General features: G+C 44.4%; 1 protein-coding gene across 2 annotated transcripts; it reads left to right on the top strand.

The window, feature by feature from the left end:
* The first annotated feature begins 40,790 nt into the window (after nucleotides 1–40,790).
* On the top strand, nucleotides 40,791–108,213 carry XPNPEP1 (X-prolyl aminopeptidase 1). Of its 2 annotated transcripts, none has more exons than XM_040435551.1 (20): nucleotides 40,791–40,891; nucleotides 62,621–62,746; nucleotides 63,878–63,941; nucleotides 65,004–65,108; nucleotides 65,289–65,381; nucleotides 78,323–78,466; nucleotides 78,775–78,870; nucleotides 79,369–79,450; nucleotides 80,221–80,431; nucleotides 81,517–81,606; nucleotides 82,725–82,775; nucleotides 83,106–83,164; nucleotides 84,342–84,419; nucleotides 84,514–84,585; nucleotides 85,298–85,358; nucleotides 85,528–85,597; nucleotides 87,165–87,338; nucleotides 93,938–94,014; nucleotides 107,476–107,574; nucleotides 107,877–108,213. In XM_040435551.1, the coding sequence occupies exons 2-20, from the start codon at nucleotides 62,630–62,632 to the stop codon at nucleotides 108,003–108,005; spliced, it is 1,872 nt and encodes a 623-aa protein (XP_040291485.1). In that variant the 5' UTR covers nucleotides 40,791–40,891; nucleotides 62,621–62,629; the 3' UTR covers nucleotides 108,006–108,213. The 2 variants fall into 2 exon arrangements, with proteins under 2 accessions (XP_040291485.1, XP_040291484.1); XM_040435550.1 differs by lacking the exon at nucleotides 40,791–40,891 and adding an exon at nucleotides 61,519–61,604.
* The last annotated feature ends 35,966 nt before the right edge of the window (nucleotides 108,214–144,179 follow it).

Genomic DNA, 144,179 nt, shown 5'->3' on the forward strand with positions numbered 1-144,179 from the left:
GATAATAAACACAGTGATGTCACAGTACAGGGATAATAAGCACAGTGATGTCACAGTACAGAGATAATAAACACAGTGATGTCACAGTACAGAGATAATAAACACAGTGATGTCACAGTACAAAGATAATAAACACAGTGATGTCACAGTACAGAGATAATAAACACAGTGATGTCACAGTACAGGGATAATAAACACAGTGATGTCACAGTACATGGATAATAAACACAGTGATGTCACAGTACAGAGCTAATAAACACAGTGATGTCACAGTACAGAGATAATAAACACAGTGATGTCACAGTACAGAGATAATAAACACAGTGATGTCACAGTACAAAGATAATAAACACAGTGATGTCACAGTACAGGGATAATAAACACAGTGATGTCACAGTACAGAGATAATACACACAGTGATGTCACAGTACAGAGATAATACACACAGTGATGTCACAGTACAGAGATAATAAACACAGTGATGTCACAGTACACAGATAATAAACACAGTGATGTCACAGTACAAAGATAATAAACACAGTGATGTCACAGTACAGAGATAATAAACACAGTGATGTCACAGCACAGGGATAATAAACACAGTGATATCACAGTACAGGGATAATAAACACAGTGATGTCACAGTACATGGATAATAAACACAGTGATGTCACAGTACAGAGCTAATAAACACAATGATGTCACAGTACAGAGATAATAAACACAGTGATGTCACAGTACAGAGATAATAAACACAGTGATGTCACAGTACAGGGATAATACACACAGTGATGTCACAGTACAGGGATAATAAACACAGTGATCTCACAGTATAGAGCTAAAAAACACAGTGATGTCACAGTACAGAGATAATAAACACAGTGATGTCACAGTACAGAGATAATAAACACAGTGATGTCACAGTACAGAGATAATAAACAGAGTGATGTCACAGTACAGAGATAATAAACACAGTGATGTCACAGTACAGGGATAATAAACACAGTGATGTCACAGTACAGAGATAATAAACACAGTGATGTCACAGTACAGAGATAATACACACAGTGATGTCACAGTACAGGGATAATAAACACAGTGATGTCACAGTACAGGGATAATAAACACAGTGATGTCACAGTACAGGATAGTAAACACAGTGATGTCACAGTACAGGGATAGTAAACACAGTGATGTCACAGTACACAGATAATAAACATAGTGATGTCACAGTACAGGGATAATAAACACAGTGATGTCACAGTACAGGGATAATAAACACAGTGATGTCACAGTACTGGGATAATAAACACAGTAATGTCACAGTACAGAGATAATAAACACAGTGATGTCACAGTACAGAGATAATACACACAGTGATGTCACAGTGCAGAGATAATAAACACAGTGATGTCACAGTACAGGGATAATAAACACAGTGATGTCACAGTACAGGGATAATAAACACAGTGATGTCACAGTACAGGGATAATAAACACAGTGATGTCACAGTACAGAAATAATAAACACAGTGATGTCACAGTACAGGGATAATACACACAGTGATGTCACAGTACAGGGATAATACACACAGTGATGTCACAGTACAGAGATAATACACACAGTGATGTCACAGTACAGAGATAATACACAGTGATGTCACAGTACAGGGATAATAAACACAGTGATGTCACAGTACAAAGATAATACACACAGTGATGTCACAGTACAGGGATAATAACCACAGTGATGTCACAGTACAGAGATAATAAACACAGTGATGTCACAGTACAGAGATAATAAACACAGTGATGTCACAGTACAGGGATAATACACACAGTGATGTCACAGTACAGGGATAATAAACACAGTGATGTCACAGTACAGGGATAATAAACACAGTGATGTCACAGTACAGGGATAATAAACACAGTGATGTCACAGTACAGAGATAATAAACACAGTGATGTCACAGTACACGGATAATAAACACAGTGATGTCACAGTACAGAGATAATAAACACAGTGATCTCACAGTATAGAGCTAAAAAACACAGTGATGTCACAGTACAGAGATAATAAACACAGTGATGTCACAGTACAGAGATAATAAACACAGTGATGTCACAGTACAGAGATAATAAACACAGTGATGTCACAGTACAGAGATAATAAACACAGTGATGTCACAGTACAGGGATAATAAACACAGTGATGTCACAGTACAGAGATAATAAACACAGTGATGTCACAGTACAGAGATAATAAACACAGTGATGTCACAGTACACGGATAATACACACAGTGATGTCACAGTACAGGGATAATAAACACAGTGATGTCACAGTACAGGGATAATAAACACAGTGATGTCACAGTACAGAGATAATAAACACAGTGATGTCACAGTACACGGATAATACACACAGTGATGTCACAGTACAGAGATAATAAACACAGTGATGTCACAGTACAGAGATAATAAACACAGTGATGTCACAGTACACGGATAATACACACAGTGATGTCACAGTACAGGGATAATAAACACAGTGATGTCACAGTACAGGGATAATAAACACAGTGATGTCACAGTACAGAGATAATAAACACAGTGATGTCACAGTACAGAGATAATAAACACAGTGATGTCACAGTACACGGATAATACACACAGTGATGTCACAGTACAGAGCTAATAAACACAGTGATGTCACAGTACAGGGATAATAAACACAGTGATGTCACAGTACAGGGATAATAAACACAGTGATGTCACAGTAGGGGCACTGGGTGGGATTAGAGGCGTGGCTTAGTGTAAAGAATATTTCCTACACACGCTGCTATGGTCCCTCCTTGGGCTTTCCATCAGTTGGGAGGTGTGTGTAATATATAGCTGTGTCCTATGTGTCTGACACTGAGGATTTCGCGCAGCACCAGCCATGTTCTGTGCATTTCTTTATGGTAGAATTGTCAAGGTCGACTTATAAAATAGGATTGAACCAAACAGGAGCCAATAAAGGTGCCACGAGAGGTGGCAGAACCGGGCAGTTCAGCTCATAAAACACGAAAAATGCGGATTTACTACATAACACAAAGTGACATGTGCTAAAGTCAATGACTGGAGGCGATCAGCTGATGAAGACCTCACAGGAGGTATGTCAGCAGCTCCACCTAGTGGTCACTGGGGGCAGTGCAGCAGGAGTTGAGTGGCGCTCAGCTATTGGTGACCTTGTGAGTAAAGTACAAGGCCTGGGGGATGCTGTCTTTATAAGCCCAGGCAGTAGGGGGCACTGCCTCTTCCTGATACTTGTGGCCTCTGACCTGCGGAGCGTGCACATTACAGTGGAAGGTCTCTGCAAATAGCACCTCTAAAAATGGACGGCAATTCTACATATGCATTACCACTTTTGCACCCTGCTACTGTCTTTATTGGTTAACCTCATGTCATCTTGTGCATTTATTCCAAGTCCTTTACAATGTGCATTCCTATTTCTATGCAACTGTTGTGTTCAAATGTAATATGCCGGGTTCACCAGCAGATGGCAGCAAACATGGCAGAGCTACAGTTAGGTAGAATGGAGCTTTCCCTTCCATTCTAACCCTACTCTGTGGAGGAGTGGGCGAGTCCCACTTCCTGCAGGAAGGGTGGGGACCAGTTTCTAGAGCAGTCTAGCTTACCCCCTGCTAAGGGAAGGAACCAAGTGCTGGCACGTCTCTGCTGGACATGCCCAGGCCAAGCCAGGCCAAGCCAGCCAGAGCACCTTCAGCTCTGCTGGATGTGGAGGCAACAGCTTAGAGCCTCAGGAGCCAGGAGGAGAGTTTCCTGGCATAATTAAGAGACAGACTACAAAGAGAGAAGTTGCAGCACAAAGAAGAAGCTGGGTTATACAGCTACCCTGTCAGTACAGCAGTGCCAGAGAGCAACAGATGTAGCAGAGACGAGTTTGCCTGCCAAGTTTTAATGCTAAAGTCTGCTGGGACCAAGACAAAGTTTGAAGATTGTTTCTGATGAACGTTTACCAAAGTAAAGCTGCCATTGAACTTCATACAAGGCCTGGACTCGATTTATTCTTGATCCCCCAATTCAACTACCCCCTATTTGCTGCTTCAGAGCCAAGGCCTGGGGTCCAGTCATATCCAGGTAGGAGCACCGTGACACAAAACATTAAGGGACATTTTGGGCCAACCCATACCATTCGGCCATTCCTACACCTGGGTACCACCATTAACACCATTTCTTAACCACCTCCGGACCGCCTAACGCAGGATCGCGTTCCGGAGGTGGCAGCCCTGCGCACAGTCACGCATATACGCGTCATCTCGCGAGACGCGCAACTTCCTGTGAACGCGCGCACACAGGCGCGCGCGCTCACAGGATCGGAAGGTAAGAGAGTTGATCTCCAGCCTGCCAGTGGCGATCGTTCGCTGGCAGGCTGGAGATGTGTTTTTTTTTAACCCCTAACAGGTATATTAGACGCTGTTTTGATAACAGCGTCTAATATACCTGCTACCTGGTCCTCTGGTGGTCCCCTTTGTTTGGATCGACCACCAGAGGACACAGGTAGCTCAGTAAAGTCCCACCAAGCACCACTACACTACACTACACCCCCCCCCGTCACTTATTAACCCCTTATTAGCCCCTGATCACCCCTAATCACCCCTGATCACCCCATATAGACTCCCTGATCACCCCCCTGTCATTGATTACCCCCCTCTCATTGATCAACCCCCTGTAAAGCTCCATTCAGACGTCCGCATGATTTTTACGGATCCACTGATAGATGGATCGGATCCGCAAAACGCATCCGGACGTCTGAATGAAGCCTTACAGGGGCATGATCAATGACTGTGGTGATCACCCCATATAGACTCCCTGATCACCCCCCTGTCATTGATTACCCCCCTGTCATTGATTACCCCCCTGTAAAGCTCCATTCAGACGTCCGCATGATTTTTACGGATCCACTGATAGATGGATCGGATCCGCAAAACGCATCCGGACGTCTGAATGAAGCCTTACAGGGGCATGATCAATGACTGTGGTGATCACCCCATATAGACTCCCTGATCACCCCCCTGTCATTGATTACCCCCCTGTCATTGATTACCCCCCTGTAAAGCTCCATTCAGACGTCCGCATGATTTTTACGGATGCACTGATAGATGGATCGGATCCGCAAAACGCATCCGGACGTCTGAATGAAGCCTTACACGGGCGTGATCAATGACTGTGGTTATCACCCCATATAGACTCCCTGATCACCCCCCTGTCATTGATCACCCCCCTGTCATTGATCAACCCCCCTGTCATTGATCAACCCCCCTGTCATTGATCACCCCCCTGTCATTGATCACCCCCCTGTCATTGATCACCCCTCTGTAAGGCTCCATTCAGATATTTTTTTGGCCCAAGTTAGCGGAATTTATTTATTTTTTCTTACAAAGTCTCATATTCCACTAACTTGTGTCAAAAAATAAAATCTCACATGAACTCACCCTACCCCTCACGGAATCCAAATGCGTAAAATTTTTTAGACATTTATATTCCAGACTTCTTCTCACGCTTTAGGGCCCCTAGAATGCCAGGGCAGTATAAATACCCCACATGTGACCCCATTTCGGAAAGAAGACACCCCCAGGTATTCCGTGAGGGGCATATTGAGTCCATGAAAGATTGAAATTTTTGTCCCAAGTTAGCGGAACGGGAGACTTTGTGAGAAAAAAATTAAAAATATCAATTTCCGCTAACTTGTGCCAAAAAAAAAAAATTTCTATGAACTCGCCATGCCCCTCATTGAATACCTTGGGGTGTCTTCTTTCCAAAATGGGGTCACATGTGGGGTATTTATACTGCCCTGGCATTCTAGGGGCCCCAAAGCGTGAGAAGAAGTCTGGTATCCAAATGTCTAAAAATGCCCTCCTAAAAGGAATTTGGGCACCTTTGCGCATCTAGGCTGCAAAAAAGTGTCACACATCTGGTATCGCCGTACTCAGGAGAAGTTGGGGAATGTGTTTTGGGGTGTCATTTTACATATACCCATGCTGGGTGAGAGAAATATCTTGGTCAAATGCCAACTTTGTATAAAAAAATGGGAAAAGTTGTCTTTTGCCAAGATATTTCTCTCACCCAGCATGGGTATATGTAAAATGACACCCCAAAACACATTCCCCAACTTCTCCTGAATACGGCGATACCACATGTGTGACACTTTTTTGCAGCCTAGGTGGGCAAAGGGGCCCATATTCCAAAGAGCACCTTTAGGATTTCACAGGTCATTTACCTACTTACCACACATTAGGGCCCCTGGAAAATGCCAGGGCAGTATAACTACCCCACAAGTGACCCCATTTTGGAAAGAAGACACCCCAAGGTATTCCGTGAGGGGCATGGCGAGTTCCTAGAATTTTTTATTTTTTGTCACAAGTTAGTGGAAAATGCTTATTTTTTTTTTTATTTTTTTTTTCATACAAAGTCTCATATTCCACTAACTTGTGACAAAACATAAAAAGTTCCATGAACTCACTATGCCCATCAGCGAATACCTTGGGGTCTCTTCTTTCCAAAATGGGGTCACTTGTGGGGTAGTTATACTGCCCTGGCATTCTAGGGGCCCAAATGTGTGGTAAGGAGTTTGAAATCAAATTCTGTAAAAAATGACCTGTGAAATCCGAAAGGTGCTCTTTTGAATATGGGCCCCTTTGCCCACCTAGGCTGCAAAAAAGTGTCACACATCTGGTATCTCCGTAATCGGGAGAAGTTCGGGAATGTGTTTTGGGGTGTCATTTTACATATACCCATGCTGGGTGAGAGAAATATCTTGGCAAAAGACAACTTTTCCCATTTTTTTTATACAAAGTTGACATTTGACCAAGATATTTATCTCACCCAGCATGGGTATATGTAAAAAGACACCCCAAAACACATTCCCCAACTTCTACTGAGTACGGGGATACCAGATGTGTGACACTTTTTTGCAGCCTAGGTGGGCAAAGGGGCCCACATTCCAAAGAGCACCTTTCGGATTTCACAGGTCATTTACCTACTTACCACACATTTGGGCCCCTAGAATGCCAGGGCAGTATAACTACCCCACAAGTGACCCCATTTTGGAAAGAAGAGACCCCAAGGTATTCGCTGATGGGCATAGTGAGTTCATGGAAGTTTTTATTTTTTTGTCACAAGTTTGTGGAATATGAGACTTTGTATGAAAAAAAAAAAAAAAACAAAATCATCATTTTCCACTAACTTGTGACAAAAAATAAAAAATTCTAGGAACTCGCCATGCCCCTCACGGAATACCTTGGGGTGTCTTCTTTCCAAAATGGGGTCACTTGTGGGGTAGTTATACTGCCCTGGCATTCTAGGGGCCCAAATGTGTGGTAAGGAGTTTGAAATCAAATTCAGGAAAAAATGACCTGTGAAATCCGAAAGGTGCTCTTTGGAATATGGGCCCCTTTGCCCACCTAGGCTGCAAAAAAGTGTCACACATCTGGTATCCCCGTACTCAGGAGAAGTTGAGGAATGTGTTTTGGGGTGTCTTTTTACATATACCCTTGCTGGGTGAGATAAATATCTTGGTCAAATGACAACTTTGTATAAAAAAATGGGAAAAGTTGTCTTTTGCCAAGATATTTCTCTCACCCAGCATGGGTATATATAAAATGACACCCCAAAACACATTGCCCACCTTTTCCTGAGTACGGAGATACCAGATGTGTGACACTTTTTTGCAGCCTAGGTGGGCAAAGGGGCCCATATTCCAAAGAGCACCTTTCGGATTTCACAGGTCATTTTTTACAGAATTTGATTTCAAACTCCTTACCACACATTTGGGCCCCTAGAATGCCAGGGCAGTATAACTACCCCACAAGTGACCCCATTTTGGAAAGAAGAGACCCCAAGGTATTCGCTGATGGGCATAGTGAGTTCATAGAACTTTTTATTTTTTGTCACAAGTTAGTGGAATATGAGACTTTGTAAGAAAAAAAAAAAAAAAAAAAAAAATCATCATTTTCCGCTAACTTGTGACAAAAAATAAAAAGTTCTATGAACTCACTATGCCCATCAGCGAATACCTTAGGGTGTGTACTTTCAGAAATGGGGTCATTTGTGGGGTGTTTGTACTGTCTGGGCATTGTAGAACCTCAGGAAACATGACAGGTGCTCAGAAAGTCAGAGCTGCTTCAAAAAGCGGAAATTCACATTTTTGTACCATAGTTTGTAAACGCTATAACTTTTACCCAAACTATTTTTTTTTTTTACCCAAACATTTTTTTTTTATCAAAGACATGTAGAACTATAAATTTAGAGCAAAATTTCTATATGGATGTCGTTTTTTTTGCAAAATTTTACAACTGAAAGTGAAAAATGTCATTTTTTTGCAAAAAAATCGTTAAATTTCGATTAATAACAAAAAAAGTAAAAATGTCAGCAGCAATGAAATACCACCAAATGAAAGCTCTATTAGTGAGAAGAAAAGGAGGTAAAATTCATTTGGGTGGTAAGTTGCATGACCGAGCAATAAACGGTGAAAGTAGTGTAGGTCAGAAGTGTAAAAAGTGGCCTGGTCTTTCAGGGTGTTTAAGCACTGGGGGCTGAGGTGGTTAAAGGGACCCTTTGGCAAAGTTTTGGTCACCTCTGAAGTTGCACTCTGAACTCTGAAGTTGCAGATGAAATGATCTCCAAAAGACATAACATTACAGATGACACATTCCCTTCGTATTTTAAGTAAAAACTATTTTTTATTTTTATCGTTTACATTTTCAAAATAACAAAAAAGAAAAGGGTCCAAAGCAAAAGTTTGTAACCCCTTGTTAAACCCTGTAATCCCCCCCCCCACAGCAAGTATCACAGCTTGTAAACGCTTTTTGTAGCAGCCAAGAGTCTTTCTGTTCTTGTTTGAGGGATTTTCACCCATTCTTCTGTCACAGCGCAGTTCACTGTGTCACTTTCCGTGTAGGCGGGCTGCATGCACCCTTGCGTACTGGCTGCAGGCTGAATTCCTGTGCAGGCTGGTTGCTTGAGGCTGTGTGCTGATGTCAGGGAACTCGTTTGTGGATGTTGCTATCCCCGTGTCAGTCTGTCTGCGGTTTCACAGGATGGTTGTGGTCCTGCGTACTGGCTATGGGTGTCTCCGTGTATGTCGGTTGCCAGGGGCAACGCCCTGTACTGCTGTCTGTTCTGGACTCTGGTACTGTTGGGGTTAACTCCCCTGTTCTGTGGCTGGGTGGGGCTTCTCAGGTGCCTCGTTACGCAGCCTTAAGTTCCTGTGAGCTGTGGGGCTTTTGGTCAGTTTGTCCTGTTCCGTTCTAGGTGTAGCTCCTTGCTGCTGACCCAAGGGGTCTTACCATCTGCCCGTTTGTATGGTTCCACCTAGGTTTAAATTGTTGTAGTCTGTATCTTGTTTATCTTAGCCTGATCTGTATTTGCCCTGTATGATGCTTCGTTCCTGCTCTGTAGCCTGTCCATGATCTATGTCTTGTCCATGTTCGCCTAGCAGTGCGTAGCTGCGTCTGAGAGCCTGGCAGTGCTTAACTGCTTCCGATGTATCCTGTCCCATGTCTGTCCTGTTGTGCCTTTGGCTTCTGTCCCTGTTCGGTTCATGTCTGTCCTATGTCCTCCTTCAGAAGAGGGTTCCTGTGTTCCTCGGAGGGGGAATGCCCATATGCCTGAATGCCCTTTCATCATCCGAGTGCAGCTCTGCCTGGGGCCGCTTAGCTTCTATCGCTTGCGGCATAGGTAACTGCTTCTGCCTTTGCTATGTTTTGCCTGTCTGTGGTATCTGGATCTGGATCAGTTTCGCTGTCTGACTCTGCTAGTACCATTGTTGGTATCTTCTGGTCTGCTGGACCAGCTGCCACTGACTCGGTTTACGCTCTGGAGTTGCCCCTGGCAACTACCATGGCTCAAGTCTATCCTCACCATCAGAGGCGCTAGTGAAGACCTGGTGTTGCTTAGTTACGCCTTAGAGTATTGCCAGTCAGTAGCACAGTGGGTACACACCCGCTGGTTCATCAGATCTTCCTTGCAGACATCTTCCAGTTCTGTAAAATGCTTGGACGTCTTGCACGCTCTGCTCTTTTGAGGTCTATCCACAGATTTTTAATGATGTTCAGATCAGGGGACTGTGAGGGCCATGGTAAAACCTTTAGCAGATCAGGGGACTGTGAGGGCCATGGTAAAACATTTAGCCTGCTCCTTTTGAGGTAGTTTCAGGTTGCCATTTCCTCAGTTTGAAATGTAATTAAGAAAAGGCAATTAACAAGAACAGTGGAGATCAAGAGAAAGTCTGGAAGGCTAAGAAAGATTTCAGAGAGCTGCTAATAAGATTGCTAGAGAGGCAAATCAGAAGCTTGACTGCAAAAGACCTTCAGGAAGATTTAGCAGATTCTAGAGTTGTGGGACATTGTTCTACTGGTCAGCGACACCTGCAAAAATATGGCCTTCGTGGAAGAGTCATCATAAGAAAACCTTTCCTGTGTCCTCACCACAAAATTCAGCGTCAGAAGTTTGTACAAGAACATCTAAACAAACCTGATGCATTTTGGAAACAAGTCCTGTGGATCGATGAGGTTACAATAGAACTGTTTAGCCTCAATGAGCAAAGGTATGTTTGGAGAAAAAAGGCACAGAAATTCATGAAAAGAACCCCTCTCCAACCATTAAGCACAGGAAGGGGGGGGGGGGATCAATTATACTTATGTTGCAGCCAATGGTACGGGGAACATTTCACAGATAGAGGGAAGAATGGATTCAATAAAAAAAATAAGTAAATTCTGGAAGCAAACATAACACCAATTGTAAAAAAGGTGAAGCTGAAAAGAGGATGGCTTCTAGAAATGGAGAATGATCCTAAGCACACTTCAAAATCCACAATAGACTACCTCAAAAGGTGCAAGCTGAAGGTTTTACCATGGCCCTCACAGCACTCTGATCTGCTGAAGGTTTTACCATGGCCCTCACAGTCCCCTGATCTGCTGAAGGTTTTACCATGGCCCTCACAGTCCCCTGATCTGCTGAAGGTTTTACCATGGTCCTCATAGTCCCCTGATCTGCTGAAGGTTTTACCATGGTCCTCATAGTCCCCTGATCTGCTGAAGGTTTTACCATGGCCCTCACAGTCCCCTGATCTGCTGAAGGTTTTACCATGGTCCTCATAGTCCCCTGATCTGCTGAAGGTTTTACCATGGCCCTCACAGTCCCCTGATCTGCTGAAGGTTTTACCATGGTCCTTACAGTCCCCTGATCTGCTGAAGGTTTTACCATGGCCCTCACAGTCCCCTGATCTGCTGAAAGTTTTACCATGGCCCTCACAGTCCCCTGATCTGCTGAAGGTTTTACCATGGCCCTCACAGTCCCCTGATCTGATGAAGGTTTACCATGGCCCTCACAGTCCCCTGATCTGATGAAGGTTTACCATGGCCCTCACAGTCCCCTGATCTGATGAAGGTTTACCATGGCCCTCACAGTCCCCTGATCTGCTGAAGGTTTTACCATGGTCCTCATAGTCCCCTGATCTGCTGAAGGTTTTACCATGGCCCTCACAGTCCCCTGATCTGCTGAAGGTTTTACCATGGTCCTCATAGTCCCCTGATCTGCTGAAGGTTTTACCATGGCCCTCACAGTCCCCTGATCTGCTGAAGGTTTTACCATGGTCCTCATAGTCCCCTGATCTGCTGAAGGTTTTACCATGGTCCTTACAGTCCCCTGATCTGCTGAAGGTTTTACCATGGCCCTCACAGTCCCCTGATCTGCTGAAGGTTTTACCATGGCCCTCACAGTCCCCTGATCTGCTGAAGGTTTTACCATGGCCCTCACAGTCCCCTGATCTGTGGATAGATCTCAAAAGAGCAGGGCGTGCAAGACGTCCAGGAATCTCACAGAACTGGACGACGTCTGCAAGAAGAAATGGAGGAAAATCCCTCAAACAAGAACTGAAAGACTCTTGGCTGCTGCAAAAAGTGTTTAGAAGCTGTGATACTTGCCAGAGAGGGTGCTACTAAGTACTAGACATGCAGGGGGCCCAAACGTTTGCTTCTGGCCCTTTTCCTTTTTTGTTATTTTGAAAATGTAAAAGATTAAAATAATTTTTGTTTTTTACCTAAAGTGGTATTCCCATCACAATGATCACTTTTAATCTGTTAATGATTTGACAGTGATCATTTTTGTAAATACATTTTATTACCAAATTCCCACCCTTTTTGAGAAAATAAGTCCCCTCTTACCTGATTGTTGTCTTTCGTCTCCCCTGGTTACGGCCACCTCTCGCTTGTCAATCTCCAGGATTGAAACCAAATTGTGGTCACCACAGAGTCACGAACGCGCACGCTGGCTCTGTACTATACAGGCCAGGAATAAGTCAGCAGACAGTATCACACATTATAGGCTTAGATACACGGATCAGCAGACAGTATCACACATTATAGGCTTAGATACAGCAGCTCAGCAGACAGTATCACACATTATAGGCTTAGATACAGCAGCTCAGCAGACAGTATCACACATTATAGGCTTAGATACACGGATCAGCAGACAGTATCACACATTATAGGCTTAGATACACGGATCAGCAGACAGTATCACACATGATAGGCTTAGATACAGCAGCTCAGCAGACAGTATCACACATTATAGGATTAGATACAGCAGCTCAGCAGACAGTATCACACAGGATAGGATTAGATACAGCAGCTCAGCAGACAGTATCACACATTATAGGCTTAGATACAGCAGCTCAGCAGACAGTATCACACATTATAGGCTTAGATACAGCAGCTCAGCAGACAGTATCACACAGGATAGGATTAGATACACAGCTCAGCAGACAGTATCACACATGATAGGATTAGATACAGCAGCTCAGCAGACAGTATCACACATTATAGGCTTAGATACACGGATCAGCAGACAGTATCACACATTATAGGCTTAGATACACGGATCAGCAGACAGTATCACACATGATAAGCTTAGATACATAGCTCAGCAGACAGTATCACACATTATAGGCTTAGATACAGCAGTTCAGCAGACAGTATCACACATTATAGGCTTAGATACAGCAGCTCAGCAGACAGTATCACACATTATAGGCTTAGATACAGCAGCTCAGCAGACAGTATCACACATGATAGGATTAGATACAGCAGCTCAGCAGACAGTATCACACATTATAGGCTTAGATACATGGATCAGCAGACAGTATCACACATGATAGGATTAGATACAGCAGCTCAGCAGACAGTATCACACAGGATAGGATTAGATACAGCAGCTCAGCAGACAGTATCACACATTATAGGCTTAGATACACGGATCAGCAGACAGTATCACACATGATAGGATTAGATACAGCAGCTCAGCAGACAGTATCAGACATTATAGGCTTAGATACACGGATCAGCAGACAGTATCACACATTATAGGCTTAGATACACGGATCAGCAGACAGTATCACACATGATAGGCTTAGATACATAGCTCAGCAGACAGTATCACACATTATAGGCTTAGATACAGCAGTTCAGCAGACAGTATCACACATTATAGGCTTAGATACAGCAGCTCAGCAGACAGTATCACACATTATAGGCTTAGATACAGCAGCTCAGCAGACAGTATCACACATGATAGGATTAGATACAGCAGCTCAGCAGACAGTATCACACATTATAGGCTTAGATACATGGATCAGCAGACAGTATCACACATTATAGGCTTAGATACACGGATCAGCAGACAGTATCACACATTATAGGCTTAGATACATAGCTCAGCAGACAGTATCACACATTATAGGCTTAGATACAGCAGTTCAGCAGACAGTATCACACATTATAGGCTTAGATACAGCAGCTCAGCAGACAGTATCACACATTATAGGCTTAGATACACCGATCAGCAGACAGTATCACACATTATAGGCTTAGATACATAGCTCAGCAGACAGTATCACACATTATAGGCTTAGATACAGCAGTTCAGCAGACAGTGTCACACATTATAGGCTTAGATACAGCAGTTCAGCAGACAGTATCACACATTATAGGCTTAGATACAGCAGCTCAGCAGACAGTATCACACATTATAGGCTTAGATACAGCAGCTCAGCAGACAGTGTCACACATTATAGGCTTAGATACAGCAGTTCAGCAGACAGTATCACACATTATAGGCTTAGATACAGCAGCTCAGCAGACAGTATCACACATTATAGGCTTAGATACACGCTGGAAAGAATAACTGAAGCTCGCTCTGATTTGCAGTCACAGTCAGTGGGTATAGAGTAAACGCTCAGGCGTGGTCCAGCTCGCTGCAGATGGTTGCGTCCCCTTGAAGTGTGATAACTGGGGGTCTTACGTGTAATTTGTTTTAATTTGGCGCTGGTTGCTGACGGTCGGGTATTTTTCTTGGCTCCTTCCTTCAGCTCTACAGCTGCAAATCATTCTCACCATGGAAACAGCAACGAGATTCACAAACCTCATATAAATACATCTTCCTGCTTCTATACATAGGACATGCAGATGTGTCTATATGTGTCCATATGTATCTATCTATGTGTGTCCATATGTATCTATCTATATGTGTCCATATGTATCTATATGTATCTATATGTGTCCATATGTATCTATATGTGTCCATATGTATCTATCTATATGTGTCCATATGTATCTATGTACATGTGTCCATATGTATCTATATGTATCTATATGTGTCCATATCTATCTATATGTGTCCATGTGTATCTATCTATATGTGTCCATGTGTATCTATATGTGTCCATATGTATCTATGTATATGTGTCCATATGTATCTATCTATATGTGTCCATATGTATCTATCTATATGTGTCCATATGTATCTATCTATGTGTGTCCATATGTATCTATCTATATGTGTCCATATGTATCTATCTATGTGTGTCCATATGTATCTATCTATATGTGTCCATATGTATCTATATGTATCTATATGTGTCTATATGTATCTATATGTGTCCATATGTATCTATCTATATGTGTCCATATGTATCTATATGTGTCCATATGTATCTATCTATATGTGTCCATGTGTATCTATCTATATGTGTCCATATGTATCTATGTATATGTGTCCATATGTATCTATCTATATGTGTCCATGTGTATCTATGTATATGTGTCCATATGTATCTATCTATATGTGTCCATATGTATCTATCTATATGTGTCCATGTGTATCTATATGTATCCATATGTATCTGTGTATCTATCTATATGTGTCCATATGTATCTATCTATATGTGTCCATATGTATGAGCGACGGCCTCAGAGATCACTGCTCCCTATACTGTGGAGGAGATCGCTGATGAGCAGGCAAATGCTTCCTTCATGACATTCCTCTGCTCAGTTGAGGAGCGTAAAGAGGCCTTAAAGGGGTTCTCCACTTTTTTATTATTGATGAACTATCCTCAGTAATTACAGAAGCTGGTAAACAGAGAAGGCAGAACTCGTAAGAGCGATGATGCGTTCTCTTCAAACAGCTGATCGGCGGGGGTGCCGAGAGTTGACCCCCGCTGATCTGATATTGATGACCTATCCTGAGGATAGGTCATCAATATAAAAAAGTGGACAACCCCTTTAAGTTCCTGAGATTTGCTCCAATGTTCAGTCAAAGGGCCTTGAATGTACATGAGTGTTTATGTATTTGTGAGCATATGTGTATGTACATTGTGTGTGTGGATATGTATACATACTGTATATACTGTACATTTGGAGGTGTATGTATATTTGTATGTATAGCGTCTGCATCTGTATGTGTATGTATGTATGTACTTGTGTAAGTGTGTGTGACTCCGCAAAACATGGATACCGGCCGTGTGCATTCCGTATTTTGCAGATTGGAGCAGCCGGCCCCTAATAGAACAGTCCTATCCTAGACCGTAATGTGGACAATAATAGAACATGTTCTATTTTTTTGCAAAAAGACATACGGACACGGAATGCACACAGAGTCATTTCCGTTTTTTTGTGGCCCCATTGAAGTGAATGGTTCTGCATAGGGGCTGCAAAAAAAAACAACGGACCTGACACGGACAAAAAATACGTTCATGTGCATGAGCCCTAAACCAGTATAGCTGACAGCAGGCTATCACCTCCAGCTCCACCTGGAAGACCTGAGGAATATCTGCCTTGTGTATGAGCAGACGGAAGCCGCCTGCGCGGTATCATCAGGTGCCGGATTATCAAACGTTCTGGATTAGGAGGCGGCACATGTCAGAGCGCTGACCCCACACACTATCCGGACGCCCATTAGCCTCCAGATGTTTGTGCCGTTCCTGTGTACTTTGGCAGCGGAGCTCAGGATTCGGGAGGATGGAATAGTTTTATTAAATATGGCCGTGTTCTCCGCACATCATCTGGGGCCGGGGAGACGTGACGGCGGCGGCTCCGTGCCAGGACTGGGGATGACTGATGTGTCGAGCGAAACAAAGAAAAAGGGGGGACAGGGCTCGAAGAAATTTATATTCCAAGGGTCCACGAATGACATCTTGTCTTCCATCATCCAGTAACACTCAGAGCTGCATTCAAAATTCTGCTTCCAGCATTTATCTTGTTTTATGCTCCAGTCACACCCAAACATGCACATAAAATTCTTCTAGGTCAGTCACAGGATGTGTTTTACTGTAGTCACATTCAGAGCTGCATTTAAAATTCTGCTAAGTTATTATTACCGTAATATAGTTTTATTGTTATAGCGTCAATGTGTTCTGCACATCTGTACAATCCAGGGGATTATCTCACACTAATCTACAATTATAGCCCAAGCAATTACAGAAAATGTCGTTTCTCATACTCCAATCACATCCAAAGCTGCATTCAAAATTCGGCTAAGTTACATCATGTCTTATACTCTAATCACACCTAGAGCTGCCTTTCCATATCTGCTGGCTAGGCTACTACAACCCAAAGCTGCATTCAAAATTCTGCTGAATAAATGACATAATTTCTTATTCTCCAATCACACCCAAAGCTGCCTTCTGAGTTCAGCTGGCTGGACACAGGTTTATCTATTCCACTCATATATTTAGCAGTCATCTATTCTCCCACAATGCACTGCTTCCTTGTAGCACAAAACCAGCAGAACTGTGAATGCAGCTCTGGATGTAACTAGAGACTAAGGCAAACAGTAGGGAGAACAAAACAGGAAATCAGTTACTGGAAGACGTCTCAAGGATTTAATGAGGCTTCTCGGACAGAAGACAAGAAGAACTGGACAGAAATTAAAAGATGATTATCCAAAAAATGTGCCAGGAATCTAGGACATATCAGAGTCCATTGTGGTGGGGGGAGGGGGGCTCATGGCACGGCGATATGTGGGCGTCTGACTTTTTCCCAGGCCTCATCTGGATTGCCCATCACCATAGCAACCGATCAGAAGTCAGGACCATCCGTGGAATTGGAAAAACACTTCCGCTGTCCGGGGTCCCCTCACTGCTGCTGCGCGTCACGGGGGCCGCCATCTGCTGATGATGTTAGGACCCTAAAAAAGTATTAACACACGTTTATTAGAATTTACCCCAAACCTGAAGCCAAATCCAATTCTAATACCTATCTATTATCTGGGACACATACCGCTGGGGTGCATACTGCTGGGACACATAACGCTGGGGTGCATACTGCTGGGGCACATACCGCTGGGGTGCATACTACTGGGACACATACCGCTGGGGTGCATACTGCTGGGGCACATAGCGCTGGGGTGCATACTACTGGGGCACATAGCGCTGGGGTACATACTGCTGGGCCGCATACCACTGGGGCGCATACTGCTGGGGCACATACTTCTGGGGTGCATACTACTGGGGCACATAGCGCTGGGGTGCATACTGCTGGGCCACATAATGCTGGGGTGCATACTGCTGGGCCACATACCGCTGGGGCGCATACTGCTGGGGCACATACTGCTGGGGTGCATACTGCTGGGGCACATATTGCTGGGGTGCATACTGCTGGGGCACATATTGCTGGGGTGCATACTGCTGGGGCACATACCGCTGGGGTGCATACTACTGGGGCACATACCGCTGGGGTACATACTGCTGGGGCACATATTGCTGAAGTGCATACTGCTGGGGCACATACCGCTGGGTTGCATACTGCTGGGGCACATATTGCTGGGGTGCATACTGCTGGGGCACATATTGCTGGGGTGCATACTGCTGGGGCACATATTGCTGGGGTGCATACTGCTGGGGCACATATTGCTGAAGTGCATACTGCTGGGGCACATACCGCTGGGTTGCATACTGCTGGGGCACATATTGCTGGGGTGCATACTGCTGGGGCACATATTGCTGGGGTGCATACTGCTGGGGCACATACCGCTGGGGTGCATACTGCTGGGGCACATACCGCTGGGGCACATACCGCTGGGGTGCATACTGATGGGGCACATATTGCTGGGGTGCATACTGCTGGGGTGAATACTGATGGGGCACATATTGCTGGGGTGCATACTGATGGGGCACATATTGCTGGGGTGCATACTGCTGGGGTGCCTATTCCCAGACCTCCCAAGTGTCCCTCTTTTTGATCTGAGGTACAGTTTTGCTTTATTACATTTACAATATTGATCCAGGTTTCCCCGGTTCCCATCTATAGATCAGAGCCCACTTTGTATAGTATTTCATTATATTATTTGATGCAATTTGGATTTTAGAAATTTTTATATTCAGATGTTTGCGCTATTGTGTAAATTAAAAAAAAGCTATTGGAAGTGTATAAATATGCAGGAAAAGTGGACCTTTCACACAGGAAACCATAAGTGTCCCTCTATGACGTCTACAAAGTTGGGAGGTACAGTATGTATTCCTGGGGCATATACTGCTGGGGCACATACCACTGGGGCATATACTGCTGGGACACATACCACTGGGGCATATACTGCTGGGACACATACCACTGGGACATATACTGCTGGGGGACAGACCACTGGGGCATATACTGCTGGGACACATACCACTGGGGCATATACTGCTGGGACACATACCACTGGGACATATACTGCTGGGGGACAGACCACTGGGGCATATACTGCTGGGGGACCGACCACTGGGGCATATGCTGCTGGGGCACATACCACTGGGGCATATACTGCTGGGACACATACCACTGGGGCATATACTGCTGGGACACATACCACTGGGGTATATACTGCTGGGGGACAGACCACTGGGGCATATACTGCTGGGGGACAGACCACTGGGGCATATACTGCTGGGGCACATACCACTGGGGTATATACTGCTGGGGGACAGACCACTGGGGCACATACTGCTGGGACACATACCACTGGGGTGTATACTGCTGGGACACATACCACTGGGGTGCATACTGATGGGGCACATACCACTGGGACATATACTGCTGGGGGACAGACCACTGGGGCATATACTGCTGGGGGACAGACCACTGGGGTGCATACTGCTGGGGCACATACCACTGGGACATATAATGTGGCCACATACCATTGGGGTATATACGGCTGGGGTACATACTGCTGGGCACATACCTCTGGGCACTTCTTCATCCTGGTCCAGGAGTAGATCTCTTCTCCACATCCACCATTATAATTTAGTGAGCAGCAGGGCACTGGGCACCGCAGCAGACACCGGAGACCTGTGAGGGGAGCTGGGCACTGCCAGTGTTCCTCAGTGTAGAGATGCTGACAATCCAGTGGTCGTGGATGCTGCACCAATGGCTGTCAACAGGGCACAGAACCCCGTGTAACTGAGTGTAAGTGGCAGCTGTGCCACCCCCGACCAGAGGCTAAGACAGTGCTTAGTGCCAAGCTGTGTGCCCATCTAATACTATGGCTGCCAAGCTGTGCCCAATACTATAACCACCAAGCTGTCTGCCCATCTAATATTATAACCACCAAGCTATGTGCGCATCTAATACTATACCCGCCAAGCTGTATGCTAATCTAGAAACTATAATCCTCAATACTATAACCACCAAGCTGTGTGCCCATCTAATACTATAACCACCAAGCTGTGTGCTTATCTAATACTATAACCAACAAGCTGTATGCCTATCTATTAATCTAACCACCAAGCTATGTGCCCATATTATACTATAACTGCGAAGCTGTGTGCCCATCTAAAAATATAACTGCCAAGCTGTGTGCTCATCTAATACTATAACCAACAAGCTGTATGCCTATCTATTACTATAACCACCAAGCTATGTGCCCATCTTATACTACGGTATAACTGCCATTGCCAAGCTGTGTGCCCATCTAATACTATAACCACCAAGCTATGTGCCCATATTATACTATAACTGCGAAGCTGTGTGCCCATCTAAAAATATAACTGCCAAGCTGTGTGCTCATCTAATACTATAACCAACAAGCTGTATGCCTATCTATTACTATAACCACCAAGCTATGTGCCCATCTTATACTACGGTATAACTGCCATTGCCAAGCTGTGTGCCCATCTAATACTATAACCGCCAAGCTGTGTGCCCATCTAAAAATATAACTGCCAAGCTGTGTGCTTATCTAATACTATAACCAACAAGCTGTATGCCTATCTATTAATCTATCCACCAAGCTATGTGCCCATATTATACTATAACTGCGAAGCTGTGTGCCCATCTAAAAATATAACTGCTAAGCTGTGTGCTCATCTAATACTATAACCAACAAGCTGTATGCCTATCTATTACTATAACCACCAAGCTATGTGCCCATCTTATACTATAACTGCCATTGCCAAGCTGTGTGCCCATCTAATACTATAACCGCCAAGCTGTGTGCTTATCTAATACTATAACCAACAAGCTGTATGCCTATCTATTAATCTAACCACCAAGCTATGTGCCCATATTATACTATAACTGCTAAGCTGTGTGCCAATCTAAAAATATAACTGCCAAGCTGTGTGCTCATCTAATACTATAACCAACAAGCTGTATGCCTATCTATTACTATAACCACCAAGCTATGTGCCCATCTAATACTATAACCGCCAAGCTGTGTGCTTATCTAATACTATAACCAACAAGCTGTATGCCTATCTATTAATCTAACCACCAAGCTATGTGCCCATATTATACTATAACTGCCAAGCTGTGTGCCCATCTAAAAATATAACTGCCAAGCTGTGTGCTCATCTAATACTATAACCAACAAGCTGTATGCCTATCTATTACTATAACCACCAAGCTATGTGCCCATCTTATACTACGGTATAACTGCCATTGCCAAGCTGTGTGCCCATCTAATACTATAACCACCAAGCTATGTGCCCATATTATACTATAACTGCGAAGCTGTGTGCCCATCTAAAAATATAACTGCCAAGCTGTGTGCTCATCTAATACTATAACCAACAAGCTGTATGCCTATCTATTACTATAACCACCAAGCTATGTGCCCATCTTATACTACGGTATAACTGCCATTGCCAAGCTGTGTGCCCATCTAATACTATAACCGCCAAGCTGTGTGCCCATCTAAAAATATAACTGCCAAGCTGTGTGCTTATCTAATACTATAACCAACAAGCTGTATGCCTATCTATTAATCTATCCACCAAGCTATGTGCCCATATTATACTATAACTGCGAAGCTGTGTGCCCATCTAAAAATATAACTGCTAAGCTGTGTGCTCATCTAATACTATAACCAACAAGCTGTATGCCTATCTATTACTATAACCACCAAGCTATGTGCCCATCTTATACTATAACTGCCATTGCCAAGCTGTGTGCCCATCTAATACTATAACCGCCAAGCTGTGTGCTTATCTAATACTATAACCAACAAGCTGTATGCCTATCTATTAATCTAACCACCAAGCTATGTGCCCATATTATACTATAACTGCTAAGCTGTGTGCCAATCTAAAAATATAACTGCCAAGCTGTGTGCTCATCTAATACTATAACCAACAAGCTGTATGCCTATCTATTACTATAACCACCAAGCTATGTGCCCATCTAATACTATAACCGCCAAGCTGTGTGCTTATCTAATACTATAACCAACAAGCTGTATGCCTATCTATTAATCTAACCACCAAGCTATGTGCCCATATTATACTATAACTGCCAAGCTGTGTGCCCATCTAAAAATATAACTGCTAAGCTGTGTGCTCATCTAATACTATAACCAACAAGCTGTATGCCTATCTATTAATATAACCACCAAGCTATGTGCCCATCTTATACTATAACTGCCATTGCCAAGCAGTGTGCCCATCTAATACTATAACCGCCAAGCTGTGTGCCCATCTAAAAATATAACTGCCAAGCTGTGTGCTTATCTAATACTATACCCGCCAAGCTGTGTGTCCATCTAATAATAAGACTGCCAAGCTGTGCCTAATACTATAACTCCCAAGCTAACTGCCCGTATAATACTATAACCGCCAAACCCATCTAATACTATAACCAACAAGCTGTGTGCCCATCTAATACTATAACTGCCAAGCTGTGTGCCAGACTAATAATAAAACCGCCAAACTGTGTGCATATCAGAGACTGTTGCCTCCAAGATCTGAACCCATTTGTGACTGTAACCACCAAGCTCGGCGCCGCTGTTTGTATCCATGATGCTTTCTGCTGCATCCTCCTCCATCACTGCTGCATCCTCCTCCATCACTGCTGCATCCTCCTCCATCACTGCTGCATCCTCCTCCATCACTGCTGCATCCTCCTCCATCACTGCAGATACTGTCTGAGGGTCCAGCACCGCACAAACTACAGTGTAATCTAATCTATGACGTGACATCATCTATGACGTCATATAATCTATAATGCCATTTAGTCAGGGAGGTCATGTGATCTACAATGTGATATAATCTGTTAGATTAACTTTTATAGCATCTGCAGAGATTCCGGGAGGCGCTGATGTTGCAGTTACCATTCGCTTTGCTGACGGTTCGTGTTTCCATCGCAGTGCGGCCGCTCATTACCTTCCTATTTTCTGAAGGATCAGCAGAGACCTCCCCACTAATCCATACCCCACCGCAGGACGCATTAACCCTGTCATGGCCTCCCCCTCCAGATCCACTATATAAAACCGCGTCTCCGTTAACAATCACCTTGGAAACTGCTCCAATTTGCCGCATTTCCGGCTGCCGCGTGTGAACTCGCCTCTACAGGCGCCGATTCTGGTAACTACTTTTATTTGCAAGATAAAAAGTTCTGCCATTTTCTTATATATTTTGTCTTTCGATTCCTGACCATTTTTAACATCTCTGCTTGGTGTCAGTGAATGGGAACCCTCTTGTTTACATCCAGAGGCTGAAGACCTGTACTGACCTAACCTTTTGCACAGCTGGTAATTTGTGACAGTTGCTTCCAGTCTGTACAACTGTCTGGACTGATACATTGCAACGGACTATCAGGACAGGAGAGAGGTGTGTGTGTTGCTTCTAGTCTGTACAACTGTCTGGACTGATACATTGTAACGGACTATCAGGACAGGAGAGAGGTGTGTGTGTTGCTTCCTTTAGCTCAGAGTCTGATTCAGAACCAATACTCCTCACAGCTGAGGGTTTGCTACAATTGTGTTTTACATTCCGAGTCTGTCACACTGTATCAAGGCAGGTTTTGTGGACTGGGTCCTAGTGCACATTGTTATATCGCCCCATTATGGGGGACACTCGCACTGTAGTATATAGCAGTATATATAGCACTGGTGACCTTGCACCCGCCAGTCCACCGCCATCAGTGCGTGATTTACAGGATCCCATTAAGCAGTCGTCGGGGATGGCGGAGACGTGAAGCGCCAATCGTCACGTGATACCGCACTTATTTTTACCGCCTTCCTTGAGGCTAAAATTAGAGGTTCACAACTAGCTGAAAAAATCTGAGGACACCGGCTGCCGCGCCGCCAGATAATCCCCCAAATCTCATCCCCTCCCCCGACCGTCATCTTATTGTTTAATGACAATGCATTATGGAAGGGAAATTAGGTCAGTATAACACCAAAGGCTTAGATACACGTGCTCAGCAGCTTATTACCACACATGGTGTGCCTAGATACATAACTCATCCGGCGGTATTACACAAATCAGTTTTGGATACAGTGCCCAGCAGACAGTATCACACAATAGGCTTAGATACACTGAGTCCTGTGCATACGTGACCTGTACTGTAGTGTATGTCTCGGCCTCTGTGGCGCTGCAGTCACCACCCGACCTTGTCCTTGTGCCGTCCATTAGTGTTTCCAGCTCCGGCCTTCATCATTTCTGGATTTCCAGGCTCGTGGGAACTTGGAGATTTTTCCCTAATGAAAATGAAAAGCAGCTTCACTAGTTTCCTGTTTGGAAGAAGATGAATCTGGGTGACAGGAGACACCCGCTGCCCCCACACACAGCACCGTCACATAGTAACCACATAATAACCGCAGCTACATTGTGTCATCTCCATAAGAAAACAATGGAAATGCAAAGATAATATTCTGTGGAAAAGTCACAGCAACAACAGGAAAAAAGGTGGAGGGGGGAGAGGCGGTATTATAGTAGTTATATTCTTGTACATAGGGGGCAGTATTATAGTAGTTATATTCTTGTACATAGGAGCAGTATTATAGTAGTTATATTCTTGTAGATAGGAGCAGTATTATAGTAGTTATATTCCTGTACATAGGAGCAGTATTATAGTAGTTATATTCTTGTACATAGGAGGCAGTATTATAGTAGTTATATTCTTGTACACAGCAGGCAGTATTATAGTAGTAATATTCTTGTACATAGGAGCAGTATTATAGTAGTTATATTCTTGTACACAGCAGGCAGTATTATAGTAGTTATATTCTTGTACATAGGAGGCAGTATTATAGTAGTTATATTCTTGTACATAGGAGCAGTATTATAGTAGTTATATTCTTGTACATAGGAGCATTATTATAGTAGTTATATTCTTGTACATAGGAGCAGTATTATAGTAGTTATATTCTTGTACATAGGAGCAGTATTATAGTAGTTATATTCTTGTACATAGGAGCAGTATTATAGTAGTTATATTCTTGTACATAGGAGCAGTATTATAGTAGTTATATTCTTGTACATAGAAGCAGTATTATAGTAGTTATATTCTTGTACATAGAAGCAGTATTACAGTAGTTATATTCTTGTACATAGGAGCAGTATTATAGCAGTTATATTCTTATACATAGGAGCAGTATTATAGTAGTTATATTCTTGTACATAGGAGGCAGTATTATAGTAGTTATATTCTTGTACATAGGAGCAGTATTATAGTAGTTATATTCTTGTACATAGGAGCAGTATTATAGTAGTTATATTCTTGTACATAGGAGCAGTATTATAGTAGTTATATTCTTGTACATAGGAGAAGTATTATAGTAGTTATATTCTTGTACATAGGAGCAGTATTATAGTAGTTATAATCTTGTACATAAGAGCAGTATTATAGTAGTTATATTCATGTACATAGGAGCAGTATTATAGTAGTTATATTCTTGTACATAGGAGGCAGTATTATAGTAGTTATATTCTTGTACATAGGAGCAGTATTATAGTAGTTATATTCTTGTACATAGGAGGCAGTATTATAGTAGTTATATTCTTGTACATAGGAGCAGTATTATTGTAGTTATATTCTTGTACATAGGAGGCAGTATTATAGCAGTTATATTATTGTACATAGGAGCAGTATTATAGTAGTTATATTCTTGTACATAGGAGGTAGTATTATAGTAGTTATATTCTTGTACATAGGAGCAGTATTATAGTAGTTATATTCTTGTACATAGGAGCAGTATTATAGTAGTTATATTCTTGTACATAGGAGCAGTATTATAGTAGTTATATTCTTGTACATAGGAGAAGTATTATAGTAGTTATATTCTTGTACATAGGAGCAGTATTATAGTAGTTATAATCTTGTACATAAGAGCAGTATTATAGTAGTTATATTCATGTACATAGGAGCAGTATTATAGTAGTTATATTCTTGTACATAGGAGGCAGTATTATAGTAGTTATATTCTTGTACATAGGAGCAGTATTATTGTAGTTATATTCTTGTACATAGGAGGCAGTATTATAGCAGTTATATTATTGTACATAGGAGCAGTATTATAGTAGTTATATTCTTGTACATAGGAGGTAGTATTATAGTAGTTATATTCTTGTACATAGGAGCAGTATTATAGTAGTTATATTCTTGTACATAGGAGGCACTATTATAGTAGTTATATTCTTGTACATAGGAGCAGTATTATAGTAGTTATATTCTTGTACATAGGAGCAGTATTATAGTAGTTATATTCTTGTACATAGGAGCAGTATTATAGTAGTTATATTCTTGTACATAGGAGCAGTATTATAGTAGTTATATTCTTGTACATAGGAGCAGTATTATAGTAATTATATTATTGTACATAGGAGCAGTATTATAGTAGTTATATTCTTGTATATAGGAGCAGTATTATAGTAGTTATATTCTTGTACATAGGAGGCAGTATTATAGTAGTTATATTCTTGTACATAGGAGCAGTATTATAGTAGTTATATTCTTGTACATAGGAGCAGTATTATAGTAGTTATATTCTTGTACGAAGGAGGCAGTATTATAGTAGTTATATTCTTGTACATAGGAGCAGTATTATAGTAGTTTTATTTTTGTACATAGGAGCAGTATTATAGTAGTTATATTCTTGTACATAGGAGCAGTATTATAGTAGTTTTATTTTTGTACATAGGAGCAGTATTATAGCAGTTATATTCTTGTACATAGGAGCAGTATTATAGTAGTTATATTCTTATAAATAGGAGCAGTATTATAGTAGTTATATTCTTGTACATAGGAGCAGTATTATAGTAGTTATATTCTTGTACATAGGAGCAGTATTATAGTAGTTATATTCGTGTACATAGGAGGCAGTATTATAACAGTTATATTCTTGTACATAGGAGGCAGGATTATAGTAGTTATATTCTTGTACATAGGAGCAGTATTATAGTAGTTATATTCTTGTACATAGGAGGCAGTATTATAGTAGTTATATTCTTGTACATAGGAGCAGTATTATAGTAGTTATATTCTTGTACATAGGAGCAGTATTATAGTAGTTATATTCTTGTACATAGGAGCAGTATTATAGTAGTTATATTCTTGTACATAGGAGAAGTATTATAGTAGTTATATTCTTGTACATAGGAGCAGTATTATAGTAGTTATAATCTTGTACATAAGAGCAGTATTATAGTAGTTATATTCATGTACATAGGAGCAGTATTATAGTAGTTATATTCTTGTACATAGGAGGCAGTATTATAGTAGTTATATTCTTGTACATAGGAGCAGTATTATTGTAGTTATATTCTTGTACATAGGAGGCAGTATTATAGCAGTTATATTATTGTACATAGGAGCAGTATTATAGTAGTTATATTCTTGTACATAGGAGGTAGTATTATAGTAGTTATATTCTTGTACATAGGAGCAGTATTATAGTAGTTATATTCTTGTACATAGGAGCAGTATTATAGTAGTTATAATCTTGTACATAAGAGCAGTATTATAGTAGTTATATTCATGTACATAGGAGCAGTATTATAGTAGTTATATTCTTGTACATAGGAGGCAGTATTATAGTAGTTATATTCTTGTACATAGGAGCAGTATTATAGTAGTTATATTCTTGTACATAGGAGGCAGTATTATAGTAGTTATATTCTTGTACATAGGAGCAGTATTATTGTAGTTATATTCTTGTACATAGGAGGCAGTATTATAGCAGTTATATTATTGTACATAGGAGCAGTATTATAGTAGTTATATTCTTGTACATAGGAGGTAGTATTATAGTAGTTATATTCTTGTACATAGGAGCAGTATTATAGTAGTTATATTCTTGTACATAGGAGCAGTATTATAGTAGTTATATTCTTGTACATAGGAGCAGTATTATAGTAGTTATATTCTTGTACATAGGAGAAGTATTATAGTAGTTATATTCTTGTACATAGGAGCAGTATTATAGTAGTTATAATCTTGTACATAAGAGCAGTATTATAGTAGTTATATTCATGTACATAGGAGCAGTATTATAGTAGTTATATTCTTGTACATAGGAGGCAGTATTATAGTAGTTATATTCTTGTACATAGGAGCAGTATTATTGTAGTTATATTCTTGTACATAGGAGGCAGTATTATAGCAGTTACATTATTGTACATAGGAGCAGTATTATAGTAGTTATATTCTTGTACATAGGAGGTAGTATTATAGTAGTTATATTCTTGTACATAGGAGCAGTATTATAGTAGTTATATTCTTGTACATAGGAGGCACTATTATAGTAGTTATATTCTTGTACATAGGAGCAGTATTATAGTAGTTATATTCTTGTACATAGGAGCAGTATTATAGTAGTTATATTCTTGTACATAGGAGCAGTATTATAGTAGTTATATTCTTGTACATAGGAGCAGTATTATAGTAGTTATATTCTTGTACATAGGAGCAGTATTATAGTAATTATATTATTGTACATAGGAGCAGTATTATAGTAGTTATATTCTTGTATATAGGAGCAGTATTATAGTAGTTATATTCTTGTACATAGGAGGCAGTATTATAGTAGTTATATTCTTTGTCAATTGTCTTTTTATTGAAAAGCATATCAAAAGAGATGTTTACATACATTGATGCACAAATCAGAGTTATTACAGACAAGTCTAAAGCGTACTTTGACAGTATAGTGCATAGTATACATATGACATATATAAAGTGCATGTCTTCAGAGCAAGGTCATCTAGAACCAACTAATTGACATTTGGTGTGTGACCTGATGTAGGTAGGTCAAACAAACATATAAAAAGGGGGGGGGGGAGGATGGGGGATGGGGGGGGGGGTGTCCTTAGAACTGGACAGATACGGTCTGAGGCTGTTAAGATAACCTTTGATGATTCCAAAGGGAGGAAGAAGGTTTAGCACCCTCCATTCTCACTAATGTGTCGTTCCTGTCTGCGGGGACATTTTCAAAGTTGTTTGTCTGTTGAAAATTGTTTAAGATGTTGGTGTACCATTCGCATATCTATATGTAATCCATGGGGCCCATAGCTTTTTGTGCTTCTCATGTGCCCTAAGTTCCCAGCCCGCTAGCTCTTCCATACGATGAACGTGATCTAGTTTGCTTAACCACTGAGAGGTGGTGGGGGGTTCTTTACTCAGCCACTTTTGGGGGATAAGTAGACGGGCAGCTTGAATCAAGTGTATAACAAGTTTGTTCCTTGATGGCGATAGTTCTTTTGTTGGAAGCCATAAAAGAACCAACTCTGGGGTTAATGTCAGGTTAGTGTTTAGAATTTCATTAATGGTCCGAGAGACGTCATCCCAGTATCCTCTTATTTTAGAACAGGACCAAAAAATGTGTAGAAGAGTGCCACTCTCTTCCCCACACCTCCAACACCTGTCATGATCACTCAGACCACTAAGAAATAGTTGTTTAGGGGTGAGGTACCACTGTGTGAGGACCTTATATGAGTGCTCTTGGATCTTCACGCAGCGGGAGAAGCCATGCGAGTGTGCGTGCATACGGAGAATATCTGTCTCCGAAAAGGTAACCTTAAGGTCATTAGCCCAGGTGTGGACATATTGTGGAGTAATGCGACGTTGTGGTGAGATCAAGGCCAAATATATAGTGGATATCAATTTGCGTTGAGGGGAAGGGGGGGTTGCTAATTTTTCAAACCATGTCGGGGTCAATACACATGACTTCTGAGTAGTTAGTTGTTTCCCAGCAGATTTTATAGTTATTAGGTCTAGAAAGTTAAATGTACTCCAGGCTAAGCTAAGGGGATGTTGATCCGGTAAAGTGCCGTTTACCTTTCCTATAAAGTCAGCTGTGGAGAAATCTCTTAATCTGTGCCAAATCTGTGAGACCTGAGATCCTGGAGGCTGAATCGAGTGTGGTATGAGATCTGCTGGCATTATACTAGGGGGGTTCTGTAGGAGCCCATGTGTCTTGTTGAGCTGTTTAATGACCAGGCTAGTGCCCTTTAAGAGGACATGTGAATGGAGTGATGCATTTGCCTGACCCCATAGTGCTGCTTTCTGTGGTTGGGTGAGCTGCATTAGTTCCAGTTCCGTGCCCAATGTGCGGTAGACAGGGGAATAAAGCTGCAACCACCTCCTCAGGTGAATAGCCCTGTAATATGTTTGGACATCCGGCAGTGCTATACCTCCATGACCACGCCCCAGTACCAGCCTCTGGTGAGGAGCCCTAGCCTTCTTGCCGCCCCATAGGTAAGTCATAAAAAGCCTGCGAATCCTTGTAAAATATGAGTTAGGTAAAAATATTGGCAACATCTGTAGTACGTACATAATTTTTGGGAGGACAAACGCTTTTAGTATATTCTTCCTTCCCATCCAAGAGGAATAAGGGAGGTGTAGCGATTGGAGCAGGTTTTGGACCTCTGATATTAGGGGAGTATAATTAAGCCGGAATAAATCTTCCGTGCAGGCGGAAATCTTAACTCCTAGATAGGAAACACAGGAGGACTGCCATTTAAATGGTGTATTTGATTTCAAAATGGCTATGGAGCTCGCCGGAGCATTAACGTTTAAAGCTTCTGACTTGGTATAATTCATTTTGTAGTTTGACAGCCTACCATACTCTTTAAACAATGTCAAAAGATGCGGGAAGGCCTCGACCGGGTTAGAAACCATGATCAGTAGATCGTCAGCATATGCCACGTTAATGTATTCTATGGCGTCATTTTCTGTTTTCACACCACGTATATTTACATGGTCTCTAATGGCCTGAAGAAGGGTCTCCATGACCAATATATATAAGGCAGGAGATAGGGGGCAGCCCTGACGTGTCCCGTTGCGAATAGGGAAGGATGGGGACAATGTGCCATTGACCCTGATTCTAGCACTCGGGTCCTTGTACAACGACATGACTGCCTCCTGAAATCTCGTCGGGATTCCAAACCTCAGTAGAGTCCTCCTCATAAAGTCCCAGCTCACCCGGTCGAAGGCCTTCTCCGCATCCACACTGAGCAGCGCCAAGGGGAGGTTTTTCTTTTTGGCCCACTGTATTGCTGTGATTAACCTACAGGAATTATGATTCCCTTCCCTCCCTGGAACAAAGCCAGATTGGTCAGGGTGGATAAGTTTAGGAAGTAGATTTCCCAGACGTGTCGCCAGAAGTTTGGCCCATATTTTTATATCTACGTTAAGTAACGAGATTGGCCTAAAACTACCGCAGAGAAGGGGATCTTTCCCCGGTTTGGGGAGGATGGTTACCGTGGCCTCCAGTGATTGTTTATGAAGGGTTTCACCATTTAGGAGTGCATTGCACCACGTTACCAGGTGGGGTATTAATATATCTGAGAATTTTTTATAATAGCCCACTGGAAAGCCATCTGGGCCAGGACTTTTACCCATGGGCATAGAGGCTAGTAACTTTTTCACTTCTAGTTCGGTGACTGGCTCTAATAATGTGTCACTTTCTTGGGAGGTTATCTGGGGTAGATTGAGGCCTTTTAAAAACAGGTCTGTTGCTTCTGGTATTGATGGATCTGGGTGATTAGGGTCTGACAGGCCGTATAGTTGCTTATAGAATTTTTGAAATTCTTCTGCAATGTCAGCTGTTTTATGCAGCATATTTCCAGTACTGGATTTGATATTGGGTATGAACATGGACTCTTTCCTTTGTTTAATAAGGGAGGACGTCAGTTTAGAACCTTTATCCCCGTGTGAGTAGTGTTTAAATTGGGCATATTGATAGGCCTTTGCGTTTTGAATGTTTAAATGGTCTTTTAGTTGTGATCTTAGCTGGGTCAGTTCAGTCTGGACTTTTATTGCTCTAGACCGTTTATGGACCGCTTCTTTATCTGCTATCTGAACCAAGAGATCGTGTAGGATCTTTTGTTTCTCTTTTTTAACCCTACTACCTAAGGCTATTAACTCTCCCCGGATAACCACCTTGTGCGTCTCCCACAGTGTCGTCTGGGGCATACCTGGTGTCGCATTATCTATAAAGAAGTCCTTTAATTTTTGCTCCAGGATTGAGGTATCTGCTTGTCTATCTAGCAGCGTCTCGTTTAAGCGCCACTGTCTAACTGAGTCAGGCAAGCTGGAAAATCTGAGGGCAGCAGAGACTGGGGCATGGTCAGAGACGGACACAACACCTATGTCAGCCGAGTCCACCATATCCACGGCATTGCTTGACAGTAGGATATAGTCTAATCTTTTATGTGATTTGTGTGGGGCCGAGAAGAAGGTGAAGTCCCTAGTATCTGGGTGGGCTAGTCGCCAGACGTCCAGCAGATTCATGTCTGATATGTACCTATTGATGCACCCCAGTGCTGATTGGGTCAATTGGGAGGAGCCGTCAGAAGCATCAATCAAAGGATTCAGTGTGACATTGAGGTCTCCCCCAATCAATCTAATCCCCTCTGCAAACAGATCTAGTTTACTTAGTGTGATCTTGATCCATTGTTTCTGGCCACGGTTAGGGCTGTACAAACTAGCGAGTGTAACCTTTTGTGTACCTATGAGGCCTTTCACGAAAATGAAGCGGCCCTCAGGGTCCGTCAGGGTAGATATCAATGTAAATGGTACTTTTCTAGAAATTGCAATACCCACTCCTCTTTTTGCTTTCTCAAAGGCACTGAAATACCAGTGTTGGAAGTATGGGTTCTGAATTTTAGGTACATTTGTTTCTCTAAAATGCAGCTCCTGAAAGAAGCAAATATCTGTATTGTTCTTTTTTAGCAGACGGATGACCTGAGAGCGCTTTTGTGGGGTGTTAAAGCCCCTTACATTATACGTTGTACATTTAATTGACGACATCATTGAGAAAATGGGGTGACTTTGGAACCGGAGAACTCCAGTTATTCACATCGACCGTATCTAGGGAGTGAACAAGTAACATCACAACTAAAGTTTCTGTCAACATGACAAGTATAACAGTGCAATGGCTCTCATGCCAGCAACACCGCAGCAGGTCACTTAGCTGCAGTGAAGCGGGCGCGAGCAGCCATTTAATCAGGCACATGTACCAGGTCTGTGCCAAGATAACCCTGGTAGGTAGGGGGGGTACAAAGTGGAACCATATCTTCATAATGGTGTCCACATTGCGCCACCTGCTGAACTGGTGCGGGATAGCACCTTACATATTATGGTCTAGGTTGAATGCAGTAAAATAACATTGCAAAGCAGAATGTCTGCTCTGCAGATTACAACAAGAACGGGAACAATTCAGGACTCATGACAGACAGGTATACTTGCAGACTTAAGATGTGATATAATCAAGTAAGAACCTGTCCCTCTATGATGTCTGTGGAGAACTTCATCTGAGGTAAGATAACTCCTCTGTATAGTCTCTAGGACTTCAAGTGTCTCTAGATCTGTGCTGGTTCCTCTTCTTCTGTGGAGCTTTAAGCCATCCTGAGGCCTCTGGGAGATCTGGCAGCTGTGTTCCCATCTCAGCAGACGGCAGCCATGATGGTACATCTAGTGGATCTGTTTGCAGCAGCTCCCAGGCCGCCTGGAGATCTTGTGGCAGGCGAATGGTGCAGCGCTTCCCATCTACAGCAAAAGTGAGGCCAAAGGGGAATAGCCATTTGTATGGCACCTTGTGATGGCGCAGATGGTCAGTGAGGGGCCGCAGCGCCCTCCTTTTATTCAATGTGGAGGATGCCAGGTCCTGGTAGATGGAGATTTTAGCCCCCTCATATATGATCTCCTTCATATTTCTGGCAGCCTGCATTAGGGCAGCAGTGTCCACATACCTCAGGAGACCGCATACCACGTCCCTGGGGTTCTCTCTCTCTTTTGGCTTCGGCCTGAGCGCTCTATGGATTCTTTCTATTTGAATCTCGGCCGCTCTGGAGCTTCCCAGGAGCAGGGAGAAGATGGCGCTGGCAGCTTCTGGTAAGCCTTCATGTGGGGTGCTTTCAGGCAGGCCGCGGATCCGGAGGTTTTTCCTCCTATTCCGATTCTCCTGGTCTTCTATGAGGGAGTATGCTGTGTCCAGTGAGGCTGCCAGAGCCATGGTGTGATCGCTTGCAGCTCTGATGTAATTCGAGATGGACGCCTGGTTACTTTCCAGTGTTTCCACCCTCGTGCCGATATGCTTCAGGTCAGCTTTAATCTCCTGCAGATCCTGAACCACTGGGGCCAGGGCTGCTGATAGAGCCTGCTGCAGGAACTGCCTGGATATCGGGGCAGCACTTTGTGATGTGGGGCCTGCTGTGTGCTCTGCAGCAGCTTCATCTTCTCCCTCCGAATCCCTGCCCCAGACATCTAGTTCCGGCAGCACCATCTTAGGACCGGCCGGCACAGGAGCTGTAGTTTTCTTGTTGAGATATTTATCCATGTCGGAGGCACCACGCTCCGGTTTGCTGACTTCAGGTTTCTCTCTGGGTATATATCTACCGACTTTTCCCATTCTTGAGCAAATTAGACCGCTGAATTTACCAGTTAGCAGAGTGGTAAGGAGGAGAGCTCTCCTACATGTGTCCTGCTAGGTCTGCAGTCAGGCTCCGCCCCCTATAGTAGTTATATTCTTGTACATAGGAGCAGTATTATAGTAGTTATATTCTTGTACATAGGAGCAGTATTATAGTAGTTATATTCTTGTACGAAGGAGGCAGTATTATAGTAGTTATATTCTTGTACATAGGAGCAGTATTATAGTAGTTTTATTTTTGTACATAGGAGCAGTATTATAGTAGTTATATTCTTGTACATAGGAGCAGTATTATAGTAGTTTTATTTTTGTACATAGGAGCAGTATTATAGCAGTTATATTCTTGTACATAGGAGCAGTATTATAGTAGTTATATTCTTATAAATAGGAGCAGTATTATAGTAGTTATATTCTTGTACATAGGAGCAGTATTATAGTAGTTATATTCTTGTACATAGGAGCAGTATTATAGTAGTTATATTCGTGTACATAGGAGGCAGTATTATAACAGTTATATTCTTGTACATAGGAGGCAGGATTATAGTAGTTATATTCTTGTACATAGGAGCAGTATTATAGTAGTTATATTCTTGTACATAGGAGGCAGTATTATAGTAGTTATATTCTTGTACATAGGAGCAGTATTATAGTAGTTATATTCTTGTACATAGGAGCAGTATTATAGTAGTTATATTCTTGTACATAGGAGCAGTATTATAGTAGTTATATTCTTGTACATAGGAGAAGTATTATAGTAGTTATATTCTTGTACATAGGAGCAGTATTATAGTAGTTATAATCTTGTACATAAGAGCAGTATTATAGTAGTTATATTCATGTACATAGGAGCAGTATTATAGTAGTTATATTCTTGTACATAGGAGGCAGTATTATAGTAGTTATATTCTTGTACATAGGAGCAGTATTATTGTAGTTATATTCTTGTACATAGGAGGCAGTATTATAGCAGTTATATTATTGTACATAGGAGCAGTATTATAGTAGTTATATTCTTGTACATAGGAGGTAGTATTATAGTAGTTATATTCTTGTACATAGGAGCAGTATTATAGTAGTTATATTCTTGTACATAGGAGGCACTATTATAGTAGTTATATTCTTGTACATAGGAGCAGTATTATAGTAGTTATATTCTTGTACATAGGAGCAGTATTATAGTAGTTATATTCTTGTACATAGGAGCAGTATTATAGTAGTTATATTCTTGTACATAGGAGCAGTATTATAGTAGTTATATTCTTGTACATAGGAGCAGTATTATAGTAATTATATTATTGTACATAGGAGCAGTATTATAGTAGTTATATTCTTGTATATAGGAGCAGTATTATAGTAGTTATATTCTTGTACATAGGAGGCAGTATTATAGTAGTTATATTCTTGTACATAGGAGCAGTATTATAGTAGTTATATTCTTGTACATAGGAGCAGTATTATAGTAGTTATATTCTTGTACGAAGGAGGCAGTATTATAGTAGTTATATTCTTGTACATAGGAGCAGTATTATAGTAGTTTTATTTTTGTACATAGGAGCAGTATTATAGTAGTTATATTCTTGTACATAGGAGCAGTATTATAGTAGTTTTATTTTGTACATAGGAGCAGTATTATAGCAGTTATATTCTTGTACATAGGAGCAGTATTATAGTAGTTATATTCTTATAAATAGGAGCAGTATTATAGTAGTTATATTCTTGTACATAGGAGCAGTATTATAGTAGTTATATTCTTGTACATAGGAGCAGTATTATAGTAGTTATATTCTTGTACATAGGAGGCAGGATTATAGTAGTTATATTCTTGTACATAGGAGCAGTATTATAGTAGTTATATTCTTGTACATAGGAGGCAGTATTATAGTAGTTATATTCTTGTACATAGGAGCAGTATTATAGTAGTTATATTCTTGTACATAGGAGCAGTATTATAGTAGTTATATTCTTGTACATAGGAGGCAGTATTATAGTAGTTATATTCTTGTACATAGGAGCAGTGTTATAGTAGTTTTATTCTTGTACATAGGAGCAGTATTATAGCAGTTATATTCTTGTACATAGGAGCAGTATTATAGTAGTTATATTCTTGTACATAGGAGCAGTATTATAGTAGTTATATTCTTGTACATAGGAGCAGTATTATAGTAGTTATATTCTTGTACATAGGAGCAGTATTATAGTTGTTATATTCTTGTATATAGGAGCAGTATTATAGTTGTTATATTCCTGTATATAGGAGGCAGTATTATAGTAGTTATATTCTTGTACATAGGAGCAGTATTATAGTAGTTATATTCTTGTACATAGGAGGCAGTATTATAGTAGTTATATTCTTGTACATAGGAGCAGTATTATAGTAGTTATATTCCTGTACATAGGAGCAGTATTATAGTAGTTATATTCTTGTACATAGGAGCAGTATTATAGCAGTTATATTCTTGTACATAGGAGCAGTATTATAGTAGTTATAGTCTTATAAATAGGAGCAGTATTATAGTAGTTATATTCTTGTACATAGGAGCAGTATTATAGTAGTTATATTCTTGTACATAGGAGGCAGTATTATAGTAGTTATATTCTTGTACATAGGAGGCAGTATTATAGTAGTTATATTCTTGTACATAGGAGCAGTATTATAGTAGTTATATTCTTGTACATAGGAGCAGTATTATAGTAGTTATATTCTTGTACATAGGACCAGTATTATAGTAGTTATATTCTTGTACATAGGAGCAGTATTATAGTAATTATACTCTTGTACATAGGAGCAGTATTATAGTAGTTATATTCTTGTACATAGGAGGCAGTATTATAGTAGTTATATTCTTGTACATAGGAGGCAGTATTATAGTAGTTATATTTTTGTACACAGGAGCAGTATTATAGTAGTTATATTCTTCCAATCTATTTTGGTACTGTGTAGGATCCAAATTTATACTTCTTAGGCTGTGTTCACATCACTGTTTTATTTTCAATTCTTCTAGTCAGAACAACAGAAAAACAAAGAAAAAAAAACAGGATCCTGTAAAAAAAAACAACAACATACTATGCATCAATTATGCACATTTGGCATCCGTTTGAGCCATTTCTGTCTGAGATTCATTTTTTGAGATGAGAAAAAAAAAGTTCTTTAAGGGGTATTCCCATTACAGACAATGAGGGCATATCGCTAGGATATGCCCCCATTGTCTGATAGGTGCGGGTCCCACCTCTGGGACCCGCACCTACAATGAGAACAGAGCAGGGAAATGAACGGAGGTCGCATTGTCTGTATTATGTATGTATACCTCTTCTCATATGTACAGCGCTATGGAATGAATGGCACTTTAATAATAATAATAATAATAATAATTAGGGTTGTCCCGATACCGATACTAGTATCGGTATCGGGACCGATTCCGAGTTTTCTCGGCGGTACTCAGCCGCCGATACCCCGCCCCGATACATAAATAGAATACTATGGGCGTAACTATGGGCGGGGCCCGGTGCAGTCACTGTACTCTTACACCGGGCCCCGCCGCTCACCGAAGTATTTATAAACGTGAATCCTTATCCTGTTGTTAAGTTGAACTAACGCTGCCCTCTCCCATGTTCCCCTGTATCCCCACAGCACTTACTTAAGCTTCCATAGCAGGCAGAGCAGACGGCAGCAGTAACGTCACTCACTGACGTAGAGCGCCTGCTCCGCCCACTTTATGAGTGAAGCAGACGCGCGACGTCAGTGAGTGACGTTACTGCTGCCGTCCGCTCTGCCTGCTATGGAAGCTTAAGTAAGTGCTGTGGGGATACAGGGGAACATGGGAGAGGGCAGCGTTAGTTCAACTTAACAACAGGATAAGGATTCACGTTTATAAATACTTCGGTGAGCGGCGGGGCCCGGTGTATTGGGGGACACTGTTATGAGGGGGATCTGTGGATGACATATAGCAGTGTCATCCACAGATCCTCCCCATAACAGTTCCATCCACAGATCCCCCACCAAATAACAATGCCATCCTCAGATCCCCCCACCCCATAACAATGCCATCCACAGATATCCCACCCCATAGCAGTACCATCCACAGATCCCCATAACAGTGCCATCCACAGATCCCCCATAACAGTGCCATCCACAGATCCCCATAACAGTGCCATCCACAGATCCCCATAACAGTGCCATCCACAGATCCCCCATAACAGTGCCATCCACAGATCCCCCATAACAGTGCCATCCACAGATCCCCATAACAGTGCCATCCACAGATCCCCATAACAGTGCCATCCACAGATCCCCCATAACAGCACCATCCACAGATCCCCATAACAGTGCCATCCACAGATCCCCCATAACAGTGCCATCCACAGATCCCCCATAACAGTGCCATCCACAGATCCCCCATAACAGTGCCATCCACAGATCCCCATAACAGTGCCATCCACAGATCCCCCATAACAGTGCCATCCACAGGTCCCCCATAACAGTGCCATCCACAGATCCCCCACATGACAGTGCGTCATCCACAGATCCACAGATCCCCCAAAACGGTCACATGACATTTAAAAAAAGTATCGGTATTCGGTATCGGTGACTACTTGAAAAAAAGTATCGGTACTTGTACTCGGTCCTAAAAAAGTGGTATCGGGACAACCCTAATAATAATAATAATAATTGAGCATGCGCAGCCACCCTTCATTTATTTCTATGGGGCCGCCGAAAATAGCCGAGTGCTGGCTCGGCTATTTCCATCTGCCCCATAGAAATTAATGGGAGCAGGGGCTGCGCGTGCGCGGTGCGCTCCCATTCACTTCTATGGGAGCAGCACTTGGGGGTGAATGGACACTGGGAAATCTAGGGTCCTCCAGCCACAGCTCTCCCCGCTCCATTCTCGTTGTAGGTGGAGGCTCCCGACCACAACTTTTCTAATGTCACTTATGGCGGCCGCTGATCGGCAGCACCAGCATCTCCTTTACTCTTAGAAGAAGAATAAATGTCCCTTTATTCGGAGACACTGGGAATGTGGGTCACGGATTAAAATGTCACCTGCAGATGAAGGACTTAAAACCAGCTCTGATTATGTTTTTACGTCTATTGATTTCCTTTTATACGGGTCATGGTTCCCTCCAAGCTGTCACATTGTGATCTCATTAAAGTTATGCTGAGGGTAACTAAGCCCCTGTGGCCCTCAGCTGCCCCCCCCTCGGTGCCCGCATACAGCCTCCATGTAGTGGTATGCACATAGTACTGCATAGATGGGTTGGTATATGCTGCCCCCTAGTGTTGGCATGATGAATACTTCACATTTCAATTTTATTAAGCCCTTTCTTAAGCCTCTTGCACACGACCGTATGGCTTTTTCAGTATTTTGCGGTCCGCAAAAAACGGATCCTCAAAAAATACCGATGACGTCCGAGTGCATTCCGTATTTTGCGGAACGGTACAGCTGGCCCCTGATAGAACAGTCCTATCCTTGTCCGTTATGCGAACAGTAATAGGACATGTTCCATCTTTGAACGGAAATACGGAAAAACGGAAGGTATACGGAGTACCTTCAGTTTTTTTTTTGCGGATCCATTGAAATGAAAGGTTCCGTATACGGAATGCAAAAAACGGAACGTAAACAAAAAAAAAAACTTTGCGTGCAAGAGGCCTTCACACATCCAAATGTGTTTTGCGGATCCGCAAAACACGGACAACGGCAACGTGCGTTCCGCATTTTGCTAACCGAACATCGCTGGCACTCTCTATTTTTTTGTGGATCCGCAAATGCGGATGCGGACAGCACATTCTCGCCCAATTGAAAATTAATGGGTCCACACATGTTCGGCAAAATTGCGGAATGGATGCGGACCCATTTTGCGGACGTGTGAATGGACCCTTAGGCTACTTTCGGACTAGCGTTTAAGTTTTCTGGTATTGAGTTCCGTCATAGGGAATGCTCCAAAATGCATTCCGTTCCGTTTAGTTGCGTTCCCAGACCGGAGAGCAAACCGCAACATGTTGTATTTTGCTTTCCGTCCTGGGATGCGAAGCAAGACGGATCCGGCATGGCCCCCAATGCAAGTCAATGGGGACGGATCCGTTTTCTCTGCCACAATAGAAAAACGGATCCGGCGTCCATTGACTTTCAATGGAGTTCACGACGGATCCGTCTTGGCTATTTTTGGAATATATAAGAACATGACAGAAGATATAATGTACCCTAGACCGTCTGTATGACAATGGAGTGCACCTAAGAGCTGACGCTCCGTGCAGATTGGGGCGCCCCTGATTTATAGTGGAGACAAGAAGACGCCTTCACCGGTCACATGTGATATAAGGAGATGTTGTCATGTCCAAGGTTCACCAGTTTCTTCTCCGAAGGAGTAAAGTCTATTTCACTCCTGTCTGGTGGTGAACTGAACGCGGCGGAGTAAAGACGAACAGACCTTAAAGGGGTGAGAATCATCCGTTATGTATCTGACAGGAAGAATTCATGTTTTCCGGTTTTATATAAATGGTTGAATCGAGCTAGAATGGAAGGTTCTGTAACTCTGCATGTACATTACTCACCATTGTCAGATCAGTGTCTGTTGGGAATGTAGTCCAGCGCGGACTGCAGACTGATACAATTTACCTGCACTGATACATTGTAGCAACTGTCGGGACTGTTGTTGTCAGCCCTATGGAAGCTTTTTTGGCTCAGATTGGATTTTCTAGGCTGTAACTGCAAACGTCCAGTATATAAGCGTAGAAACTCTCAGCGAGAGGTCTGTATGGCTTTTCAGCAAGCAGAGATCTTGAAAAATGTGAGGAACTCAAACACAATTAGAACATTAAAAGCTTTCACATTATACAATGATTTATTTACACTCATTAAAGGGGTATTCCCATCTTCAATTTTAATACTTACCTTCGTCCATCGCTTGAGTGACGTCTTCTCCCGGCCAGGCCGCGCTTGCGCAGGATACTGACGTTTTTCTCCCGGCCGGGCAATGTCCTGAACGCGCATGCGCCATGGTGACTTATTCCTGGCCTGTATAGTACAGAGCTGGCGTGCGCGTTTGGGACATTGCCCGGCCGGGAGAAAAACTTCAGTATCATCATGGCGCATGCGTGTTCAGGACATTGCGCGGCCCGGCAGGGAGAGAATCTTCAGTCTTCTGCGCAAGCGCCGCCCGGCGGCATTCGACAGGAGAGGTGGCCGTAACCAGGGGAGACGAAAGACAACATCAGGTAAGAGGGGACTTATTTTCTCAGAAAGGGTGGGAATTGGGTAATAAAATGTATTTAGAAAAGTGATCACTGTGAAATCAGATTTAACAGTGATCATTGTGATGGGAATACCCCTTTAACATATAAAATGTAACGACATGAAGGAGAAGCCGTAAGGTTATGGAAATCGAGGAAGTAGCATGTGTCGCTAAGATCTGCAGATAATGAGATTTTCTAGCACCTAGCTCCAATCTGCGGCGTGTGGGAGGGGCATAGAAGGCAGATTGAAAGCAACATGTTTTAGCCACATGAAACCTCAAAAATTGGAACAAGTCTTGTGGGATGATTGAGCGATGCCTCCTGTACATTGACGTGTCAGTTATCACCACTTGTCACAAACTGAGAGGCACAGAATCCTTCAGCTGAGAGGCCTTGGGTGATGACTCCAGGAGATCGCTACTCACTTAAGGGTATATTAGACGGGCAGATTTTCTGATCAGGATTTGCTGGCGGCAGATCGCGGTGTCTAGTTACGATCTGATGCTAGCAAACAACTAGACAGTATGGGGACAAGCGACGGCATGGTGATCGCTCCTCCCCGTGCTGTGGAGGACATTGCTGAATGTAATAGCAGCGGTCTCCTCCGCTAGCGAGCCGGCGATTGCCGAGAGGGAAAGCTTCCCTCCTGACATTCGTCTGCATGATCGGGGTGTCTAATACACCCTTTAGACTTAGATGCCAGTGCTGCTCATCATTGTGTGTCCTGGTTGTTGGGAGAACGACGACAAAGTAGAATGACATGAAGGCGAACCTCTGCACAGACTGATCGTCTGATTAGAAGAATTGCACGTAGTGATCCATTCTGTACTGCAAGTGAAATTGTCATATCCCAAGCCTAGGGCGGCAAACAGTGTCTACACAAACCATCAGGAGGCATCTGAATGACATTGGGCTACGAGACAGACGTCCATCTACGGGTGTCCACTGACCTCAGCGCTCTCAAGGGCTATCATACTGCACAGGAAACCAGCAGTGGAGGCTGGAATGGAGGTCTGTCCTGTCCAGTGATGAGTCCTGCTGGAGATTGGTCTGGAGACCTTGTGGGCAACACCATAAAGAGTCCTTCACAAGGGAAACTCACACTGGTCCTACTCCCGGGATTATGGTATGCTACCATGGCCTGCAGCGTCTCCAGACTTGTCTCCCATCGAGCACATCGGGGACATCATTGGTCAGCAATAGTGTTGAGTGAGCATGCTCGGCCAAATACCTGTTCGGCTCGAGCATCGCTATGCTCGGCACATGGCGGTACTCGGCCGAGTACCGCATGTGCTCCAGCGCCATACTCGAGTCTCCTCCCACGCGTTTCGCGGCTGCTAAGCAGCCAATAAACGTGCAGGTAAGTACTGCCATCACTGTAATGCCAGTAGCCATGTTGGGTACTGGCATTACAGTGATTGGCTGGCCGGAGCGCGTCAACGGGTGCTATATAGCACCTGATGACGCGGGTTTGGCTCATTGTGAGTCAGGGAGAGCTGTGCTAATGGAAGAGCTGTGCTAATTGTCACATCTGCGCTGCAACAGCGTGTGTTTGTCAGGGCCAGATATTGGGAAAAATATTAGCAAAAACAATTATATTTTTCCATAATTTATTCACATTTTTCCTATAAACGGTCCCTTATAACATTTAATATGAAGAAGGCGAGCATTAAGGCATGGTTGTGTCTGATAATGGCCGTAACTTGGTGGCGGCTTTGGAGCTGGGCAACCTTGGACACCTCCCATGCCTAGCCCATGTATTCACCCTCGTGGTTCAGCGGTTTCTAAAAACCTACCCCAATTTGCCTGAGCTACTGGTGAAGGTGCGCCGTGTGTGTGCGCATTTCCGCAAGTCACCGACAGCTTCAGCCGTGACCTAACCCCTCGGGTGAACACCATAGAAAATAAAAAACTGTGTCAAAAAAAGCCATTTTTGTCGCTTTACATTACAAAAAGTGCAACACCAAGTGACCAAAAAGGCGTATGTCCCACAAAATGGTACCAATAAAACCGTCACCTCATCCCGCAAAAAATGAGCCCCTATATAAGAAAATCATTTAAAAACAAAACAAAAAACTATAGCTCTCAGAACATGGACACATTAAAACATCATTTTTTTGTTTCAAAAATGCTATTATTGTGTAAAACTTAAATAAATAAGAAGTATACATATTAGGTATCGCCACGTCCGTAACGGTCTGCTCTATAAAAATGTCACATGACCTAACCCCTCAGGTGAATGCTGTAAAAATAAATAAATAAAAACTGTGCTAAAACAACAAATTTTTTGGTCACCTTGCCCCATAACGTGTTAGAATGTACCCAAAAATAGTACCAATAAAACTGGCACCTTATCCCCTAGTTTCCAAAATGGGGCCCCTTTTTGGGAGTTTCTACTGTAAGGGTGCATCAGGGGGGCTTCAAATGGGACATGGCATCTAATAACCATATGGCGCTCCTTTTCTTCTGCGCCCTTCCATGTGCCCATACAGCAGTTTACGACCACATGTGGGGTGTTTCTGTAAACCGCAGAATCAGGGTAATAAATATTGAGTTTTGTTTGGCTGTTAACCCTCGATGTGTTAAAGAAAAAAATGGATTACAACGGAAAATCTGCCAAAGAAGTAAAATTTAAAGATTTGATCTTAATTTTCCTTTAATTCTTGTGGAACTCCTAAAGGTTAACAAAGTTTGTAAAATCGGTTTTAAGTAACTTGAGGGGTGTAGTTTCTACAATGGGGTCATTTATGGGGGTATCCACTATGTAGGCCCCACAAAGTGACTTCAGTCCTGAACTGGTCCTTAAAAAGTAGGTTTTGGCAATTTTCGTAAAAATTTTAAGAATTGCTTCTAAAATTCTAAGCCTTCTAACACCCTAAAAAAATAAAATGACATTTACAAAATGATGCCAACATAAAGTTGACATATGGGGAATGTTAAGTAATAAATATTTTACGAGGTATCACTTTCTGTTTTAAAAGCAGAGAAATAAAAATTTTGAAAATTGCGAATTTTTCAACATTTTTGGCAAATTTGGGATTTTTTCATAAAGGTTAAATATATTGACTTAAGTACATAAAGGTGAATTATTGATTAAGTACAATGTGTCACAATAAAAACAATCTCAGAATGGCCGGGATAAATAAAAGTGTTCCAAAGTTATTACCACATAAAGTGAGATATGTCAGATTTGCAAAATTAGGCCTGGTCAGGAAGGGGGCAAAAGGCCCAGATGTGAAGTGGTTAATTAGACTGTGGGCCTTAAGGCCTTTTAAGCAGCATCAGCAGCAGCATGGTGATAAAAATGAGTGGCAAGGTGACATGGTGTGGAGATGGCAGCATGAGGAGGCCACATAGTGGCACAATGACTGAGTCTGGATAAAAGACTGAGGCCACAGATTGTTTAGAAAGATGCAGATGGAAAGAAATCTGTGGAGCTGTATGACGGTCACCTGCAGATTAATGCAGCCATCAAAATCAAGTTGGGTTTGTCGGATCCACCTCAGCTCACCTGCAGGCCCGCAACTCGAATCCTTTTCCTGGGTCAGCTTAGCTGCAGGTCCTCGCATAGATTTTTTTAGAGGGTCAGCTCCCCTGCAGGCACTCGCATATAATGTTTTACATGGTCAGCTCACCTGCAGGCCCGCAACTCGAATCTTTTATAGGGTCAGCTCACCTGCAGGCCCGCAACTCGAATCTTTTATAGGGTCAGCTCACCTGCAGGCCCGCAACTCGAATCTTTTATAGGGTCAGCTCACCTGCAGGCCCGCAACTCATGCTGCCTTGCTTTAAAGTAGTAGCCGTTTATCAGGCTCCCTCTCCGAAATCGAACAATGATTTCCCGTTACCGGTGATCACCATGTTAGGCGCATAAAAGAACATCGAAAGTTTATAGGGAAGATATCCAAATGGATGGTGGACGTCACAGGAACGTGCGAACAGGCAGAAGTTATCTAGAGTCAACAAATCGGCAGCAGGGCCTCTCCTGTCTAACGTTTCCTCATCCAAAATACCCCAGTGACATTCCCTGTAATTTTGTTATTACTCATTCCAATAACAGGGCCTCTTAAGGCCCCTTTCACACGGGCGAGTATTCCGCACGGATGTGATGCGTGAGTTGAACGCATTGCACCCGCACTGAATACCGACCCATTCATTTCTATGGGGCTGTTCACATGAGCAGTGATTTTCACACATCACTTGTGCGTTGCGTGAAAATCGCAGCATGCTCCTCTTTGTGCGTTTTTCACGTAATGCAGGCCCCATAGAAATGAATGGGGTTGCGTGAAAATCGCAAGCATCCGCAAGCAAGTGCGGATGCGGTGCGATTTTCACGCGCGGTTGCTAGGTGACGATCGGGATGGAGACCCGATCATTATTATTTTCCCTTATAACATGGTTATAAGGGAAAATAATAGCATTCTGAATACAGACTGCATAGTAAACTAGCGCTGGAGGGGTTAAAAAAATAAAAATTTAACTCACCTTAGTCCAGTTGATCGCGCAGCCAGCATCTCCTTCTGTCTCCTTTGCTGAACAGGACCTGTGGTGACGTCACTCCGGTCATCACATGATCCATCACATGATCTTTTACCATGGTGATGGATCATGTGATGACCGGAGTGACGTCACCACAGGTCCTGTTCAGCAAAGGAGACAGAAGGAGATCCCGGGCTGCGCGATCAACTGGACAAAGGTGAGTTAAATTATTTTTTATTTTTTTTAACCCCTCCAGCGCTATTTTACTATGCAGTCTGTATTCAGAATGCTATTATTTTCCCTTATAACCATGTTATAAGGGAAAATAATACAATCTACAGAACACCGATCCCAAACCTGAACTTCTGTGAAGAAGTTCGGGTCTGGGTACCAAACACACGCGATTTTTCTCACATGAGTGCAAAACGCATTACAATGTTTTGCACTCGCGCAGAAAAATCACGGGTGTTCCCGTAACGCACCCGCACATTTCCCCGCAACGCCCGTCTGAAAGAGGCCTAAGAGTCCTGTATTGTTATTTATCGTCACTACCTCCCCGAGTCGGGAGTGGGTAATTTGCGCGTCGCCTGCTTGACTTCCTTGGATGTGTTAGCCGTTTCTCAGGCTCCCTCTCCGGAATCAAACGCTAATTCCCCGTTAACCGCAGTTTACAATGGTTTTGAGCTGACAATTACATCGAAAGTTGATCGTTTTGATGTAATTGTCAGCTCAAAACCATTGTAAACTACGGGTAACGGGGAATCAGTGCCATTGGCTCTAGAGTCGCTCTAGGTTAACTAGAGTCACCAAAGCGGCAGCAGGCCACCGCCCAGAATGTTTTTGAGGGTCACCAGCAGGCCATCAATCATAATTTTTAAAGGGTGTGTATGAGGCCCTCCTTTATGTGATATACAGGTTGTATCGGAGTGCCTCTCCCTTGTAATTTTTGGCAGCACTTGCACTTTATATACAAGTAAATATTTAGGAAAGAATGTTTTCTATAAATTCTTCTTCTAAAATAGATTTTTTTAACCTTGGTTTTGTGCGTATTATTGTCATTATGTAAAAGTGGCGTACTATTCGGACAACATAGTCCCCAGCAGCGATCGGCGAGTCTAAGATGCATCCAGACATCCTCCCCATGCTGCTACAGAACCATTTCTGTGGTGTTACCATCAATTTCTGACATTTTCTTCAGAGCAGGTGGTGCCTGGTTTAATGCTCGTGTTCTCCCAATGACTTCCATTATACTCGGGTGCTTGACCGAGCACCCGAATATCACGATGTGTTCAGCCCGAGCCCCCGAGCACTAGGGTACTCGATCAACACTAATCAGCCGGCAGCAGATCTTGATGATTTGTGTGCCCAAGTGCATTCAACATGGCAGAACTTTCCTCGGACAACCATTAATAACCTCCCTGACAGCCTCCGAGGAGTGGAAGTGCATGTGGCACTAGTACTCCATACTGAATAAATAGAGATGTTTTGAATATTTTGTTCCCATTTTCATATCATTTGCATATCATTAACATGTCTATCCATCCTGTGGTTTCCAGAATTCCACAAGATTTCCTTCTTGGTGCTGTCATTTCAATGTTTAGGAGCGTATGTTACATGTAAGGCCTAGTTCACACGAACGTTTTTTTTTGCGGGTGTACGGGCCGTTTTTTTGTGTTCCGTATATGGAACCATTCATTTCAATGGTTCCGCAAAAAAAAAACAGAATGTACTCCGTATGCATTCCGTTTCCGTATTTCCGTTGAAAGATAGAACATGTCCTATATTTGGCCGCAAATCACGTTCCGTGGCTCCATTAAAGTCAATGGGTCCGCCAAAAAAACTGAACACATACGGAAATGCATCCGTATGTCTTCCGTATCTGTTCCGTTTTTGCTGAACCATCTATTGAAAATGTTATGCCCACCCCAATTTTTTCTATGTAATTACTGTATACTGTATATGCCATACGGAAAACAGAAACGGAAACACAACGGAACTCAAAAACGAATCCGTGAAAAATGGACCACAAAACACTATAAAAGCCATACGGTCGTGTGGACTAGGCCTAAGTGTGATGGAAATGAATTACAGGAAAAGTCCATTAGTCCGGAGACAGTGATTTAGAGGTTCCTCTACTTTAGGGGGTATTTGCCTTTGATAGATGTGGGTCCTGCCTTGGGGACCCGCACCTTTCTCCACAATAGAGGTCCCACCTTCCCACTTGGATGGAGCAGTTAGTATCCACCTCAGCCAGAGGGACGGGGTTTAGGAGGACCCCCATTCTGGAGATAGGCGTAATTCCCAGCAGTAGAACCTATATTTATGGCTATGAAGGACATATCCCTATAAGAGGGAACCACTCCAGCGGCTCCAGCCCTGTGCTCGTCACTTCTTTGGGTCAGCAGCGGGTGCTATGTAATCAGCAGCGGCAATATTGGGTCAGAACGTGCCCCTATATAGTACCATCCCCCGCCACTCTGCAGACTATTGCTCTGCTGGGTGTAATGTGGTGTTTGATTTCTCTACAGTTTGCGGCAATGACCGGTTCAGCGCAGAACCTGCCATTTGGGTGACACGATAATCACCGGTGACGGCTCAAACACTTTATTTACTGCTATTCCTGTAGGACTGAAGCAAAGGCTTCTATTACGGGGGATTTCTGCTGCCTGGATGACAGGCCGTGACAGCGCACACATTTGTGCCGTGCAATAGAATATGAGCCACTTAAAGGGACATGCACAAGAGTTTTCACTATGGTGGGAAGCTATTGCCTATGTTTGCAGCAGAGGATAAGTAATCCTTAGGTGTCCTGCATCCTCCGGTGACCTGGCACTAGGAAAAACATGGACAGAACTACTACATCACACAGCTGGGGGTTTGTTACAATGTAAAAAGTCTGGATAATTTTTGGTGACCTAAACACTTCAGAATCACAAATTTATATCCTAATAGTTTGATACAATTTATCACTTCAGGTAAAATGTATCAGTCTGGAGTCCAGACTGGATAAAATAGTGACAAACCTTAGATGTTACACACATTCTGCATAATCCGTATGTAGTGAGCTCCCTCTAGTGGTAGCTGTATAATCTGTATGTAGTGAGCTCCCTCTAGTGGTGGCTGTATAATCTGTATGTAGTGAGCTCCCTCTAGTGGTGGCTGTATAATCTGTATGTAGTGAGCTCCCTCTAGTGGTGGCTGTATGATCTGTATGTAGTGAGTGCCCTCTAGTGGCGACTGTATAATCTGTATGTAGTGAGCTCCTTCTAGTGGTGGCTGTATAATCTGTATGTAGTGAGCTCCCTCTAGTGGTGGCTGTATAATCTGTATGTAGTGAGCTCCCCCTAGTGGTGGCTGTATAATCTGTATGTAGTGAGCTCCCTCTAGTGGTGGCTGTATAATCTGTATGTAGTGAGCTCCCTCTAGTGGTGGCTGTATAATCTGTATGTAGTGAGCTCCCTCTAGTGGTGGCTGTATAATCTGTATGTAGTGAGTGCCCTCTAGTGGCGACTGTATAATCTGTATGTAGTGAGCTCCTTCTAGTGGTGGCTGTATAATCTGTATGTAGTGAGCTCCCTCTAGTGGTGACTGTATAATCTGTATGTAGTGAGCTCCTCCTAGTGGTGGCTATATCATCTGTATGTAGTGAGCTCCCTCTAGTGGTGGCTGTATAATCTGTATGTAGTGAGCTCCCTCTAGTGGTGGCTGTATAATCTGTATGTAGTGATCTCCCTCTAGTGGTGGCTATATCATCTGTATGTAGTGAGCTCCCTCTAGTGGTGGCTGTATAATCTGTATGTAGTGAGCTCCTCCTAGTGGTGGCTGTATAATCTGTATGTAGTGAGCTCCCTCTAGCGGTGGCTGTATAATCTGTATCTAGTGAGCTCCCTCTAGTGGTGACTGTATATTCTGTATGTAGTGAGCTCCCTCTAGTGGTGGCTGTATAATCTGTATGTAGTGAGCTCCCTCTAGCGGTGGCTGTATAATCTGTATGTAGTGAGCTCCCTCTAGTTGTGGATGTATAATCTGTATGTAGTGAGCTCCCTCTAGTGGTGACTGTATAATCTGTATGTAGTGAGCTCCCTCTAGTGGGGGCTGCATAATCTGTATGTAGTGGGGTCCCTCTAGTGGTAGCTGTATATTCTGTATGTAGTGAGCTCCCTCTAGAGGTGGCTGTATAATCTGTATGTAGTGAGCTCCCTCTGGTGGTGGCTGTATAGTCTGTATGTAGTGAGCGCCCTCTAGTGGCGACTGTATAATCTGTATGTAGTGAGCTCCCTCTAGTTGTGGATGTATAATATGTATGTAGTGATCTTCCTCTAGTAGTGGCTGTATAATCTGTATGTAGTGAGCTCCCTCTAGTGGGGGCTGCATAATCTGGATGTAGTGGGGTCCCTCTAGTGGTAGCTGTATATTCTGTATGTAGTGAGCTCCCTCTGGTGGTGGCTGTATAGTCTGTATGTAGTGAGCGCCCTCTAGTGGTGACTGTATAATCTGTATGTAGTGAGCTCCCTCTAGTGGTGGCTGTATAATCTGTATGTAGTGAGCGCCCTCTAGTGGTAACTATATGATCTGTATGTAGTGAGAGCCCTCTAGTGGTGGCTGTATAATCTGTATGTAGTGAGCTCCCTCTAGTGGTAACTATATGATCTGTATGTAGTGAGAGCCCTCTAGTGGTGGCTGTATAATCTGTATGTAGTGAGCTCCCTCTAGTGGTGGCTGTATAATCTGTATGTAGTGAGCGCCCTCTAGTGGTAACTATATGATCTGTATGTAGTGAGAGCCCTCTAGTGGTGGCTGTATAATCTGTATGTAGTGAGCTCCATCTAGTGGTGGCTGTATAATCTGTATGTAGTGAGTTCACTCTAGTGGTGGCTGTATAATCTGTATGTAGTGAGCTCCCTCTAGTGGTGACTGTATAATCTGTATGTAGTGAGCTCCCTCTAGTGGTGGCTGTATAATCAGATGATTTTCCTATTTCATGACGTAAAGTCATGATTTTATTAAAGACACGGAGGCGAGTATTGCTATTCTCCTTCTTTACTTCTGACCAATAGTAGCAAAGAAAATAGAAAAATATTGAAACATGTCATCAGCCCCTCCCCACAGTCTCTCTATAACAGGCCACACCGCCTGCAAAACCTCCTCTTTCTTTGTAAGTCCAAACCAAAAAGTCCAACAGAACCGCCAACCAGGAACCGGAACAGCCTGGAAACAAAAGCGCCATCCATCCGGAAGCGAACTGGAACAACAGGAACCACTCTGAAGAATCTCCTGAAGCTGTCCACATCACACGATCGGCTGGAACCAAACTGCCGACCCTCCGAACCAAGACGTAGACCACAGGATACCGCCTATTAGGCCGATCTCAACCTGGAAAAAAGGTGAAAAACAGAACCATGATAGAAGCAAATTGTGACATTGTATTCACAAAACAAATGGTTGCGACAAACCTACACAGGAAAAAACTCATAGAGTTAAAGCAATAAGCAAATGATATACCGTCAAAATCATTCCTATTTTAAAAACCCCATAGGGAGGGAAAAAACATAGGGTGGGCAATACTCGCCTCCGTGTCTTTAATAAAATCATGACTTTACGTCATGAAATAGGAAAATCATCTGATTTTATTACAAGACCCGGAGGCTTCGTATTGCAAGTTCAAAGTTAAGACAAATTCTTAATAATTGCTGAGAAAACGTGAGGACCTGGCCGAAAATAAAATTCCCTAAACGTGGATACTCTGGACCAGTCCGCCAGTTTCAAAATGTCTTCCAGTCTGGCGCCAGAAACCGCCAAAGAGGTAGCAGATTCCCCCCTAGCGGAATGCGCCGAAAATATAGAAGTGTCCACGCCCGCAAGTTCCATGATCCACTTCATCCACCTAGCCAGCGTGGGAGTGGTCACTGGGGCAAAAGGACGAATGGTAGAAAGGAAAAGCTGCGGAAACTCTCGTGACCGATGAAGAGAAGTACGCGCTTCATATTCTTTGAGGCACGCTACGGGACAAAGAGAAGGCGAGGCCGGGAAAGCAGGATAAGCGACCGATCGTATGTGGGTCTTAGTCCTCCTAGAGATATCAAAGGAGACCCCCTCCGGGGTGTACGAGCGTGCATCATAGTCCAAAGCCCGGACGTCTGAAACCCGCTTGCAGGAAATAAGACAAAAAAGAGTGACTAGCTTCGCCGACAGTTGCCGCAGGGAAAGGTCCGCATTCTGAGGCCAAGAAGATAAAAAGGAAAGGACACAAGACACATTACAGGTGCCGATACGGGATCCAAGTCCCTAGCCACGCACCAGCGAGCCCAAGATCCCCAGGCTGATCTGTAAGATCTTCTGGTGCCTGGGGCCCATGCATTTTCCAAAGGGACTCTAGCTGTTCCCGAAACACCTGGGACCTCCCAGGGTCCCCTGAAATCCGACAAGCCAACAGGCGCAGGGATCCGTCCAGGAGAAGAGGATGTAGTTGGTGATTCGGACCTCGGAGGAGAGTCTGAGATGTCGGAAGCAGGTACGGGATCTCTATCAACATCTCCAGAAGGTGGGGAAACCACGACTGGGAGTTCCAAAACGGGACCAACAGCACCAGATCCGCCGAATACCGTCGTACTTGAATCAGGGTCCTGGGAATCAGCTGGAATGGAGGAAACGCGTAGAGCAGATCTCTGGACCAATCCTGCAGGAACGCGTCCACCGCTTCGGCTTCCGGGTCCGGGCGCCAGCTGTAAAAGCGATCTAGTTGCGAGTTCAGACGGGAAGCAAAGAGGTCGATGCAGAAAGGGCCCCAAACTGACATTAAGGAACGGAAAACCGTTGGATCTAACTGCCAGTCGCTGGAATCGGAAAGATACCGAGAACTCCAATCCGCATGAATGTTCTGGACCCCTGGAAGATATTCCGCCAAAACAACCAACTCCTTGTCTAGGCAGTAATCCCAGAAATCCTTCGCCAAACGAGACAAGATGGTGGAACGGGTTCCGCCCATGCCATTGATGTACCTCACCGCTGACACATTGTCCATGCGTAGTTGGATGCAGGATCTGGCCGTGTCCCTCGTGAAGCTCTTGATCGCGAAAGATCCAGCCAACAGTTCCAGCGCGTTGATATGGAAACCTGCTTCGGCCTCTGACCAACCGCCTCCAGTTGTGATCCCTTCGCAATGAGCTCCCCAGCCTGACAGGCTGGCATCCGAATCCACCACGAAATCCAGACGATGGCCGAAGATAGCCTTGCCATTCCAAGCTTGCAGATTGTGGATCCACCAGGAAAGCTCCTCCTTGGGTCTCCTCGTCCAGAGAGATCCAATCCGCGTAGGAAACTCCCGCCCGTAGGTGGGAAATCTTCAGGCGCTGAAGGGCCCGATAGTGAAGCGGAGCCGGAAAAACCGCCTGGATAGAAGAGGCCAGCAGACCTATGATCCTGGCTAGTTGGCGTAAAGGGATCTGGGCAGATGACCTGGCTTTGCACAATTCCTTCCGTATTGACCGAACCTTGGCCGGAGGTAGGCTGAGCGTTCCCTCCGTGGAATCCACCAGAAAACCCAAGAACTCCATCTCGCGAGACGGGATGAGGCAAGATTTTTCCTGATTCATGAGGAAACCCAGATCCGCCAGAAGATCCATGGTCCAATGCAGATGATTCAGCAGTACCGATCGATCCTGGGCCATGATCAGAATGTCATCCAGATATACGATGAGATGAACTCCTCGACTGCGTAACCATGCCATAGCCGGGCGCATCAGCTTGGTGAAGCACCAGGGAGCTGAAGCCAAATGGGAGGCACGTGAACCGCCAAATCCTGTCCTGCCAAGAGAAACAGAGTAGATTTCTGGACGCGTCCTCCACCGGGACAGTAAGGTAAGCGTCCTTCAAGTCCAACTTGACCATCCAATCGCCCATCTGTAGAAGGTCCCGAAGGAGATGGATGCCCTCCATCTTGAAATGGCGGTATCTGACAAACGCGTTGAGGGCGCGTAAATTGATAACGGGCCGAAGTTGGCCCCCCTTCTTTGCCACCAGAAATATATTGCTGATTACCATGCAAGGGGATACAGGAGCCGGTTCTATGGCTCCTTTGCGGACAAGATCCGACAGTTTTGAGTCGACCAATATGCGGCTTTCCGCTGACAGCACCACAGGATGTGGATGTGGGATGGACAGCGGGGAGGACGTCAGCTCGATGTGGAAACGCCTGACCGTGGATAGGACCCATTGGTCTGAGGTGATACGGGACCAAGCTGGAGAAAAAAGACGTAATCTGCCCCCTACACAAACACTTAAAGAATTGGAATGAGTTGGTAGAATCACCGTAGGGACGTCTGGAATTAGGATTTCCTCTATACCCTCTTGGACGCCAGGAACTTCCTCGTGAAGGGAAGAAGGATGACGGATCCCGTCTATGCTCCTGGAAGGTAGCTCTCTGAGAAAAGGAGCCTCGGCCCGAACCACGGGACTGAAACTGGGCACGGCCGGACAGGCGGCCCCTAAAGCTGCCGGCCCTGGTAGAGACCCTACCGTGAAAGACTCTTTTCATAGAGCTTTGGGCCTTGTCTAGGGCAGTGAAAGCCCCCACAAATCTCCCAAGGTCCTTAATAAAAGGTTCTCCAAATAATAGGCCCTGGGCCTCTTTACCGGCCTCCGTAAGAGCTAAATTGGATAGCTTGGGTTCTATTTTGAAAAGTATGGCTTTCCGCCTTTCTATAGCCAGGGACGTATTTACGTTTCCTGCTATGCAAATGGCACGTTGTACCCATTCACGCAATTCAACAGGGTCAACCTGTTTATTGTCTGCATTAGCTACCTCCGCTAGGTCAAAATTTTTTGCTAATGGTCCAAAGATGTCCAGGAGTTTATCCTGACAGGACCTTAACGCCGACTCCAGACCCCTACGCGGGTTCCAGCCGGTTTTTGCGAGGAACTGCGTCATTTTGGGATCGACAGCAGGAGTCTCGCATACCCTATTAGGGATGACAGGTCTGGGGCACTCCGCCCTAAGTTTATTGCGAGCCTCTTTGGAAAGAGGACAGCGCACTCTAGCCTCCAAATATTTGGAGACGTGCTCCAACGGTAACCACTCAGCCGAGCGGGGGTGGTGGAGCGAATCTGGGTCGAACAAGGGTTCCCCAGAGGGGTCCGTTAAAGGTGCAGGCATACCTTCTGCAGCGGACATAAGGGAGCTACACCCGGGTAGGGGGTTATCATCCATGACCCCTGATGGGTCCTCCTCTGCCTCCTCAAAGGCGTCATCCATAGCCTCCTCCTCGGATCCGACTTCAGAGTCGGAATCCACATCTTGTAGTGCTCTAGCACTTTTCCGATTGCGCGTGCGTTCTGCCTGACGCGTACAGGCTCTCTTGCGCGGACCAAGCGCGCCAACATTGGTGGAAACATCATAACCTTTATTAATTTTTTTTCTGGAGGCAGAAATCCCTGGCCCGGTGGGTGAGGACACTATGACGGGCTGCGGGGTTTGCGAGGTAGCCGGATGAGCAGCAAGGGCCTGGGCAATAGTTTGGGAAATGACCGAAGTCATTGATCCCATGGCTGCAGCTATGGCGCTGGAAAGAGACGCCTGAAAATCAGTGGCTTGATCCCCAGGGATCGGGGTATGGCCATCCTCCCCCGCAGGGGTTAATTCCACTAGAGGAACCTCATCCTCTGCAGGGCCCTGGCCACAATGCACATTCTTAGGCATGATGACTTGTGCAAATTTATGCTTATAAATGGTGCTGCTTTAGGTTAATATAATAATAGGAGCGATACTAATTGGTAGTGGGGAGAAAGGAACTGGTGATGGGGATTTGCCCCAGGCCAGTAAGAGAGAGAAAACGCCGAAAGAAAAACCTGACAAGGCACCCAGGTACAGACCGAGACAGCCGAGCTCCGAGCAGCGATGACGCAACCGGAAGCGGAAGTGCCCGAGATCTCGCGAGATCTCGGGCGCGCTTGCCAGAATGAAAGAGAGCAGCCGCAGCCGCACTGAGGTAAGCGGTGGCGGGAAAGAGCCGCCCGATAAGGAGGGGGGATAGAAGAGGGCACAGTGAGGATGAAATAAATGTGATGAACGAGCGCTTTAGATTAAAGACGCAGATGAACCTCCTATGAGCCAAAAGGCTAGGGGGCAAAAAACGAGCTAATAAGCACAGAGAAAGCGCTGCATATATACATATATACACCCCCAAATAGCCCAAAAGGGAGAAAAAACAAGCAAAGATAAAAATCCCAACAATATATGTGAATATGTAGGTCAATGACAGAAAACAAGTAATTCCCACTACTTATCTGCGGTCAGCAGCAAAGAAAGAGGAGGTTTTGCAGGCGGTGTGGCCTGTTATAGAGAGACTGTGGGGAGGGGCTGATGACATGTTTCAATATTTTTCTATTTTCTTTGCTGCTATTGGTCAGAAGTAAAGAAGGAGAATAGCAATACGAGCCTCCGGGTCTTGTAATAAAATCTGTATGTAGTGAGCTCCCTCTAGTGGTGGCTGTATAATCTGTATGTAGTGAGCTCCCTCTAGTGGTGACTGTATAATCTGTATGTAGTGAGCTCCCTCTAGTGGTGGCTGTATGATCTGTATGTAGTGAGCTCCCTCTAGTGGTGGCTGTATAATCTGTATGTAGCGAGCTCCCTCTAGTGGTGGCTGTATAATCTGTATGTAGTGAGCTCCCTCTAGTGGTGGCTGTATAATCTGTATGTAGTGAGCTCCCTCTAGTGGTAGCTGTATAATCTGTATGTAGTGAGCTCCCTCTAGTGGTGACTGTATAATCTGTATGTAGTGAGCTCCCTCTAGTGGTGGCTGTATGATCTGTATGTAGTGAGCTCCCTCTAGTACTGGCTGTATAATCTGTATGTAGTGAGTTCCCTCTAGTGGTGGCTGTATGATCTATATGTAGTGAGCTCCCCCTAGTGGTGGCTGTATGATCTGTATGTAGTGAGCTCCCTCTAGTACTGGCTGTATAATCTGTATGTAGTGAGCTCCCTCTAGTGGTGACTGTATAATCTGTATGTAGTGAGCTCCCCCTAGTGGTGGGTGTATAATCTGTATGTAGTGAGCTCCCTCTAGTGGTGGCTGTATAATCTGTATGTAGTGAGCTCTCTCTAGTGGTGGCTGTATAATCTGTATGTAGTGAGCTCCCCCTAGTGGTGGCTGTATAATCTGTATGTAGTGAGCTCTCTCTAGTGGTGGCTGTATAATCTGTATGTAGTGAGCTCCCCCTAGTGGTGGCTGTATAATCTGTATGTAGTGAGCTCTCTCTAGTGGTGGCTGTATAATATGTATGTAGTGAGCTCCCTCTAGTGGTGACTGTATAATCTGTATGTAGTGAGCTCTCTCTAGTGGTGGCTGTATAATATGTATGTAGTGAGCTCCCTCTAGTGGTGGCTGTATAATCTGTATGTAGTGAGCTCCCTCTAGTGGTAGCTGTATAATCTGTATGTAGTGAGCTCCCCCTAGTGGTGGCTGTATAATCTGTATGTAGTGAGCTCCCTCTAGTGGTGGCTGTATAATCTGTATGTAGTGAGCTCCCTCTAGTGGTGGCTGTATGATCTGTATGTAGTGAGCTCCCTCTAGTACTGGCTGTATAATCTGTATGTAGTGAGTTCCCTCTAGTGGTGGCTGTATGATCTATATGTAGTGAGCTCCCCCTAGTGGTGGCTGTATGATCTGTATGTAGTGAGCTCCCTCTAGTACTGGCTGTATAATCTGTATGTAGTGAGCTCCCTCTAGTGGTGACTGTATAATCTGTATGTAGTGAGCTCCCCCTAGTGGTGGGTGTATAATCTGTATGTAGTGAGCTCCCTCTAGTGGTGGCTGTATAATCTGTATGTAGTGAGCTCTCTCTAGTGGTGGCTGTATAATCTGTATGTAGTGAGCTCCCCCTAGTGGTGGCTGTATAATCTGTATGTAGTGAGCTCTCTCTAGTGGTGGCTGTATAATCTGTATGTAGTGAGCTCCCCCTAGTGGTGGCTGTATAATCTGTATGTAGTGAGCTCCCTCTAGTACTGGCTGTATAATCTGTATGTAGTGAGCTCTCTCTAGTGGTGGCTGTATAATATGTATGTAGTGAGCTCCCTCTAGTGGTGACTGTATAATCTGTATGTAGTGAGCTCTCTCTAGTGGTGGCTGTATAATATGTATGTAGTGAGCTCCCTCTAGTGGTGGCTGTATAATCTGTATGTAGTGAGCTCCCTCTAGTGGTAGCTGTATAATCTGTATGTAGTGAGCTCCCTCTAGTGGTGGCTGTATAATCTGTATGTAGTGAGCTCCCCCTAGTGGTGGCTGTATAATCTGTATGTAGTGAGCTCTCTCTAGTGGTGGCTGTATAATATGTATGTAGTGAGCTCTCTCTAGTGGTGGCTGTATAATATGTATGTAGTGAGCTCCCTCTAGTGGTGACTGTATAATCTGTATGTAGTGAGCTCTCTCTAGTGGTGGCTGTATAATATGTATGTAGTGAGCTCCCTCTAGTGGTGGCTGTATAATCTGTATGTAGTGAGCTCCCTCTAGTGGTAGCTGTATAATCTGTATGTAGTGAGCTCCCCCTAGTGGTGGCTGTATAATCTGTATGTAGTGAGCTCCCTCTAGTGGTGGCTGTATAATCTGTATGTAGTGAGCTCCCTCTAGTGGTGGCTGTATAATCTGTATGTAGTGAGCTCCCTCTAGTGGTAGCTGTATAATCTGTATGTAGTGAGCTCCCCCTAGTGGTGGCTGTATAATCTGTATGTAGTGAGCTCTCTCTAGTGGTGGCTGTATAATCTGTATGTAGTGAGCTCCCTCTAGTGGTGGCTGTATAATCTGTATGTAGTGAGCTCCCCCTAGTGGTGGCTGTATAATCTGTATGTAGTGAGCTCTCTCTAGTGGTGGCTGTATAATATGTATGTAGTGAGCTCTCTCTAGTGGTGGCTGTATAATATGTATGTAGTGAGCTCCCTCTAGTGGTGACTGTATAATCTGTATGTAGTGAGCTCTCTCTAGTGGTGGCTGTATAATATGTATGTAGTGAGCTCCCTCTAGTGGTGGCTGTATAATCTGTATGTAGTGAGCTCCCTCTAGTGGTAGCTGTATAATCTGTATGTAGTGAGCTCCCCCTAGTGGTGGCTGTATAATCTGTATGTAGTGAGCTCCCTCTAGTGGTGGCTGTATAATCTGTATGTAGTGAGCTCCCTCTAGTGGTGGCTGTATAATCTGTATGTAGTGAGCTCCCTCTAGTGGTAGCTGTATAATCTGTATGTAGTGAGCTCCCCCTAGTGGTGGCTGTATAATCTGTATGTAGTGAGCTCTCTCTAGTGGTGGCTGTATAATCTGTATGTAGTGAGCTCCCTCTAGTGGTGGCTGCAGGAGGGCAGATTTTTATCATGTTGCTTTATGGGTGTAAATGGAAGCAGAGGATTTGGAGCCATTTAACAATAAACAAATAAATCAGGGCCGCGACTGCCCCGGACACCATTAACCCTTTCATGCTCAAACAATATGATAAATGGCTAAATGTCCACAGGCCCCCAATGATGTTCGGCAGTGCCCCGTAATCAGCACCTATAATGTACTGCGGGACCCCTCAGACCCCCGGAGTCCGGCAGTCACTCCCCTCCACGCAGAGGCTGTGATGTCCTTCATGTGGACTGTGAGGGACTTTGCTGACTCCCTCTTAGAAACCCTGCACCCACTACTATTGTGGCTTAGGCTACTTTCACACTAGCGTTGTTTTAATCCGGCGTTCAATTCCGACACCGGAACTGCCCGCCGGATCCGGAAAAACGTGTGAAAACGGATTACATTTGAATCCTGATCAGGATTTTGATCACAATGAAAAAATGCATTGGAAAAAACGGATCCGCCATTAATGGACTTTAACTTTTTTTTCAAATTTTTCGGGTTTAACATGCAAAAGCCGGATCCGTTTTGACTGAACACACAGCGCCGGATCCGGCGTTAATGCAAGTCAATGGGAAAAAGACCGGATCCGGCGTTCAGTCAAAGTGTTCCGGATTTTTGGCCGGAGGTAAAAATACAACATGCTACGGTTTTCTGAAAAGCCTGATCAGTCAAAAAGACTGAACTGAAGACGTCCTGATGCATCCTGAACGGATTACTCTCCATTCAAAATGCATGGGGATAAAACTGATCAGTTATTTTCCGGATTTGAGCCCCTAGGACGGAACTCAGCGCCGGAAAAGAAAAACGCTAGTGTGAAAGTACCCTTAGGCCTCTTTCACACTTGCGTTGTCCGGATCTGGCGTGTACTCCACTTGCCGGAATTACACGCCGGATCCGGAAAAACGCAAGTGTACTGAAAGCATTTGAAGACGGATCCGTCTTCAAAATGCGTTCAGTGTTACTATGGCAGCCAGGACGCTATTAAAGTCCTGGTTGCCATAGTAGTAGTGGGGAGCGGTATACTTACCGTCCGTGCGGCTCCCGGGGCGCTCCAGAATGACGTCAGAGCGCCCCATGCGCATGGATGACGTGATCCATGCGCTTGGGGCGCCCTGACGTCACCCTGGAGCGCCCGGACGGTAAGTACACTGCTCCCCGCTCCCCACTACACTTACCATGGCTGCCAGGACTTTAGCGTCCCGGCAGCCATGGTAACCACTCTGAAAAAGCTAAATGTCGGATCCGGTAATGCGCCGAAACGACGTTTAGCTTAAGGCCGGATCCGGATCAATGCCTTTCAATGGGCATTAATTCCGGATCCGGCCTTGCGGCAAGTGTTCCGGATTTTTGGCCGGAGCAAAAAGCGCAGCATGCTGCGGTATTTTCTCCGGCCAAAAAACGTTCCGTTCCGGAACTGAAGACATCCTGATGCATCCTGAACGGATTTCTCTCCATTCAGAATGCATTGGGATAATCCTGATCAGGATTCTTCCGGCATAGAGCCCCGACGACGGAACTCTATGCCGGAAGACAAGAACAACGCAAGTGTGAAAGAGCCCTAGGAAATGAAGCAGCTGCCATGAGGGGAGAGTCGGGAGACCCCCATACACATCAGGGGGTCCTCAGACATCATACAATGTGCATGGCCGGGATGCAACTGTGACAAACCCTCAGCTGTGTCAGCAGGACTAGGTCTGACATTGGAAGGCATCATTCAGAGGCGGCTCTGGGAATCTAAAGCTTGTCAGGGCATGCTGAGACCTGTAATTCCACACACAATTGCTGGGCTATGAATCCAGGCTCCAGGACCTGCTGAGACTTGTAGTACACCGGCTCCTCCCGGGACTCAGGACACTATCACTGACCGGTCCGTAGTCCCCCGCACTAGTCTGCACACAATTGACAGGACGCGACCGCGCTATGCATGCCGGGAGGTGTAGTTCTCCCTCCTCATTGGCAGACGGCTGTGAGCGGGGAGGAGTGAGTGTCTGGACTACAGCTCCCGGCAGCCTCCGCGTCACCGGCAGCGCACTGAGCTTAGAGGAAGTCGGGGTGTCTGTGCATGGTGAGGGGAATGTGGGGCTCCGGGCGGGAAGGGGTGCGGGTCACGTGACCAGGGAGGGGGGTTATTGTTATACTGGTATGTATAGTGGGACTGGGGCTGCTGGAGCTGTTTTGGGGTGTCTGCACCACTGAGGGGTTCATGCTGGATTATATTATTCTGTGGTTCTTTTATTGGGGGGATTCCTCTTTATTAATTTTTTTGTCATCTAATAGAAGTTGATGTCACTATGATTTCCATTCACTGACACGGAGCGTGACTGCAGTGTCCTGATATTGGGGAGACACTGGGACTGTCGGCTCAGTGCCGGACTATGGGACTTATCCGCCCTGGGACTGTCGGCTCAGTGCCGGACTATGGGACTCATCCGCCCTGGGACTGTCCGCTCAGTGCCGGACTATGGGACTCATCCGCCCTGGGACTGTCCGCTCAGTGCCGGACTATGGGACTCATCCGCCCTGGGACTGTCCGCTCAGTGCCGGACTATGGGACTCATCCGCCCTGGGACTGTCCGCTCAGTGCCGGACTATGGGACTCATCCACCCTGGGACTGTCCGCTCAGTGCCGGACTATGGGACTCATCCGCCCTGGGACTGTCCGCTCAGTGCCGGACTATGGGACTCATCCGCCCTGGGACTGTCCGCTCAGTGCCGGACTATGGGACTCATCCGCCCTGGGACTGTCCGCTCAGTGCCGGACTATGGGACTCATCCACCCTGGGACTGTCAGCTCAGTGCCGGACTATAGGACTCATCCACCCTGGGACTGTCCGTTCAGTGCCGGACTATGGGACTCATCCGCCCTGGGACTGTCCGCTCAGTGCCGGACTATCGGACTCATCCGCCCTGGGACTGTCCGCTCAGTGCCGGACTATCGGACTCATCCGCTCTGGGACTGTCCGCTCGGTGCCGGATTAAAGGAATTTCAGGCTCGGATGTGTCCAGATAGGACAGATTTTCCGGAATAGTCTTCGCCCCCTTTTTTTTTTCTCAATTTGATGAAATCTTCTTGTGTTTCAGGCATTAAGAATGGCGCCGAAGATCACCACGGAGCTGCTGCGCCAGCTGCGCCAGACCATGAAGGCCTCTAGGGGCGCCACCGAGCCGGTCCAGGCCTACATCGTGCCGTCAGGGGACGCACATCAGGTAATGCCGCCGTACACGGAGGCTTCAGCAGATCCGTGCGCTGCGCCTCGCGCCTCGTACCCACAGCATCCGGAACATAGAAGAGTCCGTACCCCACAGTCTGCTCCGTCTGCCAGCAGTGGTAACCCAGCTTTCCCAGACCCCGGAACGGCAGAGCAGCCTGGTTACTGCAGATATCAGTGGACTGGCTGTTCAGGGGCCCGGGAAAGCTGGGTGATGGAAGCCGTGATACAGGTTATTATCATTCAGCTTTCCCAGATCAGCCCACGCATCCAGCTATTATATCAGTGCATATTTGGGTAGACCGGCCATTCAGGGGCCTGGGAAAGCTGGGTGATGGAGGCTGTAATGTAACTGTATCATTATCCAGACCAATGATATGTACCCAGTTACTACACCAATGCATATCTGGTTAGACTGGCCGTTCAGGGGCCTGGGAAAGCTGGGTGATAACTCCCATGGGTGCTGTAATGCAAGTTATCGTGATCACTCAGCTTTCCCAGACCCCTGAATGGCAGTGGCCGAGAAGGAAGGGATAGATTGTACCTTCAGGTGTCGGGGAAAGCGGAGAGACGACCCCCACAGCCTCCATATTGGTCGCCACCCAGCTTTTCCAGAAAGAGATCTCATTGACTTGAACATTCGAGGTGCTTTAAATGTCGTCCGCCACGATATCAAACAGCTGGGGTTAAATTCTGTCCCTGTATCGGAATAACTTACAGAACCAGTAAAACCAGTATGTGACTGGGGAGGCGCCGTCTTAAGCACCAGTTTTTGTGGAATTTTTTGTATCAAAATGTCAACAAAAATAAATAAATAACATTACCACCAATACGGATTGATAGAAGTTATCATCCCCCCCCCCATTATCCGCGCTGTGATATTCCGATAATCCGGCGTCCTCCTGACAGACGAGGTGCCGGATGATGGGAGACGCCACGCGGCAGGTCTATATACACTTACGTGTGTCGTACAGATGTAGGGAGTTTTTTTTCCAGTTCTCATGCAGGCATAGGTGACTTTGCGTAAGTATTGGGTGAGTAAGTCCTGGAAGGAGGGTTTTTCCGGGTCCGGGATGTCGCAGCCCACGCGGTGCTCGGTGACTAACCTCCCAGTCTGTCTATTTTGCAGAGTGAATACATCGCCCCTTGTGACTGCAGACGGGCATTTATCTCGGGGTTCGATGGGTCGGCAGGTGAGTGCCCGAGGCGACTTTGGATAATGGAATTTTCCTCCCCCCCCCCTAAATTATAAATTCCTAGAAGCAGAGATATGAGGAGCTGCTTGTTGATCGTCCTCACACTGCGGAGCCTGGCGAGGTCCTAGAAGCTGAGATATGAGGAGCTGTTTGTTGATTTATAACTATATATTTTCTCCCCTTTGGTGTTTTATGACCTTCTATGTATCAGGCCTCACAGCACCAGCTTCTGCGCAAACAGCTCCTCGTATCTCAGCTTCCTGAACTCATTGGGGGTTATTTATTATAGTGTTTTGCGCCTGTTTTAGACTCTGTAATTTTTTTAGACACGTTTACTAATGAAAGTGCGCTTGTTTTGGAGGCCTTTCAGTTTTAGACTATGGCTCCATTCACACGTCCGCAACTTGTTTTGCGGATCCGCAAAACACAGACACGGCAATGTGCGTTCCGTATTCCGCGGACCGCACATCGCCGGCACTTAATAGAAAAATGCCTATTCTTGTCCGCAATTGCGAACAAGAATAGGACATGTTCTATTTTTTTCGGGAACGGAATTGCGGACCGGGAAGTGCGGGTCCGCAATTCCGTATCCGGGCAGCACATCGTGCTGCCCTATAGAAATGAATGGGTTTTGCGGAACGAAATTGCAGACATGTGAATGGACCCTAAATCTGGTTGCATGTTTTTTGTGCATTTTTCGGCCTATTTATGTTGGAGCCCCTACATTTTACGCCTCGTCTGCTTTATGTTGGGCCGTGCGGGTAGACGTGCACACGTTCTTATGACTGCAGCCTTTTATATCTGATCTGTGACTTTTCTGCTGCAGTTTTGCACCTAATTCGTGAGGCGACCGGCGAGTAGTTTAACTGCATTCCATCCACTGGTGCCCTGCCGCATCGTCTAATTGATCAGCGCCCGTGTGACTCTTTATAAATACTATGCAAAACGCTGCGCCCGTCTAATCGCACTCTGAAAAACAGACGAGTGCGATAAATGACCGCCGCTGTGTACGCATTACGAGGTGATCTGACGGAATCCTTGTTTCGTCGGTGTACACAGGCACAGCGATAGTCACGGAGCAGAGCGCGGCGATGTGGACGGACGGACGCTACTTCCTGCAAGCGGCGCAGCAGATGGACAGTAACTGGACGCTCATGAAGATGGGTGAGGTGGATCGATGTTAACCCATCGCTTCCTGCAGAGAAGGGTCACCATGTGCAATCCTCCGATCCAGCAGAAAAGCCTTTAGCCGGAGGCCGCCTTAATTAGAACCGCTCTGGGTTTTTATCCTCTTAATGTGTGTGATTATTTGTTACAATGTAACCCCTTTATTATGTACGGCAGGTCTGAAGGACACCCCGACGCAGGAGGACTGGCTGATCAGCGCGCTGCCCGAGGCCTCCCGGGTCGCGGTCGACCCATTTATCATCCAAACAGGTAACAATCTGCTATAGACGTCGCAGTGATAATAATGGTCGCCAGCCTGTGCTTGTCCAACTACTCCAAGCAGGTATCCGTCAGGGCATTCCGAGAGTTAAGTTTTGCAAATAAGTAGCAGCTTGGTTCAGCTGCTGGAAGGCTGATAATCTCCTATGGGAGGCGAGGCGGTTATATGGCGACTTTAACTTCACAGATCAGACAGTAACCCGTCTGGGGGTGCAATAAAACATTGTGGTATAAAAAAATTCTAAGACATAACCTTTAATATTAAAATTAAAACAATGACCCAAATACAGATAATATAAAGGAAAGTGAAACACAAATGAAAAGATACATTAATGTCCAAGTATTCCGACCAGATGTGGGTTATACGCACTTGTAGTCAGGGTTTCGCCCGAGTGGTTTGGGGCTCATCAGGGGACAAGTGGTCAGTAAATCAGAATATAACGAGGAAAGAAATGACAAGTCACAAGTGAAACAAGGAGAGCGCAATTCTCCTGCAGATGTCGGTGCAGACAGACGGATATCTCAGATGTATAAAAGCACCTCCTTTGTCCAAAAAGATATCGGGCCAAGATAGATGAGAGAAATTCATTAAGGGACGATGACGCCGTCTATAAATATCAAAAATGTATCAAAGCCTCCCATTGGTCGCAAAACATTTATATATAAATCGGGCCAACATCTGATATTGCTGCCCCATAATTGAAAATGTGATGTAGCTCTACTGTAGCTATACTGGCATTTTTTTCCATTTGAATGTATTAGTGCATTAAAATTGCCGCATTGAGGGACCCGGTCTGCGCATGAGCAGACCTTTAAAAATGTAAAAAAAAAAAATACTGGATCAGTTTTTCCGGATGACACAGGAGAGACGGATCCGGTATTGCAATGCATTTGTGAGACTGATCCGTCTACAAATGGTTTCCGATTGCATACAGATTGCCGGCGACGGAACTGCCTGCCGGAATCCAGCGACGCGAGTGTGAAAGTATCCTCAAAAGGAAATATTTATTATTTGAAGTGTTGCAGCCAAAACCGAGAAATACAAAGCCAGTGTGATGATGTCATCATAAGAACAGGTCCCGGCTTCTTGGTATAATAGAGTATTGTGTGTATATAGAAGGGTGATTGACAGCTGGATCGGGGAGAGTAAAGGGAAGGTGATAAATCCCTTAAATAAAGGAAGATGAAAATCGAATCTATAGATAAATCGATAAGAAATCCCCAGATATAAGATAGACGACCGCTTTACTATAAAAAGCACATAAACTAAACGCATTCATTGAGTCCGAGAGGCTTTATAGTATTAAAATCCATCTCTGTTCCTTCTGATGGAGGGTCTGGTGACTTCCATCATAGAGAAGTGTGGAACAAATATGTCACCAATATGTTCCAAGATTCTTTTCTTGAATGCTCTGCAGGTCTTGCCTACATATTTCAAGCCGCAGTCGCCCTGAGCTAAATAAACGACTCCAGTGGGGTTGCAATTAGCAAAGCTGCGGGCAGAATATGTTGTATTTTCAAGACTATTGTGTTGCCTGCGGCGATGAACGAACAAGCCTTACATTGACCACACCTAAATGCTCCTAATCTTCTGTTGGAGAGCCAGGTGCTTCTTTCCGGGGTCTCAAGATGACTACGGACCAGGGTAACCCCTATACTCCGTCCTCGTCTATATGTGATGGCTGGACTATCGGGTAGAAGAAGTCCAGACAAATCCGGATCGGACTTGATTAGAGACCATTAGCGGTCCAGTATCTCACGAACTTGGTGAGACTCCGTGTCATATGTACCAATTATCCTAATCAATTCTTGGGTAGGTTCTTTCAACTGAGGTTGGAGTGAAGTGGAACGACCTTTGGAATTGGCAAAGTTCCATGCTTCATATAAGCAAGGACTGGGATAGCCTCTTTGTCTAAAGCGGCTAAAAAGTTTAGCCGCCTCTTGTGTAAAATTGCCTTTACTCCGAACAATTCTTCCGAACTCTGAGGAATTGTCCTTTTGGAATACCCTTTTTTAGGGATTTAGGATGGAAGCTGTAAAGGGGGAATATTAACCACCAATATTTATGCAAATATCGATAATTAATATTCATAAATGGGAGGAGCCATCTAGTGATAACTCCGCCCATTTATGCCTTTATATAATAATACAATACTTTCGCTATGCTTTACACTGATCACTAAGCTAGCTGCATGCGCCTTACTAAACTAACTATCGCCAATAACCACACGCCACACAGATAGTTATAAACCAAACACAGTATTTATTACTAACAATACACTACGCACGCAATACTAACAATACAGCACTAAATATACAATCCTAAACTACACTACACAATCCCAAATTCCACCCCACATACTATCTATACATTACAATATACAATTATATCAGTCTAGCAATACACTACAATACACTACGCACGCAGTACACTATAATACACTACGCACGCAGTACACTACAATACAGCACTAAATATACAATCCTAAACTACACTACACATTCCCAATTCCACCCATCAACTAACTATACAATTTACACATTCAAGTATATGAACCCACCCCACCTGACTATTCACTGTCCCTACGGGGTATGACGAAGGGTTAAAAGGATTTGTTTGCAGAGCAGAAGCATGCTCTACAGGACCAGGGTAACCACTAGGGGTTAATCAGGGTTAGGGTTCCAGGGGTCAGTAGGGGATCAGGGGATATAGGGTATCAGGGTAATAAAGGGTTAATCAGGGGAGGTGGTGTGGATAGGGGTGGATTAGGGGTTATTCAGGGTACAGGGGTCTATAGGGGGGTGAACCAGGGGAGAGTAGGCACACAGGGACCAGGGGAGACCAGGGGTGACCAGGGGTGACCAGGGGTGACCAGGGGAGACCAGGGATGACCAGGGGAGACCAGGGGAGAACCAGGGGAGACCAGGGGTAACCAGGGGAGACCAGGGGAGACCAGGGGTAACCAGGGGAGACCAGGGGTAACAGGGTTAGGATAAAGGGGGTGATACTTAGGGTTCTGCTCGTCCGTCCAGGGGTGGAGATGTCCGGCAGGGTCCCTCTTCCTGAGCGCAGGATGCGCTCTCCTCCTGAAGGGGGGGTAAGGGCTGCAGGGGTTGGGTCCGGTCGGGTCAGCGCAGGACGCGCTCCTCTATAAGATGAGTGGGGGGGTGTCCCGATGTCCTGAGCGCCGATGCGCTCTCCAGTGGGGGCCCCGATCCTCACCCCCTCGGAGGACGAGACGCGTTCCTCCACGTGGGGGCCCAGAGCCTAAGCGCCGATGCGCTTCTCAAGATGGGGGGCCCTCTCCTAACTCTGGAGTGCCGGGGCCGCCGGATATTTATCCCCCGGCGGCCCGCACTCCCGCGCCACCAGGGGGCGCGCGCGCGCTCCCATCCTCCACGTGGGCCGGTGCAGTGATATGACGTCACTGCGCCGGCCAGCACATCGGGGACGCGCTGCAGACAGGCGGGAGAAGCCTTTGATCTCCCGCCTGCTGCACCTCGCATTCCGGACAGTGCGATGGTAATCGCACTGTCGGAATGCACATAATAGAAGGAGGAGAGGCTTCTCCCCTTCTTCTATCATGTGTAATTATCTCCAGCAGGACTGCAGATAATTAGAACAAAAGGATTCAAATTCTATTGAATTTGAATCCTTTTGAGGTCACCAGAATGACCGGACCTTGTCCGGTCATCCTGGCGCCTTCACCCAGATTACATCAATGTAAATGCTTGGGGCACATCTACATTGATGCATCTGTGTCCATGTAAGGGGGGGGGGGGGATTTATATGGTATGGGGATATGACAAGGGGACATAATATGAATATACATGTGTATCGATGCTTGGGGCACATCCATACACATGTATACATTAATCATACTTCTAAGGGGGATTATATAAGGGGCCACATATTATCAGGGGCACATCACAAGCTCCTACATTATCAGGGGCACATCACAAGCCCCTACATTATCAGGGGCACAAGCCCCTACATTATCAGGGGACACATATTTCCCACAGGGGCCAGCATGAGCCCCTGGGGATCACCATGGGCAGACGTGCGCAGATGCTGGGCACATCTGCGCACATCGTCCCATGCTGCTATGTCTAATATATGCACATATATACCATACATGCCCGCACGTGTTTGCAGGCATGCATGGATATATATGCATATGTCTCAACCGTTCCTCAACAATCCCCCTGTTGTCGGAATATAATACGACAATATAATGGGGGAACGGGTTGAGATATATTTGCCCCCCTTCAACCCCATCTTTGGTGGAAGTTCAGGAAGAACTGTAGTGCACACTGATCTTTAGGTACTAAGACATCCCTCATCCAGCCTCTGACCTGCCCTTCACCGTAACCTCCTCCTCCGTCCACAGGATACACCGTCTTCTTCTTGACCACACACCCACAGTCTCTCGGTTATTCTGCCGATCTTCAGGTATCTTCGTCCCCCCCCCAATTCTGGAGTGGGTTCACCCTTACAGTCTTTAACTGGCCTTTCTATAACAGTCTCTTGGTGTCGGCCACCCCCACTTTGGAGTGACCACACCCCCACAGTCTCTCGGTAATTCTGCCGATCTTCAGGTATCTTCGCCCCCCCCCAATTCTGGAGCGGGTTCACCCTTACAGTCTTTACCTTTCTATAACAGTCTCTTGGTGTTGGCCACCCCCACTTTGGAGTGGCCACACCCCCACAGTCTCTCGGTAATTCTGCCGATCTTCAGGTATCTTCGCCCCCCCCCAATTCTGGAGCGGGTTCACCCTTACAGTCTTTGTCCCAACTTTCTTCTATCCAACGTCTGTTTCCATCTTGATGGGTGCGGTTCTCCCGTGGACAGATTAATAGGTCTTTACAAGGCAGGTCAGACTCTTAAGCGGTGATGTCATAGTACCTAAATTCTACTGCGGAGAACACCTCCGCCACACTACACCTCCAGCCCTTCCCTTAAGAACCTCACCGTTCCAGGGTTCAAGGTGGCAAATGAATGATGCCTGTCCCTATCGTGACCTAACCTTATCCCCATTCACACAAAACACATGTCACATCCCTCCCAACACCACCAAAATCATTATATGTATGTGTACCCATAGAGACTCATGCAACCTGGCATATCTCTACACCTCCAAAGACACAGGTAGGTCGCAGACCCCTGTGTCAATGGGAAACGACTATAGGATGCGAATGTGTACAGCCGAATATAGGCTGTCACACATTTGTACCTAGAGTGTCTATGGGTACACCATCGAACAACAAACACAATCAATAAATACAATGTGCTATGGGGTTTCGGGGTAGTACAAGTTATACGTCCCGAACCTTCATAGGAAACAAAGTGTGTCCATACAATATTTGGCTACAGGAACAATGTTTGAGTTATGTCCTGAGCCTCCTCCTCCGGATAGTTCTGTAAAGTTCTGTCTGGTTCTGGTGTATTTGGTCAGTAAGTCCCTTGACCCTCCGATTACGATGACCAGAACCAGAAGAAGTTTCACTGGGTGAAACAATTGAATAAGTTCTTCCACCCGAACGTCTCCCAAGTCTTCCTCCAGAGCCTAAATAATGCTCCCGCTGGATTGTGGCAGTCTTCTATAACACCTCTAGGCAGAGGTCGCTTTGTTGCCAAAATCCAGTGGGATCCTCTGGAGCTTCAAAACAGTGTCAGGGGGAATAGCTGGCCTCTTCTGTGGCATCTCCTAGGTTTTTCTTCCGCTCCATATAAAAATCACACCTATGGCAGAAGAAAATACCAGGCGCTCCCAGGGGAGATTCTCCCCTAACAGTGCAATTAATGTGAAAATTCCCAGCCCCAATACCTTTGACCCATGGGTAGAGAAAGGTATTGGGCTGCCCTTTATCTCACAGGACCCCTCGTTATCCCAACACTGGTGTCTGAACACCCTACCTTCAGAGGATTGAGTCCTCTGCTGCACATCCCTCTGCACCAACAGATAAGGATGGCCACCCTACTAGGTTAGGATAACTGGAGTTCTGTGGACAAAGCACCATCTTGTTATTGATGGCACCGCATCCCTGTCCACTCATGTGTACCCAGGCCGATTTCCCCCTGTGATCCCGTCTTGTGGAGGCCCGCAGAACCAATGGCATAGTCATGCCCTGGTTCCCCAGGACCCCACAACACAAGAACACGGTCCACACTCTGCTGCCCAACACTCTGCGTCCAATCCCTATCAGAGCTGTGCTGCCTGACCGGACTAGAATTAAGTGCGCAGCACAACATTACACCAATGTTGTCTGTCCGCCCCAGTCCCCAGCGCAACACAGCCCTACCGAAAACCTGGAGCACAACAGCGCTATCTGTATCGATCTGAGACCCTGGTTGCCCAGAATAATATCACATCATCCTTTGTGTGCTGCATGGAGAAGGTCCTTATGCCTTCTCCCGACCAGCAGGATTTCCCGTGTGATATTATCTGCTCGCGAACCTATACGTTCTCGATCCACAGTATAACACTGTTCCACTCCAAGGGGACACAGAATGAAACAAAGACAGCAGACGGGACTTACAACACTACATAAATCAGCATGGTAGAACACACCCGTAGACAAGGACTACCACCATCAACATCAAGAAAAACTTACAAACAGATAACAAAACACATAACATGGACATACACAGGGAACACACGGTGTAACAAATAGTACAGGGGTGTCAAATGTTGCCTAGCCTAGCCTGGCCACTCTGACCCCTCAGCAGCTGGTGATGCTGCCGAGAGGTAACCCCGTTATGGCCAGGCTGACTAGACCCCACTGCACAGTTTGTTACCTGGCTGATACTGTTGGACGCATTGCAATTACTTGCACAAGGGCAATTCCTTGCAATGTGTCCTTTGTTCCCACACCTGAAACACGTGACTTGGTTTCCTGTCCTGTGTGTTTTGCAGTGTCTCGCTATGTGACCTAGGCCACCACATGCAAAACATCTGTAGTTTGCTCTGCATGGCCCAGGTCCATCTACACTGCATCCGTGCTCCCTTCTCCTGAATTGTTCCATCCTCAGGGACGCACTCTTCACCACAGTTGTTTTTCCCAAAGTCAGGGAAAAATCTCTGTTAGTCTGGACCGGCTTGACCTGATGATCAGACCGGTCACAGACTACTCTCCCCCCTTGTGGCCCTGCACAGGGCAACATTTTGGGAGATTCCGACACTGGCTTTACGGAAAAAGAAAGGGCCGGCACCAACTTGGTGATAACCTGTTGCATGCCAGACATTAGCTGGGACCTTACAGCAACCTGAGCCTTCAATTTGGCTACCGTCACGTCAGTAGAGGCAGTCCGCTCCTTGAAGGCTTTGACTTCAGTATAAGACTGAGTCAACTTAGCCTCAATTTCCTCCTTCTGCCTCTGCAGCTCTACCAACTGTGACTCTATCCTAGCCACCTGCGCATCTCGGTCAACAGTAGACTGCACATTCTCTGCTAGCTGCGCCTGCAATGTCGAAACCTGGTCCGAATTACTGGCACAGCACTGGCAGTGAATGGCCGGAGGAATTGTCTCCGTTGACCGAGACACCAGCGCAACTTCCTTTGGCTTACAGATGCTAGCCTCAAACGTATGAACGAGTTTGGCCAGCATCCGAAGCCGTTTGGTGGCCTTGTTCAAAACCGTCCGTTTGTTAACACAAAGCTTGTCATAACTACAAGCCTGTGCTAACAAATCGGACCACAGCATTTCTGCTGACTTGTATGTAGTGGGGAGGATGGGGTTAAATGTGCTGTGTCTGCTCAAGTGTTGCAGTGTGGGGAAGTCCATACTCACCGTTTGATGAGTGTCCATCTTCTCCTTGGCGCCGTATCTCGCAGCTGCTTGGAAGAAGTCCATTTTCCCGGATCGCCTCTTCCCGACCAGCCTGACTTGTACGCCGCTCCCACGAAGATGGATCTCCTCCAGTGACGTGTGCTCTTCTCCCTTGCAATCACTTGAGCGATGCAGTGACCGTGTAAAGCAAACAGCAAAATATTAATACACAGATAGACAATAGATTCTCTGCTAAAGATTTTGATCTGCGCCTGGTGCCGTAAGGAAGAGTCACGTTACCCGTCCGAATTATCAGGTCCTAGACGCTCAGCTGACCACGTCTCTCTTGCCTGACAATTCACAGGATGACTGACCTCTAACCCCAAAACCAAACACAGATTTCAAAATCTAAGCAGTGGGCCTGACTCGCCAATGTAAAGGGGGAATATTAACCACCAATATTTATGCAAATATCGATAATTAATATTCATAAATGGGAGGAGCCATCTAGTGATAACTCCGCCCATTTATGCCTTTATATAATAATACAATACTTTCGCTATGCTTTACACTGATCACTAAGCTAGCTGCATGCGCCTTACTAAACTAACTATCGCCAATAACCACACGCCACACAGATAGTTATAAACCAAACACAGTATTTATTACTAACAATACACTACGCACGCAATACTAACAATACAGCACTAAATATACAATCCTAAACTACACTACACAATCCCAAATTCCACCCCACATACTATCTATACATTACAATATACAATTATATCAGTCTAGCAATACACTACAATACACTACGCACGCAGTACACTATAATACACTACGCACGCAGTACACTACAATACAGCACTAAATATACAATCCTAAACTACACTACACATTCCCAATTCCACCCATCAACTAACTATACAATTTACACATTCAAGTATATGAACCCACCCCACCTGACTATTCACTGTCCCTACGGGGTATGACGAAGGGTTAAAAGGATTTGTTTGCAGAGCAGAAGCATGCTCTACAGGACCAGGGTAACCACTAGGGGTTAATCAGGGTTAGGGTTCCAGGGGTCAGTAGGGGATCAGGGGATATAGGGTATCAGGGTAATAAAGGGTTAATCAGGGGAGGTGGTGTGGATAGGGGTGGATTAGGGGTTATTCAGGGTACAGGGGTCTATAGGGGGGTGAACCAGGGGAGAGTAGGCACACAGGGACCAGGGGAGACCAGGGGTGACCAGGGGTGACCAGGGGTGACCAGGGGAGACCAGGGATGACCAGGGGAGACCAGGGGAGAACCAGGGGAGACCAGGGGTAACCAGGGGAGACCAGGGGAGACCAGGGGTAACCAGGGGAGACCAGGGGTAACAGGGTTAGGATAAAGGGGGTGATACTTAGGGTTCTGCTCGTCCGTCCAGGGGTGGAGATGTCCGGCAGGGTCCCTCTTCCTGAGCGCAGGATGCGCTCTCCTCCTGAAGGGGGGGTAAGGGCTGCAGGGGTTGGGTCCGGTCGGGTCAGCGCAGGACGCGCTCCTCTATAAGATGAGTGGGGGGGTGTCCCGATGTCCTGAGCGCCGATGCGCTCTCCAGTGGGGGCCCCGATCCTCACCCCCTCGGAGGACGAGACGCGTTCCTCCACGTGGGGGCCCAGAGCCTAAGCGCCGATGCGCTTCTCAAGATGGGGGGCCCTCTCCTAACTCTGGAGTGCCGGGGCCGCCGGATATTTATCCCCCGGCGGCCCGCACTCCCGCGCCACCAGGGGGCGCGCGCGCGCTCCCATCCTCCACGTGGGCCGGCGCAGTGATATGACGTCACTGCGCCGGCCAGCACATCGGGGACGCGCTGCAGACAGGCGGGAGAAGCCTTTGATCTCCCGCCTGCTGCACCTCGCATTCCGGACAGTGCGATGGTAATCGCACTGTCGGAATGCACATAATAGAAGGAGGAGAGGCTTCTCCCCTTCTTCTATCATGTGTAATTATCTCCAGCAGGACTGCAGATAATTAGAACAAAAGGATTCAAATTCTATTGAATTTGAATCCTTTTGAGGTCACCAGAATGACCGGACCTTGTCCGGTCATCCTGGCGCCTTCACCCAGATTACATCAATGTAAATGCTTGGGGCACATCTACATTGATGCATCTGTGTCCATGTAAGGGGGGGGGGGGATTTATATGGTATGGGGATATGACAAGGGGACATAATATGAATATACATGTGTATCGATGCTTGGGGCACATCCATACACATGTATACATTAATCATACTTCTAAGGGGGATTATATAAGGGGCCACATATTATCAGGGGCACATCACAAGCTCCTACATTATCAGGGGCACATCACAAGCCCCTACATTATCAGGGGCACAAGCCCCTACATTATCAGGGGACACATATTTCCCACAGGGGCCAGCATGAGCCCCTGGGGATCACCATGGGCAGACGTGCGCAGATGCTGGGCACATCTGCGCACATCGTCCCATGCTGCTATGTCTAATATATGCACATATATACCATACATGCCCGCACGTGTTTGCAGGCATGCATGGATATATATGCATATGTCTCAACCGTTCCTCAACAGAAGCTCTCCCTTCTTAGGAGACTACTTGTCGATGGTTCTTTACGGTATAGGGTGGTCTTAATATAGTTGTTTTCATCTCTTTCAATACGTCGTGTATCTAAGAAGGTTATGGAATCTCGATGGATTTCGAGCACAAACCTATATGGTTAGAATTCAGGACGTCCATAAAGTGTTTAAAGTCGGTCTCTGTTCCCGACCATAGGAGTAGGACGTCATCTATGAATCTAGACCATAACGTGATGAACTTAGTCCGTTGGGTCAGGGATTCTGAAAACGCCACAGTGTCCTCCCACCGGCCCAGGAGCAAGTTTGCATAAGTTGGCGCACGTGGACTACCCATGGCGGTGCCCCTGAGCTGGCGGTAGAAACGGTTCTCAAAGACAAAGAAGTTGTGGGTAAGGATAAAGTTGCACCACAAAGAGATTATGTTGGTAAAGGTCCTTTCGATCTAGAGTCCAAGAAGTATTTGACCGCTGCCAAACCTTTATTGTGAGGGATTGATGTCGATAGTGCCTCGACATCAATGGAGGCAAACCACCTATCCGGGTCTATGGTAATCCCTTCAAGTCCTTTCAAAAGATCAGTGGTATCTCGAAAGTATGAGGGTAGGGCTACCACAAAGGGGCGAAGTATCTGATCGATATAAGTACCAGCATGGGGTGGGTAAGACTATCTATCCCCGAGACAATTGGTCGTCCCTTTAGGGGGTTAGTCCCTGTATGGACTTTAGGAAGACCATAAAATGTCGTTGTCTTGGGGAATGCCGGTAGAAGATATTCAAACTCTTTGCGGTCAATGAGTTTATATTCAAGAGCCTCACGTAATATTTGAGATACTTCAAATGAGTATTTGTTCGTAGGATCTGTTTTTAATAATGGACAGGGTTATTCCTGACAGGTTTAGTATCAGTGAATCATCGGACGTTGATATATTCATTTTTTGTGCTGTTGGGATTGCGGTCGATCCCTCAGGGCATATGGGTATGTGTTTGGTGGAGCTCGGGCTAAAAAAGTTATAGGATTTGGGGTGGATGGTCGTGATATAGAGAAGTCGGATAGATCTCCCACCTTTCCAAATCGCTCCTGTAATACCCCCAGTGGCCCTGTCTATTTCGTAGTGCCCATTGTTTAAGGCGATGTAGATTGGCCGCCTCCGGAGTTTGATCTTGAACCTGGGTATTCTTCCGACCTCTGGTTCGACCTCTCCCTCTCCAGTTTGTTCTCAGACTTGAATGTTGGTGTGAAGTGGATTCCGGATCTGAGCTGTCATCGGTACCCGATCCCTTTTGACCAGACGATGCGCTTTCATACGGCGTCTTGTTCTTAAATTCCGTTAGGTCTTTTATAAACTTTGACCAACGTCATTTTAAACCTCTCAATGTTCCGTTTGTAGGTAGGGCATTGAATATAGGGACATTGCCCGATACCCTATACACTGACTACAAGTGCATAAAACCCACTGATGACCACATCTGGCCGGAATAGTTGGACATTAATAAATCTTTTCATTTGTGTTTCACTTTCCTTTTTATTATCTGTATTTGGGTCCTTGTTTTAATTTCGATATTAAAGGTCTTAGAATAGTGGCACTCGGTGACATATGGCGACTTTAGTTACGCGAGCTCCAGCCCGTATAACTTGATTTACCTTCATTTAAAGGGGTTATGCCACGTTTTTAAAGGGGTATTCTGGTTATAACAAGTTATCCCCTATGTACCGCTGGGAACCCCCACCAGTCACCAACACTGGGTCCTGTTCCCTGTGGAGCCCCATGATATGGACAGAGCGGCCATAGGAGCGCTGGACATAGCCGAGTACAGCGATCCACCATTCACGGCAGCCCCATGGCGAATGAAGGCAGCGGCGGTGCACGTGCATTACCTGCTGCTCCATCAGAATGGGACTGATCGGCGGGGTTTCCAGCGGTTTAACCCCCAGTGATCAGCTAGTTATCCCCTATACTGTGAAGAGAGGAGAACTTAAAAACCCGTTGAACTTTTTGAGAGTGGGATTGAAAAAAACCAGTAATCCACTGTTTTGTGTTTTTATTTTATTTTTTTGGGCAACCCATTGGCGCCCCCTCATCGGTGGGGTGACGGAGGGAGCACCCCCCCCGTTGTCTAACCACCTAGATGGCACTAGTGACCGTGGTATCAAAGGAGTTAAAGGGGGTTATCCGAGACCTAGGCCCCTCACACAGATAGTACTTACCTCTCTCCCCGGCACCCGCGTCGCTGGTGATGCTAGGGAGGCTCTCTCCCATCGAAGCCAAACGAGCCCCCCGATGGGAATTGCAGCAGCCGTGCCGGCACCAGAAGCGACCCAGGTGCCGGGGAGCGAGGCAAGTACAGTCTGTGTGAGGGGCCCGGGCATATGGGGGGCATTATAGGTCTAAATGGCTGGGATTGGAAATGTATCTAATCCTGGGTGGCAGTGACTGCGGCGATTGCACGGATGCGGAGCCCACGCAATCACTGTGACGTGCTATTATGTCAAGGTGCGGGAAGGGTTAAGGCTTTTGCTGGTCAGTGATGGCCTTTGTGTCATTCTGCTGCTCCTCAGATCAGTGGAAGAGCATGTCCCTGGCTCTGAAGAACGCCGGGCACCTCCTGGTGCCCGTCCAAGAAAACCTCATAGATGCCATATGGACGGAGCGCCCAGAGAGACCCTGTCAGCCGCTGATAACGCTGGGGCTCAACTACACAGGTTTGTATTGAAGCCTAACCCTGGTTTGTCCAGGTACGGAAAGGTGCGACCAGAATAAGGGCATGTCGCCCGCTGGTGCAAGAGTAACAAACCCTCAGCTGTGAGAAGAATTTCTGAAGCCGGAGATCTGAAGGACATGATCGATTTGCCCCCCCCCCTCATGGTCTGTTAGAAAGTAGAAGAACCTTTTATGATCAAGATTTGTGGCGCTCACAACCACATTGGGCGTCACGGCCGTCATCGGCTTCGTTAGTTGCTGGTGTTTACATTTCTTGTCAGTGCAGTGAATGTGTTCACCGTGTCCGCAGGGATTTCATGGCAGGATAAGATTCTGGCGCTCCGGGCTAAGATGGTGGAGAGGAAAGCCTTGTGGATCGTCCTGACTGCGCTGGACGAGGTTGCGTGTAAGTGATACTATAGTAATGTAACTGAAACTTTAGTGTATTACAGTAACATCCAGCACTTCAGCTGTTGGGGAACTACAACTCCCAGCGTGCTTCTTTGGGAGTTCCAAGACCGGCTGAGCAAGTGCGCATCCCTTAGGAAGGTGTCACCAGCTCCCATGTAGAGTTTTCCAAATTGCGAGCAGGAGGCCAGAGAGTCCAGTCTAAGGCCCAGGAGAGGCTGGAGGCTGCGCCCGGTGCAGCATCACGCAGCATGTCGCAGGCAGTGTGCAATCTCCAGCCAACGACAGGTTGTGGTCTTACTGGATTACTGCGCAGACGCCTCACCCTTGCTTCTTGGTGGAAACCGTTTTTGGTGACCTTACTTGACCAATGAAACCGACCACATCCTGAATGATCGATGACTGTGATACATTTACATTGTTATTACTCAGTGGGTATCGCTACAGTCATTGGGAAATGATTGCGGTCTAATAATCGCTTCTCCTCCGTACTCAGGGCTGTTTAATCTCCGAGGCTCAGATGTGGAATATAATCCGGTCTTCTTTGCTTACGCCATAGTCGGGGCAGATACGATCAGGTGAGATACTACGGCGTCGTTCTCATCCACCTATGCAAATCATTACTCGAACATAAAATGCTTTGACTTGGGGCTCGTTCAGACGGCCGTATGCTGTCCGCAAAAAAAACGGATAGCATTCAGTATTTTTGCGGACCCATAGACTTCAATGGGGCCATGTCCTGATTTTCACGGACAAGTATAGGACGTGTTTCATTTGTTTTGCGGAACCGTGGAATAGAAAAGGGCCCTATAGAAGTGAATGGGTCCGCATCTAATCCGCAAAAAAACGGATCCGCATTTTTGCGGATAGCATACGGCCGTCTGAATGAGCCCTTAACTGTAGGTAATGGATAGCTATTGAGAAATGAGGTATGGCCCCTCCCCCTTACTGTGGCTCCCCCCCCCCCCCCCCCCCCACTCACTGTGTGCGGCGGTTACCGGATAATCCTTTTTTCTTGTAGTTTATAATGGCGCTTTCCTGGCTGTAATGAAAATCATCTCTCCATGCAGAAGTTTGTGCTAAACAAGCAGAGCTGCAGTGTAAAGCAAAAGCCTCTGATGAGACTTATTCCAGAAGTAATCCACATTAAATACAGTTAACGCCTTGGTCTCAAAAAACGGTGGATAGCTTCACGTGAAGCCAATGATCTTACATGTTGTAGACAATTTATCCAAGAAATCCCCCGTTCTCGCTGCCGCGGTCCCTAGGTGATGACGTTTCAGGTCCGTTTTTCTCAGATATAAGAAAAGCTCCTCCTTCTCCGTTTTTTTTAAATATTTTTTTTTAGGTTGTTCATTAACGGCGAGCGGCTTGCGGACCCGGCTGTCAGACATCACCTCCTCCTGGACTCCTCTCCTCCCGCTGAGTTCAGAGTCCAGCTGGAGCCGTACGAGTCGGCGCTGAGCGCTCTGCAGGGTATATGTGCCGCGCTGCCCGCCAAGGAGAAGGTGTGGATCAGCGACAAGGCCAGCTACGCCCTGTCGGAGACCATTCCCAAGGTACCGTCCCCGCGTGTGGCATGCACTGTGGCAGTTGCCGCCCTTTTTTTTTACGTGTTAGTTGTTTTATCTGGTGATCACATAGTGAACCCCTAAAATAGACTTTTTGTTACTGTTCATTCTTGTTTACCGTATATTTTGACGTCACATGTCCAGTCTGGGGTAATTGAGTTTCAGGGTTGGGGCTTGTGGGCGGGGAGTTTTTTTTTGGGGGGGAGGGGCGTTATGTTTTGTGTATTTATTTATTTATGTGTTTATTTTACTTTTGACTTCTTCTTACTTTTAGATTCTGCTGCTCAAAAACCGTAAATATACATTAGGGTCTATTCAGACGACCATAAGTGGTCCGTGCCCGTATTGTGGCCCGCAAACGGCAGGTCTGCGATATACAGCCACCGGCCATGTCCACTCCGTGGTGCGGATGCTGACTTGAATCGGTCCATGATCCGCAAGATATGGTAACAGATTAGGGCATGTCCTATCTTTCACGGAATGGAGGCACGGATCGGAAGCGCATGGGCTTTCGGGTCCGTGCCTCCGCACCGCAAAACATAGGACGTATCCTATCTTTTGCAGATCGCGGACCCATTCAAGTCAGTGGGTCGGCATCTGCAAACGGCTGGTGACCGACCGTGCATTGTGGACCGCAATTTGCAGTCCGCAGCACGGGCACGGGGTTACGTTCGTCTGAATGGACCCTAAGTATGTGTTTAAAGGCCAGGGTGACCTCCTTAAAGGGGTATTCTGGTAATCAGAAATGATCACCTATCCACAGCTATATTGGTGGCGGACCCCCAGCTATCATCAGATCGGGGTTCCTGCGTCACCTCTCTGGAGTCAGACATTCATGTTGCCCCTCCATTCAAAATCTGGGGGAATTATATTCTGTAAAAGTCAGAGAATGCAAAAGAATGCAAAAGTAACTTTTATATTATTTTAAATAAAGTGTGTTGGGAAGTGTAATTCAGGGGGTGACAGCAGTGAGGGGAGCGTGGAAATCAATATGGCTGCAGGGAATGAAGGTAAAACATACACATGGACAATGCTCTTTAAGACTTTTCCCCGTGTTTCTGCTTCTTGCACAGACTCAGAGGTACCTGTCTCCATACACACCTGTATGTCTCTCCAAGGCCGTGAAAAACGCTAGAGAGGTAGAAGGCATGAGGAGAGCGCACGTGAGTACAGCACGGGGTTAATAGTGCTACTCTGATCTGACTTATTCCGGAGACTCCAATCTATGTGTTTTATTAGGACACGGGGACCTCGTTGAGGATTTTCTCTCTCTATAAAGACCCAGAACTATGATCCACCAACGTCTAAGGGTCCCGTCTGTAATGAGACGACCCCTGGTCTCGCCTGACGCCAGATTCTGTTGTTTCTTATTTATATTGGTTTCTTCTGGATCTGCTTATGGGGCCTATTAGACAGCACGATTGTCAGCAGATTATCGCGGACAAGCGCTTATAGGAACGCTCGTTGGCGATAACCGAAGGTGAAAGGTCCCCGATTACTGGCGGCTCGTCTTCCTGTGTAATCAGGAATGTGCTGCTGAAAATAGAATAGAATGAGGGAGGAACGACTGCGGTAGCGATCATTCCTCCAGCATTTGCATCGACTTGTATAATAGCACTCTTATAATGACATGGGTATGGGTGGAGGGTCATTACATGGGTATGGGTGAAGGGTCCTCAGACACCTAAAACTAGGGGTGCAGTGATATGTCTCACTGGTCTCCACTGTGTGCCTCTCGTCTGTGGCAGGGGCCTCCGCTCTCCACAGACTGCCTCTCTTCTCCGGCAGGGGCCTCCGCTCTCCACGGACTGCCTCTCGTCTGTGGCAGGGGCCTCCGCTCTCCACGGACTGCCTCTCGTCTGTGGCAGGGGCCTCTGCTCTCCACGGACTGCCTCTCGTCTGTGGCAGGGGCCTCTGCTCTCCACAGACTGTCTCTTTTCATTGGCAGGGCCTCCCCTCTCCCATGGAGTGCCTCTCTTCTCCGGCAGGGGCCTCCTCTGTCCCTCAGGGGCCTCCACTCTCCACAGACTGCCTCTCTTCTCCGGCAGGGGCCTCTGCTCTCCATGGAGTGCTTCTAGTCTCCGGAAGGGGACTCTGTTCTCCATGGAGTGCCTGTCTTCTCCGGCAGGGGCCTCTGCTCTCCACGGACTGTCTCTTTTCTCTGGCAGGGTCTCCCCTCTCCCATGGAGTACCTCTCATTTCTGGCAGGGGCCTCCACTCTCTGGTCAGGACCATTCATCCAGTTGCTGCTGACTGTTCATAATTATGTTCTCTCTCGTAGGTGAAAGATGCCGTTGCTCTGTGTGAGTTTTTCAACTGGCTGGAAAAAGAGGTAAAAATCCCTTGACCCCTAATGAAGTTCCTTCCTGCACTGACTTCTTCTACACAGCAGAGTTGCAGTGTAAAGCATGGGGGAGGGACAGTTCATTGTCTTGCACTACATTTGTCACTTCTTTTAACATTAACCCTGATGTCCAGCAGTGAGTATACCTGAAATATCGTCTCTAAAATACTAAACCGTGCAAGTGTTGTATCAGATGTATTACACGTATCAGTCACATGACTGGGGGATGCAGGTGTAATATTTCTGGCTTTGTTTCGAGCGGTCAGACAGAATTACATTCCATCCTTCCTCGTACTAATATTACATTTCTTATTGCAGATCCAGAAGGACACTGTAACAGAAATATCGGCTTCCGATAAAGCAGAGGAATTCCGCAGGTACAGCGTCTGCTGTGCGTCTGAGATAATACCATAGGACTGAGGGGTAGTAGTAATGTGTCCAACACTGGGACCAGTGAGATGTACACCACAAGCCCAAACTGGTCAGATAGGCTGCACTATGCCTCGTGGAGTCGCCCCTCTGCCGTATTTGTGGGCAGCGTGATCTGAACAGGAGACGTTGAGGAGACGTTGAGGAGACGTTGAGGAGACGTTGAGGAGACGTTGAGGAGACGTTGAGGAGACGTTGAGGAGACGTTGAGGAGACGTTGAGGAGACGTTGAGGAGACGTTGAGGAGACGTTGAGGAGACGGATAGGAGACGGATAGGAGACGGATAGGAGACGGATAGGAGACGGATAGGAGACGGATAGGAGACGGATAGGAGACGGATAGGAGACGGATAGGAGACGGATAGGAGACGGATAGGAGACGGATAGGAGACGGATAGGAGACGGATAGGAGACGGATAGGAGACGGATAGGAGACGGATAGGAGACGGATAGGAGACGGAGAGGAGACGGAGAGGAGACGTTGAGGAGACGTTGAGGAGACGTTGAGGAGACGTTGAGGAGACGTTGAGGAGACGGATAGGAGACGGATAGGAGACGGATAGGAGACGTTGAGGAGACTGATGGACCGATGGGAAAAGATTCAGTAAAACTTGTAACTTGTGGAGTTAAATTCCTGAGTAATCTGTGTCTGATGGGTGTGCTCGGGGAAGGCTCTGCCCACCAGACTCATCAGCTCCGATTCAGTCAATCTATTACATGTTATTTTCTATCAAGTGATAGATGTAAGGCTACATTCACACGACCGTGCCGTGTTTTGCGGTTCGCAAATTGCGGGGCCACAAAACACTGATGCTGCCCATGTGCGTTTCTGCAATTTGCAGAACGGAAGGGGCGGCCCCATATAGAAATGCCTATTCTTGCCTGCAAAACGGACAAGAATAGGACATGTTCTATTCTTTTTGCGGGGTCACGGAACGGAGCAACGAATGCGGGCAGCACATGGAGTGCTGTCCGCATCTTTTGCGGCACTGTTGAAATGAATACGCATGCGGGCAGCACATGGATACGGACCAAAACAACGGTCGTGTGAATGTAGCCTAACAATAATACAATGTCACAAATCTTCTGTAAACATTGTAACCTCTTATCCTGTCTCTCTTTTAGCCAACAAGAAGAATTTGTTTCCTTAAGTTTTGCGACGATCTCAAGCTCAGGACCCAACGCCGCCATCATTCACTACAAGTAAAACCTGTCCGGAGACATTTTATTTTTATATGCAAAATTGATAATTTATGGAAAAAATAATAATAATTGCTTGTTGCACTTCTTCCCACAGGCCGGTTCTCGAGACAAATCGGAAGTTGAGCATCGGTGAGATTTTCCTCTTGGACTCTGGAGCTCAGTACAAGTAAGGGGGGAAGGATGCACGTCTGGTTAATAAAGGGGTCTCCTGCGCTCGGGGGGGGGGGGGGGGGGGAGTCTGTGGTACTGTGGTGCTGCGGGCTTAGGCGCTGAGCCTGCACCATCCGCACTGCTGCACTGAAGATAGTTCTGATCCTGGCTGTATAACCCCTTAGATACCACAAATAATAGCAACTGCGGCATCTAAATGATTAGAAGGGTAGGGGAGACTCCATCTCTCACCCGCGCCCCAGTGATGTAATTGAGGGGGGTTCCAGATGGTTGCTATGGCAATACAGACCCTTATTAGACTATGTCAGTGGCATAATACAACCCACAAAAAATCAGGTCCCTCATGCAGAAAATTTGATGGAATAATTAACAAGATATGACTCTCAAAATGAAAAAAAAACTAAAAACTTTTGAAAGCCAGAAAATGTTAAAAATGTTAAAAAAATATGAACCTCAACCTGGATTCCCCACCACTGCCCCGGTCCTCGCCGCTGTGCACAGGAAAGGCTTGTTCAGCCAATCACTGGTCGAGGCAAAGACTTGTGATTGGCCGAGTGAAGATTCTGGTGTTTTAAGCTGGAACAGGAAGTGGAGAGCGGCGCGGAGCAGAGCAGCTGCGGAAGGCAGCAGCATTTTCTGTAGACCGCCAGAGAGTGGAAACCAACTTCTAAAGTCACATTGTTTTCTTGTTTAACTGTGTGAAAAAGGGACGGGACGACAGATGTCACTAGAACCGCGCACTTTGGAACGCCGACGGACTACGAGAAGGTGAACGGATCCTCCTCGCCCCCTTCTAATTTCTACCTATTGCTGTTAGGTTGGAAGAGGCTCATAAAAATGGCAATGCATCATATGACCTCTACCCAACCATGACCATGAGCGGGGTCCCGGTGCTCTCCGTGTAATATGTGGCGTTTTTTTTTTTTATCTCCTGTAGGAGTGTTTCACATATGTACTGAAAGGACACATCGCCGTCAGCGCCGCTGTATTTCCCAATGGGATTAAAGGTAAGTGCAGGGCTCGGCGAACGCTCCGCACACTATTTTACGGAATGATCACCAGGTAGGTTTAAATGAACCCCTTCACTATCCAAGACCACCAGAGATTTTTACATCTGTGTTTTACAACCAGTGGCTGCTATTAAGACCTAAAGGTGATGTCCACCTTTTGCTCTAATAAATCTGCAATGAAAAAAGGAGCAACTTTGCAAAAAGTTTTCAACACAAATTTCCCATTGTTTTGTGTCTACAGCTGCTATGCAGACTTATGTATTGTCATGGCCACAAACAAACCCTGCGTAGTCTGGTCCTGCAGTCACGCTCCCCCATCTTCTCCCTAATACATTAGGTATGTAAGTGAGGAGGTAAAAAGGGAGTATGGCTGCAGGATCAGACTACACAGGGATCGTTTGTTGTCTGTTACCATGGAGATGCATAATTCAGAATAGCAGCTGTAGACACAAAACAATGGGACATTTTTTAAAGGGGTTCTGCAGTTTTTTCTATCCTCTGAATAGATCATCGGCATCTGATCGGCGGGGTACCGAAACACGTGACCCCTGCCGATCAGCTGTTTGGGAAGGCAGCGCCTTTTTTTTCACTGATGATAGATCATCAGCATCTGATTGGCGGCGGGGGTCCAACACACGGGACCCCCGCTGATGGAGCCGTTTGGGAAGGCAGCGGTGCTGTCAGTAGCGCCGCGGCCTTCTCGCTGTTTCCCCGGGGCCCAGTGACGTCACCACTAGTATAACTGGCCTGGGCGCGGCTAAGCCCCATTGAAGTGAATGGGTCTTAGCCTCGCCCAGGCCAGTGATACTGGGCCTGCGGGAAACGGGGTGTAGGCCGCGGCGCTACTGCCAGCACCGCTGCCTTCTCAAACGACTCCATCGACAGGGGTCCTGGGTGTCGGACCCCCGCCAATCAGATGCTGATGATCTATCATCAGTGAAAAAACCAACTGCTGAACCCCTTACAGTGGGGAAGGAGGAGGGTGGTCTTCCAGCGATTGGTTGTCAGGGAGCGCTATCACCTGTAGAGACTTGCCGTTGAGCACAGATACATATTTTCTATTCTTGTTTTCTCCTTCCGCTACTTTTTGACTTTCACGGCCTTCGCCTCTGGCGTTGTAGCGATAAAAAAAACGAGAGAAAAAACAAGACGACGGCTGTTAACTAATTTCTTCCTAATTAGGACGCGAGCCTTGTATACAGAGTATCTTGGAGGATCTAATTATATCAAAGGCGGAATCCGGTCTTCGGAACAATAAGTTTACTGGCAATTATTGTAATGTAATTTATCTGATTACAAAACGTCGCGCTCGGTGAGACGCAACGTGCAGCTGGGGATTAATCTGCTTCTCGCCTCTCTAGACGCCATCTATCCGTAACTGGGGGCTGCTGCCTCCTCCTCCTCCTCCTCCTCCTCCTCATGGGACTGTCACTGTACAGAATGTGAAACTTTGGAGGGGAGGAGGACCAGCAGACCTACTCTTTTTTTCAGGCTCTCGGCTTGCTTTCAGTGAATGAAAACGACATAATTTGCATCCAGACTTCCTTTGCCCTCTGATTTGCAGGACACCTCTTGGACTCTTTTGCCCGCGCTGCTTTATGGGAATCTGGTCTGGATTATCTGCATGGAACCGGCCATGGAGTGGGCTCCTTCCTGAACGTCCACGAAGGCCCCTGCGGCATCAGCTACAAAACGTTTGCGGATGAGCCCTTGGAAGCCGGGATGATCCTGTCTGATGGTGAGACATTCCCTGTGCCGAGTACCGTCTACTCTGGTCATATCCAAACCTGCATTCGCAATTTTACATCTACAGTCTTTGCTCACGTGGTCCCTGCTTATATATTATATTATATATTATATTAGATTCCATTATATATTACATTATACACTTCTATATAATTATATATTATACAGTAGTATATAGTCTTATGTTATTATACACTATTGTATACCGTATTTTTTGCCCTATAAGACGCACCCAGGTTTTAAAGGAGGAAAATAAGAAAAAACCGATTTCTCATCTGTATCATTGGGGGACACAGTCTTGACCTTGGGTATAGCTATTGCCACTAGGAGGCGACACTAAGCAATAAAAAGTGCTAGCTCCTCCTCTCCGCTACATCCCTCCTGCAGACACTGAGCTAATCCGTTTTAGCTTAGTGTCCGTAGGAGGCAGACCTCCCTGCTTTGCAGGTCTGCTGAATTCTTTCTTTTTATTCTTTAAGGCCTCTTTCACACGGGCGTCCCGGATTTGCTCCGGATGCGTTGCGTGTGCATTGCGGGAAAACCGCGCAAGTAGGCACGCTATTGCAGTCAGTTTTGACTGCGATTGCGTTCCGATGTTCCGTTTTTTCCACGCGAGTGCAATGCGTTTTGCACACGTGTGAGAAAAAACTGAATGTGGTACCCAGACCTGAACCCGGACTTCTTCACTGAAGTTCGGGCTTGGGTTAGGTGTTGTGTAGATTTTATTATTTTCCCTTATACCATGGTTATAAAGGAAAATAATAGCATTCTGAATACAGCATGCATAGTACAATAGGGCTGGAGGGGTTAAAAAAAATAATAATTAACTTACCTGTTCTAATTGATTGCGCAGCCGGCATCGTCTTCTTTCAGGACCTGCAAAAGGACCTTTGATGACGTCATCGCGCTCACCACGTGGTGACGTCAGCGCAGGTCCTGCCGAATGAAGATAGAAGATTCTTCCACGTGGTGAGCGCGATTACATTAGGGAAAATAATACAGTAAATTGACTTTTATCAATTTACTAACATCATCTCTTAGCGACCATGCGTGAAAATCGCACCGCATCCGCACTTACTTGCGATTTTCACGCAGGCCCATTCATTTCTATGGGGCCTGCGTTGCGTGAATAGAACAGAATATAGAACATGCTGCGATTTTCACGCGACACACAAGTGATGCGTGAAAATCACCGCTCATGTGCACAGCCCCATTGAAGTGAATGGGTCCGGATTCAGTGCGGGTGCAATGCGTTCACCTGACGCATTGCACCTGCGCGGAAAACTCGCCCGTGTAAAAGGGGCCTAACATTTTTCTCTTTTTCTTTCCTTTAGCTGGGCTGAGGTCAGTCTCCAAGCTGCCTGCGTTCCGACCCAGGAGACGAGAGTCCAGGGGGTCCCCAAGCCCGCTGCACGTTCCCGGTCTCCAGAGGTTCCTGTATAAACCTCTGTCTCCCGTCAGCATTCGGGTCACCAGGTCCGGTCTCCGCCAAAGTCCCCTCTGTTACCGGTGTAGCGTCCCTCACCAAGGGGTAACACACCGAAGCTGGTGGCCCGGCTGGAGCCTGGGGCGGCAGAAAACGCCAGACGGGTGAGTATTCTCTCAGTCCCCAAGACCCCCATTCCTCCTCCCTCCCCCTTCTCAGGTTTTTTCATGTGAATATCCCCCATGGAGATCTACTTACCTCCACCTGAGGCCTCAGTTCCGGCAGGTGTCCCTTCCCCGGGGGGGGGAGACTTCTGCTTATTCCCAGACTTTCTCTAATGGCTCAGTGTGTTATTAGGTTGTTTCCTAAAGAAAAATACCCTGTAGCATTACCCTCCTTCCACAAAAGTAGAGTAATTGCACGTGCTCTGGATGCAGTACTGCCTGTAGCATTACCTCCTTCCATAGGCGGAGTAATTGTACTTACAATGGATGCTGTACTGCCTGTAGCATACCCTCCTTCCATAGGCGGAGTAATTGTACTTACACTGGATGCGGTACTACCTGTAGTATTACCTCCTTCCATAGGCGGAGTAATTGTACTTACAATGGATGCTGTACTACTTGTAGCATTACCCTCCTTCCATAGGCAGAGTAATTGCACTTACAATGGATACTGTACTACCTGTAGCATTACCCTCCTTCCATAGGCAGAGTAATTGCACTTACAATGGATGCAGTACTGCCTGTAGCATTACCTCCTTTCATAGGCGGAGTACTTGCATTTGCACTGGATACTGTACAGTCGGTAGCGTTGCACTTCCTTCTTAGCGGAGTACTTGCACTTCTATTGGGTGCTGTATAGCCTGTACCATTACCCTTCTTCCATAGACAGGGTAATAGCACTTTCATGGGGTACCGTACAGTCTGTTCCATTATTCTCTTTCCATAGCCGGAGTAGTGCCACTAACTCTGGACACGGTACAGCCGGTAGCTTTAACCTCCTCCCATGGGTGGAGTAATTTAAATTCCAGTGGGTGCCGTTCGGCCGGTAGCATTACCCTCCTTTTTTTTTTTAAAGGACGGAGTGTTTGCAGATTTCTTAAGCAGAGTATTGGCACCATCCGTGGGCTCCTGTACATCAGGTAGCATTGTTCTCCTTCCATAGGCGGACTGTTTACACCACCACGGGATACCGGACGTCCTGTAGCGCTACCCTCCTTCCATGGCGGAGTAGTTGCACTATCACTGGATCCTATGCTTCCGCTAGCATTCCTCTCCTTCCGTAATAGGAGTATCTGCACTTACTCCGTATACTGTACATTTTGTGGTATTACCCTCTGTGTATAGAGTAGCTGCTCTACCACTGGTTCCTATACAGGCGATTGCATTACCCTCCTTCATTGGGCAGGTAACTGCACTTCCGCTGGATACCATACGTCCTGTTGCATTACCCACTCCGCAGGCGGAGTAATTGCACTAATGCTGGTTGTCATTTGTCCTTTCGGTTTTCCCCCTTCTATAGGTGGATTAGTGGCACCACAATTGCATACTGTAGGTCCGGTAGCATTGCCCTCCTTCTATTGGTGGAATAGTTGCACAACCAGTAGAGCTTACACTACCCGTAGTACCAGTAGAGCTTACACTACCCGTAGTACCAGTAGAGCTTACACTACCCGTAGTACCAGTAGAGCTTACACTACCCGTAGTACCAGTAGAGCTTACTCTACCTGTAGTACCAGTAGAGCTTACACTACCCGTAGTACCAGTAGAGCTTACACTACCCGTAGTACCAGTAGAGCTTACACTACCCGTAGTACCAGTAGAGCTTACACTACCCGTAGTACCAGTAGAGCTTACACTACCCGTAGTACCAGTAGAGCTTACACTACCCGTAGTACCAGTAGAGCTTACTCTACCTGTAGTACCAGTAGAGCTTACACTACCCGTATTACCAGTAGAGCTTACACTACCCGTAGTACCAGTAGAGCTTACACCACCCGTAGTACCAGTAGAGCTTACACTACCCGTAGTACCAGTAGAGCTTACACTACCCGTAGTACCAGTAGAGCTTAGACTACCCGTAGTACCAGTAGAGCTTACACTACCCGTAGTACCAGTAGAGCTTACACTACCCGTAGTACCAGTAGAGCTTACACTACCCGTAGTACCAGTAGAGCTTACACCACCCGTAGTACCAGTAGAGCTTACACTACCCGTAGTACCAGTAGAGCTTACACTACCCGTAGTACCAGTAGAGCTTACACCACCCGTAGTGCCAGTAGAGCTTACACCACCCGTAGTGCCAGTAGAGCTTACACTACCCGTAGTACCAGTAGAGCTTACACCACCCGTAGTGCCAGTAGAGCTTACACCACCCGTAGTGCCAGTAGAGCTTACACTACCCGTAGTACCAGTAGAGCTTACACTACCCGTAGTACCAGTAGAGCTTACACCACCCGTAGTACCAGTAGAGCTTACACCACCCGTAGTGCCAGTAGAGCTTACACCACCCGTAGTACCAGTAGAGCTTACTCTACCCGTAGTACCAGTAGAGCTTACACCACCCGTAGTACCAGTAGAGCTTACACTACCCGTAGTACCAGTAGAGCTTACACTACCCGTAGTGCCAGTAGAGCTTACACTACCCGTAGTGCCAGTAGAGCTTACACCACCCGTAGTACCAGTAGAGCTTACACCACCCGTAGTACCAGTAGAGCTTACACCACCCGTAGTACCAGTAGAGCTTACACTACCCGTAGTACCAGTAGAGCTTACACCACCCGTAGTACCAGTAGAGCTTACACCACCCGTAGTACCAGTAGAGCTTACTCTACCCGTAGTACCAGTAGAGCTTACACTACCCGTAGTACCAGTAGAGCTTACACTACCCGTAGTACCAGTAGAGCTTGTAGTACCAGTAGAGCTTGCACTACCCGTAGCGCCAGTAGAGCTTACACCACCCGTAGTACCAGTAGAGCTTACACTACCCGTAGTGCCAGTAGAGCTTACACCACCCGTAGTGCCAGTAGAGCTTACACCACCCGTAGTACCAGTAGAGCTTACACCACCCGTAGTGCCAGTAGAGCTTACACCACCCGTAGTGCCAGTAGAGCTTACACCACCCGTAGTACCAGTAGAGCTTACACTACCCGTAGTACCAGTAGAGCTTACACCACCCGTAGTGCCAGTAGAGCTTACACTACCCGTGGATTGTGTCGGGTTTCCCTCTTCAGTCAGCGGAGTGATGCTCCATCGCATTTTCCTTCTTTCTTAGGTGGGACGGTAGCTGACAGGCTGTGGACTCAACACGATCGCCGTCCATTCTCTGTCAGTAGGTGGAACAGATGCGCTGCTGGTCAGTTTCCTTGCTCCTCAAGAGCAGGATGGCGTTAGCACCATATCCTGGGTGTTTACTGCTGTTTGGCCTCATTCTCAGGGGGAGCCTCTCCTCTGGTCCTGGAAACCATAGTTGGGCCTTGGCCTCCCCCCTATGAGGCAGCCTTGCGCTGGCCATAGATTTTATGGCTACTCTTGTTCCGTGCCCCTTCTGTGTGCCCCGTCCCAGGGGGAGTATTTCTGTTCATCGTCCCCCTTCTAGGGGTGGAACCTTCTCGCTAGTTGTAGCTGTGATTGTGCCTACATTTCCTTATCACAGGTGGCACTGCGTTCTGCCATCACCGGGTGCGATAGATCCTCCAGGCCTTACATGTATGGGGTTCTTCTTCCCTATAGTGCGGTCGTCTGCCCATACCAGGACAGGTTTCAGCTGGGGGGGGGGGGGGGGGGGTTTGCTCACTTCTCGTGGGTATTAGTACGGCTTTCGGTGCATGGTATAACCTGCCGATTTCTAGGGCGCAGGCTTCGAGCCTTTACAGGTAGTGCATTCCTCTACCTTTTACTACAGTGACAGCATCAGCGTTGCCTCCGTGTGGTTTTGGGGGGGGGGGGGCGCACGCTGCACCCCCTTACCGGCTTCCGTTAATCTGGTGAGCAGCGCTCACCAGTCCTCTCAGTTTGAGCCTTTGCAGCAGGTGTCCCTTCGCTTCCTGTCCTGCAAGGTGGCCTTTTTGGTGGCAGTCTTTTCCATCCGTAGGGTGTCGGATCTAGCGGCTCTTGCCTGGCGGTTGCCCTTCATCATCCGCGGGCATCTGGTTTGGATTCGCATCTTTCTGTTTCAGACGTCCTTTTTCCGACGGACGGATTCATTATTCTTCATTGCGGAAGGACCGAGTCGAGGGCTGGCTGTCTCCAAAGTTTCCATTTCCCGATGGATTCGTTTGGCTATTGTGGAAGCGTACCGCATCAGTGGCCGGGCTCCACCCTTCCGGGTTACTGCTCATTTTGCTCGGGCAATGGTTGGGCGGTACATCATGGGGCTCAGGTCGTTAAGGAATGCAGGGCGGCTGCCTGGTCGTCTGGGCACACTTTTCCTAGTTTTACAGAGTGCACACCTTTGCATCTTCTGACACTTCTCTGGGGCGTGGAGTTTTGCAGAAAGCGGTCGTCCTTGGATTGGCAGGATGGCGTCTTCGTTTATGACCCACCCCGGTCAAGACTGTGTCCCCCAATGATACGGATGAGAAAACTAGATTTTTGTACTTTACCGTAAAATCTGTTTCTCTTCCGTTCATTGGGGGACACAGCTCCACCCTGTATGTACATTACTGGTTCTCTCAGTTGGGTCGTTCTGGTTCTTCAGGATAACCCATCTGGTTTTATTCCTTTTTATTATTTGCTCTTGGTATTCTCCCTAAAAGACACACTAACATTTCCCTCCCATAAGTGCGTCTTATAGGGTGAAAAATACTCTACTATATATTATTACATTATATGCTATTATATATTACATTGTACCCTATTATATAGTATTACATTATACACTATTATATATTACATTATATCCTGTTATATAGTATTACATTATACACTATATATTATACACTCTTATAGATTACATTATACCCAATTAAATATTATACACTATATATTCTACACTGCTATATTTTATTACCTTATACATTGTTACAATATATCTTATATATATCTCTAATAACTCTTGGAGTCACAGTTTTTCTGCTGCTAATGTCAAACATAAAATATTGAAAAACGTCAAGAAATGATCAGTTTTCTGCGGCTGGATTGTTTTTCTTTTCTGCTTCTCAGAGCCGGGATACTATGAAGATGGATCGTTTGGGATCAGAATTGAGAATTTGGTTCTTGTGGTTCCTGCCACTACCAAGGTGAAGTGTAATATCTGATATGATGGAAATGTAATATCTTTGCGGGGATCTTATCTTCAGACTGCGGCATCCTCTTCTTTCTCAGGATTATAGCTTTCCCAGAGGTCGGACCCCCATAGAATGACGGCGGCATACCCATTTTATCTGATAGCCGGAAATGTAGGGTGCATCACGCTCCTCCTCCTGGGTGTGCAGAAATCTGGGTTCTATCTTTTAAGCCAGGCATGCTCAACCTGCGGGCCTCCAGCTGTTGTAAAACCACAACTCCCATAATGCCCTGCTGTAGGCTGTTCGGGCATGCTGGGAGTTGGAGTTTTGCAACAGCTGGAGAGCAGCAGGTTGAGCATGCCTGTTTTAAGCTGTAGGATACGGCGCTGGAAACTGGGACAGAAATCACAGCGCCGTACAGCTACGGCGCTCTGATTGGCTGCAGCGGTCCGGCAGTCACTGATAGCCAGACCCCTGCTGTATGCGCCGACATCAGTGAAAACACAGATGCCAGCGCATTAACCCTTGCACTTCCGCAGTCAACGCTGGCCATGGCACGTGCAGTATCCTGGCGGGTGCGGGGTGTTCATCGGGTCCCTGCGCTGCTGTGATGGGGACCCAATAGCAGGGAAGGCAGCCCGATGCCTTCCTTGGGCATCATGACTGCCTTCTGTGACAGTCTGTGAGGTGCAGTCCCCTGGATCTCACAGGCAGGAAGCTGTAAGTGTATTACAGTGTGTAATACACTTACAGCCAATGCATTACAATACAGAAGTATTGTAATGCATTGTAAAGGGGATCAGACCCCCAAAAGTTAAAGTCCCAGAGTGGGACAAAAAATAAAGTAAAAAAAGAAGTAAAAAAAAAAAAAAAATTTACAAAAGAAAACTTAGTTTCAAGTAAAAAAATTTCAATAAAAAAAAAATAGGGGAAAAAAAGAAAAGTAGTTATATTAGGTATCGCCGCGTCCGTACCAACTGGCTCTATAACAATATCACATGATCCACCTCGTCAGGTGAACGCCGTAAAAAATTTATAAATAAAAAGAGTCAAAAAATCCATTTTCTGGTCACCTTGTCTCACAAAAAGTGTAATACCAAATGATCACGTGTACCCCAAAATGGTACCAATCAAACCGTCATCTCATCCCGCAAAAAATGATTCCCGCCCAAAAATAAAATAAAATAGGGCTCTCAGAAAATGGCAACACAAAAACAAGATTTTATTCTGTTCAAAAATGATTTCACTGTGTAAAACGTAACAAAATAAAAAAGATAGACATTAGGGCTGCACGATATATCGAAAAAATAATCGAATCGCGATAATCGGCAAAAGCGATATGGTGATTTGGCCGACCCGAAAATGCCGCGATTATATATGATGGGGCCCCTATTGATAAAATGGCCTCTCTCCTATTGCTAAAATGGCCAGCCTCTGTACTTACTTTCACGATGAATGCACTGCAGCGAACGAACCGGCCGGCGCGTGACTGACGTCACTTAGTCATGCTCCTGCTTCCTGAATTAAGTGGGAGGAGCGTAACTAAGTGACGTCAGTCACGGGCCGGCCGGCTCGCTCGCTGCAGTGCATTCATCGTGAAAGTGAGTACAGAGGCTGGCCATTTTATCAATAGGAGAGTTATGTGCGCAGTTTAGGACACATGAGGGGGACCAGCATAAGATGCTATATGTGTGTCTTATGCTGGCCCCCCTCATGGCCCTATATGTCATAGCACAGATCCACCCCATAACAGCGTCATCCACAGATCCACCCCATAACAGTGTCCTCCACAGATCCACCCCATAAGTGTCCTCCACAGATCCACCCCATAAGTGTCCTCCACAGATCCACCCCATAAGTGTCCTCCACAGATCCACCCCATAACAGTGTCCTCCACAGATCCACCCCATAACAGTGTCCTCCACAGATCCACCCCATAACAGTGTCCTCCACAGATCCACCCCATAACAGTGTCCTCCACAGATCCACCCCATAACAGTGTCCTCCACAGATCCACCCCATAACAGTGTCCTCCACAGATCCACCCCATAAGTGTCCTCCACAGATCCCCCATAAGTGTCCTCCACAGATCCCCCATAAGTGTCCTCCACAGATCCCCCATAAGTGTCCTCCACAGATCCCCCATAAGTGTCCTCCACAGATCCCCCGCATAACGGCGTCATCCACAGATCCCCCGCATAACGGCGTCATCCACAGATCCCCCGCATAACGGCGCATCATCCACAGATCCCCCGCATAACAGTGCATCATCCACAGATCCCCCGCATAACAGTGCATCATCCACAGATTCCTAGCATAACAGTGCATCATCCACAGATTCCTAGCATAACAGTGCATCATCCACAGATTCCTAGCATAACAGTGCATCATCCACAGATTCCTAGCATAACAGTGCATCATCCACAGATCCCCCGCATAACAGTGCATCATCCACAGATCCCCCGCATAACAGTGCATCATTCCACAGATCCCCCGCATAACAGTGCATCATCCACAGATCCCCCGCATAACAGTGCATCATTCCACAGATCCCCCGCATAACAGTGCATCATCCACAGATCCCCCGCATAACAGTGCATCATTCCACAGATCCCCCGCATAACAGTGCATCATTCCACAGATCCCCCGCATAACAGTGCATCATTCCACAGATCCCCAAAACTATGTCATACCCAGCCGCGTCACCGGCTCATATGGGAAAATCCAAGCAAATAGACCTCTAGCACAATTCCCTTAAAATATTGCATCGCATATCGTTATCGCAATTTTTAGGGCCCTAATCGCAATCGCACAAAATTCCCATATCGTGCAGCCCTAATAGACATATTGGGTATCGCTGCGTCTGTAACAACCTGCTGTAAAAAAAATATCACATTATTTTTATAAAAACTATGCCAAACAGCCATTTTTTTCGCCTTGCCTCACAAAAAGTGTAATGTCAAGCGATCAAAAAGTCTTAGGGCTCTTTCACACCTGCGTTCTTGTCTTCCGGCATAGAGTTCCGTCGTCGGGGCTCTATGCCGGAAGAATCCTGATCAGGATTATCCTAATACATTCTGAATGGAGAGTAATCCGTTCAGGATGCATCAGGATGTCTTCAGTTCCGGTACGGAACGTTTGTTGGCCGGAGAAAATACCGCAGCATGCTGCGCTTTTTGCTCCGGCCAAAAATCCGGAACACTTGCCGCAAGGCCGGATCCGGAATTAATGCCCATTGGAAGGCATTGATCCGGATCCGGCCTTAAGCTAAACGTCGTTTCGGCGCATTGCCGGAGCCGACATTTAGCTTTTTCAGAGTGGTTACCATGGCTGCCGGGACGCTAAAGTCCTGACAGCCATGGTAAGTGTAGTGGGGAGCGGGGGAGCAGTGTACTTAACGTCCGTGCGGCTCCCCGGGCGCTCCAGAGTGACGTCAGGGCGCCCCAAGCGCATGGATCACGTGATCCATGTGATCACGTCATCCATGCGCATGGGGCGCTCTGACGTCATTCTGGAGCGCCCCGGGAGCCGCACGGACTGTAAGTATACCGCTCCCCCGCTCCCCGCTCCTACTATGGCAACCAGGACCTTAATAGCGTCCTGGGTGCCATAGTAACACTGAAAGCATTTGGAAGACGGTTCCGTCTTCAAATGCTTTCAGTACACTTGCGTTTTTCCGGATCCGGCAGGCACCTCCGGCAACGGAAGTGCATGCCGGATCCCAACAACGCAAGTGTGAAAGAGGCCTTACATACCCCAAAATGGTACCAATCAAACCGTCACCTCATCCCGCAAAAAATGAGCCCCACATAAGACAGTAACTTAAAAAATAAAAACCAATGGCACCCATAAAACTATCCATCAAAATCTGCGCTGCAAAAGCCATATGGCGCTCCTTCCCTTCTGAGTCCTGCCATGTGCCCCCACAGCTGTTTACCACCACATATGGGGTGTTGCCGTATTCAGGAGAAAAATAGATTTTTGTACCTACCGTAAAATCCTTTTCTCGTTGAATGCATTGGGGGACACAGCACCATGGGTATATGCTCAGCTGACACTAGAAAAGTGTTTGCTCGACCCAGATGGGCTATACCCTCTGCTCAGACACTAAACCAACCAGTTGGTCCAAAAGCAGTAGGAGCATCAACAAACCAGACGAACAGTGAAGCCAACATGTCCTAAACCAGAAAGAGGACCATTATCAAAGGGTCCCGGGAAAACCGGAAAACCTGAACGAAGAAAAAGAACAACAAGGGTGAGATCTGTGTCCCCCAATGCATCCAACGAGAAAAGGATTTTACGGTAGGTACAAAAGTCCATTTTTTTCGTGAATGGCATTGGGGGACACAGCACCATGGGACATCCCAAAGCAGTCCCCGAGGGTGGGGAAAAACAGCCATGCGAAGAGCCTAGCACATTGCCGCTTGCAGAATCTTGCGACCGAAACTGGCATCAGCAGAGGCCAAGGAATGAATATGGTAAAATCTGGAAAAGGTGTGAACTGAGGCCCAGGTGGTGGCCTTGCAGACCTGGGAAGCAAAGGCTAAATGACGGACCGCCCATGATGCCCCGACCGCCCTGGTGGAGTGAGCAGTCAACTGGAAGGGGGGCTCACGACCCTTTGCCACATAGGCTTCCTTGACGGCCGACCTAATCCAACTGCAGATGCTAGCTTTGGAGGCTTGTAAACCCTTACATGAGCCCTCAGTGACAACAAAGACAGAGTCAGATCGATGGAAGGACTCCGTTAGCTGGAGATACAGCCGAAGCGCCTGAACCACATCCAGACAGTGGAGAAACCGCTCTCTGGGATGAGAGGGGTTGGGAAAGAAAGAAGGTAGAACAATCTCCTTATTAATGTGGAAGGAAAAACCACCTTGGGAACAAGGGAGGGAACTGGGCGCAGGACAACCTTGTCCTGGAGAAGAACCAAAAAGGGAGACCGATACCAGAGCGCTGCAAGCTCAGAGACTCTGCGAATGGAAGTAATTGCAACTAAAAAAGCAACTTTAAAGGAGACATAAGAAAGGGAGACTTCCTTCAAGGGAGAGGACTGAAGGGCATCTAGGACCAAATTCAAATCCCAGGGTTCCACGGAGAACGGAAGGGAGGGACGCGATGCGTCACCCCCTGAAGGAAAGTCTTAATTTGGGACCGAGAAGCTAAGGACCTTTGGAAAAGGACAGACAAGGCCGAGACCTGACCTTTTGAGGGGGGCCAGGCGGAGACCCTTCTCAAGGCCGTCCTGAAGAAAGGCAAGAATCCTAGGAATGGAAAAATGAGAGGGTAAACCTCGCCAGATTCACACCAGGCAAAGTAAGCCTTCCAGGTACGATGGTAAATCCTGGCCGACTGGGGCTTACGTGCACGAAGCATAGTCTGGATGACTGACTCGGAGAGACAGCGGAACCTTAGGACCGCGGCTTCAACAGCCACGCCGTTAAATGAAGCCAAGGTAAACTCGGGAGGAACAGCGGACCTTGCGAAAGGAGGTCGGGGCGCAGAAGTAACCGCCACGGGGCATCGGTGAGCAGGGACCCGATCCATTTTGAGACATTTGAGTACCCGAGGAAGAAGCCAAAGGGGAGGGAAGAGATATAGGAGACTGAATTGGGACCACGGGAGAACCAAGGCGTCCACCGCCAGAGCCTGAGGATCGTAAAGCGGTGGTTCAGACGGGAGGCAAAAAGATCCACGTCTGGTATTCCCCAGCGCTGACAGAGTTGTTGAAACACCTCTGGATGAAGAGACCACTCGCCCGGGTCGAGACGCTGGCGACTGAGGAAGTCGGCCGCCCAATTGTCGACTCTGGGGATGTAGACTGCGGAGAGAGAGGGAACATGTCCCACCGCAGAATGCGAGAGGTTTCCTTCAGGACCGCTGCGCTTCTCGTGCCCCCCTGGTGGTTTAAATAAGCCACCGCAGTGGAGTCGACCGTCTGAATCCGGACAGGATGACCGCGAAGGAGGCGAGTCCAACAGGACAGAGCTAGGTAAATGGCCCTGAGTTCCAGGATATTGATCTGTAGGGAGCTCTCCCGTATCGACCACTGACCCTGGGCCGAGAGAGACCCAAAGACTGCCCCCCAACCTGTCAGACTGGCATCTGTGGAGATCACCTGCTAACAGAGGGTAAGAAAGGATCTGCCGAGGGAGACGGTTAGCGGGTTCAGCCACCAGCGCAAGTCCCGACTGACCTAAGGGGGCAGACGGATCGGGCGATCGAGGCCTGACAGGGACTTGTTCCACCTGGCAAGAATTGAGACCTGAAGGGCTCGGATGTGGAATTAGTCTTCTCTGGAAGAGGACATGAGGGCAGAGTAAAAAAAAAGAAATTAGTCAGCCAGAGGCTGCCCTACTGGACCCCAGGTGCTGTGTCCCCAAAGAGGTGCTGCAGCAGTCACAGGAGAGTGCCAGGAAGGTTGCAGGAGATTGGAGAGCGTCCCTCAGGAGTGCTGGCAAGATGGAGGTCCCAGAGGAAGAACTAGCCAGAAGAAGGCAACTCCGCCCCCAGGCAAAAGCCTGTGCTAAACTGGGATAGGAGGGGAAGGAGACCCCTCCCATGAGCCGAGAGAAGCAGGGACCAAGAAAATAGCCCGGGAAGCAAGGGGAGGGGACGAGAAGAATGCGGCCTAGGCTAGGTAAAAGCTGGGATCTCGATTAATGGAGCGGCCGGGAAAAAAGCACCGTCGGCGGGACAGAACCGCGGGAGACCGGGGGCCCTCAGGAAGGAAAAGAACAGATGAGGGGGACTCCTGAGGAGAAGCGACGCCCAGGGAGGGAAAACCGGGGGAAACTAAGCACCAGGGGCCGAGGACAGGGCAGGGAAGATGTGGCCCAGTCCCAGGCAGGAGCCGGGGACTAAAGTAAAGGAAGGTCAGGGAGAAGCATAGGTGGTTGGAGGCCCAGCTAACCAAGACTCCGTAAAGAGGTGGGCCCCCCCCAAGGTAAAAATTGTCCGGGGGTCAAAGTGCTCAGTACCCCCCTAATATATTCTTTAAGGGGTGTAGTTTCCAAAATGGGGTCACTTTTTGAGGGTTTCCACTGAAGTGGTACGTCAGGATCTCTTCAAATACAAAATGGTGCCTAAAAACCATTCTAGCAGGGGGGCGTGGCCTAAGAGCGCATGGAGTAAGTCGCACCGCTCACTGCTCCTGCCAGCATCCTGTTTAATCGAGTGGTAGCACTCCTTGAATCGCTGATCTAACCTTACCTGGTGGAAGAGAAGTGACCGGAGGGTGTGGTGGTGACTTTGTGAGCTCCGACATGCCGAGGAAGTCCAGCAAAGTGCCGAGGTCCGACAGGCCGGAGGTGAGCCAGCATGGCGCCGATGAAGGAGAGGGGACGGCCTTACAGCAGACGATGAGTCAGAGTGCGGCTGCTAAACTGAGCAAGTATGCTCGTACTGATAGCGGTATGGGCGATTGGGCTGAGGGAAAGGAGACGGATGTGCATACCTCCTCTGAACAGGAGGACGGATCCCTTGATGGTGAGGCCCTGGATGCGGTGAATTGGCCGCCAATGACCCCTGCATGTTCAGCTAAGAACACAGTAGGCCCTAAGGCCGCGGCCAATGAAGAGCCCACTTTGAAAGATATCATGGCCGCTGTGGCCAGCTGTAACAGCACCCTGAAAGTGCTCACAGTGCAAGTCGGCAGCCTGAGGTCAGATGTGTCTATAATTAGACATGACCTACATAAGATTTCTGAGCGCACCTCTGAACTGGAGAAGAGGGTGTCCACGATAGAAGATGTAGTTCAGCCTTTGCAAATGGCGGCAAAAACAACTGCTAAGGACATTGCTGCTTTATATGCCAAAATGGATGATCTGGAGAACAGGTCCAGAAGGAATAACCTGCGGATTGTGGGAATGCCAGAGAAGACGGAGGGGGATAATGCCACAGAGTTTGTGGAAAAATGGTTGCATCAGTTGTTCCATGAGAAAGGTCCATCTTCCCTGTATGCGGTGGAGCGGGCGCACAGAGTGCCCATGCGGCCGCTCCCGCCCTATACTGGCGAAGAGTCTTTTTAAAGACCGGGACACTATCCTGTGGCAATCAAGGGACAATGAGGAGATGGTCCTGAATGGGGTTAAAGTGTCCATATTCCCGGACTATTCTAATGAGTTGTAGCGGAGAAGAAGTAGATTTATGGATATAAAGAAAAGGCTGAGAGGTCTACAAGTCCAGTATGCTATGCTGTTCCCTGCTAAACTGCGTGTGGTGGCTTTGGGATCCACCAGATTTTTTAAGGATCCGGAGGAGGCGGCGCAGTGGCTGGACGTCCATGAGCGGCAATTGAGGAGTGGGGCCCCGGACACCTGAAGGAGGCAGAGATATGGTTTCCTATGTTCACTCTATATATGCATTTGCACTTTAAGGTCGCTTTAAATGTTGCACCAGTTAAGAAGTGTATTAGGCAATGCTACCACATGGTAGATCCTGTGGAGGGAGTAGGTGGTTGAGAGAGTAAAATGTATTTCTCAGATGTGGGGAGGATTCTCTACCTGAGGAAATGTGTTATAATCTGTTATGATTATTATACGTTTGGGGGCAAGTTGCTCTCGGATTGCCCTGTTTTAATGAGTGAGGTTGATAAAAAAGGGGACTGCGATCCCCAGTTACAGTAACCTAATTATGAGGGGGGGTGGGGGGGGGTAGGGAGTAAGTTGGGGGGAAGGGATAAGGTCGTGAACTTTGAGTGGATGGAGTCTGAGTGGGTTGTGAGATTCAAGTATGGTCTGAAGTTCTATCATGTCACAGGTGATTAGAGTCTTAAGCTGGAATGTGAGAGGAATGGCGGATGCACGAAAGAGACAGTGTGTTTTTCAATACTTGGGGCGGTTTCAGCCGACTATATGTTGTCTTCAGGAAACGCATCTGATTGGAGATAATTTACACTGGATGAGTAAAAATTGGGTGACATATGCGTTACATTCAACTCATTCCTCACTCACTCTAGAGGTGTAAGTATGATTGTGCATAGTAGTATTAGGTATGAACATATGCAGGACTGTGTGGACGCTGATGGTAGGTATGTGTGTGTCGTGTGTAAGGTGGATGGGATACAGGTGGTGCTGGTGTCGGTGTACGTGCCTCCACCGTTTGCTTCCCCATTGATAAGAGAGATTATGGACTTCCCTGGGTTGCCGTGGCTACTGGTAGGGGACTTCAATTGCACGCTGAATGACTCCTTAGATGCCGGGTGGAAGGGTCAGGTGGTTCACCGGGGAGTGCGGCTCTCAGGAATATTATGTGTGAAATCGGTGTATATGATGTATAGAGATTGCGTAACCCTGATAAGCGTGGATTCTCGTGCAGGTCAGCCACGCATCACTCGTTATCGCGCATTGATTTGGCCCTTGTTAATGATGCTATGCTGCCACTGGTTAGGGATGTTGTCTATCATCCTCAGTCGTTGTCTGACCACTCTCTGGTGCAGATAGACTTGTGCCTGGGGGTGCTCAGGCAGGGACCGAGGCTGTGGAAGTGTAACTCACATTGGCTAAATGTGTTGGGTGATCTGTCCGGGATCTCTATGGAGATTAAGGAATTCTTTGCTATCAATACAGGGACGGCATCGATACCGGGTGTTTAGGACGCCATGAAAGCATTCCTGAGGGGAGTCTTGATGAAAGAAATTAGCAAGCATAAATCTAGGTCTAGGGAGGTGGATATTAAGGCGCATGTCCTAGTGGCTGAGGCTGAGAGAGAGTTTAGTAGATCCCCCACCCTGATTAATAGTGAGGCGCTGGCAGGTGCTCAGGAGCAGCTGAGGTGTCATTTAGTGCAGGCCGCAGAAAGAAAGAGAAGTTTCTATCGCCAGAGATCCTTTGAAGAGGGTGAGAAGGTGGGTCATCTGTTGTCGGTGGTTTCTCAGGCCCAGAGAGGCTCCTCTTGTATTCAGGAACTAAGAGATGACATGGGGAATAGTAGTCAGGACACGAAAGAATATTAGATATTCTGAAAAGTTTTTATGTATCTCTGTATGCCTCCACCGGCTCTAGCTCTGAGGAGGCTCTGAATAAGTTCCTAGTGGAGGCACAGTTATCGGCGCTGTCAGAGGAGGATAGAGAAAGGTTGGAGGAGCCAATTTCACTTGAGGAATTGGAAGCTGCGCTTGGGGATATGGCGAATGGTAAGGCGCCGGGGGCTGACGGTCTCCCAGTAGAGGTATATAAAAAGCTGCAGGGGATATTACTTCCTGAGTTACTTAAGGTGCTTGAGCACTCATTGGAGGCAGGTTCGTTACCACATTCGATGCAGGAAGCTATAATTGTGGTTATACCTAAACCTGGAAAGGATCCTAAAATACCGGATTCCTATAGACCAATTTCGCTTCTCACGGCTGATGTTAAGCTCCTGGCGAAGGTGTTGGCGAACAGGTTGTCCAAGGTGATTCTGACTATTGTGCACCCGGACCAGACGGGTTTTATGCCTGGGAAATCGACTGCTATTAATCTCCGTAGACTGTATGTTAGTTTGAATATTCCGGCGGATAATTGTGGAGACAGAGCCTTGCTTGCTCTCGACGCCGCCAAGGCGTTTGATAGTGTGGAGTGGAGCTACTTGTGGGGGGTCTTGAGAACCATGGGCTTTGGCGCGCCGTTTATTCGGTGGGTAAAGGTCCTGTACTCTAGTCCCGAGGCGAGAATTAGAGCTAATGGAGGGTTGCCAGATTGTTTCGCCTTGGCCAGGGGCACCAGACAGGGATGCCCATTGTCGCCCTTATTGTTTGCTCTTGCAATAGAGCCGCTTGCGGCCCATATCCGCTTATCAACAAATATCGAGGGGTTTCGATACGGTGGGCTGCACAACAAAGTGGCTATGTACGCAGATGACACTCTGCTTTTTCTGGGCGATACTGGTGCATCCCTGGATGCGGCCATGGTATTGATTGACAGATTTGGAGGCTTCTCTGGGCTTCAGATAAATTGGCAGAAGTCTGCTTTGATGCCAGTTGATGGGCAGGCCCTGTCAGGCAGACAGGTTGATAGTCTGGTTCCTTGGGTGGATAAATTCAAATACTTGGGGCTATATATAACACCTAGACTGTCGGAATTTGAAGACCTTAATCTGTCTCCGTTGCTGGCTACTTTCAAACTAAAGGTGAGGTCGTGGTGTAGGCTCTTTCTTTTGGTGGTGGGTAGAGTGAATCTTTTAAAAATGGTTATGATGCCCCAGTTGCTCTATGTATTGAACAATGCTCCCGTATGGATCCCCCTGGATAGATTTAGGAAAATACATTCTATATTTAGGGATCTTATTTGGAAGTATGGTCAGGCTAGGATTAGACTGGAGACGTTGCAATACCCTAAGTCTGAAGGTGGTCTGGCTGTTCCTAACGCATGGATTATTTTTTAGCTTCCCAATGTCAGCATTTTAAGGGATGGATTAGCTTCCAATTGCCGGATATGACGGGGCAGATATTGCAACACTGGTTGGGCAGTCGCGACCTCATGGGTATTCTGGAGGGGTCGGGAATGCATGTTGGGAGTGAGAAGTTCCTCCTTATTGAGCTTATGAAAAAAGTCTGGGCAAAGGTGAAGCAACTGAGAGGTGTAGGTGGTGTTTGTGAGCTTTCCCCTATTAGAAATAATCACCTATTGCCTGAATTCCTAGCCATGTCAGGACTCCGAAATTGGGAATCCCATGGAGTGATGAGGATTGGCCAATTTAACTGAGGGCAAGATATTTAAATCGTTCCAGAGCCTGCAGCAGGAATTTAATATCCCCAGGGGATGGTTTTATAAATATCTTCAATTGAGGCATGCCTTTGAGGTCACGCTGCGGAAAGGATGTGTGATAGCCCAAATGGAGGTGGTTCATAAGCTTGTTCTCCCGACAGGGGGGGGGGGGGGGGGGAGAGGGCTGATATCACAGGTGTACGCTCTTCTACTAGATAAATTCTTGGAGGGGTTTCCGCTCTCAAGAATGAAGAAATGGGAGGCTGACCTGGGGGATATATCTAAGGATAAGTGGGATGATATACTGAAAGGAGTCCCCAAGGTGTCCCTGAGTGAACAGGGCAAGCTGTCCCAACTATTTATTTTATATAGAGTGTACAAAACGCCAGTGTTCCTAAAAAAGGTTGGAGTAAGAATGGATGACAGGTGTCCAAAGTGTATGGAAGACGGTGCGGATCTGCTACATATGCTTTGGTCTTGTCCAGTAATAGGTAATTATTGGGAAGAAGTAAGGAATATGATCAATAGTAGAATGGCGTTGAGAATCCAAAAAGATCCCAAGGTGTGTGTATTGGGGTATGTGTCCGAGATTGGAGGGACTGAAATGGTTAAGATAGCGGTGGGGAGATTGCTGTACGTGGCCAGGAAACTGGTGGCTCTGAGGTGGATTCGGGGAAGTCCGCCAACACTGGAAGAGTTTGTGCGGAAGGTGCATGACATGCTGATATTGGAAAAAGGGGTGTATGTGAAGAGAGGGTGTCCTCAGAAGTTCGAGAAATTATGGAGTGATTGGTTATCTCATACTCATGTGGTTATTTAGGCTCTTAATGGGTTCACGACTTGTTTATGGGGAGGGGAGGGGGGGAATAGAGGGGGGGTGGGTGGTCGTTAGAGACTGTTAGGATATATGCACTTTTTGTCTTAATAATTGATCCTACATGTATACATGCTATGTATAGCTATATGATGATACTGTGTGATGTTACCATTGGATATTGCTGTATACTGATTTCACATTGTGAAAAGGAAAGAAAAAGACAATGTAGTGTTTTGGAATATCTTGCATTTATTGGATCAATAAAAAACGATTTGATTTAAAAAAAAAAAAAAAAAAAACATTCTAGCAAAATCTGCCTCCAAAATCCATATGGCGCTCCTTTCCTTCTGACCACTGCCACATCCCGATAGAGCAGTTTACCACCACATATGGGGTATTTCTGTAAACTGCCGAATTGGAGTAATATATATTGAGGTTTATTTTGCTGTTAACCCTCGCTGTGTTGCATGAAAAAATTTATTAACATAAAAAATTTACCAAAAAAGGGAAATTTTGAAATTTCACCTCCATTTTCCTTTAATTCTTGTGGAACACCTCAAGGGTTAACAAAGTTTGTAACATCAGTTTTGAATAATTTGAGGGGTGTAATTTCTAAAATGTGGTCATTTATGGGTGGTTTCCATTACGTAAGCCCCTCAAAATCACTTTATAACTGAACTGGTGCTTAAAAAAATGGTTTTGGAAATTTTGTTGAAAATTTGAAAAATAGCTTCTAAACGTCTAAGCCTTCTAACGTCCTAAAAAAAAAAAAATTACATTTACAAAATGATGCCAACATAAAGCAGGCATGGAGAATGTTGATTGATAACCATGTTATGAGGTATTACTATCTGTCTAAAAAGTAGAGAAATTCAAATTTAGAAAACTGAGAATTTTTCCAATTTTTGGGTTAACTGTTGTCCTGTTCTTGAGGAGCACGGTGTAACATTGTCGCACTTTATTTCCTTCCAGTACAACTTCCGGGATCGGGGAAGCCTGACCTTCGAGCCGATCACACTGGTGCCGATCCAGACCAAGATGATCAACGTCGACCTGCTGACTCAGAAGGAGGTGAGGGATGCTGGAGCCCTTTAAGCAGTTAAAGGGGTTTTTCTATATTTGTTTGATTGGTGGAGGTCCGAACACTGGGAACCTGAGTCCTCTGCTCTCTTGTTTGAATGGAGGACTCGTTTTCTGCAATTTTAGTCCCACTAAAGGGCTTGACCCAGAGATCCTTTTGATTGTTTCTGTTATATACTGCAATTGTTGTTTCTGTTGGGGCTAATAGAGGGGGTCAGGATGGGGGCAGCTCCCGCAATTACCTATATATGCTGTTAAGGGGCTTCATACTTGTGCTTATTTCATCTCTCCAGGTCAACTGGGTTAACGACTACCACAAAAAGTGCAGAGACGTCATTGGAGCCGAGTTAGAGAAGCAAGGACGTCATGACGCCCTCCAGTGGCTGATAAAAGAAACACAGCCTATCTGCAAATCTAATTAATATTTTTTTGCACTGTCCCTTTTTAACCCTTACATTGACAGTTTTGGGATTTGATCTGAGACAGGTAACGGACAAATCTTTATTACAGTTTCATACTAAATGTTTCCTTGGCTTTCTGAGCTCAGGGGAGAGGACGGAGCACTCAAGTGAGCCGGCGGTTACTCAGTGTATTACTATGGCAAGGATAATTAAAGGAAAATTAATGGTGTGCTTTTATCAATCTCTTCATGGCCTACGGACGAAGTGGCCCTGATTTCCTAATGTGTCGGCACCATAAAACTGTCTAAAAAGTGGCACAGTTTGGTGCATCCAGGGATTCTACACTTTTCTCCCCCATCATGACCGACAACGGGTCAGGGCTTAGCGGAGAGGACGGAGACCTAATATGTGCCACATTTGCTCCACAGTTCTGACTTCTGTCTCAAACTAAATCAACCAATAGTTATAGAGTTAAAGAAAAATGTCTGTCCTGCAGCAGATTCATCATCCAGCCTCAGCCCTGTGATAAATCTGCTGCAGGTCTACACCGCCGGCACCATGTGTAGGACTAGTAAATCTTGGCCCAGGATTTTAATGTTTACATATATTATCAAATCTGCAATAAAAACTGCAGTCACTGTGTTCATACATTAATCTACTTATCCTGTACTGATCCTGAGTTATATCCTGTATTATACTCCAGAGCTGCACTCACTATTCTGCTGGTGCAGTCGCTGTCTACATACATTATATTACTTATCCTGTACTGATTCTCAATTACATCCTGTATTATACTCCAGAGCTGAACTCAGTATTCTGCTGGTGCAGTCACTGTATACATTACATTACTTATCCTGTACTCATCCTGAGTTACATCCTGTATTATACTCCAGAGCTGCACTCACTATTCTGCTGGTGCAGTCACTGTGTACATACATTACTAATCCTGTACTGATCCTGAGTTACATCCTGTATTATACTCCAGAGCTGCACTCACTATTCTGCTGGTGCAGTCACTGTGTACATACATTACTAATCCTGTACTGATCCTGAGTTACATCCTGTATTATACTCCAGAGCTGCACTCACTATTCTGCTGGTGCAGTCACTGTGTACATACATTACTTATCCTGTACTGATCCTGAGTTACATCCTGTATTATACTCCAGAGCAGCACTCACTATTCTGCTGGTGCAGTCACTGTGTACATACATTACTTATCTTGAACTGATCCTAAGTTACATCCTGTATTATACTCCAGAGCTGCACTCACTATTCTGCTGGTGGAGTCACTGTGTACATACATTACTTATCCTGTACTGATCCTGAGTTACATCCTGTATTATACTCCAGAGCTGCACTCACTATTCTGCTGGTGCAGTCACTGTGTATATACATTACTTATCCTGTACTGATCCTGAGTTACATCCTGTATTATACTCCAGAGCTGCACTCACTATTCTGCTTGTGCAGTCACTGTGTACACACATTACTTATCCTGTACTGATCCTCAGTTACATCCTGTATTATACTCCAGAGCTGCACTCACTATTCTGCTGGTGCAGTCACTGTGTACATACATTACTTATCCTGTACTGATCTTGAGTTACATCCTGTATTATACTCCAGAGCTGCACTCACTATTCTGCTGGTGCAGTCACTGTGTACATACATTACTTATCCTGTACTGATCCTGAGTTACATCCTGTATTATACTCCAGAGCTGCACTCACTATTCTGCTGGTGCAGTCACTGTGTACATACATTACTTATCCTGTACTGATCCTGAGTTACATCCTGTATTATACTCCAGAGCTGCACTCACTATTCTGCTGGTGCAGTCACTGTGTCTATTCATTACTTATCCTGTACTGATCCTGAGTTACATCCTGTATTATACTCCAGAGCTGCACTCACTATTCTGCTGGTGCAGTCACTGTGTACATACATTACTTATCCTGTACTGATCCTGAGTTACATCCTGTATTATACTCCAGAGCTGCACTCACTATTCTGCTGGTGCAGTCACTGTGTACATACATTACTTATCCTGTACTGATCTTGAGTTACATCCTGTATTATACTCCAGAGCTGCACTCACTATTCTGCTGGTGCAGTCACTGTGTACATACATTACTTATCCTGTACTGATCCTGAGTTACATCCTGTATTATACTCCAGAGCTGCACTCACTATTCTGCTGGTGCAGTCACTGTGTACGTACATTACTTATCCTGTACTGATCCTGAGTTACATAGAAACATATAGAAACATAGAATGTGTCGGCAGATAAGAACCATTTGGCCCATCTAGTCTGCCCAATATCCTGAGTACTATGGATAGCCCCCGGCCCTATCTTATATGAAGGATGGCCTTATGCCTATCCCATGCATGCTTAAACTCCTTCACTGTATTTGCAGCTACCACTTCTGCAGGAAGGCTATTCCATGCATCCACTACTCTCTCAGTAAAGTAATACTTCCTGATATTACTTTTAAACCTTTGCCCCTCTAATTTAAAACTATGTCCTCTTGTAGCAGTTTTTCTTCTTTTAAATATTCTCTCCTCTTTCACCTTGTTGATTCCCTTTATGTATTTAGCAGTTTCTCTCATATCCCCTCTGTCTCGTCTTTCTTCCAAGCTATACATGTTAAAGAGGACCTTTCACCGATCCTGACATTGTGAACTAAGTATACAGACATGTAGAGCGGCGCCCAGGGATCTCACTGCACTTACTATTATCCCTGGGCGCCGCTCCGGTCTCCCGTTATGTCCTCCGGTATGTTCGGGGATTTGGTTCTAGTAGGCAGAGACTTAGGGGACTTGGTTATAGTAGGCGGGTTCTGCTGGGCGTCTCATAGGCTGTAGCGCTGGCCCAACGCATCGCAGAGCTCACAGCCTGGAAGAAAAAAACCTCCCAGGCTATGAGCTCTGCGCTGCGATTGGCCAGCGCTACAGCCTATGAGAAGGAGACGCCCAGCAGAACCCGCCTACTATAACCAAGTCCCCTAAGTCTCTGCCTACTAGAACCAAATCCCCGAACATACCGGAGGACATAACGGGAGACCGGAGCGGCGCCCAGGGATAATAGTAAGTGCAGTGAGATCCCTGGGCGCCGCTGTATATGTCATGATACTTAGTTCACAATGTCAGGATCGGTGAAAGGTCCTCTTTAAGGTCCTTTCATCTTTCCTGGTAAGTTTTATCCTGCAATCCATGTACCAGTTTAGTAGCTCTTCTCTGAACTCTCTCCAAAGTATCAATATCCTTCTGGAGGTATGGTCTCCAGTACTGCGCACAATACTCCAGATGAGGTCTCACTAGTGCTCTGTAGAGCGGCATGAGCGCCCCCCTCTGTCTACTGGTAATGCCTCTCCCCATACACCCCAGCATTCTGCTAGCATCTCCTGCTGCTCTATGACATTGTCTGCCTACCTTTAAGTCTTCTGAAATAATGACCCCTAAATCCCTTTCCTCAGATACTGAGGTTAGGACTGTATCACTGATTTTATATTCTGCTCTTGGGTTTTTACGCCCAGGTGCATTATCTTGCACTTATCAACATTACATTTTAGTTGCCAGATTTTTGACCATTCCTCTAGTTTTCCTAAATCCTTTCCCATTTGGTGTATCCCTCCAGGAACATCAACCCTGTTACAAATCTTTGTGTCATTAGCAAAAAGACACACCTTACCATCGAGGCCTTCTGCAATTTCGCTGATAAAGATATTACACAATATGGGTCCCTGAACAGACCCCTGAGGTACCCCACTGGTAACAAGACCTTGGTCTGAATATACTCCATTGACTATAACCCTCTGTTGCCTGTCCCTCAGCCACTGCCTAAGCCATTCAACAATATGGGAGTCCAAGCACAAAGACTGCAATTTATTGATAAGCCTTCTATGTGGGACAGTATCAAAAGCCTTGCTAAAGTCTAGATAAGCGATGTCTACTGCACCTCCGCCATCTATTATTTTAGTCACCTAATCAAAAAAATCAATAAGATTAGTTTGACATGATCTCCCTGAAGTAAACCCATTCTGTTTTTCATCTTTCAATCCATGCGATTTTAGATGTTCCACAATCCTCTCCTTAAGTATGGTTTCCATTAATTTCCCCACTATTGATGTCAGGCTTACTGGCCTATAGTTGCCCGATTCCTCCCTACTACCTTTCTTGTGAATGGGCACAACATTTGCTAATTTCCAATCTTCTGGGACGACTCCTGTTGCCAGTGATTGGTTAAATAAATCTGTTAATGGTTTTGCTAGTTCACCGCTAAGCTCTTTTAATAGCTTTGGGTGTATCCCATCAGGCCCCTGTGACTTATTTGTATTAATTTTAGACAGCTGACTTAGAACCTCTTCCTCTGTAAAGACACATGCGTCAAAAGATTCATTAGTCTTCTTTCCCAACTGAGGTCCTTCTCCTTCATTTTCCTTTGTAAAAACTGAACAGAAGTATTCATTGAGGCAGTCAGCTAGTTCTTTATCTTCTTCCATATACCTTCCTTCTTTAGTTTTTAATTTGGTAATTCCTTGTTTTAGTTTCCTTTTTTCATTTATGTATCTGAAGAATGTCTTATCGCCTTTTTTCCCTGACTGAGCTCATTTCTCTTCTGCCTGTGCTTTAGAAGCTCTTATAACTTGTTTGGCCTCTCTCTGCCTAATCTTGTAAATTAGTCTGTCATCCTCGTTTTTGTTTTTTATAATTACTAAATGCTATCTTTTTGTTTTTAATGATTTTGGCCACTTCTGCTGAGTACCACAGTGGTCTCTTCTTTTTTTTGCTTTTACTGACAAGCCTAATGCAATTATCTGTTGCCTTCAATAAAGCCACTTTTAAGTAGTCCCATTTCTCCTGGACTCCAATTAAACTGTTCCAATCTGATAGGGACTTGTATACCACTAGTCTAATTTTAGAAAAGTCTGTTTTTCTAAAATCTAAAACTTTTGTTTTTGTGTGGTGTGACTCAGTCACTGTACTTATAGTAAACCACACTGACTGGTGATCACTAGATCCCAAGCTTTCCCCTACAGTAATATCAGACACCAAATTCCCATTTGTGAATACAAAATCTAAAATGGCCTCCTTCCGGGTTGGCTCCTCCACTACTTGCTGTAGAGATAATCCCAGTAGGGAATTTAGAATATCTGTACTCCTGGCAGAACTAGCTATTTTGGTTTTCCAGTTTACATCAGGAAGATTGAAGTCTCCCATAATGATAACTTCCCCCTTCAATGTCATTTTAGCTATTTCCTCATCCTGTATTATACTCCAGAGCTGCACTCACTATTTTGCTGTTGGAGTCATTGTGTACATACATTACTTATCCTGTACTGATCCTGAGTTATATGCTGTATTATACTCCAGAGCTGCACTCACTATTCTGCTGGTGCAGTCACTGTGTACATACATTACTTATCCTGTACTGATCCTCAGTTACATCCTGTATTATACTCCAGAGCTGCACTCACTATTCTGCTGGTGCAGTCACTGTGTACATACATTACTTATCCTGTACTGATCCTGAGTTACATCCTGTATTATACTCCAAAGCTGCACTCACTATTCTGCTGGTACAGTCACTGTGTACATACATTACATTACTTATCCTGTACTGATCCTGAGTTACATCCTGTATTATACTCCAGAGCTGCACTCACTATTCTGCTGGCGGAGTCACTGTGTACATGCATTACTTATCCTGTACTGATCCTGAGTTCTATCCTGTTATATACTCCAGAGCTGCACTCACTATTTTGCTGGTGCAGTCACTGTGTACATACATTACTTATCCTGTACTGATCTTGAGTTACATCCTGTATTATACTCCAGAGCTGCACTCACTATTCTGCTGGTGCAGTCACTGTGTACATACATTACTTATCCTGTACTGATCCTGAGTTACATCCTGTATTATACTCCAGAGCTGCACTCACTATTCTGCTGGTACAGTCACTGTGTACATACATTACTTATCCTGTACTGATCTTGAGTTACATCCTGTATTATACTCCAGAGCTGCACTCACTATTCTGCTGGTGCAGTCACTGTGTACATACATTACTCATCCTGTACTGATCCTGAGTTACATCCTGTATTATACTCCAGCTGAAATCTCACAGAATTCCCTGCTTGTTCAGTGTCTGCTCAGAGTGATTTGGATTCTTTATACCAGGCTTTATACAGTCGTCTCATAGAGAAGAATCTGCCTGATCCTCCTTCCTGAGCTGTGCTGCTGACTGTTTCCAGTCTTCTCTTATCTGAGGAGCAGCCACTCACCGATTTATAGAATGTTTTTTTTTTTTTTTTACTCATCATATATTGAGGCTTGATACGTACAGTACATGAAAAATTATATTCCTATGTCCCCCAAACCCAGAAGAGCTTACAGTCTAGTGTTATGTACAGTTTCAATTATCTGTCGAACTACAAGTCTCAGCAGTTGCACCCATTGTGAGCACGCTGCACTGCAGAGGTGGGGATGCAGAGGTGCAACTGTCAGACGTAGAGGACAGAAGGGTTGAGGATGATGCCGGTGGATTTGAGGTTTTCTATGGTCTTCTGGTCGATGGCCGGCTCTCTGTCCCAGGCCTCCTCTTCGCTCTTCTCCTCTGCAGACATGGCCGGGTTATTATAGATGAAATACACCTGGGAGCGGAGTCCGGAGCTGTCCCGCTTCTGCACCAAGGCCTTGTGAATACTCAGCACCCGCTTCACCCCAGTAATGCTGATAGGTTGTCGGTTGTCATTGCACTTAACGTTGTTCTCATATTCACGCGCTCTGCTGTACCGCCTGCGCAGAAACATCATGTGACTATTCAGGAAAGGATAATGACAGACTGACAGTTGTACATAGGAGGCAGTATTATAGTAGTTATATTCTTGTACATAGGAGGCAGTATTATAGTAGTTATATTCTTGTACATAGGAGGCAGTATTATAGTAGTTATATTCTTGTACATAGGAGGCAGTATTATAGTAGTTATATTCCTGTACATAGGAGGCAGTATTATAGTAGTTATATTCTTGTACATAGGAGGCAGTATTATAGTAGTTATATTCTTGTACATAGGAGCAGTATTATAGTAGTTATATTCTTGTACATAGGATCAGTATTATAGTAGTTATATTCTTGTAGATAGGAGCAGTATTATAGTAGTTATATTCTTGTACATAGGAGCAGTATTATAGTAGTTATATTCTTGTACATAGGAGCAGTATTATAATAGTTATATTCTTGTACATATGAGCAGTATTATAGTAGTTATATTCTTGTACATAGAGGGCAGTATTATAGTAGTTATATTCTTGTACATAGGAGCAGTATTATAGTAGTTATATTCTTGTACATAGGAACAGTATTATAGTAGTTATATTCTTGTACATAGGAGGCAGTATTATAGTAGTTATATTCTTGTACATAGGAGGCAGTATTATAGTAGTTATATTCTTGTACATAGGAGCAGTATTATAGTAGTTATATTCTTGTATATAGGAGCAGTATTATAGTAGTTATAGTCTTGTATATAGGAGGCAGTATTATAGTAGTTATATTCCTGTACATAGGAGCAGTATTATAGTAGTTATATTCTTATACATAGGAGCAGTATTATAGTAGTTATATTCTTGTATATAGGAGCAGTATTATAGTAGTTATAGTCTTGTATATAGGAGGCAGTATTATAGTAGTTATATTCTTGTACATAGGAGGCAGTATTATAGTAGTTATATTCTTGTACATAGGAGCAGTATTATAGTAGTTATATTCTTGTATATAGGAGCAGTATTATAGTAGTTATAGTCTTGTATATAGGAGGCAGTATTATAGTAGTTATATTCTTGTACATAGGAGGCAGTATTATAGTAGTTATATTCATGTACATAGGAGCAGTATTATAGTAGTTATATTCTTGTACATAGGAGGCAGTATTATAGTAGTTATATTCCTGTACATAGGAGCAGTATTATAGTAGTTATAGTCTTGTATATAGGAGGCAGTATTATAGTAGTTATATTCCTGTACATAGGAGCAGTATTATAGTAGTTATAGTCTTATACATAGGAGCAGTATTATAGTAGTTATAGTCTTGTATATAGGAGGCAGTATTATAGTTGTTATATTCTTGTACATAGGAGGCAGTATTATAGTAGTTATATTCATGTACATAGGAGCAGTATTATAGTAGTTATATTCTTGTACATAGGAGGCAGTATTATAGTAGTTATATTCTTGTACATAGGAGGCAGTATTATAGTAGTTATATTCTTGTACATAGGAGCAGTATTATAGTAGTTATATTCTTGTACATAGGAGCAGTATTATAGTAGTTATATTCTTGTACATAGGAGGCAGTATTATAGTAGTTATATTCTTGTACATAGGAGGAGTATTATAGTAGTTATATTCTTGTACATAGAAGCAGTATTATAGTAGTTATATTCCTGTACATAGGAGCAGTATTATAGTAGTAATATTCTAGTACATAGGAGCAGTATTATAGTAGTTATATTCTTGTACATAGGAGCAGTATTATAGTAGTTATATTCTTGTACATAGGAGCAGTATTATAGTAGTTATAGTCTTGTACATAGGAGGCAGTATTATAGCAGTTATATTCTTGTACATAGGAGCAGTATTATAGCAGTTATATTCTTGTACATAGGAGCAGTATTATAGCAGTTATATTCTTGTACATAGGAGCAGTATTATAGCAGTTATATTCTTGTACATAGGCAGTATTATAGTAGTAATATTCTAGTACATAGGAGCAGTATTATAGCAGTTATATTCCTGTACATAGGAGCAGTATTATAGTAGTTATATTCTTGTACATAGGAGCAGTATTATAGTAGTTATAGTCTAGTACATAGGAGATAGTATTATAGTAGTTATATCCTTGTACATAGGAGCAGTATTATAGTAGTTATATTCTTGTACATAGGAGCAGTATTATAGTAGTTATATTCTTGTACATAGGAGCAGTATTATAGTAGTTATATTCTTGTACATAGGAGGTAGTATTATAGTAGTTATATTCTTGTACATGGGGGCAGTATTATAGTAGTTATATTCTTGTACATAGGAGCACTATTATAGTAGTTATATTCTTGTACATAGGGGGCAGTATTATAGTAGTTATATTCTTGTACATAGGGGGCAGTATTATAGTAGTTATATCCTTGTACATAGGAGCAGTATTATAGTAGTTATATCCTTGTACATAGGAGCAGTATTATAGTAGTTATATCCTTGTACATGGGAGCAGTATTATAGTAGTTATATTCTTGTACATAGGAGGTAGTATTATAGTAGTTATATTCTTGTACATAGGGGGCAGTATTATAGTAGTTATATTCTTGTACATAGGGGGCAGTATTATAGTAGTTATATTCTTGTACATAGGAGCAGTATTATAGTAGTTATATTCTTATACATAGGAGACAGTATTATAGTAGTTATATTCTTGTACATAGGAGAAGTATTATAGTAGTTACATTCTTGTACATAGGAGCAGTATTATAGTAGTTATATTCCTGTACATAGGAGCAGTATTATAGTAGTTATATTCTTGTACATAGCAGTATTATAGTAGTTATATTCTTGTACATAGGAGCAGTATTATAGTAGTTATATTCTTGTACATAGGAGCAGTATTATAGTAGTTATATTCTTGTACATAGGAGCAGTATTATAGTAGTTATATTCTTGTATATAGGAGCAGTATTATAGTAGTTATATTCTTGTATATAGGAGCAGTATTATAGTAGTTATATTCTTGTACATAGGAGCAGTATTATAGTAGTTATATTCCTGTACATAGGAGCAGTATTATAGTAGTTATATTCTTGTACATAGGAGGCAGTATTATAGTAGTTATATTCTTGTACATAGGAGGCAGTATTATAGTAGTTATATTCTTGTACATAGGAGGCAGTATTATAGTAGTTATATTCTTGTACATAGGGGGCAGTATTATAGTAGTTCTATTCCTGTACATAGGAGCAGTATTATAGTAGTTATATTCCTGTACATAGGAGCAGTATTATAGTAGTTATATTCTTGTACATAGGAGCAGTATTATAGTAGTTATATTTTTGTACATAGGAGGCAGTATTATAGTAGTTATATTCTTGTACATAGGAGGCAGTATTATAGCAGTTATATTCTTGTACATAGGAGCAGTATTATAGTAGTTATATTCTTGTACATAGGAGGCAGTATTATAGTAGTTATATTCTTGTACATAGGAGGCAGTATTATAGTAGTTATATCCTTGTACATAGGAGGCAGTATTATAGTAGTTATATTCTTGTACATAGGAGCAGTATTATAGTAGTTATATTCTTGTACATAGGAGCAGTATTATAGTAGTTATATTCTTGTACATACAGGTGATGTAGATTTCTTCACAGTGATTTTGGCAACGATAACTTAAAAGGGTATAGCCCATCTACAATGCTCGCATCATGTTGATTGTTCTTCTGCTTTTTATCCTCATTCTGTAACACTATAGCGGGTGCTCAGCGCTCTTACAGTTTATCTCCCCTGCCATATTGTTCACATCTGCCATATATCGCTTACCTGTGACGTTTTTGGTACGAGATGCTGCATACAGTGACTGACACTATCAGGAGGATCAGGGCTAATGACGCTGCTGTGAAGCTGAGGACCTTGAACACTGAAGAGAGACAATGTGATGCTGAAGATAATATGCTCTGTAAATTGTTGGGGAATAGCCATTGTCTTGTATATAGATAGTAATGCTGGAAGCAATAGAATTCCGAATAGTTCAGGGGCACTGCCTTACTACGGGGGCGTCATGGTAAAGAGAGAGACTTGAGACCAGAAACGGTTAATTAAAATCTTTATGAACATAAATTTTATATACAACCAATACTGCTATATTGATATACCTGAGCTAGTAGATGTTACCTGCAGTCCCATGTAAGACCATAGATAACACAGTGATAACTCTGTGAGTACAGATAATGTAGTAGATGTCACCTGCAGTCCTATGTAACACCACAGATAACACAGTGATAACTCTCTGAATACAGATAATATAGTAGATGTCACCTGCAGTCCTATGTAACACCACAGATAACAGTGATAATTCTCTGAGTAAAGATAATGTAGTAGATGTCTCCTGCAGTCCTATGTAACACCACAGATAACACAGTGATAAATCTGTGAGTACAGATAATGTAGATGTTACCTGCAGTCCTATGTAACACCACAGATAACACAGTGATGACTCTCTGAGTACAGATAATGTAGTAGATGTCTCCTGCAGTCCTATGTAACACCACAGATAACACAGTGATCACTATGTGAGTACAGATAATGTAGTAGATGTCACCTGCAGTCCTATGTAACACCACAGATAACACAGTGATAACTCTCTGAGTACAGATAATGTAGTAGATGTCACCTGCAGTCCTATGTAACACCTTAGATAACACAGTGATGACTCTCTGAGTACAGATAATGTAGTAGATGTCTCCTGCAGTCCTATGTAACACCACAGATAACACAGTGATCACTATGTGAGTACAGATAATGTAGTAGATGTCACCTGCAGTCCTATGTAAGTTATACAGTGAAGAGGACACAGCATTCCCACAGACGCCGCGGCATCATTACACAGCTGATGGACGGGAGTGCCAGGGGTCGTATCCCTTCCGATCTGAAAACGATGGCCTTTTCCGCGGATAGGCCATCAATATACTAGCACTGTACACTGAGTTTAATGTATTGTTTACAGCTGAAGGTTTGTTATAATGTATAAGTTCAGACAATCTTCTGAGCATTTCAGCAACACAAATCTCCATTGATTCGTCCTGAACTGTGGGCCGATGGCATTTACCTTCACTGGTACATTGTAACAAACATGCTCTGTGGACTGTGCAGGTTTTCTGCTTCTCAGTTTAAACATTTTCCCATTTACTGACAGCAAGCACAGATCTTAAAAATTGTGAGGAGTTAGAACAGAAAGTATATCAGACAGTTGCAGTACTAGTATAATGTAAAGGGATGTCTCGACTGGCTGACCCACTGCCAACCTCGACAAGGGGACCCCGACCCAACCGGCATCGCAGTGTGGCCATCGAGTACATACTTCTTTAACCCCTTACCCGCTAGCCTCACCCCTGCCATAGCATTCTAAGGTACCAAAGATGGGGAAAGTTGTTAGAAGTTTTTAAAACTTAGGAAAACTTTTTTTTTTTTACCTAAAAGTTTGTGATTGAGCTCATCCTGTGCCCCTGAGTCCTCTGCGCCCGTCCAGTTACCGCTCAGGAGATGCAGGATTCCTGAACCGCTGCGACTCATTCTACCTTTGTGTTGGGAACTGAACGTCTTGTTCGTTTCGAGGGCCAAATCATGTGACCCCTAAAAGGGGTTTCCATGACATCAGCGCTTTGTGTTAAATTCCCTGTTTTCTTCTTTATCTTTATTCATTAGCTGTGTGCTTCATTTAAAGGGGCAGGCCCTTAGATTTGCTGTGAAGGACAATGGGGGGGGGGGGGGGGGATTGCAGTGGTCATTACTGGAAAGGGGGGCACGAATAAGGCATTTGTGATAACATGCATTAAAATGAATGTAAAATACAATATTAATTTCTGTGATCACTAGAGACTTTGGTGGTATGTCGCTAGGATGTCACCTATGGAACCTTCTCCCATCTCCAGAACGGGCCCCCCTCACCCCCCCCCCCCCCCCCCCCCACCCGAACTGAAGGGATAGCATTCTCGCTTGGCTGTTATCAAAACTCCTATAGGGATTAATGGGAATGGCAATGTATGTGCGCTCTGCTCTTCTTATCTTTGGGGGGCCATTCTGGTGATAGGGCAGGTCCCAAAGGTGACATCCTAGTGACATGCCATCAGTATCTGAGAAGAGACAACCAGTTTAATAGCTTAATAAATGTTTATATCAATGAGACACAGAGCTCCAAATGTTAGAGATAGTTACATTATAAAGTTCTGTAGTGACCACTAGGGGGTGCTCAGCAGGTTACTTAATATGGTTTTATTATTGAGATTAAAGGGGTTGTCCGAGTTATGAAAAAAAAAATAGCAATGTAAATCTGATGGGCAGCAATATATAAGCAAGTTTTAGGCAAAAAAAAAAGTATATATTTCCTCATTTTCCTGGTTCTCTTCTGTCACTTTGTTTACCTGCAATAACAACCATCTCTGCCCCTCCCCCTGCTCTGCAAAGGGAGTGAATACAAGAGCTGCCCCGAGTGACATGTCTGCCTGCTGGGAGACTCAGTAGAACATTGTATTTGTAGGATTACAAGTCCGAGCCGTACAATGACACTGCTGATACACACAGGATCTTCCCCCTACCTGTTCTTGTGCAATGCTCTGCAGAACTCCTCTGTCAGCTCCTGTGCCCAGCATTTTTCTTCTCACTGCATGCAGCTACTCAGTAAAGCCTTCAGCCCTGAGTCTGTGCAGCTGAAGGGGTTAATGTTTTTCCTCAAGAATCCAGGGTGAGAGCAATAAGCAGCAGCTGGCAGTGCAGGGGGCGTGGCCAGAACAGTGACCTCTCTGCTCTCAGGCTTGTGCACCAAACATCATCAGAGCAGGGAGAGAAGCTGACATCACAGGTCATGTGACCCTCAGTGAAATATGAGAAAGAAGCAACTGGAGATAAAGTAAGTGATTTGTAAAGTCCTTACATTTGCCTAGTTAGAAACTTACAAAGAATAAAAAAAATAACTCGGACAACCCCTTTAATGCCTAAGCAGTATATAGTGAGCTTTTGACTCCCCTACTGGTAATTGCAGGACAAATCACAACACTGTATACTGCCTCAATAATAACACAGTATGCAGCAATCTCTTGAGTTCACTGTAGTGGTGACTGCAGGCGGCTTCCATATTAACATGGTATGAAGTGAGCTCTTGAATGCCCCTAGTAGTGATTGCAGGCTTTAATAATAGCCCTCTATGCAGTATGCTCATAGAATTCTAACTACTAGAATATTCCTCCTACTTCAATAAAAGTAGAACAGTAGTACAAGAATATAACTACTATAATACTGCTCCTATGTACAGGAATATAACTACTATAATACTGCTCCTATGTACAAGAATATAACTACTATAATACTGCTCCTATGTACAAGAATATAACTAATAATACTGCTTCTATGTATAAGAATATAACTACTATAATACTGCTCCTATGTACAAGAATATAACTACTGTAATACTGCTACTATGTATAAGAATATAACTACTATAATACTGCTCCTATGTACAAGAATATAACTACTATAATACTGCCTCCTATGTACAAGAATATAGTTACTATAATACTTCTCCTACGTACAAGAATATAACTACTATAATACTTCTCCTACGTACAAGAATATAACTACTATAATACTGCCTCCTACGTACAAGAATATAACTACTATAATACTGCTCTTATGTACAAGAATATAACTACTATAATACTGCTCCTATGTACAAGAATATAACTACTATAATACTGCCTCCTATGTACAAGAATATAACTACTATAATACTGCCTCCTATGTACAAGAATATAACTACTATAATACTGCCTCCTATGTACAAGAATATAACTACTATAATACTGCTCCTATACAAGAATATAACTACTATAATACTGCCTCCTATGTACAGGAATATAACTACTATAATACTGCCTCCTATACAAGAATATAACTACTATAATACTGCTCCTATGTACAAGAATATAACTACTATAATACTGCCTCCTATGTATAAGAATATAACTACTAAAATACTGCTCCTATGTACAAGAATATAACTACTATAATGCTGCTCCTATGTACAAAAATATAACTACTATAATACTGCCTCCTATGTACAAGAATATAACTACTATAATACTGCCTCCTATGTACAAGAATATAACTACTATAATACTGCTCCTATGTACAAGACTATAACTACTATAATACTGCTCCTATGTACAAGAATATAACTACTATAATACTGCTCCTATGTACAAGAATATAACTACTATAATACTGCTCCTATGTACAAGAATATAACTACTATAATACTGCTCCTATGTACAAGAATATAACTACTATAATACTGCCTATGTACAAGAATATAACTACTATAATACTGCTCCTATGTACAAGAATATAACTACTATAATACTGCTCCTATGTACTAGAATATAACTACTATAATACTGCTCCTATGTACTAGAATATAACTACTATAATACTGCTCCTATGTACAAGAATATAACTACTATAATACTGCTCCTATGTACAAGAATATAACTACTATAATACTGCTCCTATCTACAAGAATATAACTACTATAATACTGCCTCCTATGTACAAGAATATAACTACTATAATACTGCTCCTATGTACAAGAATATAACTTCTATAATACTGCTCCTATGTACAAGAATATAACTACTATAATACTGCTCCTATGTACAGGAATATAACTACTATAATACTGCCTCCTATGTACAAGAATATAACTACTATAATACTGCTCCTATGTACAAGAATATAACTACTATAATACTGCTCCTATGTACAAGAATATAACTACTATAATACTGCTCCTATGTACAAGAATATAACTACTATAAATCTGCTCCTATGTACAAGAATATAACTAGTATAATACTCGTCCTATGTACAAGAATATAACTACTATAATACTGCTCCGAATGTACAAGAATATAACTACTATAATACTGCCTATGTACAAGAATATAACTACTATAATACTGCTCCTATGTACAAGAATATAACTACTATAATACTGCTCCTATGTACTAGAATATAACTACTATAATACTGCTCCTATGTACTAGAATATAACTACTATAATACTGCTCCTATGTACAAGAATATAACTACTATAATACTGCTCCTATGTACAAGAATATAACTACTATAATACTGCTCCTATCTACAAGAATATAACTACTATAATACTGCTCCTATGTACAAGAATATAACTTCTATAATACTGCTCCTATGTACAAGAATATAACTACTATAATACTGCTCCTATGTACAGGAATATAACTACTATAATACTGCCTCCTATGTACAAGAATATAACTACTATAATACTGCTCCTATGTACAAGAATATAACTACTATAATACTGCTCCTATGTACAAGAATATAACTACTATAATACTGCTCCTATGTACAAGAATATAACTACTATAAATCTGCTCCTATGTACAAGAATATAACTAGTATAATACTCGTCCTATGTACAAGAATATAACTACTATAATACTGCTCCGAATGTACAAGAATATAACTACTATAATACTGCCTATGTACAAGAATATAACTACTATAATACTGCTCCTATGTACAAGAATATAACTACTATAATACTGCTCCTATGTACTAGAATATAACTACTATAATACTGCTCCTATGTACTAGAATATAACTACTATAATACTGCTCCTATGTACAAGAATATAACTACTATAATACTGCTCCTATGTACAAGAATATAACTACTATAATACTGCTCCTATCTACAAGAATATAACTACTATAATACTGCCTCCTATGTACAAGAATATAACTACTATAATACTGCTCCTATGTACAAGAATATAACTTCTATAATACTGCTCCTATGTACAAGAATATAACTACTATAATACTGCTCCTATGTACAGGAATATAACTACTATAATACTGCCTCCTATGTACAAGAATATAACTACTATAATACTGCTCCTATGTACAAGAATATAACTACTATAATACTGCTCCTATGTACAAGAATATAACTACTATAATACTGCTCCTATGTACAAGAATATAACTACTATAATACTGCTCCTATGTACAAGAATATAACTACTATAAATCTGCTCCTATGTACAAGAATATAACTACTATAATACTGCTCCAATGTATAAGAATATAATTACTATAATACTGCTCCTATGTACAAGAATATAACTACTATAATACTGCTCCTATGTACAAGAATATAACTACTATAATACTGCTCCTATGTACAAGAATATAACTAGTATAATACTCGTCCTATGTACAAGAATATAACTACTATAATACTGCTCCTATGTACAAGAATATAACTAGTATAATACTCGTCCTATGTACAAGAATATAACTACTATAATACTGCTCCTATGTACAAGAATATAACTACTATAATACTGCTCCTATGTACAAGAATATAACTACTATAATACTGCCTCCTATGTACAAGAATATAACTACTATAATACTGCTCCTATGTACAAGAATATAACTACTATAATACTGCTCCTATGTACAGGAATATAACTACTATAATACTGCCTCCTATGTACAAGAATATAACTACTATAATACTGCTCCTATGTACAAGAATATAACTACTATAATACTGCTCCTATGTACAAGAATATAACTACTATAATACTGCTCCTATGTACAAGAATATAACTACTATAAATCTGCTCCTATGTACAAGAATATAACTAGTATAATACTCGTCCTATGTACAAGAATATAACTACTATAATACTGCTCCGAATGTACAAGAATATAACTACTATAATACTGCCTATGTACAAGAATATAACTACTATAATACTGCTCCTATGTACAAGAATATAACTACTATAATACTGCTCCTATGTACTAGAATATAACTACTATAATACTGCTCCTATGTACTAGAATATAACTACTATAATACTGCTCCTATGTACAAGAATATAACTACTATAATACTGCTCCTATGTACAAGAATATAACTACTATAATACTGCTCCTATCTACAAGAATATAACTACTATAATACTGCCTCCTATGTACAAGAATATAACTACTATAATACTGCTCCTATGTACAAGAATATAACTTCTATAATACTGCTCCTATGTACAAGAATATAACTACTATAATACTGCTCCTATGTACAGGAATATAACTACTATAATACTGCCTCCTATGTACAAGAATATAACTACTATAATACTGCTCCTATGTACAAGAATATAACTACTATAATACTGCTCCTATGTACAAGAATATAACTACTATAATACTGCTCCTATGTACAAGAATATAACTACTATAAATCTGCTCCTATGTACAAGAATATAACTAGTATAATACTCGTCCTATGTACAAGAATATAACTACTATAATACTGCTCCGAATGTACAAGAATATAACTACTATAATACTGCCTATGTACAAGAATATAACTACTATAATACTGCTCCTATGTACAAGAATATAACTACTATAATACTGCTCCTATGTACTAGAATATAACTACTATAATACTGTCTCCTATGTACTAGAATATAACTACTATAATACTGCTCCTATGTACAAGAATATAACTACTATAATACTGCTCCTATGTACAAGAATATAACTACTATAATACTGCTCCTATCTACAAGAATATAACTTCTATAATACTGCTCCTATGTACAAGAATATAACTACTATAATACTGCTCCTATGTACAGGAATATAACTACTATAATACTGCCTCCTATGTACAAGAATATAACTACTATAATACTGCTCCTATGTACAAGAATATAACTACTATAATACTGCTCCTATGTACAAGAATATAACTGCTATAATACTGCTCCTATGTACAAGAATATAACTACTATAAATCTGCTCCTATGTACAAGAATATAACTACTATAATACTGCTCCAATGTATAAGAATATAATTACTATAATACTGCTCCTATGTACAAGAATATAACTACTATAATACTGCTCCTATGTACAAGAATATAACTACTATAATACTGCTCCTATGTACAAGAATATAACTAGTATAATACTCGTCCTATGTACAAGAATATAACTACTATAATACTGCTCCTATGTACAAGGATATAACTGCTATAATACTGCTCCTATGTACAAGAATATAACTACTATAATACTGCCTCCTATGTACAAGAATATAACTACTATAATACTGTTCCTATGTACAAGAATATAACTACTATAATACTGCTCCTATGTACAAGGATATAACTGCTATAATACTGCTCCTATGTACAAGAATATAACTACTATAATACTGCCTCCTATGTACAAGAATATAACTACTATAATACTGCCTCCTATGTACAAGAATATAACTACTATAATACTGCTCCTATGTACAAGAATATAACTACTATAATACTGCTCCTATGTACAAGAATATAACTACTATAATACTGCCTCCTATGTACAAGAATATAACTACTATAATACTGCTCCTATGTACAAGAATATAACTAATATAATACTGCTCCTATGTACAAGAATATAACTACTATAATACTGCCTCCTATGTACAAGAATATAACTACTATAATACTGCTCCTATGTACAAGAATATAACTACTATAATACTGCTCCTAAGTACAGGAATATAACTACTATAATACTGCCTCCTATGTACAGGAATATAACTACTATAATACTGCTCCTATGTACAAGAATATAACTACTATAATACTGCTCCTATGTACAAGAATATAACTACTATAATACTGCTCCTATGTACAAGAATATAACTACTATAATACTGCTCCTATGTACAAGAATATAACTACTATAATACTGCCTCCTATGTACAAGAATATAACTACTATAATACTGCTCCTATGTACAAGAATATAACTACTATAATACTGCTCCTATGTACAAGAATATAACTACTATAATACTGCCTCCTATGTACAAGAATATAACTACTATAATACTGTTCCTATGTACAAGAATATAACTACTATAATACTGCTCCTATGCACAAGAATATAACTACTATAATACTGCCTCCTATGCACAAGAATATAACTACTATAATACTGCTCCTATGTACAAGAATATAACTACTATAATACTGCTCCTATGTACAAGAATATAACTACTATAATACTGCTCCTATGTACAAGAATATAACTACTATAATACTTCCCCATGTACAAGAATATAACTACTATAATACTGCCTCCTATGTACAAGAATATAACTACTCCTGAGGAAGCAAACTATACGCGAAACGCGCGTTGAGGAGCGCCATTGCCCTGATACCTGTCCCTGCTCTGTTGGTATGTAGCCCTATACACCTGCTTTACCTTATATTTTCGGATCTTGTGTCTGCTATTTTGGTATTCATGCACACCGGTGTATTGAGGCAAGCGCACCTTTGCTATAGATTCTCCATGCTCCTGGTTTTATATCCTTTGGGATAATTGATTATTTATATATCACATATATGGAGATCCATTTACGTCCGTCCAATGGATGGGGCAGGTAGCAGTGTGATGCAGGATTGTGGTTGTCCCTGCTCATTTATTGTCTTATAATATGTATCATGTATGTCTTTTATGGATATTGAATAAAATTGATTTGTATTTTCTCATACCGGTGTGTTTAGCACTCTTTTTCTTTATTGTGGTATACTATAATACTGCTCCTATGTATAAGAATATAACTACTATAATACTGCTCCTATGTACAAGAATATAACTACTATAATACTGCTCCTAAGTACAGGAATATAACTACTATAATACTGCCTCCTATGTACAGGAATATAACTACTATAATACTGCTCCTATGTACAAGAATAGAACTACTATAATACTGCTCCTATGTACAAGAATAGAACTACTATAATACTGCTCCTATGTACAATAATATAACTACTATAATACTGCCTCTTATGTACAAGAATATAACTACTATAATACTGCTCCTATGCACAAGAATATAACTACTATAATACTGCCTCCTATGCACAAGAATATAACTACTATAATACTGCTCCTATGTACAAGAATATAACTACTATAATACTGCTCCTATGTACAAGAATATAACTACTATAATACTGCCTCCTATATACAAGAATATAACTACTATAATACTGCTCCTATGTACAAGAATATAACTACTATAATACTGCTCCTATGTACAAGAATATAACTACTATAATACTGCTCCTATGTATAAGAATATAACTACTATAATACTGCTCCTATGTACAAGAATATAACTACTATAATACTGCTCCTAAGTACAGGAATATAACTACTATAATACTGCCTCCTATGTACAGGAATATAACTACTATAATACTGCTCCTATGTACAAGAATAGAACTACTATAATACTGCTCCTATGTACAAGAATAGAACTACTATAATACTGCTCCTATGTACAAGAATAGAACTACTATAATACTGCTCCTATGTACAATAATATAACTACTATAATACTGCCTCTTATGTACAAGAATATAACTACTATAATACTGCTCCTATGCACAAGAATATAACTACTATAATACTGCCTCCTATGCACAAGAATATAACTACTATAATACTGCTCCTATGTACAAGAATATAACTACTATAATACTGCTCCTATGTACAAGAATATAACTACTATAATACTGCTCCTATGTACAAGAATATAACTACTATAATACTGCTCCTATGTACAAGTATATAACTACTATAATACTGATTCTATGTACAAGAATATAACTACTATAATACTGCTCCTCTGTACAAGAATATAACTACTATAATACTGCCCCATGTACAAGAATATAACTACTATAATACTGCCTCCTATGTACAGGAATATAACTACTATAATACTGCTCCTATGTACAAGAATATAACTACTATAATACTGCTCCTATGTACAAGAATATAACTACTATAATACTTCCCCATGTACAAGAATATAACTACTATAATACTGCCTCCTATGTACAAGAATATAACTACTATAATACTGCCCCATGTACAAGAATATAACTACTATAATACTGCCTCCTATGTACAAGAATATAACTACTATAATACTGCCTCCTATGTACAAGAATATAACTACTATAATACTGCCTCCTATGTACAAGAATATAACTACTATAATACTGCTCTTATATACAAGAATATAACTACTATAATACTGCTCCTATGTACAAGAATATAACTACTATAATACTGCCTCCTATGTACAAGAATATAACTACTATAATACTGCTCCTATGTACAAGAATATAACTACTATAATACTGCTCTTATATACAAGAATATAACTACTATAATACTACCTCCTATGTACAAGAATATAACTACTATAATACTGCCTCCTATGTACAAGAATATAACTACTATAATACTGCCTCCTATGTACAAGAATATAACTACTATAATACTGCCCCCTATGTACAAGAAAATAACTACTATAATACTGCTACTATGTACAAGAATATAACTACTATAATACTGCTCCTATGTACAAGAATATAACTACTATAATACTGCTCCTATGTACAAGAATATAACTACTATAATACTGCTTCTATGTACAAGAATATAACTACTATAATACTGCTCCTATGTACAAGAATATAACTACTATAATACTGCCTCCTATGTACAAGAATATAACTACTATAATACTGCTCCTATGTATAAGAATATAACTACTATAATACTGCCTCCTATATACAAGAATATAACTACTATAATACTGCTCCTATGTATAAGAATATAACTACTTTAATACTGCTCCTATGTACATGAATATAACTACTATAATACGCCTCCTATGTACAAGAATATAATTACTATAATACTGCTCCTATGTACAAGAATATAACTACTATAATACTGCTCCTATGTACAAGAATATAAATACTGTAATACTGCTCCTATGTACAAGAATATAACTACTATAATACTGCTCCTATGTACAAGAATATAACTACTATAATACTGCTCCTATGTACAAGAATATAACTACTATAATACTGCTCCTATGTACAAGAATATAACTACTATAATACTGCTCCTATGTACAAGAATATAACTACTATAATACTGCTCCTATGTACAAGAACATAACTACTATAATACTGCCTCCTATGTACAAGAATATAACTACTATAATACTGCTCCTATGTACAATAATATAACTACTATAATACTGCTCCTATGTACAAGAATATAACTACTATAATACTGCTTAGTATGGATATTTGTGGAACTTTTTTGTCAGTGGTATCTATTCTTGTCTCTCATGTGGATTAAACCATTCACAGCAGAAGGGGGGGTGTTTCATTGTCCATCCTGTGGTGGGTTTTCAGAAGTCTTATTTCGGAGCGCCGCCCTTTGCTCGGATTATTTGTTGCTCGTTGTTCTGTGCCGTCACCTGTTGTATCTTATGCTTTCTTTTCCTGGAGCCGTACATCGCGGGTCTGCGCTGTAATCCCCACATATTAAGCCTATTGACACGTAGCAGAGTGGAGCTGAGCATCCATGCAGCGCGGTTTACATAATAACGGCTTTGTGGCAGTTTTCAATAGTCTGCAGTGTCTCCCCCGGGAGCTGAGGAGGACGCGGCTATTATGCAAATGGCAGACGGACTTTACAAGAATCACATTGTTTCATTTAGTCCGGAGTCTCTGAGACGCGCTGAAAATCATTTCAAACTTTTCACCCTTCGCTTTGTCGGAGCTTTAAACTCATTATGCAAATTTGCAGCGACGCAGCATCAATCAGAGGCGGACGGTGCAGACAGTTTACGTGATTCGTTCTGGCACGGCTCAATTACAATGGCGCAGTTTTCATCTGTTTCTTTCTGCGTGTTTTGCTGCTCACCACGTAAACAATCAGATGTCAACACGAGAAGTATTCATTACTAAGAGTTAACAGAAGTACAACTCCCAGCTGCCACTTCGGCTGGAGCCACTCGTCCTTAAAGGGGTCGTCCTGCAGTTTATATTGATGACCTGTCGTTCAGATAGGTCATCAATATCAGGTCCGACACCCTCGCCGATCGGCCATTGGAGGAGGAGGCGGTGCGCCATGTGAGTGCTTCTTTTTCCTGGTCATTACACTGTCCGTTGTCTCCTGTGCAGCGGTGGCACAGTGTATGAGATGATGGGCAGTGTAATGAAGAAGTAGCAGCGCTCGCATGGGGTGGCGCGTCCTCTTCAAACAGCTGATCGGGGGGGCGGCTGGTTGTCGGACCCCCGCCGATCTGATATTGATGACCTATCCTGACGATGGGTAATCAATATAAACGGCTCGACAACCCCTTTAATAGTATGGGCTCCTCATGATGGTGCTGGGGGCCCCGGTCAGTATTGGAACAGTATGTTGCATCAGTGTTTTTAACCCAAAACCAGTAGGGGAACCCACACAGAATGAGTATCATTGAAATATCTGTGCCGTCTCTGTGTTCTGGATCCCACCTTTACAGATCCATTGGGACAGTACCAAATTCCAACCACAGTCCCGAGTCGGCTGCGGCATGTCCGGTTTTCAACTGTATCTGAGTTCTCAGGCCTTGTGCTCCTGCTCCACTATTTCCCTGCCACTGGTGGTTTGGTACAAGGACGCCTAATGCAGTAACTTCATCCCACCTGCTGCAGCTAGTTACAGACAACACGGACAGACCGGAGAACAACGACCAGGGTGTTTAGTGTGAGAATGTGGGTTAGCTAGGTGAGTATGGCAGACATCACTGTGTGTGGGTGGCATCTTACCGTGTTGGGGCACTAAGGATCATACTGTTGTGTGGGGTCACTTAGTGGGCATCAATATATGGGGGGCACCCGTGGATCATTCTGCACTTAGAGGACATTCTAGTATGTGGGAGGCACTAATAGATCGTACTGCTGTGGGGGAGGCGCTAAGGGATAACACTACCGTGAAGGGGCCCTCGTGGAGCATCATACTGTATAAAGGCACTAAGGAGGCATCTTTACTGTGCGCAACGGCCTGTGATTGACTGTGTGTTGACAGGGATTGGGTGGCGTAATGGAATTCACCCCTTTCCATATTCAATCTAAGACATACTTGCCAGTCTGTTTCTTTATATTTTTTTATATAATACATTTTGTTTTTGATGTTTCTTTTTTTTAGTCCCAGTAGGGATTAATATTGCATTCTAGTCTACAGGACCTAATAGGTGTCTACAAATGGCCGAGCCTTCATTAGACTTGTGCCTGCCGTGAACGCCCATCAGCACCCTGCAGGTCGACTGATGGAAGTCCGCTCCATCCCCGGCTCCATCCATGTACTGGGTATGGCGCCAACTGGTTGACAACTGCGAGCAAATTTTTTTTTATCCTGCATTCAAACAGAAAGCTACATTGTGATGCAGCACTTTGGTTGTGAATGGAGAAGAAAATGACCCCCCCCCCATGAACTCTGCCTGGGGCACAGTAAGGATCAGAAGCAGAGTTCATGGTGGGGGGGGGGGGGGGTGTTCTGCTTGGGGCACAAGCTGTCCTCAATATAAGCATAATCAGTAATATATATATTAGGCTCTATTCACACGGCCGTAACGTGTTTTGCGGATCCGCGGACAGCCGGCAATGTGCGTTCCGCATTTTGCGGACCACACATTGCCGGCACTAATAGAATATGTCTATTCTTGTCCGCAATTGCGGACAAGAATAGGACATGTTCTATTTTTTTTTTCGGGAACGGAAATGCAGAGCCGGAAGTGCGGGTCCGCATTTCCGTAGCCGGGACGCACGATGAAATGAATGGGTCCGCAATTCCATTCCGCAAAATGCAGAACGAAATTGCGGATGTCTGAATGAACCCTAAGGCCCCCTGCACCCCGTGGTCGTGATGCGGCCCGCAAAACAGTACACAGTCCGTGGGGCAGCCGCAGCGGATCGCGGACCCATTCACTTTAATGGGTCCGCGATCCGGCCGTTCCGCAAAAAGATAGGACATGTTCTATCTTTTTGTGGAACGGAAGTATGGGACGAAACGCCACGGAAGCACTCCGTAGTGGTTCCGTTCCGTGCTTCCGTTCCGCACCATTCCGCATCTCCGGATTTGCGGACCCATTTAAGTGAATGGGTCTGCATCCGTGATGCGGAATGCCCACGGAACGGCGCCCGTGTATTGCGGATCCGCAAATGCGGTCCACAATGCGGTCCACAATATATTTGTACTGGGAGGGAGGGGCCCAATACTGAGTTTTGCTATGGGGCCCCATGATTTCTATGTACGCCCCTGCCCCTGAAGTAGATTTGTGTCAGTGTCAAGTCTGTAAATGGAGTCTTTTCCTTAAAATGCTTAAATAGCAATTCCCTAATGCGCTTATTGAAATAAGTATCTTTTTGATGCACAATACAGGCTGCCACAGACAGCAACAATGTTCTTCTGAGGGCCGATCAGTCCTGCCAGTTATTATCAGATCTCTCAGGCTTCTCCAGGCACAATGTGAATGAGACCATTGAGTTAAGGAACTCCTATTCAAGCAATTTTCTAATACCTTCTCTAGAATCAGGCGCTATTATTGTGAAAATCAAGCCATTTACCCTATCCATTGCAGTTAGTGGTTCTTTCCACTAGGGGGCAGCATTGCTCCAGCCATTCTAGGAAGTTCGATCTCCTGGAAGTATCTTCACTGCAGCTTCTTGTAGACATTAAATTACCATTGCTGCACTGGAATATGTTCTGAGTCCAGGGACGTTATATCTTGGAGAATGGATGCTCCAGCCAGGCAATGATACCCCAGATAGACAAGGTCCAGGAAGATGCTGTCAGTCATACGCTTTGTATCACAGAGGTGTCAGTCCAGATCTGTCCAATTATTCATGGAGGTTTCCTGCTGACAGTGTCCCGAGGCGGTGGCACAGCTTACACACTGTCTGCCGTTCGCTGACAGGGCACGACGCGGGCAGGGTTCTGCGTTAGACAATAATGATGGTGTCTTTGTGACCTCTTGTAAAAGCGCCCGGAGCGCATGTCTCCCAGGACCGAAACTCTTCTCGCTACCGTCTGGGATTCTCCTCTCATCTGGTCAATTAAGACAGCTTCATCTTAAAGGTGCTTCCTGGATTTATAAAAAAAAAAAAAAAAAAAAGCCAAATAATAACCTGAATAACACGTCTTATACTCCAGTCACATCCAGAGCTGCATTCACAGTTCTTCTGGGTGTCTTTGGTTTTGAAAGCTCTGGTTTTAAGTAAATAAAGCTTAGTCGTTGTGTAACTTGCATGTTTCACATTTTATATTGTTTCTTTGTATTTTACTTCTGGCCTATTTTCAAGATCTCTGCTTGCTGTCAGTGAATGGGAACGTTCACGTTTATAATAATACTTTAGATCCTATTCTATCCATCCTGATCCACTGTTTTATTTCTGTTGCCGATGGCAGCTGTAAACAGGTGATCGCGGGTCCGTGTCAGTTTGGTTACAGTTGCATCCAGTCTCGGACTCCGGGCTGATACATTTTGTTTGCACTCACGCATTGTAGCGAATACTTAACAAATGCGAGAGTTCTGTCTCATTAATGTGCTCACAGAGGATTGTCTAGACTGGACCCTGTGGAGGCAATAGCGGGTGATCAGGACTCGGTCAGATCCGGACAAGATCAATAGATTTTCAAATGTGCATTGTAAAGAACAACTTCCGAAACACAGCAAGCAGACATCTTGAAAAGATGATGGATTAAGACACAATGAGCATCTGAAAGTTGCAGAATTTTTGATCCTGTATTGAGCAGTTTTTTTATAATTATTTTTTATCTAGATCCAAAATTCTGTGCTGAATCATTTCTTAATATATCTTTCTAGGGGTCGGAAATCCATCCCCTTCAGAAGAGAATAGAGTTACATGCTAAAATTCTGTAAGCCTGCAGCCACCACTAGGGGGAGCTCACTGTCTCCCTGACCTCTCTTAAAGGAGGTTTCCGCTCCTTAGATAATGATGACCTATCCATTCAAGCATGGCCACAGCACAGTGGACAGAGCCTTCTGCATCCATCCCGATCTACTGTTTTATCTCTGGCGCTGATGGCAGCTGCAAACAGGTGATCGGTGAGGGTGCAGGGTGTCCGACCCCTACCAATCTGATAATTATGAAAACAGCTTTAAAGGAGTTATCCGAGAAAAGATAATGATGACTTAAACTCAGGTTAGGTTATCATTCTCATATCGGCGGGGGTCCAAACAGCTGTTTCAATGAACCACTGCGGTCGCTGGAGCTCTGGTGAGCGCTGCAGGCTCCCGACAGCTTTCCAAGGACAGCGCCCTACATCGTATAGTGGCTGTGCTTGGTATTGCCTGTCAGCCCCATTGACTTGAGTTGCAACAAGGCCTTCCTTGTGAACGATGTACGATGACATCCCATGGTCTAGGATTTTGCATGGATGTAAGTATTCACATCCTTTGCTATGACACTTGACAATTAGCTCGGGGGCCTCCCATTTCTCTGGATCATCTCTGAGATGTTTCTACACCTTGATTGGAGTCACCTGTTGACATGATTTGGAAAGACACAGCCCTGTCTGTATAAGATCTCACAGAGCCAAAACCAAGCCATGAAGAGGAAATAACTGCCTGTAGAGCTCAGAGACAGGATTGGGGGGGAGGCACAAATATGGAGAAGGGGTCAAAAACATTTTTTCTGCACTGAAAGTTCCCAAGAGCACAGTGGCCTCCATAATTCTTAAATGAAAGAAGTTTGGAACAAACAAGACTCTTCCTAGAGCTGGCCACCCCTCCAAACTTAGTAATCGGGGGGAAAATGGCTTCTGTAAGAGAGGTGACCAAGAACGCTATGGTCTCTCTGACTGAGCTCCAGAGATCCTGTGTGCAGAGAAGAGAAACTTCCAGAAGATTGACCATCACTGCAGCATCCACCAATCTGGGCTTTATGGCAGAGCCGCGAGAAAGAAGCCTCTCCTCTGTAAAATGCACATGGAATCCGCCTGGAGGTTATAAAAAACAAAAAAGCACCTAAGGATCCTCAGACTGTGGGAAACAAGATTCTCTGCTCTGATGAAGTCAAGATTGAACTTCTTAGCCACAATTTTAAGCCTCACCGCACCGCTCATCCCTACAGTGAAGCATGACGATGGCGGCATCATGTTGGGGGGACAGGGAGACTGGTCAGGGTGTCAGGAAAGCTGAATGGAGGAAAATACAGAGATATTCTTAATGAGAACCTGATCCAGAGCTCTGGACCTCAGACTGGGCCGAAGGTTCACCTTCCATCAAGACAATGACCCTAAGCACACGGCCAGGACAACATCGGAGCGGCTTAGGGACACCTCTGTGAATGTCCTTGAGTGGCCCAGCCAGAGCCCTGAACCCAATGGAAGATCTCTGGAGAGACCTGAAAATGTCTGTCTTCTGACGGCCCCCATCCGACCTGGCAGAGCTGGAGGAGGATCTGCAGAGAAGAACGGCCGAAAATCCCCAAATCCAGGTGTAAACCTTGTGGCATCATCTCCAAGAAGACTGGAATCACTGCCAAAGGGGCTACAGCTAAGTAAAGGAGCTGAAGACTTATGTCCTGAGTAAAGTGGCTGAATACTTATGCCCCGAGCCGGTGGCGTACATGGAGAAGTAAGGGCCCCATAGCAAGGATCAAACCAGGCCCTCCACACAGGACAAAGAGGTTTCTGCCTGAACCTTTTTCAATGACCCTTGGGCCGTTTTTTCACTGCTTCATTTGCTAAAAGTTGTTCCTTTCAGAGGGTAGAGTCCTGACCAAGTCCCCCCCCCCCCCCCCAGTAGAAGAGGAGATAATCCCAACTAAGACCGGTCCCCCTCTTGCCCTGGTCCCCATAGCAGTCGCATGGTCTGCCACTATGGTAGTTATGGTAGCTATGGTAGTTACGCCCCTGCCCCGAGCGAGGGGGTCGAAGATTTATGTCCTGAGTAAAGAGGCCAAAGACTTTTGTCAACTCAAGATTTAAATTTTTCCTTTTCAATATATCTGTATTCTGGGTTACATCTCTATACTCCCATCCTCCCTGTAGGAACTAGACACAGGGTCTCCCTATATTCCGTGAGTTACTTTTAGGGTCCCAGTCTTTCTTTGCAGTTTATGAGCCGCACTGTGAGCGCTGGTGAGGGGGTGACTATGATCCGATTTGTACGGAGAGGGGATTGAGCAGATTTCTGTCTTGTGAAGATTTAGCATATCGCAGGCAGCGGCCCGGGGGGGGATTTTCTGTCCAAACAAGGATCATAAATTGGCTTTTATATCCTTCGAGCGCTTGTATTCGCCGGCGCTGCCTGCCTTACACAACGTGTCCCGCTGAAGTTAAGGCGAACAGAAATCAATGAGCGGCTGCGCCGCCTTCCTTAGTTACATTCACACATGTCCACAGGATTATCACAGCTCCCCGGGGGCTTCTAAAGAGGCTGAAGGGGGATTTGTGTCCACTCTTCCGTAGACCCAGAAAGTTTGATAAACCAGACCTAAGAATTTTTGCTGTGTAAATCTGCATATTTAGTAATTTTTTCCCCCTGATCCATCTGTCTGCAAGGAATAACCGAGACGTAATTAGTCCCAATGACATCCGGACTGGTTCTTAATATGACAAACGAGCGGCAAGTAAAAGCGTCGGCGCCCAATTACCTCTCAAGGTCAGCACTGGTCTTCTTGTCCCACTTTGGCATTGTACTAATGATGTGAAACGTTTGGGGTTCTGCCGAGGACTCGTATCAGATATCTGAGCGGCAGCCTGTAGTGATGCGCAATTATGTTAACGAATTAACTCCTAATTGGTCACGTGAATTGTGTTTTATTGCCATGCCATCATTTTCAAGTGCTAACGCGTTTTGGGAATTTTCCCTTTTGTGGATGTTAAATGCTTCATATTTTATCTTGTAAATGCTTAATTAGACTTCATTGTAAAAGCGGTGAAAACTCACCCAGCCCCAATGACCCATTAACCCCCAAGATCCACACTTTCCTTTCCTGTCATGGTACCTCCCGTGTCAGAGGTTAGAAGATCTGGGAGACTGTCTGCACGTGGGGTTAACTGACAGGCTTTCTATGACCACACCTCTTGTCAGGTGTAGCCGATGGTCATTACTGCATTCCCTATTTAGTTTTGTCTCACACCTCAATCCATGCGGTTGATATTCTCTGCCTGGATTTGGAAGAGTTGGTGTTTGGACCTTTCCTGTTTTCCTGCTCATCTATTTTCTATAAGATAAGTTGTACTGCTTTTTGCATTTGGTTGTTCCCTTCTGCTTGTTGTTACTAGGCCTCAGGGAGATGCTGGTTCATTCACCTGGGAAGATACCAGTTGTCTCATTCCCTGTCACTACTTTAGGGCATTTCAGGGCTCCTAGGGTTTAGGTTCCGGCTTATGTATTTTCCCACCTTCAGGGTTTATACATACTGACAGGAGTCAGGGCCAGGTTTAGGGTTTTCCTAGGAGGTGACTGTTCCCCTCTCCCTAGCCTTGAGGCCTAGTTCTCTGTCTTTCCCCTTCTGTTATTCTGGTGTCCCTCCCCTCACTAGTATCCGTGACATTTCCTCCATGTTTTTGAGTTATGCTGAGGATGTAAAACGCATGCGGTTGTGCCCAGAACTTCCTTCCTGAGTCACTATTCTCCTCTTCTCTATGAAAAATGCATTTCTTTTTGACAACCTTTCATCCATAACTGAGATCCCCCAGGCTTCTTACTTATTTGCTTGTCATTTCTTGTACTTTTTTCAGATCTTTGGGAACCCCAAAGTGAGCTGTCTAAGATATAGCTGTTCCGGTGCTTTATCTGGGGGGTAAAATATTACTTTCTTCTCTACGTTCTTCTCTAGAAGTCATGCCATCTGTAATGCAAAACACCATCTTGTTCGCTTTTGGTGCAGCAGCCTGGCATTGAGGGCTATATTGGACGTTAATCTAAATAATTACACTTAAAGCTTTGCATTTGAACATTTTCATGGGGCTGCTGGTTTTTGACAATTAACCATCAGCAAGACAAGGGAAGCAATGGGACACATAAGAGCTTTGTAATGTTGGGTGACCACCCCTGTGGACCCATCAATGGATGCCATCAGTGGGGGAGGTTCACATTGCTAAGGTTTGTTACCATGTGTCCAGTCTTGGCCATCTTCATCTCAATACATCAGCTGCAGAGATGTCTCAGTGGCTCTGCTACTTTGTTACAATGTATTAGTGTACATAGGAGATGGGCTCCAGGAAGATACAATTTACCTGCAATTATACATTGTAGCAAATTACAGAACCAGGACATTTGTGCTGTAGATGTACTGTATATGACACTTAGCAAATACCTGAAAAACTCAACCCGTGCCACCACCATAATTTCTAACGCCATGTTTACAGGGGTCTTCAGCCCCTCCAGCTTGACTGTTATGTCCTGTCTAGAACCTGTGTAAGGAATGACTCTCTATGTGTGACCAGTATTTCCTATACATGTTCCTGGGTGTGTTGCAACAAATACTAAATGTACAGGAATATACCAGTCAATCTCTAGGTTGATGAGGATCATGTATTTGGGGTGTGCTGGATACCTCTGCTTCTTAGCCCTGAGCATAATTTTAAAGGGCATCTGTCAGCAGTTTTGTGCCTATGACACCGGCTGACCTGTTACATATGCACTTGGCAGCTGAAGGCATCTGTGTTGGTCCCATGTTCATATGTGACCGCATCCAGAGGAAAAAAAGCAGTCTGGTTTGAGAGCTGCACTTATACAAGCAGACAAACAACGTGAGTTTGTGAGCGTTCGCGTGTTTGATCTCAAGTGTGTGTTTGTATTAAGTGTGTGACTTTAGATTACGTGACTTGAGATTCAGGGACTTTAGGAGAGGACTACAGTAAATCGGTTTCTTATTACTGCACCGTATTGTATTTTTTCTCTTTTCTTGCATAATCCCCATTTAGTATGAGTTCCATTATTGACAGCGCAGTCCAGTGCACATCTTATCTAATGTCTGCAGTCCTGGAACAGCCGTTTGAGGGTCTATATCTTTGTTCAAAATGTGAGCAAATTGCCCGTTTGGAATTGCACATCGTGTATCTAACCGGGTGTTTCAACACTGAGAAGCATTGGTAATTTGAAACACAGTTTGCTAATCACTGAGCAGGTGCTCTATGGGGTAGATGTGGGGGAGGTGGTAGCGAGGAGGATCAGGAAAGTGAGGTAGCTAGCTGGGTAAGGCCTCTTTCAGACGGGCGTCCCGGATTTGCACTGGATGCATCCCGGGTGCATTGCGGGAAACCCGCGCGAGTTTGCACGCAATTTCAGTCAGTTTTGACTGCGATTGCGTTGTTCAGTTTTTTCCGCGCGAGTGTAATACATTTTGCACGCGCGTGATAAAAAACTGAATGTGGTAGGAGGACTATGACAGTGGGAATAACTGAGACATGTACAGGGTTACAGTCTGTTTAGAAAGGATCGCCAAAACCGGAGAGGGGAGGGGTCTGCCTTTATGTAAAGTCCTGTCTAAAGCCCACAGTCCGAGAAGATATAAGTGAGGGACATGAACATGTAGAGTCACTGGGGATAGAAATACATGGAGGCAAAAACAATAATAAAAAGCTAACAGGGGTTTATTATAAGTCCCTAATATACAGTCCTGATCAAAAGTTTAAGACCACTTGAAAAATGGCAAAAAATCCTTTGTAAAATGGCTGGATCTTAACAAGGTTCCAAGTAGAACTTCAACATGCAACAAGAAGAAATGCGAGTGAGACAAAACATTTTTTGAGCATTTAATTTAATGAAAACAACAAATAAACTAAAACAGGCTATTTTTCAGCTGATCAAAAGTTTAGGACCACACCTCCAAAAAAAACTAAACCCCCCAAAACAGAAATCTAACTTCCAAACATGAACTCAGTAAAGAGTAGCTCCGCCGTTATTGTTTATCACTTCCAAAATTTGTTTCGGCATGCTTGATGTAAGCGTTTCCATGAGGTGAGTGGGAACATTTCTCCAAGTGGTGAAGACGGCCGCACGAAGGCCATCTTCTGTCTGGAACTGTTGTCCATTTTTGTAAACTTCCCTTGCCATCCATCCCCAAAGGTTCTCAATTGGATTTAGATCAGGGGAACACGCAGGATGGGCCAAAAGAGTGATGTTATTCTCCTGGAAGAAGTCCCTTGTCCTGCGGGCATTGTGTACTGTAGAGTTGTCCTGTTGAAAAACCCAGTCGTTGCCACACAGACGAGGGCCCTCAGTCATGAGGAATGCTCTCTGCAACATCTGGACATAGCCAGCGGCCGTTTGACGCCCCTGCACTTCCTGAAGCTCCATTGTTCCACTGAAGGAAAAAGCCCCCCAGACCATTATGGCGCCCCCTCCACTGTGGCGCGTAGAAAACATCTCAGGTGGGATCTGCTTGTCATGCCAGTAACGTTGGAAACCATCAAGGTTACATTTTTTCTCATCAGAGAATAAAACTTTCTTCCACCTTTGAATGTCCCATGTTTGGTGCTCTCTTGCAAAGTCCAAACGAGCAGTTCTGTGGCGTTCAAGGAGACGAGGTCTTTGAAGACGTTTTTGTTTTTGAAGCCCTTCAGTCTCAGATGCCGTCTGATGGTTATGGGGCTGCAGTCATCATCAGTCAAGGGCCTTGATTTGGGTCGAGGATCGTCCAGTGTCTTGACGGACAGACAATTGGATCCTCCGGCTCAGTGCTGGTGAATTTTGTTGGGGTCTTTCACTTGACTTTTTTGTTCCATAACCCTCAGGATCATTTAAGAAATTCCAAATGACTGTCTTACTGCGTCCCACCTCAGCAGCGATGGCGCGCTGTGAGAGACCCTGCTTAAGCAGTTCAACAACCCAACCACGTTCAGAAAGGGAGAGTCTTTTTGCCTTTGCCATCACAACATGTGACTACCTGACAGAAAATGACAATGAATCCAGATCTTTGCACAGATTTGGCCTTTTAAAGGCATGTGGTCCTAAACTTTGGATCAGCTGAAAAACAGCCTGTTTCAGTTTAATCGTTATTTTCAATTAATTAAATGCGCAAAAAATGTTTTGTCTCACTCTCATTTCTTCTTGTTGCATGTTGAAGCTCTACTTGGAACCTTGTTAAGATCCAACAATGTAAAATATGATTTTTTGCCATTTTTCAAGTGGTCTTAAACTTTTGATCAGGACTGTACCAGAGTCCACAGAAAATCTACTACTAAACGAGACAGACGAGGCGGCAAATCATAATGAGGTGGTTATTATGGGGGACTTCAACTACCCAGATATAGACTGGGAAACTGAAACCTGTACATCTAATAAAGGAAATAGGTTCTTGGCAATAACCAAAGACAATTACCCTTCCCAAATGGTTCAGGACCCGACTAGAGGGACGGCCATACTGGACTTAATATTAAGCCTCTTGCACACGACTATATGGCTTTTTCAGTATTTTGCGGTCCGCAAAAAATGGATCCACAAAAAATACGGATGATGTCCGTGTGCATTCTGTTTTTTTGCGGAACAGCTGGCCCCTGATAGAACAGTACAATATTTGTCCGTCATGCGGACAATAATAGAACATGTTCTATCTTTGAATGGAACGGAAAAACGTAAATACGGAAACGGAATGCATACGGATTACATTCTGAAATGAATGGTTCCGTATACGGAACGCAAAAAACTGAACGTAAATGGAAAAAAAACTTTCGTGTGCAAGAGGCCTTAACCAATAGACTTGACAGAACAACAGATGGGCAGGTTGGGGGATACCTGGGAAATAGTAACCCATCCTAAAATCTAATTGTGAGAGGTACATACCTTATGGGAATAAAAGGTTAAGGAACAAGAAAAAAAACAATGTGGATAAATAGAACTGTAAAGAAAGCATTTAAATTACTAAAATATGAGGGGGCGAGAAAGCATCGAAAAACTATAAGAAAAAAATATAATACGTAAAAAAACAAATAAAAAGCAGCCAAACTAGAGACCGAGAGATTATTTGCCAAAGAGAGCAAAACTAACCCTAAAATGTTCTTCAATTATATAAATGGTAAAAAGTATAAATCTGAAGGTGTTTTTTTTCCACTGTATTCACTAAAGAAAGTAAACTGTCAGATGAAATGCAGAATGTCATTAAAGTAAATTCCCTATTAATAGTGTCTGAGGCCTCATGCCCACGACCGTATGTATTTTGCGCTCCACAAAAAACGGATCCTCAAAAAATACGGATGACGTCAGCGTGCATTCCAGATTTTGCGGAACGGAACAGCTCGCCCCTAATAGAACAGTACTATCCTTGTCCGTGATGCAGACAATAATAGGACATGTTCTATTTCTTTGCGGAACAGAAATACGGACATACGGAAATGGAATGCACATGGAGTAACTTCCGTTATTTTTGCGGACCCATTGAAATGAATAGTTCC

The sequence above is a fragment of the Bufo bufo genome, chromosome 6 (genome assembly GCF_905171765.1).
Source record: "Bufo bufo chromosome 6, aBufBuf1.1, whole genome shotgun sequence".
NCBI lineage: Eukaryota > Metazoa > Chordata > Amphibia > Anura > Bufonidae > Bufo > Bufo bufo.

Coding starts and splice junctions, on each gene's coding strand:
- XPNPEP1 (XM_040435550.1), top strand. Junction 63,942..65,003: donor GGGGTTCGATGGGTCGGCAG/GTGAGTGCCCGA, acceptor CGGTGTACACAG/GCACAGCGATAGTCACGGAG. Junction 82,776..83,105: donor TCAACTGGCTGGAAAAAGAG/GTAAAAATCCCT, acceptor TTCTTATTGCAG/ATCCAGAAGGACACTGTAAC.